We start from the raw sequence: 144,179 nt of genomic DNA, 5'->3' as shown, positions 1-144,179 counted from the left end.
CATTCATTTCAATGGAGCATTTCCCCCCCCCTCAAATAATATCCTGCTGGGTTGCACCCTTCTACGAGTATCTGTGACAACTGAAGACGTGCAATATAGCTACTGCATGAACAAACGAACAAACTGCATTCAGGAAATCATTGTGCGTTGCAGCTTGCCCAGCGCAATATTGATACTCTATTCTTCTTACACTTAAATGTTTATACCTTAACAAATATATTCTCCGCTGAAAAGACTGCCAGATATAATAGCAAGAAATCTGTACTAAACCCAAGCATCAACAGATTACTGGGGTTGCCTGAATTACTGTATGCTATTACAGTATTTTAGGAACCTGTAATATCCGCCATTACTTTCCCATGTGAGAGCCCTCAGACTGACTTGCGGTTGCCATTTCTTCTTCTTTGGCAAATAAATATCGCAGTGTATCCAATACAATCAGCAGAGTGTAACCGGAGCATATGAGTTTTAGCACAGATAATTAAAGCCCAGCGTTCTCCTTTGTAACAATTACGAGTACTTGTGGAAACAATGACAAGGTCAACTTGTGAATGAAGGCATCAATCAGAGATTGTGGTGCCTTAATAAAACAATAACCGAACACTTTGGAGAGGAGCTGCCAACAGGCAACAAATTGTTTCCCGAGACATATGTTTCCTTAATGATGCAAATGTGGAGCAATGGCACCATTTAGTAGGTTTACCTAATTAAGACCAATTTTTCCCATTTGGCCCACTATGCAGGACTCTTTACGCTGAGTGATGAGGACCATGAGTTTCCCAAGCAGAAACTTGTTTTCCTATCTAAACTTCAAAAGCAAAGGTGTACCTAGGTCCCTTTGCACCCTTGGCAAGGAGATATGTTGGCACCTCCAAATCTAGGACTCTGCTCCTTCCCACCCACCCCTGTTGGTCTATCTGTCTGCCTGTCTTCCAGAGTGAAGAGGTTCGATTTTTGCACTCCACTGAGCCTGTGCCCTTGGCAGGGGCCAACCTAACCAGCTCCTAACCAGAGCCAGTGTGGTGCAGTGGTTAAAAGCTGTAGACTCGTAATCTGGGGAACCGGGTTCGCGTCTCCGCTCCTCCACATGCAGCTGCTGGGTGACCTTGGGCTAGTCACACTTCTCTGAAGTCTCTCAGCCCTACCAGTGCTGTCAAGTATCCCGTTTTCCCCGGGAACCTCCCTTATTTCAAGCAGTTTCCCGCCGCTATCCCTTATTTTTTATATCCCTTTAATTTCCCGTTTTTTCAAAGAAAGCAGCTCCTCTCCCTCCCCCTGCTGGCCAGGGACTGGGAAGACCTCGCCTCCTTGCAGCCTCAAAGCAAGTGGGAGCCATTTCCCGCGCTTACAGGTGTTGTAGCCCACGGGCAGCGTTTCCAAAATACAGTAAGCCTACTGCGCACGTTCACACCAGTGCCGCCCACTTTTGTTTCTGGCTCTGCCCACCACTGCCATGTGACTGTCCCCGGGATAGGTGAGGCTGCTGATCCCTTATTTTCAAATCCGAAACTTGACAGCTATGAGCCCCACTCACCTCACAGAGTGTTTGTTGTGGGGGAGGAAGGGAAAGGAGAATGTTAGCCGCTTTGAGACTCCTTCGGGTAGCGATAAAGCGGGATATCAAATCCAAACTCTTCTTCTCTTCTTCTTCCCAGGGATGCCCCTGTTCAGAAATCTTTCTAGGATCTTTGTGCTCAAGGGAGTGTAAAGGTACATTAGGTTGGCATCATAAAATAATCTGAAACAGCAGAAAACTAAATGCGAGTAGTTTAATGCCTCTAAGCAGAAGGGTTTTCCAAAAAAAAGCGCTAATAACTTACATACCATCTCATGCATGTCTACTCAGAAGTATGTCCCACCAAGTTGGCTTGCTCTGACATAGGGATTAAGCTTCCTTCCTTCCAAGCAGGGGCGTAGCAAGGGAGGGCGTAGGGGGCGGTCCGACCCATGTTCCATAATGGAGGGGGTGACAAATGATCAAGGAACAATTACTGCCCTACTAGGGTGGTTCATTTAAAAAAAAAACTTTAAAAAAAAAATGCTTGCTCCAAAAATCTTATCTTACTATACTAGGGATTATATAGCTATATATGAAATTTCATGCATATCAGTTAATATCTTGACCCTCCTCCACCAAAATAGCTGTTCACTTGGCTGTTTTCCTATGTCATGAAGGCTGAAATTCCAGTTCAGTGGAGCACTTACTGTTCCCAACCCTAACCCTGTGGAAAGCCATCTAATTAGACTTTAATTTGATTTTGAGATGTTTTTAGGAAGTAATTTAATTATTGTTTGATTTTATACCAACGTTATGTATCTGATGTTAGCCACCCTGAGCCTGACTTTGGCCGGGGAGGGCGGGATATAAATAAAAGTTGTTGTTATTATTATTATTATTATTATTATTATTATTATTATTATTATTATTATTATTATTATCATTTGTTATTATTCCTTTGTAAGAAAATATGAAATAACATAAAACCATTTTTGCGGGGGTGGAATCAATGGGGAGGGGGGTGACAAGAAATTTTCCGCACCGGGTACCACCTGACCTTCCTACGCCTCTGCTTCCAAGACATTGGGCAAACAATGGATTTTGTTCAGCAGCAGACGCTGTGCACCTTGCAACTTGTTTTGTAAAACCCGGAGTGGAGCTACTCTAGGCTCTGGAAGTGGAACACGTAAAAACACTGAGTAGATTCCCATCACATTGCAATGATCACTGTCTGTTGGTACTACAGCCACTTACTGCTTCTGAGTTTTTTCTTGGCATTCTGATTTTTTTAAAAAAATAGCCATGGTTCTGTCAGGGACTGGACTGAGGAGGAATTATGGAGGACCCCCCCCCCTTTCTCCTGCGCTTCCCAGAGAAGGGGAAGACAGCATAGATCTAGAACAGTGGTTTGCAGGGGGTCATAGTTCAGAGGCTGCAGGGGGGAGAAGCACTAGGGGGATATTGGGAGAGGAGCAGGAGGAGGAGGAGGAAGAAGCACTAAGGGAGAGACAGCTGACGGACTCGGTGTCTTTAGGAAGCATGCCAGACCACCACCCCCTCTCCCGGGTCCTGGCGGGCATTGAGAGTAGGAGAACAGAAAGCTCAGAGGCAGATAGCTCAGATCAGCCGATGTGAGGATGACGTATAATAGGAGAGACGGAGGGGGTAGGACTTATTAGGAGCAACAACATTATCCGAGAGGCAACACCCTACGTCTCTCTCTGTGAATATTGAATAAAATACCTTGGTAAGAACGTCTTGTTTTCCTATTTCTGGCAGTCTCTGGTCAGACACTGGAGGAGAGGATGATGTGCTTATTATTAATAATAATAATAATAATAATAATAATAATAATAATAATAATAATATTTTCTATTCCGCTTTATATTTTAAAGAAAAAAATCTCAAAGCTGTTTACAACATATTAAAATATCAAATGCAGGGCCATCTTACCCATAGGCGCTAGGGGTGCTGACCATTAGGTCCAGTCGCAGACGACTCTGGGGTTGCGGCACTCATCTCACTTTACTGGCCAAGGGAGTAGGCATACAGCTTCCGGGTCATGTGGCCAGCATGACTAAGCTGCTTCTGGTGAACCAGAGCAGCGCATGGAAACACTGTTTACCTTCCCGCCAGAGCGGTACCTATTTATCTACTTACACTTTGATGTGCTTTCAAACTGCTAGGTTGGCAGGAGCTGGGACAGAGCAATGGGAGCTCAACCCATCACGGGAATTCAAAGAGCCAACCTTCTCATCAGCAAGCCCTAGGCTCTGTGGTTTAGACCACAGTGCCACCCATATCAAATTCAACATTACCCATATCAAATTCAGCTAGTGAAAGATTGTTCAGCACTCTTAGAAGAGTGAAAACTTGCATGTGAATTTAACAAGAGCATTTAACAAGTTCGGCAATTTAAGCAATCAAAAGTTCTGCTTTGCAAGATGAAATTATGGGAAGTGCAAAGGAAATGTAGAACAAAATGCACATGAATTGTATTACTATGAATATCTTATTAAAAACTACGAATGTTAATTCATTCTGTTCATTTTTGGATTAAGAAAACTGCTTTTTTTTACCTCTCTATATTTTGTTGTTGTTGTTCAGTCGTGTCCGACTCTTCGTGACCCCGTGGACCAGAGCACACCAGGCACCCCTATCCTCCACTGCCTCCCGCAGTTTGGCCAAACTCATGCCAGTCACTTCGAGAACACTGTCCAACCATCTCGTCCTCAGTCGTCCCCTTCTCCTTGTGCCCTCCATCTTCCCCAACATCAGGGTCTTTTCCAGGGAGTCTTCTCTTCTCATGAGGTGGCCAAAGTATTGGAGCCTCAACTTCAGGATCTGCCCTTCCACCTCTCTATATATGGGTATATTATTAATTAGAAACAAAAAGTTCTGTTTAATAGCCCATGTTATTGACAAACTCATTCTTATGCCTTTAGCTCTGTTGTGTTTTCAGACATAATCACGTTATCTAGGCAGGTGAATAGGGTCTCCCCAAAGGACTGTACACAAAGTCCTGTAGACCACAAATCTCCCACTGTTCTAAATCCTGCCATCTGTAAGGGCAAGCATGGGTACTTTATACCCATTTGAAAACCTGCCCCTTGCTTAAGTTATCCATGCCTTTTCCTCCCTGCACACGCCCCAGGTGAATGAAGAAGTGGGACCCTCCCACCCAACATCATTGGGGAAATGTGGTTTCACCCTGACCTTGCCAGCTCTGCTTAATGCAGACTCAACCTGCAATAAACATTATTGTTTTTGGAATGAAACCAGTTTCTCAATAAGCGCTTTTCAGGGGCAAAGAGTATGTGATAGAGCTAGACAGTGTGAGGACTGCATGGTGGGGGCAGAGGCATAGGAAGCCGCTCGGGCACCCAGAGCGGCAAACACGACATGCACCCAGGGGTGGGGCATCGCTACGTAGTGTGCATGCGCAGCCTCGCTACGTACGATGCATGCGTCACTACGTAGCGATGCTGTGCATGTGTGCTACGTAGCAGGTTGCTGGTGGTGACCAAGCCGCAGAGCGAGGCTTTTTACTGGGTGGTGGAGCAATGGTGCCCCACCACCCACCCCCAAGCCTACAGCGAGCCTGAGGAAAGGGGGAGAGCTTTGCCGCTTTGCTGGCGGCCCAGACGGGCCGTCATGGCCGTCGCTCGCTGTAGGCTTGGGAGTTGTGGGGGGCGCGTCGAGTGTCACCTGCCCCCAGGGTGGCACCCTGGGTGGATCGCCCCCATTGCACCCCCTTGCTCCGCCCCTGGGTGGGCAGGAACCCAAGTACTCATTCTCCATTGATTCTAGAATAAAGTATTGTATGTGTTCAACCAGGGTCTCGGGACAGGTTACAATTGCAGAATATGCAAATATAAAAACAAATAAAACCATTACGGTGATAGAACAAATAAGATTGTTCCAAAATAGAAAGAACAACCATAAATTCAGCAAGGAGCATGTGTCATAAAAAAAACTATATTATCTGTTGAAAGGCGTGGATAAAGAGGTGAGTCTTAGATATATATTTTAGGTTCTTACTGGGGGAAGGGCATCCCCTTAGGATAACTGAAAATGCATCTGCTGCCCAACTTCTCCCAAACTTCACTTTCCAATTCAGAGACTGGGGGAAAGACAAACACAAAGCATAAAGCCAAGAACCAAAGGTGTTTTTCATTTTCTTTTTCTATTATTACATATATCACATATCCATAACATTCATATTACAATCCCTCTTCCCTCCCCTCCTTGGCCTCCCCCAACTTCCACTTCTGGTTTATTTTCCCTTGTTACCCACTGCTATATCTAAAATTACATTGTTTTACTTCCTTATCTACTACATATTATTACTAATAATGTTGTGAGCGTTTATTTAAGATAAGAGAACCAGTTTAAACCAGCTGTACTCAGCTTCCCAGAAGGAATAACCCAAACATCAGAAACCTTCTGCCTGCTTCTTCCACGTGGAAAGAAACCTTCCGGAACCCTCTTGAATTAAGTAGAATAGGAAAGATCTCTACACATCAGCTCAATACTTTCTGTACTTAGAAATGCAAACTGACAGTATCTGCATTCCCACCTGCTCCCTCTCTCACACATGTCCTGGGCCTAATGAACCTGCCAGAATCTGGCTCCGGTTTCTTGGAATCTGCTTCATGTGATGATGACTTCCCTCTGTTTTGGAGAAGGGGGGCTGCCCAGGCCTGCAACTAGTTGGGCAGAACCCAGCATGCTTGGATGTGACTGTGGCGGATTTTGGTTTTGTAATTGTTCATTTGGAGATATATTGAATTTGATGGAGCTGTGGTCACTGTTCCCTATCGGTTCAGCTACAATTACACCGGGTCCTAGGCACCACCCTTCTGGTCACTTCTATAACCAACTGTTCTAGGACACAGTCATTTGTGGTGCATAGCACTGGAGATAAGAGAGTGTTCTGTGCACCCCATAAAGTTGGGGCTGAAAGACACCCTCCCAATGCTACTTTCTGGATTCCGTCCCAGAGGTACGATTGGAACTTGGTTGTTGTTGTTCAGTCGTTCAGTCGTGTCCGACTCTTCGTGACCCCATGGACCAGAGCACGCCAGGCACGCCTATCCTTCACTGCCCCTCGCAGTTTGGCCAAACTCATGTTAGTAGCTTCGAGAACACTGTCCAACCATCTCATCCTCTGTCGTCCCCTTCTCCTTGTGCCCTCCATCTTTCCCAACATCAGGGTCTTTTCCAGGGAGTCTTCTCTTCTCATGAGGTGGCCAAAGTACTGGAGCCTCAACTTCAGGATCTGTCCTTCTAGTGAGCACTCAGGGCTGATTTCTTTGAGAATGGATAAGTTTGATCTTCTTGCAGTCCATGGGACTCCATTGGAACTACTGTAACACAATGCGCCCAATTCCCATTCCTCAAAGCTGGTCCAAGAGGATGCTATGGTCAATAAGAAGTTGAATGAATGATATTTGAAAACTGCACCAGATAACCAAGTTTCCTTGCTGGATTCCTCCATCCAGGTATTGCCAGTTTTGACAACATCAGTCACGTGTTCTGTGGTGATTGAACCCAGTCCATATTTCTCAACAGATGGCTAGTCTTGTCAAAGCTGACAGTGTCAATCATCTGTTTGAGAGTGCACGGGAGAGCATGCATGCTCTTACGTGTATAGTAGTGCCCTCTTTGCACTTGAGACTCTGTGGATCCTGATCTTCGTTCTTCTGGATGCCAGAGGAGACGACCCAAAGCACACACACAACCCAAAGAAGAAAAACTGTTTGAAATAGGGCTGTTCTGAAACCCAACTTTTATTGCCCCTGCAAAGAGGCTTCAATGTTTCTGTCTCATTCTCAGAGCACTTTAGAACTTCTTCATTAAAAGGTTTCACTTTTTTAAAATAATAATAATAATAATAATAATAATAATAATAATAAACAGCTGTCAGGCACGCATGAGGCTTGCAGGAGAGCACAGCTTAGGACGTCATGGTGTTTTCAGAAAGAACTTGCACCCATGTGGACTGCAGGGTGCAGGGTGCTGGAAAGAGGATTTGCAGGACGAAAGAAAGGACACTCACAAAGTAAGCTAAGTGCAATTTTAAAAAACCCTACACCCTACCCAAGAGAATCTCACCATGATAATTTCATACGCAATTTATTTTGGCATTAATTGCTGGAGAAAATAAAATGAAAGGCTTTTTTTGGCGCAGCGCTAATTTAAAATGAAAAGTTAGATAATCACTGCAATGTGAAAAGGTTGAACCTGCCGCTGTTTTTCTAATATGGCACCTTTAAATAAATGAAGCCAATAAAAAAGTGGACATTTCCCCTTTTCCCTTGTTTCATTTCTGTTAACAGCAAAATGCCTGCTCTCTGCGCCTTGTTTCATTATTCCCTTCCCTTTTATTTCATCAAATGAAAATATTATTTATGTGAGAGTTGAACAACACGTTTAATTGTAGCCTGCTATTTTCCTCGTGGTTTTATTGGAAAAGATAGCATGATTTTATGTGTTAAACGGTGGCGGTGACTAATTTCCCTAAACTGAAAAAATGAGGGGTTCAAAGTTTAAGTCTTTACACACAGTAGGTTTTGTTTGCTTATATTAGGTGGGAATGTGTGGTCCATGGACCATGACAATAAGCAGCTTGTATAAGATTCAAGTTGTCCAGTGCATAATAAAAATGAACTTCTGCCAATTGCCCAAATGTTCTTCCAAAATAAGAGCGGTGGACCTTTGGCCCTTCAGATGTTACTTAACTGGATCAGCCCAAACAAGTGTGGCCAATAGCAAAGGATGATGGGAGTTGTAGTTCAGCAACAACTGGAGTGCCAAAGGGCCACCCATTATAAAGCCTAAAAGAATAAAGAGCAGATTCACACACAGAACAACATGAGCTCTCATGTTGGTGAGGACAAAGGTTTCCAATATTTCACAAACTCCCCTTGCTAGCCATTCATGGTACATATAACAATGGAAATTAAGAAAATGTGTATCCAAGCTTTAGATAAAAAAACAAAGTAAGAAAACCATGAAAACCTATAAAAAAACAAATCAAATGTATTAGATAGCATATATTTTGACTGTTTCCTAAATATATATCTATTTATCTATGGAATTTTTTAAAGTAGCAAAACTCAGTCAGTTCACCTGACTGAAATTTTTGATATATTTTTAATGGCAGAATATATATGATAAGTAACCTCCTTCTGGATAGGAGTGTCCTCTCTGCTTTCAGAATCTATGTAAAACAATAGCAACGGTTAGCAAATCTAGAACAGGGATACTCAGGAAGAAGACTTAAATTACACTGAAACAGTTTAACGTGAGATTTTCCAAAACTGCAGATAAAATTTTTTTTGGGGGGGGTTGCATCTATAGAAACGTCATGGGTATATAAGCAAAACACAAATAATTTGGTTGGCATATTTATAAGATGATTAAAAAAAAAACCCACCTACCAACCTTGAAGGAAACCAATTAATATTTAGTCCAATCTTTACTAAAACTGTATGTATTTTAATAAATTCACTGTATAAAGGTCGGAACTGCAATATCCAAGACAAGAATATAGAAAATTTATTAGAATCTGGTGAAGAGTGGATAAACATCCGGCGAGTCCCGTTCAGAGGCTGTCACGTGGTGGTGTCTTTCAGGGTGAACGCGCGCGCACAGACACGTGTCCAAAAAAGGACCCCTCTGGGAATGAACACTTCTAATCTGTTTGTTCTTTAATGGGCTTGTGAAATGTCCATCTTCTTTGCAGTGCAAGAATATTAGGCACCTTTAATGTTCAGAACGGGAAAGGGCCCCCAGGAGGCTATTGGGGAGCCTGTGGGTGTCCCGACCGTCCAAAATGCTGCTTCTGCCCCAGTCTCGCCCCTCCTCGTTTTAGTGGGACACCTACCAAGGCATGGGGGGTTGTTTTGCTTTTAAAAAAATAAAATAAAAAATGTTTTCTTTTTTTTTTAAGCAGAATGTTCTCCCGTTGCACAGGAGGGTCCCGAGCACTTTTTATCCAAAAGCAGCCGGAGCTGCTGTGTCCCCGGCGGGCGCAGGGCGCCTCTGGGCCGGGCAGCCGCGCGCTCCGGGTCTGCGCCAGCCCATCTCTCCCGCTCTGTCTAGCTGAAGTCGGTTGTCTATTTGTTCCTTCACGGCTCCTCGTCCTTAGATTAGATTTCTCCTTTCTCATTACCAACCTTAATAGACCTTTCAGACCTAATTCCAGCCCCAGATATTATCTGACCCGTATAATTAATTAATTATAGCCCAAATATTATAGATTATTAAAAATAGCATAACTAATAGTGTAATATCTCAAGCTGTCGACTTTAATAGTCAACATTGTCTTGGTCTCTCTTATCAGGCTGGGACACCCGGTGAGAATATTGATTCCTGGTAATTTTAACCATCATCTGCCATCCTGGATGGGTAATTGTCAGATTTTCACCCGAGTCAACGCTCATTTGAAATCGTTAAACCGTCGGCAGAGCTCCCGGTTGATCTTAATGTTTCCTTTTTCTCCCCCTTCAATATGTTGCAGCAACCGAGAGGAAAATAAATAGAGGAGGAGAAAAGAGATAGTTGTGGCAGGGGAAAACCATCTGATTCTCCCCTCGCGCTCGCTCTCTGACAAAAGGCGAGCGTTACGAATGGTCCCGGCGGCTAATTTTGGCCTCTTTTGTTTTATTTCGAGATTGGCCCGGTTTTATTTAAAGCAAGAAGAGGGGGAAGGGGAACCTCCCTCTGCCTCTCGCTCCCCGATGGGAGGCGGCAGCCAGGCAGCGGCTCTCGCCGTTCCCTGCGCGGCTGCTGGGCAAGCGCGCACGCCAGTCTGCTCGGGGCTCCAGGCTGCGCGGCGCCTCCCCTTGGGCTCAGCCGACCACTTCCCCGGACTGGCGGGGCTTCTGTTTGCGGGCTCCCTTTGAGTTTAGGATCTGGGCCTTGGAGCATAGCTGTCAAGTTTTAGCTTTTCTCACAAGGAAGCCTATTCGGCATAATGGAATTTCCCTTAAAATAAGGGAGAACTTGACAGCTATGCCTTGGAGAGGAAGAAACTCCAGCAGCCAAGTGGGGCTCGGGTGGGGGTGGCGCACCTCTAACTGCACAACTCCTGTTTTCGTTTCATTTGGAAAGACAAAACGTGCAGTTCCGCTACCAAGGCCCTTAGGGGGCTTTGGGTTTGTTCAGTTTCGGGGGGGGGCGCGTTATGCAGGGTCAGAGCTGAGCCACCGAGGACTCAACCGAGCGGAGGCGGGCCGCTGCTCCTCGGGGGGAGGCGCTGGCGCAGAGGCGTCTTCCAAGGATCCCTGCTGCGCCCCAACAGGGACTGATTTCAGAAAGGCAGCCTGGCCTCTCTGAGGGATCTATCCGGGTCGAGATGAGTTACGAGGGGAGGGGATCCTACAGAAGTCAGAGGGCAGGAGACGTAATCATTTCCGACGGCATCAATGCATGGCAACAACATTTATATTAGTCTGTTTCAACTCCGAGGACTGGAGAGATCAGGTGTGAGGTCCGATCAACAGAGAAGGGGTGACGTTAAGCAGGAGTCTGGTTGACTCTGGTACAGGGGGGTGATCAACCACGTAAGAGGAGCTGAGCCGAGACGTCATGGGAGAAGCAGGCAAATAGCAGGGTCCGGGAGGGTGGGCTGGCGGGGAAGAGATTCTTCTGCGCGCGCGCGCGAGGTTCCCAGGCCCACATCCCCGAGCGCAGCACCCCTGGATCCAGCTGCTAGTGAGCGCCTCTTTCCCCGGGAAACCAGCGAAAAGGGGGGGGTGCCCCCGTTTTAATAGGTCCTCCGAGGATTTCCCGGAGCATTATTTAAACTTCTAATTATGATTCATGCGTGTGATAATATTAATTTAATAATCAAGGAGATGTGCAGGAAGCATTAACCTCAATTAAGCTCATTACTACCCTAACCTGGAAATCCCCTGAGCTTTTAAATCTTCCAGGATGAAGAGCTGACAATGTATTGATAGAGGGCAAGATCAGCTCCATAGCCTCCCTCCCACCTACCCCCCCCCCATTCCATTTGTTGGGGAGAATTAATGTCTCTTTGACCGTGGCTTGATTAGCAATTTAAATAATTTTTAACCTTTATCGTGAAAACAATCTCTGCTCGCGTCATTTCAGGAAGTGGGAGAAACCCAAACAACATGGAGCTCATCTCGTTGTGTGCCCCATATGTGTGTGTGTGTGTACACACACAAACCGCTTGGTTGTGTCGGGAGCAAAGGCCTATGCCCTAATTCGCGGGGCAAAAAAAAGTGGGGAGGAGGAGAATCAGCTGGTTTTGCCACTGCTGAGAGTTTTATAAGAACCTGGGAGCAAGTAAAAAAAAAAAAATACTCCAGTAGCCGGACCTCATTCTCTATCTTGAGCCAAAAAAGTGTCTGGGACTCAGCGAGGTGGGGGAATCCTCCCCTCTCCAGAATGGAAAATTACCCACGAAAAGTTTAACTCCTTGCAGGCGCAGAGGTTTGCCTGTGGTGTCCCGGGGACGGTGCTGCTTTTCAAAGGGACTTGGTCCTCCCCAAAAGCCCCAAACGGACAAGAGGAAGAAGTCCTTTCCAACCCAGCCCAGTTAGAGACTGCCTAGTGGGACGGGCTAGCTTGCGTATTTACGAAAGGGGGGGGAGTGTAGAACCACGAGGCACAGAGAAACCAAACGGACGCAACTAATTTATTATTATTATTATTATTATTATTATTATTATTATTATTATTATTATTATTTTATTTTGCTGCCGATTCCCGACGCGTTTCCAACATGGAATTCCTTCCTCGGGGGAAGTGAATCAGCAGCAAAGCAAACGGAAGAACAATATTCAGGTTTGCGATTAGGACAGGTGCTGGACAGCAACCCACCCCCCCAGCAGCCTGCTGTTCTTTCATTCGCTTTGTTCCAGATTCGTTTTCCCTGAGGAAAGACCTCTCAGGATTGAAACGTTGTTTAACCATAAGTGTTGGATCTGGCCCAAGCAATCATGGTTACATCACTGTGCCTGGAGATTTTCAAAGTGCCCAAAAAAAGGGTCCCTGCCCCCTAGGAGCTACCAGTCTATTATAACTCGGCACAATGACGCCTGAAAGGGAATGGGATAAAGAAAGCAAGACTATATCCTTCTCTCAGCTCCAGATACTTCAAGCTGTTCGACAGTGGAGCGGACTCCCTCGGGAGGTTGTAGTAGACTCTCTTTCCTTGGAGGTTTTTATGCAGAGGTTGAGTGGCCATCTGTCATTGGTGCTTTAGCTGAGATTCCTGCGCTGCAGGGGGTTGGGATAGATGACCCTCAAGGTCCCACCCAACTCTCCAATTCTGTTATTCTAAGACTTAATTGCAGCACGCGAGTTGTACCAAAGGGCTTCAGAACTGACAGGCTCAGCTCCGCGTTGCAACCGGGCGCTCCTCCGGTTGAAGCTACCCACCTCGAGTGAGTGGCGAGAATAAAAAGGGGGCAGCCCCTGCGTGCCATAGGGTGCTCTTTTTAACCAAAACCTATTTGTCGTGCTGCTGGTGTAAAAAGCTGCTTGTCTTTCTGTCGTCACTTCTGCTTTCACAAGTGAAAATGTCTCTGCGTTTTGCAAAGTGTGTGTGTTTTGGTGGGGAGGAGTTCAAGCAGAACTGAAAGCGTCTGGTGGCTCTTCTGGGGCAAAATCTGACCCTCCTGGCTGTGCTCTTCTTGGCAGTACACAGTCCTCATCATCATATTGGCCGTCGCTGCGCTCTCGGGAAATGATGGCGGCCTCAAGGAAGAAAGAGAACCGTATCTTTACGCGGCGCTCCAAATAAGTGCAGCCAAGACGGGACAAAGGGCCAACCCGCGACGGGTGCTCTCGCCTTTTCCCGTTGGAAATGTTACAGGCGTTGAAGGCACGGGTTTTAATTAATTAATTAATTAATTAATTAATTAATTAATTAATTAATTGGCCCGTTTGGGAAGAGACGCCTTCCCTCCTCGCCCGCGTCTCCCACCCTCTGAACACCTTGGGGTGCAGGGCGCGCAGGACAGCCCCCCCCCCATCCCGGCCAGAGCTTGGCTTCTCCGTACCCCCAGCCCGGGGCCTGGGCGCGTTTCTCCTTCCCCCGCGATGACCTTTCCGTGCTCTCGGCACACGTTTCTGATCAATGCTCGCGGCTCGGAGGCGCGGAGGAGGGGGGGATGAGCACCCCCCCCTCCTGCCCAGTTTCCCCCCACCCCGTGTAAATCCATCAAAGTGACCTTCCCAATATAACAAGGGCTGCTAAACTGTTTTACCACCACGATAAATGTCCTTAATTACCCTGAGATCTGCCTGCGCCGCTGCAGGGCGATGATGAATGGAGGAAAAGAAAAGGTTCATTTGTTGACTGGACTTGGGAAGATCTAATTAAAAAGGAAGTTTGGCGCTGAAACTCCGGAGCGGGACGCGGAACCGGCTGCGGGGAGGGGGTCGCGGAAGGGGCATGAAAAGACTTTCAGTCTCCCGTCGCTTGGGCAGCCCTCGGGGCAGAGAACTAAGAGGGCGTCGAGTGGCCGGTGGCCGGCTCGACGCTCGGCTGGGCCTCGCTTGAAAAGCCCCCGGGGCACCTGTGAGCTCGGCCAAGAGCCCCCAGCTTCTTTTCCCCGGAGGTGCCGAGCTCTCTCCTGCCCACCCACCTGCGTTACGACGCGGCACCCCCCGAGGGCATCGCTCCTAAGGCAGCTCAGGGACAAGGCAAGCTGCTGCCTCGTCCAAGAGGCCGTGGGGGGAGCAGTTGGGTTGGCCTTCCGGGGCCAGCAGGGCCCAGACGTGCCTGCGGGAAAGGGGACCTTCTGTTCCGGTCCCACCTGCGACCGGCCATACCCGGCAAGCGGGAGGAGAACAGCAGAGTCTTGTCCCTGCTTCGTCCTGCCTTGGCCCCCTTCCCCTCCTGCCTCCGAGAAACGGGAAAGGGAAAGGTTGTTGTGGCCGCCTCGCTCCTGCCCCGCTTGTGGTCGGGGATGAGGCTGAGGCCCGGCCCGAGCAAAAACGGCGATATTATTGCCTGCCACGGTTCGTCGAGGCCCCCAGAATCAGCGCCAACTTTCCCGAGAACAGATAACCGGAGATGGCAGATGGATGGAGATTGCGCAAATGAGCCTCTAATTGACAATCAATTGTGATTAGGAGCAATGGAAGGCCTTCCTTGCGCGCGCCCGGCTCCTTCCTCCTGCCAGGCTGGGGGGGGGGGGAGGTAGAGGCAGGAGGCCCAGGAGGAGGCTCCCCGCTTCGAGAAGGTCCCTCTGGGGGCCTGTCAGCAAAGACAGAAATCCGGCGTTTGTTTCTGCTGCTCCAGGGCCCCTGGTTCTTCCCCTGGGGGCTTTGCGTCGGATTAATGCGCAATTAATTGCTCGCCCAAAGTGGCCAAGATGAGTAAGAGGGGTGGGTGTAGATCATGCGGGACGAGTTTTCCCCACGCGTCCTAAATATTACTAAGTCCTAAAGGACCCTTTTTTGGGCGGGGGGCTCCAGGTAAAAGAAAGAAAGAAATGCGTCCCTCGGATACCCGGCGAGCGAGGGGTCCAGAAAGACCCGCGCCGCGCTGGCTCTCCTGTCTGCAGGGACTCCCCTGGGCCCGGCCCACTGATGGGCTAATCATGTCCGAGCCCGACCAAAATTACAGCTGATTGCTTTGCCCATTATTCCTTCCAAGTTTTAATTTCTGCTTTCCAAAGGATCATTGCTCGCGGTAATTGCAAAAGACCTGCCCTTGTATGTGTCACTAGACTCAAAGGCAAAAAAAGAAAAAGGAAAAAAAACCACCACCACCCCTAATTTTTCGTTTATTCCTTCTCTAGACTCCCGGCCTTTCTTTTGACAGGTAATTCAAGCCGCCGTGATAATGGACGTCCAAAACAAGAACAGAATTAACGCCCTCAAAGAAGCAAATTGCAGAAATTTCCAGGTAGCAAAGGAAATTGCATTTTCGCCAAAAAAAAAAACCCCGCAATGGGCTGAAAAGTCCTGTTCTTTATATTGTATGTTCCAGCTGAAGTGCAAATTATTGGATGGGGAGTTCTAAATCCCGTCGCCCTCCCCACACTGCTTTGCAGGAGGTCTTGGCATTCCAGGGCTATCTGGCTGGGGCTGTCTGCTCCTGGGCAATTTCTTCTCTCACTAATTCCAGAACAGGGTCAGGAGGGGGACCTGAATGTGGAATTCGAGGGGTTTCCTTGCGCCAAGAGGGCCGGATAATCCGTTTGGCGTCCCTCCACCCTCGTGTGAAAAGGTCCCGAGCTTCTCAGGTATCTGTGGTTCTTCTGTACGTCAGTGTGTCCTTGTTCGTGAGTAAGTGCTGCTACTTATGGGCGGATCTGGAGGGCGGCGATGGTAAAGACCCACCGTGGGTCTGGGGGCGAGTGACTTTTGCGCGCAATTTACGCCTCGGGGTGGAATGCAGCCTCTCCAGTCGCTGAGCCCGCCTGACGGGCCAGAGCCCAAGCGCTGCGTTTCGGTGGATCCCGCAATTATTTCAAAGCGAGCGCCTCCTTCTCCTCCCACCTCGCCAAATAAGGCTATTTAGATGCTTTCCAGATGAGTGGAGGGCGCTGAAACCGAGCTGACAGCGAAGTATATCTCCGCCAGCCCCGCCATCCTTCACCCTCCCGGCCGCCCCCTCTCCACCCTCCTACCCGCTCCTCTGGGACGAAGGTTGCTGGCCGTTCTGGGCAAGGGATTAATTTGCAGCCAATTACCACCGGGTGCTAAATATGAATGCATAAAGAAGCCTTTCCCCCCCCCCTCCTGAGGGAAAGGAGGGTGGGATAAATGTCTAGGCTGCCCCCCAGAGAGGAGGGGCGGGGGTCAGAAGCCGCAGCAGCGCAGGGACCTTTTGGAGCGGAGCGCACAGACACGCGCACACACTCCCCGCGCCTCGCTTTCTCTGCCAAGTTCCTCCACCTCCTCCTCCGGAGGGGGTGTTTCCAGGCGAAGTTTGCAGAAGGAAGTCATCCGGAGGGGGAGGGCGGTGGAGGCGGCGAGGGAGGGGGGGAAGGGCTGCTCTGCGAGGAGTCATGAACGTGAGGCGAGACAAGGCTCAGGTGGGTGACGTCTCTATTCCGGCTGCAGCGGCGGCGGCGGCGGCGGCGGCGAGCCCTACGGAGTGCCTCTTGGGGGAGCCCGGGTCGTGCAGCTGGCCGAGGGGGGACAGCATGGACGGGCCGGCGGAGCAGCGCCTGACGCCCAGCAGCGACCTGCCGCCGGTCTACTCGTGCCCCGTGAGCAGGGACAGGCAGGGCAGCGAGAACGCCAACAACACGGCCGGGCCCGAAGGGGCGGGCGGTGCCTTGCCCGTTGTGCACAGAACCACCTCATTCTCGGTGCTGGACATCCTGGACCCCAACAAGTTCAACAGCAAGAGCCGCAGGCACTGCGCCGTGCTCTACAAAGCCGCGGCCGGTGGAGAGTACACGCTGGTGAGCGAGGAGAAGCTGGACGAGGCGGGCGCGGATGTCAAGGCTCTGGCTGATGACTTCCAGGCAGCCAGGAGAAAGTCCGCGGCCGAACTGCGCAGTAAGTACCACGGGCCGCCCTCGCCGCCTTCCTGGCACCCCCGACCCCGCAGCAGCAGCCAGGGAGGACCCCGGTGGGTCCCGTCTAATCGCCAGCATTGGCCGGCTCGTCCGCCACTTCTGTCTCCGCGCAGGAGGCGTTCCTCTGTAGTTGCGGGCCAACCAAGGGGAGCCGAGGCACTCAGGAGAGAGGGCAAGCTGCCGAGGCCCTCTGCAGAGAGGGGAGAGGAGAAAGGGGGGGGGGGCTTGGCGGAACTCTTCCCGGTCAGTCGCGCCCAAAGTTTTGTGCCAGGCAATGCCACCAAGTGGGGAACTCGCCCTCCAGGTTCCCATGCTAGGCAGAGGGAGAGGGAGTCTGGGAAAGGAGGAAGAGGCATCCTTTCTCGGCCTGGAGAAATCTCTCTTGCCGGAGAGGAAAGGGCCCCGGCCGGCGCTCCAGCGCTGGAAGATGCCTGCTTTGTGCGCTCCTAAGCTTTAAGGCCAGGGCAGACTCTGCGCGCTGCTCTCTTGAACTCGGGCGGCTGAAGGGAACGGACAAGCCAGGCAGCATCCTGCAACTCCAGGTGGCCGGCTGGGGTTCCCAAGAGATGGCACCGTGCAGCTAAGTCCCCTTTTGGGGGGGGCAGCCCCGACAACCTCCTGGGCCACTGGAGAGCTGCTGGCGTTAGCGGGAAGCCTGCCAGAGCCCTCCAATTGCTCCAGAAACGCAACCGCCGCGGTTCCTGCGCGGGTTCTGGTCCCCCAGGTTAACCTTTTTCGGGGTAAAATGTGCCTTTAAGGTCCAGGGATGTTCTTTTTTTAAAAACACACACACACACACACAAGCACAGAGCTGGCTTTTTGCTCCCGGCGACAGATTCAATTTTCTCTCTCTCCCACCCTCTTTAGCTTTTTTTAAGGACAAATCAGACTAATTGTGACAAAATGCTGGTTATCTCTGGAAAAACAATTAAATTCCTTCGATTACATTTAAAGTAAAATGTGCTTAGCAGCGTAAAGAGGCTGCATAATGGGGGAAATCGCCCCAGAGTGGCGTGTAGGACTGAGCGGGTCGATATCCTATTATCGAATTGTGCATATCTCTTTCAAGCACCTTGCAAACTCTCGCCTAACATCTAAATTATAGGGTCAAAATTCGGATAATTACTCGATTAAAACCTATTACACTTATTAGGGCTGCCTATCGACCGGGAAGGGCGTTCGACCCGGGCGCCAGATTGCTTTTGCCTCCCCGGGTCCCTCCTAGGTTCCCGACCCCCCCCCCTTCCTCGCCCTTGCTCCCCTCCGGTTCCTTGAGCTGGGACACCCCTGCGCGGGACCGGGGGGCGCTGGAAGCTCTGCTCCGAGGCCGGGCTAGTCTCTGCCGCCAGCAGAGCCGGCCACATCCCCGGCGAGCGCGAGCCACCCGAGGCCTGCGCGAGAGTCGGCAGGCGCGCAACTCCACTGCCCCGCGGCTCGCACCCAACCGCCAAGGCCTGCGTCTACTCCTGGGCCCCGCGCTCCGGGACACTCCGGCTTCCAGCCACTTGGCCAGGGAGCCCAGAGGGGTCCTCGGGTCGCTCGGGGGCGGCGGGTGTCCCAAACAGTCCTGGCCAGGAGGCGCGGAGGCCCAGCTCATCTACTTCCAGTGCCAGGGCCCGTCTGGACCCCACTCCTGCGGCCAGATCCTAAGAGCGTGGTGGGGCAGGAGAGGGACTTCGAGGAGTTTGGGGACCCGAGAGGAAGAGGCCCATTCTTCTCCCTCGGTCGGCGAAACTGCTGTGGTCGCACTTTTCTTCTAGGGAAAACTTAGGTGCGCAGTCGAATGGGAAAGCTTCCTACCGAAGCGCCCCGAAAGGATACAGTTTTGTGGCAAGAAATGCCCCCGCGCAAGAAATGCCGCGCACATCCAGAGGCTTTGCAAAACCAAACCAGTTTGCCTAAACTTTCATTGAGCTTCAAATTTCCCGATCGCGCGCCGGAGTTTCTGCACCTTTCCCCGGGTAGGCGGCAAGGCAAGCTTTGGAAAGCTCGATTGTCCGACAACTCCCCACTTCAATAAATGAGGTTCCGGTTTCTTTTTGTCCGGCGAGGATCAAGCAACAGCCCGCGTTAAAACAATTTCTCTGTAAATTCGTTTACGCCGAGCCAAATTTGAGATCCGCTGTACAATTAGTTCTGGTCTAAAGGAGGTCAATATTGCAAAAGGAGGGAAATCTGTATATTTTACGCCCAAGCCTTGTATCCTAGATTTCATGTTTCCTCCAATAATTTAAGTGCGCGAACTTCCCTGAGAAGTTTGGGGGGTCTTGGCGATTTAAAGCTTTTAAAACCAAACAAACAAACCATCCCCAGGCCACGTTTTGCCACCCGGGAGCTCTTTGCTTTCCAAAAGTGAGCTTTTCTTCTTCGCTCATTTGCCTCGTCGGCGGAAGCAAAACACTGGGGAGGTCTGGGGGCACCGGCAAGATCCCGACTCTCGCCCGAGTCCCATTAATTGGCGATTAATATATAACCCCAAACAAATTAAGTGACCGCTAACTGCTTTGTACATTACACAGAATTGGTTTAATTAAGTTTGGATCTGCTCTTGCAATCGATACAAGTATTTGGTCCAATTAAATCCTTCTTCCAAGGGATAACCAAAAGAAAAACAAAAAAGAATAAGCAAATAACGGACAGACAAAGCTTTGATGAGAAGTGAGCGACGTGCTGCTTGCTTCTTCGGCTCCATTCGGATGAAGCACACTTTCTGACCTTTTAAAATACAAATAAAAAACCACCAGCTTTTTAAAGATCAGGCCATAAACTGCATGTGTTCTGCCTGCCTTCAACAAGTCCTTTGCAGTAGGGAATGAGGGAGCCATTATTTCCACGAAATAATGGGTGTTGCGGGACCAACTGCCTACCACTCGCCCAGCTCAGCTGGCTGGAGAGAAGCGTTTCTCCTGGCTTCCACCGCGGTCCGCTCCCGGCTTCGTTTTGCGCAGGTTGCAAGGCAGCAAGCGAAGGGCACCGATCCTTTGGCCAATGAGATCGTGCTTATTATTTTTTTAATCATTAAGCTTACACACACACACACACACACACGCAGTAATTTAGTTGGAGTTTTGTCCTCCAAGTTGAGTCCGCGCGTTCCTGGCAGTACAGTACTTTTTAGTAAGCCAAAACAAAAAAAACAATGTCTTCTTTCCGTCGACTGATAATCTCCTGGGCTGAGGGTAACAGGACCTGAAGTCTATAGTGCAGGAAGGATGCCAACAGCCTAGGAAGTCACCCCAGGGGTCCCAGAGGGTTGGACGGTCGTCTCCAGGCCATGCCAGGGAACACGCGCTTTGCGTACTCAAGGGGGACCCGGAGTTTTGTGGTTTGGCGGTTCAAAGCAGGGGATAAAAACCTCACCCTGGGCCTGGGCTCCCCTGCCCGGGGTCCTCTAAGCGCTTCCCAAAGCCACTCGCAGGTCCCCGCTCGCGGGCCACCTGGATGGCTCTGGACGCGCGCGATCAAACCCCCCAAAACAACAGAGGCGAGCATCGCCTGGCGGCCCTGCCGCGAAGGAGGAAGCTCCTGGTGTCGTTCCCTCTCCCGGCCAGCATTATCCTAAATTGCAGCGGCAGAGCATTCAACAAATAGGTCCCGGGGCTCAAAGGCGACCTTCAGGCCGCGTCCAAAGGCCTCTGCCGCGCTCAAGTTTCGCCTTTCCAAACCGAGCCTCCGGCCAGCGGGCCTCACCCGACCAGCCCCCCGCCTGCCAGGCCTCCCCGGTTGCCCTTCCGATGGCTTGGACGAGCTGATCTCAAACCCGGGCCCCGCTGCTGCTTCTTCATCCCGAACTTTTCAAGGCCGCAAGTTGCGGACAAGGAGTGGGAGTAAGGCGTGTAGAGGGTGGGACTAATAATAATAACAATAACAATAATAATAATTTAAATTTTGAAGTACGGTAGTTTTATCTTGCCCAAGGTAACCCAAAGTGACTTATAACAACCAACCAACCATTCCTTGCTTTGCGTAAAGGGGGAATTCATCGTAATTTTTCTGAGGGGGGCGAAGGAAGTAAAAACTAAAAATAAATAGACAAAGCTAACTTGCAGCAGAGAGCAGGTCTTCAGCGGTGACGCCTGGACAGACCTGGTCTCTGAGAAGCTGGTGCTCCAGGTCTGCTGCCCACCTACAGGTGGACTTGGCGTCCAAACCAATCTCTGTCCGTTCACCACTGACCACCTTAATTATTTCCCTGACTCCATTTACTTCCTCCCAGCCTTTATTAATTGCACTGCTCTGACAATCAACTTCACAGCCCACTGCATTTATCTTTAAAACAAAACAAAAGCACACGACCCCCCCAAAAAATACCAGGTTAACAACATTGAGCTATACTTTAGAGCTGTCCTAAAGTACTTCAGCAAAATGGGTATAACGACACTAGGTTACTTTGCAGCGCCGGCGAGACCCCTCAGTTTCGCAGGCACCCTCCTGTTCCCTGCAATATGGCAGAAACATGGAGGATTTTATTAACAGAATGAAGAAAATCAAATTTTTTTGTATGAAACAAGACACAAGCTAGAAACATTATGGCTGTTACGTTGGCTCACACGCTTTTATTATTAATCAATTTATCGGTAAACAATACTACCCCCATCAAAGCTAAACCAAAACTCCAGACCCCTGAATTGTTTTTCTGTGGGGCAGCAATCTATTTTTTTCTGTGGGGCAGCAAAAGGCTTTGTAAAACAGTAAGAGTCTCGCCTTCTGTTTGTTTCATTGACTAGCTCTGCTTTCCTAAATCTCGGTCACTGATACAATTTAATAGAGCAGCGGGGAGGAAAATTTCTCACCGAACAAATGAGAATGGCGTCTCAGGTTCTACAAATGCTAGTACAGTAGAAACTTTCTCTTTTAAATGAAAAGTGGGAATCTGGAGTATTATGGTGGCGGGAGGAGAGACGGCCCCCTCCCCGGTGCGGACACCAGTGAACACCATCAAGATCACAAATAATGAAAAAAGTGGCTAAGTAGACGCGCCTCGCCTTTGAACTAGACATTTCTGACCCCTACTAGGGCAGAACCGCAGATCCACGTATGTTTGCAGAGCTGTAGTCTGAGGAACTTATGGGGGGAGGGATAGGATGAGCAAACTAGAACCGAGAGACTTCGGTTGTGCGGATGGGGAAATGTGCCCAAGACGGAATGGCTGGCAAAGGAATGTCTCCTGTCTTCGACGGTCTGCGCCTGGCGCTGCTGTCCTGGGGGCGAGGACACGGCCCGGCTCTGCGCCGGCCACCCCGGGCCCAGCCGGGCTGTATGGGTGCTTTTCGCGTGGAGGGGGAGGTGGGGGCGAGGACGGCCGCAGGAGCCCCGCCCGGCTCACTCTCTTTTGCTTGTGTGTGCAGAGACCGGCGAGCTGTACCGGAGCGAGGAGGCAGAGCTGGATCCGAGCAAGCGGAGGAGCCCCTGCGCGGGCAGCGAAGCCCCCGACGAGGAGGAGGACGAGGAGGAAGAGGACGAGGAGGAAGAGGAGCTGTGCAGCGAGGAGAGCAGCAGCCACAGCGAGGGGGGCGCCCTCGAGGCGGGAGGCGGCGGAAGCCTCGCAGCGGACGACCTCGGGGCTCACCCGCCGCCCCCGCCGCCTCAGCAGCCCGGAGGCGCCTCCGGAGGGCAGCCGCCGCAGCCTCAGGCCAAGGCGCAGGGCCAGCAAGCAGCGTCGGCGGCGTCCGCGCCGTCGGGCAAAGCCAAGCGCAAGCGCCCGGGCTCGGATTCCAAGTCGGGCAAGCCCCGCAGGGCGCGGACAGCGTTCACTTACGAGCAGTTGGTGGCTCTGGAGAACAAGTTCAAGGCCACGCGTTACCTGTCGGTGTGCGAGCGCCTCAACTTGGCGCTGTCCCTCAGCCTCACCGAGACGCAGGTCAAGATCTGGTTCCAGAACCGGCGCACCAAGTGGAAGAAACAGAACCCCGGCGCAGACACCAGCGCCCCGACGGGCGGCGGCGGCGGCGTGGGGGGCGGAGGTGGAGGCCTGCCCGGCGCGCTCAGCCCGCTCAGCCATTCGCCCCCCATGGGGGGCCACGGCCTGGCCATGCACGGCCCGCCGGGCGCCTACGGCAGCCACCCTGCCAGCGGGCTTGTGTGCGCAGCCCAGCTGCCCTTCCTGCCCAGCCCTGCCGTCCTCTCGCCCTTCGTGCTGGGCTCGCAAACCTACGGTGCGCCTGCCTTCTACACGCCGCACCTCTGAGGGACCGACGGGGCCCCGCCGCCGCCGCTGCCGCCACCAGCCCTTGCGGAGCAGGAGCTTGGCGCGGGGCCGGCCTCCGGGCCGAGGCAGCCTCGCTCCCCGGCCTACGGTCCCCGCGTCCACCCGACGGAGCGGAGAGGATAGCTGCCCTGGCGCCTGGTCCACGGACGATTCTCGCCTGCGGGCAGCCGTCACATTGCTCTGCGCTGCGGGACAAACTGAGCAGAGGCCGAAGGAGGCCGCCTCGGTCTCTCCATGTAAATAATGCGCGCTGCCCCGTCTTTGCCCAGGTCCCCTTTCTCCTCCTCCACCGCCCCTTGTCCAAGATGCTTCTGCCCCACAGACTCTCAGGGTGAAACGGGGCGCGGCGTCCCTTCCAGGCGCCGTCGAAGAAATGAGGCTCTCTCCGCCCTCGGGACCCCGCGCTTTTACGCACTTCAGCGTCGCTGTTTTTAAAAAGGGACGAGGAACAGGGAGGAGGGAGTTTAAAAATTGAAAACCGAAGGGGCTGTCTTACCGGAAATGCGTTTAAAAAACAAACGAGGGAGAAAGAGACAAGCTTTTTTGTAACATCAGTCAACTATGTATATTTCTGGATGTTATACAAATTTTAACTTTATAATTTGTGTATAAAGTGCGAAGGAAACATTGATCCAAAAGGTATAGAGAAAGCACTTTGCTGGAAATCTAAATCAATAAAGAATTGATTTAGTCGACTTTGTTCTGCCTGAGCGACTGTTTTTAACCTTTTTTTTAAAAAAAAGAGAAAGAAAATGAGGAAAAAAAACACTGCAACCATCGCCAGAGTTAGTTGGCGTTGACAGAAGAAGCAAATAATCTAGGTCACTCACGATCCAGCCAAAGTTAAGCAGTTATTAGTCCCCCCCACCCCTTGTGATTTCCGGAAGATTTCAAGGCGCGCGCTCCGCTTTCCCATTGCAACTGCGCAAGCTTAACCGTACATGGATCCGGCTGCCTTTAATGTTTCTAGTTTTCAAATAAGCCCAAAGAGAAGGCTGCCGCGTCTTCCCAAACACCTCCAGCGTTTCTGGTTTGGAGAGAAACATATTCCGCATGTAAACTTTTTTTCTGTGTGGACGTTATTTCCCATCGTTTATTCCCCGGCCCCTCGCCAATAATTCGTGTGCGCGTGTAAAGGTTCTTCTCTTGGTAGTTTCCAAAGACAGCGAATATAATGTGTTGGGATTAAATAAGTGTAATAAACCGATCGTGGTTGTATTTTGGCTGGTTTTTTTTAAAATGTACGAATACTGCCATTATTTGTGTATATAAAATATGCAATCAGTTTCTTAGCCAATACTTGGTTTGCCCCTTCCTAAAACATGCTGCGTTTCGGGAGCTTTTTCATTTCCCATTCCGACCCCCACCACGCCAAAAAAACAAAAAAACAAAAACAAAAAAAAACCCACAACAACTCCGCTTTCCCTCTCAGTAGCCGGTGTAATTTAAAAGTTAAACGAGATGATGCATATTATCAATAATAATGATTTGCCATTTAAGCTATTTATTAAAAGCCAGAAATATTTGGCTTATCTTCCGCAGCTCTGTGGCGCGTCGGGAGGCGTGCAGGACAGAGCTCAACCCAGGTCAGTAAGTCCACCCTTCCCGATCCCCACAGTTCGGCAGTTAGCCTTTGGACTTGCGAGGTGCGGTTGTTTCTTGATTGCAATGGGGGGGGGACTTCTCTCGCGGGCTGCATTCATGCCCCCTCCAGCTGCCAGCGCATTTTCGACGGCGCGCAAGATTCCTGCTGGCGAGGCGCAAAGCCCCGCCGCGTTTGCAGGGGGCCGGCTGGGCAGCGTTAGTCCTGCTGAACCCGGGGCCGGAGGGGGCGAGCGAGGGGTCCCCGCTGGCTCCGGGCGCCCAGGTGACAGGGCCTTCCTTTGGGGACTGACGCTCCTTCCTTGGCGCGCGGTGACAGAATTAAACGACTTCTTTCTAATCCCATTAGCTCCTTCCTCTCGTTTGCTTCCTCCGCTGAGCATTTTTGACAGCCTCTTGCTGCCACCGCTGACACTTGAGGAGCGGGGAAGTTATAATTTCTGACAGAGAAATTACAGCTTCGCGCAGACGGCCTCGACGGCTGGGGATGGAAACGGAGCGAGAGGGAGAAGAGGGAGGGGCGCACAGCTGGCTGGGTCTGCGCTGGGCGCGCTCGGCCGCCAGAGGGTGCAGGAGGAGCGCGTGACGGGGCTAGGAGAAGAAGAGGGCTAAGGCAGAAGGAAGGCAAAGAATTCCGCTAATAAAACGCATATTTATTTTATATTATTTATTTTAATGCTCGTTCTCAATGCACACTTTCCCCCAAAACCTTCACTTTTCACTGCAGGGGAGATAAATGTTTGTGATTATCCTACATTTCCCTGCACCTTTTGCAGAAGTGTGTGTGTGTGTGTGTTCTCAATGGACCTTTACAATGCTGTGCAACTGTTATCTGCAGCCAGACACCCCTAATGGAAACATTGCCAGTGCCACAGAAGATGTAGCTAGTGGGTGTACATCAAAGTGAAACCGTAACGTACACTTTCAGCTGTACATCTTAACTTGGTGATCTTAGTGTGTTCAGGATGTTGGTGACTTGTGGGAGTCAGCTGGTAATTCACCACACCTCAACAGGTGTGATGCATCAACAAAGGAGGCAGAACCCCAGCAGAGACTTCAGAGATTTCCTGCTTCTGGCAGACAGCTTCTTCCAGAGTCCCCGGTTAAGGGAAAAACTGCTCTCCCACACAGTTCAAAGTAACGAAGTAACAAAGTGTTTATTGTCTCCAGGCACAAGGCAAAAACTAAACACCATATACCGTTCCTCAGGACTTTGAAGTAAAGATACATATGTACAGAGAGATCTGCTAACACTGTCACCCTGCTAGTTAATGCTGCTGTGTAAAACCCACAGCCTTGGCCCCTGACTGTCTCAGATTCAACAGGAATAAAAGAAATGCCCTGGAGACTATTATACCTGTCTCTCTACATTCCTGAGCCAATGGGAATGGGAATGACTCAGCGAGTCATGCCTCGCTCTGTTGCTATGGTAACCCAGTGCACCTGGTACCCTTTTCTCAGAACATCCAGACATGGGGGATGTGCTTCTCAACACACGAGACCAAGCACTGTGTAATTCAACCCATTGTTAACATTCCACCAACAAGGGGAACTTGCTCTTGGAGAAGCGTGCCTAAAGCTCTAGCCACTGTGTTTCTTTAGTCAGCTGAACTTGAAAATGTGCAGTAGTGATAAAAGGGTAAGTAACAACATTTAGGGGCGCTGGTGGCGCTGTGGTCTAAACCAATGAGCCTCTTGGGCTTGCCGATCAGACGGTCGGCGGTTCGAATCCCCGTGACGGGGTGAGCTCCTGTTGCTCTATCCCAGCTCCTGCCAACCTAGCAGTTCAAAAGCACACCAAAAAGTGCAAATAGATAAATAGGTACCGCTCTGGCGGGAAGGTAAACAGCGTTTCCGTGCACTGCTCTGGTTTCGGTGTTCCGTTGTGCCAGAAGCGGCTTAGTCATTCTGGCCACGTGACCTGGAAAAACTGTCTGTGTGGGAATGTTTAGGAGTGTGGATGATGATATATTATTTTATATATCTCATCCCAGCTTGAGTTAACAAGCTCCAAACTTAGCAGAGTTACATTCCCTTTTAAAACACACACATCAGACATGCTTGCACAGGCTTGCTAAAGCCTCTATAAGAAATATATATTCCTGGTATATTCCCCTTCTTCCCTCTTAAAAGCAAAGACACAACACAGTACTGTTTATAAGATATAAAAGAGTTTACTTACAGGCATCCTGATTTAGAATACAGTCTCAGAAAGGCAGGCAGGCTTAGATAAATGTATTTACATGTAGAAGCTAACTCCATAAGGGAGGAAAGCCTCTTTGTGCTCTCTTGGCTGGAAGCCAAGAAAGCATCTTGTCCTAAGATGTAGCTTGTTCAGAAGACGATGCAAAAGAGAAAGATGGGGTCTGCTTCCTGTGGTTTTGTGTAAACCTGCCCAGGTGAAACCACACCCATCTCCAGTTACATAGAGGAAGTTGTCTCAGTCCAGGTAAACAGGAAGTTAAGGCTGGAGGACTGAGACACCTTCATGTCCACTCTAGCAATGTTGTGTTTTGACTGCTCTGTGTTTACATCCCACAGTCTGCAGACAAACGCCATCTCCCTCGGCCTGTAAAGCGAGATGAGCTCCGCAACCCCAGAGTCAACTGCAACTGGACTTAACTGTCAGGGGTCCTTTACTTTACCTTTTAACAACATTTAGCAAAAGCGGTTACTAATCATGGTTCCTCCCCCCCCCCCGATTTCCAGGTAACCAAAGGGCAACAGACGCCTATCTTTTTGTTAGTTGTGCAAAGAGGGCATTTTAGCAGGTACAACTTTTCTTACTCCAGCGTGAAAATATGTACTTGCCCACAGCCTCTTCATTATCCACATTAGGCCTGTCTTTTTTCTCTCTTCTGGATACTATATTAGATTTAGATATATAGTCAATTGATCCCGTTTATGGAGAATTCTGTTTGCTTGCTCGGTATTGACTTCTGCTTACTGCCAAATCCCCTCCCATGAAGATGTCCACTATTGGATAGTTTGAGTGACAAGAGCATGGTGCTCCCCGCTATTGATTCACAGCCTATAATCTGAACTATTAAGAGAGTAGCAAAATTCATAATGTGCAGTGAGAGAAGGCTAATACATGGACTTTCCTGTGCATGATAAGTGAGGCTGCTGGTAAGTTCAAATGAAATAAAAAATAGCTATAACAACAGCCCACATCAGCTAGAACCCAAGGTTTCATGAACCTCAGGTTCTTAAATCCTCAGCATCTTATATTAGCAGTGGGTGCTAAAAACCCGGAGAGCTGCTGCCAGTCAGAATAGGCAAAAGCTCGACTCATGCCAGCTTCACATCTTTACAGAATCCCCCAGAAAATGACCACAGCGACTTTTGAAAAAATGAATTGATAATAGGCATTTGAAACCCTTGATTTTGCTACAGGGAACTATATTGTCACACACCACCCCAATCTCCAAGCGGTGCGAGATTGCAGGGGTTTCCAGGCACTTACCCAAGATTTTGTTTCCTTGGAATGTGGGACAGCAGAGACTGTGGTGTCTTTAGGATACATGGTTTATTTACACTGTATACATTACAACCTGAGCCTAGGGTGGAGCGGCTCACAGCATTAACTCCTGAAAAGGTCTTGCTTCTCCCATTGCCATGGCTTTGAATTCCAACATAACTTCCAGCTTCCGCCTGCTTTTGGCTCAGCTCACACATACTCCGCCTTTTGTCTTCAAAGTCTTCTTTCTTCTTTGGCGGTCACTCGTAGCTGAGTAAGATTGTTTTCCATTAACATGGTCTTAACAGTGAGTCCGTAGGTGACTGTGGAGGCCAATTCTGGATCCACACGTCCTTCCACAGTGGGGACATACCGGTAGGTTTCCAGGCAGGAGTTGATCACGGCGAGGGTTGGCTAAACGCACCTTCCTCTTAGCATATTTCTCCCTTTCGTCCTGAGTTCCAGCATCTTCAAAGCCCATGACACCTTTGGTGAAGGCTGTTCTCCAATTGGAGCCCTCGCAGGTCAACATTTCCCAGTTGTTAATTCTACATTTTTAAAGGTTTGCCCTGAGAGAGTCTTCAAACCTCTTTCGTTGACCACCGGCATAACGCTTTCCATTTTTAAGTTCGGAATAGAGTAGTTGCTTTGGAAGATCATAATCAGACATCAGACCAGTCCAATGAAGCAGATGTTGAAGAATTGTTGCTTCGGCACTGGTGATCTTTGCTTCTTCCAGTACACTGACCTTAGTTCACCTGTCTTCCCAACTGGACCTAATGGTCGGGGTAAAGGTAAAGGTAAAGGGACCTCTGACTATTAGGTCCAGTCGTGAATGACTCTGGGGTTGCGGTGCTCATCTCGTTGTATACGCCGAGGGAGCAGGCGTTTGTCCACAGACAGCTTCCGGGTCATGTGGCCAGCATGACTAAGCCACTTCTGGCAAACCAGAGCAGCGCATGGAAACGCCGTTTACCTTCCCGCCAGAGCAGTACCTATTTATCTACTTGCACTTCGTGCTTTCAAACTGCTAGGTTGGCAGGAGCTGGGACCGAATAACAGGAGCTCACCCTGTCTCGGGGATTCAAACTGCCGACCTTCTGATCGGCAAGCCCTAGGCTCAGTGGTTTAACCCAAAGCGCCACCCAATGCAATTGAGAAAGTTTTAGCCATTTCAAGAAAGATAATGGAAAAGAGGACTTGGGGGAAAAAAGCGACAGGCTTCTGGGAAATGATGCATAATGAATTTTAAAAGATTCCCCAGAGGCCTGAAGCTTTTCTTTTGGGGATTATAAGGGCAGAGGTCCTAAAAAAGATGGTTGAATTGTTTATGCATGCTACTACTGCAGCCAGAATCCTGTATACGCAGAAATGGAAAGAAGGAGAAGATCAAACTGAAGAATGGATTTTCAAGTTACTGAACTATGCAGAGATGGTGAAGCCGACAGCAAAAATGAGAGATCCAAAAGATGAACATTTTGTCGAAGAGTGATGATTCTTTTCGGACTGTTTAAGAAAAAATTACAGTCCAATGAAATTGCGACCAGGATTCGAACTATAGGCAAGGGAAGGAGAATAAATAAATGATTGTTATGTAAGTCACAATATAATAGAAAATAAATGGTAGCGATGGCAGCAGATAAGGATTACAATAGGAGCGTCATGGACATAAGGATGAAAGTCAAAATGTAAGAAATTATTATATTGAAGGTGAATTGAACAATGTTAAACTGTGTGTAAAAAAAACGCTAATAAAAATTATATATATATATATATGGAAAAGTCAGAGGGAAGGGATGTAGTTTGGGCAGGCTAATCAGACTGCTACCCCCTCTCTGCCAGAACCTGGCGTCTCCAATCTGAGGGCCAGGGCCGTCTTAGGGAGATCGGCCGCCGTGGTGCGGCAATCCCTCCGGCGCCCCCGGCGTGCCGCCTCTCCGCCGCCTTCCTCCCACGCTTGCCGCCCCTCGGGAGGGGGGGTGGGCGAGCGGGGGATGAGGGGCGTGGCGCTGGAGTGGCGCGGGGCTCTGCGCGCCCTTCCAGGGCTCCCAGGACGGGAGGCGAGGGCGGCCGGCTCGCAGCCCGCCCGGGACCAGCATGGGCAGCAGCGGCTGTGCCACCGGCGCGCGAGCGCCCGGCCGACAGCCCGCCCGTGGGGGCGGGTTGGGGAGGGGAGCCCTCGGTATGCCGGCGGGCTCGTGGGGCGCCCCTGGGGGGCCGGCGCCCTGGCACGCCGCGCCACTAGCCCCTATGGATGAGACGGCCCTGCTGAGGGCCTTGGTTGGTTGTGTCTGCCCTCCTCCTCTCCCTCTCAGACCATATTGCTTTCTAGTTGTGCCAGTTCAGCTGTTCTAATGTCACAGCCTGCAACATTAGGAAGGCTACACAGGTCCCTCAGCTGACTGGCAACTTTCACTCAATTAAACAGCTGTGGTATATTTGCACCAAGGGCTTGCAAGCAGCAGCACCTTCATGGCTGGTGGAGATAGGATGAGCGTTCTTAAAGCGTCTTGGTGAACAGGGACCAATTTCCCTAGTGGCTAGTGATTATAAGGTAGGATTCACCCTAAATGAGCTTTTTCCCAGCGACAGCAGGTGAAGAAGGGCTGATGACGGCTGATGAACTGATGAGCTCAAGGGGATTAGTAATGAGACCCGGAGACTTGCAGCTTAGTTTTCACTGGTGTGAACATCACTTGTTCCAGCAGCGACTTGAGGTCATTACCAGCTGATAGCTGTTTAGTGAAGTCTCAGAGAGACACTGGTAATACTTTAATCCCTTTATTAAATGAAGCCGTCAAAATGCAAGGGGAAGACCAAACAGTTAAATATTGAACTAATTATGGAAGCCAGGTGGACTGAAATATTAGCGCAGGACGGTATATTAAGTCCGTTGGGACGGCATGGTTCACACAGCCCAGCAAAGAAATGCCTGCGCAAGTGAGGAAAAAACCTCAACCTGATAAAAGTGAAGTTAGCAATTTAAACCCAGATGTCTGGGGCTTTAATTCAACTGCTGTGAACACTGTGGGGCCTTGTCCACACATATTTCCTCCACTCTTTCAAAGCACTTTAAAGCTCTGTTTCCAAGCGCCTCCATTTTTAAATTTATTATTCTGGAGCTTTCCCTGTAAAAAGGAGCAGCTTTCATGGGGAAAGCTCAGGGCAAACACAGGGACGTGGAGCTTTTAAGCAGAAAGATAAATAAAGAAAGACCATATACTCGTGATGCTGACACAAAGACTCTGCACATACACTATGCAAAAGAAGGAAAGATCATTATCCCTGGCTCCTCTCTCCCCACTTCTCTCTCCGAGGGCCTTCTGGTGCTTCCCTCACTGCGAGAAGCGAAGTTACAGGGAACCAGGCAGAGGGCCTTCTCGGTGGTGGCGCCCTCCCTGTGGAATGCCCTCCCATCAGAGGTCAAGGAGATAAACAACTACCCGACTTTTAGAAACAGGTAGGTAGCCGTGTTGGTCTGCCATAGTCGAAACAAAATAAAATAAAAAATTCCTTCCAGTAGCACCTTAGAGACCAACTAAGTTTGCTCTTGGTATGAGCTTTTGTGTGTATCTGAAGAAGTGTGCATGCACACGAAAGCTCATACCAAGAACAAACTCAGTTGGTCTCTAAGGTGCTACTGGAAGGAATTTTTTATTTTATTTTGTTCTGACTTTTAGAAGACATCTGAATAGGGAAGTTTTTAATGTTTGATGTTTTATCGTGTTTTCAATATTCTGTTGGGAGCTGCCCAGAGTGGCTGGGGTATAAATCATAAATAATGATAATGATAATAATTATCATCTCCCCTCCAACCTCACAATGCCTTCTACAAAAGTGTCTCACACTGAATGCAACTGACCTGTAGAAAGGACTCTTATGAATTGAAAACAGAGATGTGATATGCACCTTTGTTGTCCATTAAAATGTTTCAATAACAACATTTTAAAAGAAGTTAGGTGTGTATAAGCCCTTAGACTTCTGTTGTTGCTGCTAAGCATCAGATGAACAGGAAAAATCCTGCTCAGAAAGTCATTTATTGCCTGCCATCTTGGAACTTTCTCTCCATTAATTTAGATAGACAATAGTGTCGCCCCCCCATGTCTTCGGGTTTAAGTTCGAGTTAGGGGTGAGTGGCACCGCTAGGAGGTGGTTGCAGCCCTATTTGGCTAGACGTTTCCAGAGGGTGATATTTGGGGAATGTTCTTCAGCTCCGTGGAGCCTTCAACGTGGGGTTCCTCAGCATTCAATTTTAGCCCCCATGCTGTTAACATCTACATGAAACTGCTGAGTGGTGTTATCCAGAGGTTTGGAGTACGTGGTCAGCAATATGCTGATGACACTCAGCTCTGTTTCTCCTTTACATCTGCAGGTGAGGCAGTGGAAGTGCTGGACCAGTGTCTTGCCTCAGTGGACTGGATGAGAGCCAATGAACTGAAGCTCAATCCAGATAAGACTGTGAGCGGTATCCTAGACCAGATGGATGGGATGTTGCCTGCTCCTAATGCGGTTACAAACCCTCTGAAGGAGCGGCTTTGTAGCTTAGGGTACTTCTGGATCCTTTGCTCAGGTGGCCTCAGTGGTGCAGAGTGCCTTCCATCAGCTTTGACTGGTGGCCCAGCCATGCCCCTATCTGGACAGGATAGCCTAACTTCTGTCATTCATGCTGTGATAAACTCTTAAATTAGATTACTCCAACACATTATATATGAGGGTGCCTCTGAAGGCAGCAACTTCAGCTGGTGCAGAATTCAGTGGCCAGGCTGTTCACCATGGCCAGACAGTTTGAGCATAAAAGAATAGCATTTGTATCCCATCCATCTGATTGGGTTGCCCCAGCGACTCTGGGCATCTGACACACCAATGTGGTGTAGTGGTTAAGAGTGGTAGTCTCGTAATCTGGGGAACCGGGTTCGCGTCTCCGCTCCTCCACATGGCAGCTGCTGGGTGACCTTGGGCTAGTCACACTTCTCTGAAGTCTCTCAGCCCCACTCACCTCACAGAGTGTTTGTTGTAGGGGAGGAAGGGAAAGGAGAATGTGAGCCGCTTTGAGACTCCTTCGGGTAGTGATAAAGCGGGATATCAAATCCAAACGCTTCTTCTTATCCTGGCCCGACTGCACTGGTTGCCAACTGATTTCTGGGCCCAATTCAAAGTGCTGCTTTTGACCTATAAAGCCTTAAAACGGCTCAGGACCGCAATACCTCAAGTGCTGCTTCTCCCCATATGAACCAACACAGACCCTGGCCTGCCTCCATAATCTGAAGCCTTTATTCAAGTGTCTCCTCCATGAGAGGTCAGGCCTCTTAAATATATTTGTGGGAGGGGGGGGCTATTGGTTTTTATTATGTTATGTATTCCACATTTTCGTTTTATATTTTCGTCCTACAAACCACCCTTTGATCTTCAGATCAAGAGTGGCATATGAAATGAAGATACAAATAAGCACCTTTTAATCTTGCACTTCCTTCGAGCATCTCAGGGTAATAAACAAGATCCTCCCCCCACTTTAATCCTCTTAATAGTCCCTGTGAGCCATGTCTACAGGTGAAACTCGAAAAATTAGAATATCGTGGAAAGGTTCATTTCTTTCAGTAATTCAACTTAAAAGGTGAAACTAATATATGAGATAGACTCATGACATGCAAAGCGAGATATGTCAAACCTTTATTTGTTGTAATTGTGATGATTATGGCGTACAGCTGATGAGAACCCCAAATTAACAATCTCAACTTTGGGGTTTTCATCAGCTGGACGCCATAATCATCACAATTATAACAAGCAAAGGCTTGCCATATCTCGCTTTGCATGTCATGAGTCTATCTCATATATTAAACTCAAATAGCTAATGAAGACAATTGCTTACATAAATTAACTTTTCCACGATATTATAATTTTTCGAGTTTCACCTGTATATGCAACCGGCCCAAGGTCACTTACCTGATAAATACTGAAATTACTGAGAATTGCATGTACATGTTACAGTCTCCTCCAACCAGGGGAGCAATGCGCTCAAGGCAAAAAGCAGTTTTTGCCCATAGCTCTCTGCTGCCATTTATTCCAGGATTTGTAACTTACTGTGCTATGTTTATTTACTTCTGAAGCTTCCAGCAGATGAAAGCTCCTGGGGAAAAAAACTCCCCATAGCGTGACGCTGATGCTTTCTATGTAACATTTAACAGTTTGCAAGGATGTGAGCTCTACAGCAGCATTAGAAATAAAGCAAATAGATGGAGGTTGCAATAGCATCATCACATCTCCATGAAATTTGGGAATGGGACAGGAATGGTTATTAAAACAGCACACGAAGTGGGCACCTAGCATCGTTTGCTGTCTCGAGGCTTTGTTAACTCAAAATTTAAACAATCATAACAACCCTGGAGTGCTCCGGTTTTTCAAGCCCACACTAGGAGTGTATTAGTCCTGGGAACTGACTTTTAATAAAGCAGTTGTGAGAGAGATGCTTCCAGAGGAAAGAGGACCTGCAGTGTTGAAGAGCTGGTCCTGCATCAAGCTCCAGTCTCCGCAGGCAGAGTTGCTCATCTGAATGTCTTCTCCTCCTGCTTAAGTGGAGCAGAGGGATCCTGAATCAGGAAAGAGTTGCATGGAATCCTGCCAAACCGTGCAGGGCTTAACCCCCAGCTCATCAGCTAACAAGCAGGGGGTGAATCCTGCTCTTATGGCTGAATGCCTATTTGCTGCCGGAAACACAAGATTTAACCGCAGCCTCTTGTGCATCAGAATACAAGTGATGTCAGCTTATGGGAGAGTGGGTGTAGTTTGGGGGGAATGGGTTTTGTGGGGCAACTTGGGACTCCCTGTTGGGCCAAGACTAATTCGTGAGCCAGAGGTTCCACCCCACTCCAAGGAAATGCAGCTCTGAGAAAAAACTGTTCTATTCCAGATAGAGGTGCTTTGCATTTTAAAAAAGTCATTTACCAGGATAATCCAAATTTTCAGCTGTCTTCTTGGTGTCATCAGCCAGCACCTTGCTTCTGAAGATTGACATTCATGAACTGAACACTCAGTATAGAATTATGTGCCTCTTCTCAACTTATGCAGCAGACAGGCAGCCCTACTCCATGCTCAGGCTGGTTAACTAGCTGTGTATTAGCCATTCCACCTCCTGATCAGAGCCCTGAGTAAATCAGCTTTACCCAGAGAGTGGGGTGGGGAGGGGACCCACTTTGGAAAATAAAAAAGCAAAAACTGATACCAGAAAAGAGTAAGAAGAAAGTATCCACCCACACTAAGTAGAACAGAAGCATAACCACCTGACCCCACCCCACTCACCATTCCCCTCCCTCCCTCCCTTTTTAAAAAAACCAATTCATGAACAAAGAACCTGTACATTGACCACTAATAATGAAACTTTATGTTGTAGATATTTCCCCACATTTATTATGCTGTTTTTGTGATATACAAATGACATGAGAAAACTTGGTATACTTGTTTGTATAACCTTATTCTTGTTTATAAAACCCAATAATAATTTTAAAAAAAACTAAGAAAAAAGTATCCGAAGCAAAACACACTATTTATAAGTGCAATATCCATAAACATCTTCACAATCTTTTCTTTTGTTACCAGGCCCTCCCTCTCCTATAATAAAATACATTATTTTGATTTTAAATATTCCTTTTCATTTTACACATTACTTCCTATATATAAGCTCTTCAACTCTTTTGTCATTACAAGGCCTTTTATTAACAAGTCATTTAAGAGAGAATTTACACAGTACGGTCCTGCCCGCTGCGTCGACCCTACCACTCTCCTTCCTGCTAAGGCGCACTCGCCGTGGGTCAGGTGTGCTTGTGGTGAATGGGAGCAGACTTGGCCAATCCATTTTCCTAACTGGCAGTGTAAGTGAGGAGTGAATAGTGAGCTTTCTGCTCAACATAAGCCTTTCGCTCGGCTGCTTTTCATGCGTCCAGCTTGATGCTCAATTCTTGCACCCAGCACCTCAGTAGTCTTGAGCTTTCTTTCTATAGTCTTGTACTTGCGTTCTGCCCTCAGCAGCCGTTGTCCTTTCCATGTGCCCATAGATAATTTTTCTCCTTATTTGGAGGTGGAATGGGGGAGGGTTTGTAGTGGGCCAGTGTGGTGTAGTGGTTAAGAGCGGTAGACTCGTAATCTGGGGAACCGGGTTCGCGTCCCCGCTCCTCCACATGCAGCTGCAGCTGGGTGACCTTGGGCTAGTCACACTTCTCTGAAGTCTCTCAGCCCCACTCACCTCACAGAGTGTTTGTTGTGGGGGAGGAAGGGAAAGCAGAATGTTAGCCACTTTGAGACTCCTTCGGGTAGTGATAAAGCGGGATATCAAATTCAAACTCTTCTTCTTCTTCTTAAAAAAACCAAGATTTATTGCTTATTTCAGTGACCACTCATGCTCTCTCCACTGGGCCCATTTTGTTAGTCTGCAGGAATTAACTTTATTATTATTATTATTATTATTATTATTATTATTATTATTTAGAATTAATATACCACCCTATAACCGGAGGTCTCAAGGCAGTTCACAGAAAACAGATGTTCCTCTTTAGGAGTTATTAGCAAATTCACATGCAAATTCTTATAAAGTTGCCTACAAAAAAAAATGAAGAGATCTGACAACCATCATGAACAAGAGTCTCGGGCTTTTAAAATGGCACACAAGTAATAAATTTCTCCTTGCCTTGTTCATGTGATACTAGTCCGTAAGGCATGATTTTCCTGTGAAATGAAAATTGTGAGCAAGGCTGACCTCACCCACGAAACGTAGACAATGACTGTGTGATTGTGTGCACCCAAGGGCCAAGGCATGCTAAAAGGAAGCCGTTCCAGCAAAAACCTTAGGCCCACAGTTACAGCCACAGAGAATGTTTCTGGCAAAGCGCTGCAAAGCGCTTGTTAGTCACAAGTGTGCTGACTACAGAAGAACACCTTCTCACCTAAAGACAACTGATGAATCGCAGGAATGAACTCACACATCCTGATTGACACAAAAACTGCTCAAGGGGAGTTTATCCTTTGTTGCCAGATGATATTCTTTCAGGAAAAGTAAATGCAGGGGTTGGAAAAGGAATGTACCAAAAGAAAAAAAGGGGGGAGTGTGGGCCCTGAAGCATAGAGGATGGGGAACATGTGGGGTGCCAGATGTTGCTAGACTACAACTCCCATCATCTGTGACCATTGAGTCAAGGTATTAAAAGCTGAAAATCTGCAGTCCACCAAAAAGAAAAAGAAAAAAAATCTAGAGTGGTGTTAGAATATATACAAACCACAAGTCTTCTGTTTAAAGTGAGATCAGGACAGTTATCAATATAACCACACACAAAATTATGTGTACGATTCATGTTCATTGTAAAAACATGTTGATACTAAGCAAACTACTCCAATAAAATGCTTTCCTCTACAGAGTGGCAGTACTGGCAAATGTCCCTGCAGTTTTGCCATTTATGGCAACTCAATTTAGTGCATAGTTAAACTGGTTTGCAAACTTTTCGTGTTTTCTTTGATCCATGCGATTCATTGCTTTCACCACCCGCTTCATGGCTGTTCTGTAAGAAGAAAACAAGACAAGATGAAAAGGAGAGAACTAAACTGAGGTTACACACAAATGTGAGCAGCATTTATGAACATGTGAGCAAATATAATGAAGTGGGATGTGATTAATTGCTAATCAAGCCTCCACAGCACTGCCGTGATGACGAAGCAGAACAAATATGTAATCCTAATTAAATTAGCTACAGAAATAAGTTTTAATTTAGCAATGGGCTCATTAAGAGAAATAAACAAATAGAAGTCCTTCACTGTAATGACTGCGCACTCCATACCTTTTATGGCCACATTCATTTTACACAATTGCTTTAGTGAAATTTTAAACACTGAAGTGGGAATACACAGAACATTTACCTCTAGGGGGCAATGTTTATGATCTTCTGCATATCAGTAAACAGTCTGAGCTTGGTGAGCAGAAAGCATTTTGCACATTAAAAAGGAATTAACCAGAGCAATATAAACAAACAGCAACTATCAAATTAGTTTAACTAATTTGAAACTATCAAATTAGTTTAACGGGGCCCCTAAACCACAAAGTCTTAACAACAGGCGCTGTGCATGCATGCGTCCATTCAATTCATCCCACAAACCCACAAATACCTGTTTTTAACAGAACTCAAAGCCTCTGCATAAAATCATTGCTGGAAACAAATTTTGTTTCATCCTCGCACACACCCCCAAGCATAAACTGAGAAGGGTTGCTCAGATCAGAGGGAAGGGCTTTCTTTCTACAGATCATACAAAGGGAAGGATCTCAATCCATTTCAATAAACTGAAGCCAGTGAATCTTATTTCCATACTTACGGTATTCTATATGTGTTAAATTACACAAATTATAGACCGGGTGTGGTCTAGCAGTTAGAGAGACAAAAATCCCACTCAGTCCTAAAGCTCACTTAATGAACTTGGGCAAATCATACTCTCTCAGTGAAGTCGACTTCACAAAACTCCTGCCTCCTACATTTTATGCCCCCCCCCCAAGTATAGGCTCCAGGATAAAAATTATTGTATATATGTCAACCCTTCCCCAAACCAGCTTTAGAATTTCTGGAAATCTCTAGCTTTCGAGACAGGTGCCTAGTTTTCCTACTTGCCTGCAACAGGATGCTCCTAAAGTTTAGCTTCTCCAATCTGCAAATAAGGTAACTGAGACAAATTTTCTATGAAACCTGTATTGTAATATTCTAGCACAACCATTCCCTCCAGTTGCAAGATGAGTGGCAGCTGTATGGGAGCAGACACCATACACCTATGTGTGCTGTTCACATGCATCTTGGCTGAATTCTCACACCCAACTAACTGATGGTACCATTTATCCATCAGCCACTGATGGCAGTCAATCTGCAGGTGCCCCAAACCTTGCACACTTTGTTATTCATAGAATCACAGAACTGTGGAGTTGGAAGTGAGCCCGAGGGTGATCTAGTCCAACCCCCTGCAATGCAGGAATCTCAACTAAAGCATCCCTGACAGGTGGCCATCCAACCTCTGCTTACAAACCTCCCAAGGAAAGAGCGTTTGATACCACCTTCTACTGAGCTTGCCATCGTATTTCCTGGAAACTAGGACAACAATGGAGATAGCTTTGGGCACCTTTTTGCTTTAAACCTTTTAAAGTTGTCTAAGGGCAGAGGCTGCATGGAGCAAATACAACAGATTAAAAGAGGTGCCCCTTTAAGTGAAACTCCTCTGGCTTGAGAAGTTTACAGGAGGCACTGCTATAAAAGAACGACAACTATGTGGTCATGGTTTTGGAGCGGGAATGATATTTAATTGGCAGGAGAAAAGTGAGTCTTTAGCACGGCACAATGGCCTTGGCACTTTCATGTCATGTAGGTTTTACATTAGCAGCACTAGCTTGTGAGATACTGTAAATGAAATGAGATCCCACTCTGATGATCTGTGTGCAATTTCACTTAACTTTATTGGCAGACTAGAGCCTGGGTTTATCACCTGTACATTTCAAGTAATTTGGGACTGTTATATAAAGCCAAGGTTATCATCTTGTTTAGTGCTGCAAACTATGAAACCTATTAAAACATGACAGATTGAATTCCCACGCCTGGCACTAACACACATTCAAAATCATTAGCACGAAGCACAGTAAACTAAAAACAACTTTTAAAATTTATTTTCTAAAGCTGATGTGAAATTCTGCTTATTAGAACTTTATGGCTTATTGACTCCTCAAAATAAGACCAGATAAAACAAGATTGTCATGGACAATGTGTTGTTCTGCGAGGAGAAGAAAAGCAATGCGAGTTTTCATTACTCATAACAACCATTACATCAAGACAAGGAAAGCAACACCATTTTAAAATAATGAACGTCCCTCAAAACTGGCTCATTCGGGCTTTTGAGGTTATGTAATATTGTAAACACTAGTATTTTTGTTGCAAACAAAAAGTGTTTTGCTTCTCGATTTAATAGCATTTGTTTTGCTCTACTTGATCACACCGTGGCACAGCTGGAACATAAACTGGTTGCAACATGCAACCAAGGCAGATCTTTACGTCTGGGAATGAAGCTTTCATGTCACCAGCACACATTTGTGGTAGTGGCTGGCAGAGGTGCAGAATGAGCTGTGGCTACTCATGCACAGACCCACAGCCAAAAGGATGTCATTTCAAGCCACAGACACTGTGGATGTGTGTATTATTAGAAAACAGCCGCTGTTTACATATTGTTGCTACTTTAATGTTTGTTGCCCTGGACTCCTTTTAGGAAGAAGGGCGGGATAAATAATAATAGGAAGATGCTAAAACATTAGCGGTACATTTTGAATGTATGAATAAATTGTGTTAAAACATCAGGTCAGACAAATGATACATTGTGCATCAGCGCTGAGGACACTTCGTTGCAGAAGATAAAATGCCAGCTTCCTTGAGCTGGAGAAGAGGGAAATCCCATTTGAGAAAATGTCTGATGTGCACTGCTCATGCAACTAGATATTTCACACATACTGGAGCCAATTCAAAAGGTATGAAAAGTCTCAAAGTCCCCTAACTTTTTTACTCTGAAGAAAGATGGATAGAAGGCCTTTCCTTACTCCATCCCATGTGCATAGCACTCTAGAAGGTTCTTGGCTTTGGCCTGTATATGCCTGTTCCCAAAATATAGGGAAGAAGTAAGAATTGGAAAAAATGGAAAATGAGAGAGGCCCCAACTAAAGAAGAATGGCAACTCAAACTGATGGACCTATCATATAGTATAAGAGAAGAAGAATAACAGATGTTTAAAGAAGATTGGAAAATGTTTATTGAATATATGGAGGAAAATCATGCATATTTGAAAACGTGGGCAGCATTAAGATTAAATTCAACAGTGTAAATAAGTTTCGATGGATGTAATAATGGAATAGTGAATGGTTTAGTTTAAATAAAATATGCAGGGATTTATGTTATGCAAAATGAACCACGGAAAGAGAAGAAGGGAAGTCATTGATATTTTAAGGTTGTTTGAATGACTATTCCAAAATGTAAAACAGAAAATTTAATAAAAATTACAGAAAACAAAACAAAAGAAGAAAGAATTCTTATTTAGTGACAGACACGAAGCATATATTTTCTGCACAAACATGCTACAGTTTCAGACTTGTTGCTGCCTATTTCTTGGGACCAGATTTCTAAATGATCAGCACCCAAGCACTCAGGTAGTTGCTCTTGTGTGTAGTCAGATTTGTAGCGGGGTTCAACATACTGGCTTGCACAGGATTACAGTTTTGAATTGGGAGCGCTTAGCTATTTCGAAGGAAAGATTCCTGTGATCTAAAGATGCTCACACAAAGAAGCAATCTATACAACCAGCAAAGCTGTTAGCTGACCAGCTTGGGAAATAAGGAAGAGTGGGTAGGATCCAACTATAACACTTAATAGCTGTGTTGGGTATAAATGGAAATAGAAATATGAGCATGTGCCATATTATTCTTAATATCTCTTGTGCTCCATCCCATTTTCCTTAAAAAGGTAGCATGTTTTATGTAATCAATGCATGCTATTGTATTTGTTATGTATCCTATGCAACTGAATATCAGATGTATGCATAAGCTGCTACTTTCTTCTCTAACATTGGCAAGGAAACCCAGCACTTCCACAATCTTTATTAGTAGAAATAATGCTTGATAAAAATGTGCATTAAAAACAGATATCCATTACTTTAAGGCAAACAAAATGCACAGAGATATGAAATATATACAATGCACAATAAAGTCCAATCACCACTGTTCAAGTGATGACAACGATGTTACCAGTAACATACCTAATATGGACAGCACAAAAACTAGCTGTTCTTATGTAGCAATATTCTATGAATCAACATAAATAATTTAAAAATAAATCTTATTGTTAACAGTTTTAATACTGTGTATAACTTCATATTTTTGACTCAAGTGACATAATTTCAGATTTCCAGCAACAATGTTTCTGGTACCCAAACCTGTATTTTCCTTGATATTGTATATAAAAGGCACACTCTAAAGAAGCAAGGCAATGTTCCTGCATTGCCGGGGGGGGGGTTGGACTAGATGACCTTTGGTGTCCTTTCCAACTCTATGATTGTATGATAAAAACAACACTAAATTAGCAAGAGCAACAAACAAGGTAGGCATTATAAGCAAAGTAGCCTCTTACTTATCAAAAACTTTCTTTTCAAGGCGGGAGCGAGAAGTGTTTGCCTGCTGCTTCAGGTCTGTGAGGTTTGCATATTTCTTTTTCTTCCCTTTCTTTTTCCCTCCTTTTCCACTGTACCGAGAGGATCCAAGATCAACCCCAGTGGCTGCTTCAACTTCTCTCATGAACTCTGGATCTTGCCACTCTAGACAAAGGCAAAAGCACCAACAAGCGTTTTATTGCTGAATTTTCAGAATGTCAGAACCGAATTAAAAATGGAGGCCGAGTCAGAAAAAAATCAAGCCATTCCACACTGAAAAATATCATGTAGAGCAGCTTCCCCCAACTTGTTGCCCTCCAGGTGTTTTTGGTGAATGATTTCCATCAGCACAGCTGGTGTGAGCTGCATTCCAAACATCTGGAGGGCACCAGGTTGGGGAAGGCTGTTGCAGAGCGCTGATGAACCTTTGCATTAAGTGCAAATGGGGAAATGGAGCTCTAGAAAAATTTCAAGGCAAGAAGCCTAGAAGGGCAAAATTAAAGCACTCACTTGCAGTAGATGGATCACACAGTTTACTTTTTTTGAAGTAAAGGAATACAAAGCAGAACAATTCAGATACAGGAACTATTAATCCAAGATTAAGAAAAACTAAACAGTTTATCTCCCAGTAAATAAGAAGGCAGCACAGACAGACAGTTTAGGGACCCTGTGAATGGAGCGATTGTTTAAACACAACAAAAAAATGCCGGCGTTCAGTAGAGATGAAATGAGCATTTGAGTAAAATGAAGGAGCAATTTAAAAGCCTTTGAGAAAAATCGATAGCGTGCCAGGAAGAGCAGCCTTTTTGAGCACTGATGGGCCCCTAAAGCTCTTCATACATTGTTACTGGTTTAGCAGCAGGGAAAAGAAAATTACACAGTTTGCAAGGGGTAGGGCGGAATCAATACTGTAGTTAGTAAAGAGATACTATTTCACATCTGACTGGCCAGCGGCTGCCTTCACTACCTTGTCCTGATACCTGTTTGTTAACAAGTCACTAAGGGTTGGAAAACCAGATATTCTTCAGGGCTGACACAAAAAATAGGCACTTAATTTGCTCCTCTGTGTGAACTATTGTAAAAGGATGAACACTGCAGATTAGCAGGTCAGCCTAATCCCTCATGATTCGTCGTTTCAGGAGAGCCTGAAGCTCCGTGGACACTTGGGCTAGGATGTAATATTTTTAAACAGTCAAGAAACAGAAATCAAGGCTTCATCACTATTACACTGCAGCATGAGGATCGTTCGACCTTTCGCTTTCAGTTACCTGGATGTGAAGATATAAAGGGCACAAGAGGGGACTCATAACGCTTCGCCTTTTACTTTGCCTCACGTCCCAACTCTCTATTTCTAGTACTGCAAACATGGGTAGACGCCATCATTTTCAGGGGACCCAGATTCCGAAAAAAGGGGGACACACTTTCTGAAACCTTGAACCAGTGAGGCCAGTGTGCATTTGAGGTAGGGCCAGGTGTCTTAACAGGTGGAGCTAACGGTAGGCAGAGCCAGCTGATTCTATTTTGTTAGACGTTCTCCTCCCTTGCAAAGACACCAAGGACCTTTTAGAACAATTGCTGCCTTATTCTTGCCAGACCAAAGATCTCTTAAATTGGCCCGACTGCACCGGCTGCAACTAGTTTCAGGGCGCCAATTCAAAGCGTTGGTTTTGACCGATAAATCCTCAAAGGGCTCATGACCGCAATACTTCAAGGACTGCCTCTCAATCAATCGACGTATGAACTGACCTGGCCCCTGAGATCCATCCTCAGAGGCCCTTCTTTGTGTGCCCTCTCCACGAGAGGTCCGGAGGGTGGCAATACGATGATGGGCCTGTTTTTTGCAGTGGCTCCCCATTTGTGAAATGCTCTCCCCAGGGAGGCTTGCCTGGCACCTTCCTTATACACCTTCAGGAACCAGGCGAAAACATTCCTCTTCAACCGGGCCTTGGGTTGACGTAACATCCTATATCCTTCTAAATGTGTTTGCAGGAGGGGATGGGGAGGAGGTGGGGTTTATTGGTTTTGTTCTTGCTGAGAACCGCCCTGAGATATGATGAAAGGCGGTAGGGCAGGCATCCCTATCAAGAACTGCCTCACAGGCCAAATTTGACAGGTGCCGTCGCCACCCAGCACCTCTCAATCAATTGACATCACAAATGATGTCAGGGGATTTGGTAGTGGGCACCATGGCAGTGTTGAAGGGAAGTTTCTTTCCTTCCTTTCAAGGGGAAAAACCTTCCTGTTGGCTTTATTTCTGCAATGTGTGCAGCCAAACAGATCAGTCTGGGTGCACAAGCAAGCTCTCTTGTGTACCCAGACCAAGCAAGGTCACCTTCTCCTAGCATCAGTTGACACTGGGTAGCAGGGTGGATAAAAATCAATGATTTTTTAAAATAAAAAATGGATTTTTTAAAAATTAAAATCTGACTTTTTAAATTAAAATTGGATTTTTTAAAATAAAATGCTTTTGGAGGAAAAACCTTTCTAAAGACAATTTTCTATTTAGGATACATTATATTCCAAAGGCTATTCATCAGGAAATAAGGATTTGTTTTAAGTTTTTCATGTGTGCTAAAACTCAGTCTAAGTTTTAAAAAAAAGTAAAAAAGTTTAACCACATCAGTTAACAAACACGGATACATATTCTATAATGCTATTGCTTTAGTTAAATAAATTATTTAAATTGTTATTAAGGAAATGATTATTTTTTTCCTTCTAATAAAGTACAGCAGAAAAGTTGTCCAAATATAAACAGTTAACTTATTAAACCTCACAATAATTTCATAATTATCTGTCTATGTATTTCTGATAGTATAACCAAATCAGTAATTTTTGATATTACTGTAAAAACTGCTCTGAAAATTTATTATTCCAAAAATGAAACTATCATCTGGTTGTAAATATTAAGATTATAACAGCAAGAATTAATCTTTCTGTAAAAAATGATTTCAATCAAGTCTTACTGACTAGTGATTCAAATTGTGATTTAAATCAAATCCACCCTGCTGGGTAGTGAAGGTTTCCTGCTTCCTGCTAGGTTTGGGGGCGTGACCAAGCTCCCCAAAGAGAGCTCTCATGTGCACATGGACCAAACAGGATTGCTCTCCTGCTATATCACTCAGTGGGAAGAGGGGAGAGAACCTGCTTTGTGCTTGAAGCATTTTGCAAGTGCTTCTGGAAACAGCTTGTATTTCTCCTTTAAGTGGCTGGGTGGCCAGAGGCAGGGGGGTGCCTGAGGGGGAAACGTGAGCAGCTTCAAACAGTGCTTTTGCCAATGAGCAAGTGTTACCGTATTTTTCGGTCCATAAGACGCTCCGGACCATAAGACGCACCAATTTTTAAAGGGGAAAAACCAGGGAAAAATATTTTTTCCTGGTTTTCCTCCTCTAAAAGGCTGGGAGGGGGAGCGAAGGAGGCAGCAGCGGTGGAGGGACTGGGAGAGGAACATGCTATGGGCCTCCCCTGCCTTTCCCACCCTGCCGACACCAGCGAAAGTGGGGCAGAGAAAGGGGAAGCCCAGTAGCGATGCTGTAGGGCTTCCTGTCCTCCCACCCCACTTTCGCTGGTGTTGGGGAGGTTTAAAGATTTAAAGACAGCTGGGGAGAAGGGGTGAACGCTCAGCCCTTCTCCCCCGCTGCCTTTAAAAAAAGCGGGGATGAGCCTCTCTGAAGGGGCACCATGCACCCCTTCAAAAAGGTTCATCCCCGTTTTTTTTAAAGGGAGCAGGGGAGAAGGGGTGAGCATTCACCCCTCGTCCCCAGCTCCCTTCAAAGCAAGTGGGATGAGCACAGGGTGTGGGGTGGTGGAGAAAGCAGCTGCTTCCTCCACCACCCAGCACCCAGCGCTGCTCCAAAAAGCCTGCTTTCTGCATCCTGGGTGGTGGAGGAAGCAGCTGGGATCCCGGCTGCTTTCCCCACCGCCCAGCTCCCCGCGCCGATGCAGAAAGCCTGCTTTTTGGATCGGCGCGGGGTGCTGGGTGGTGGAGGAAGCAGCTGGGATCCCGGCTGCTTTCTCCACCACCCAGCGCCCCGCGCCGATCCAAAAATCCTGATTTCGGGCACTGGGTGGTGGAGGAAGCAGCTGGGATCCCGCCTGCTTTCCCCACCGCCCAGCTCCCCGCGCCGATGCAGCACCCAGTGCCCGAAATCAGGGTGGGGGGAGGCCGCAGGGAGCGAAGTCTTCGCTCCATAAGACGCAGCAACATTTTCCCTTCCTTTTTAGGAGGGAAAAAGTGCGTCTTATGGAGCGAAAAATACGGTAAATCCTGCTGGGAACAAGGTGTACAAGCCAATGCAGGATTAAACCCTCTCCTCCCGCCCACCAGCTAACGCAGGCATAGGCAAACTCGGCCCTCTAGATGTTTTGGGACTACACCTCCCATGATCCCTAGCTAACAGGACCAGTGGTCAGGGATGATGGGAACTGTAGTCCCAAAATATCTGGAGGGCCAAGTTTGCCTATGCCCCTGAGCTAACGTCACTAGCGATGAGAGGCTGGGTGTGGTTTGGGGAAAATGGCCTTGTGGGCCAAACTAGACCCTCTGACAGGCCAAGACTGGCCTGGGGGCCAGAGGTTTCCCACCCCTACTTTTATCCAGCTCTGACTGGCATTTGTGTTGCAAGGCCTCAGGCACAGGGAACTTTTCAGTTTTGCTACTGAGGATCTGATAATTTAGCTTCTTTCTTGTTCCAATAATGACTTTGATTATAGCTATACTTAGGCTATGAAGTGTAGGAATGTAACATTTCACGCTTATTTGTGACATTTCACCCTAAATTAATTTGATGAAGTTTGTGCACTGTTATCTAAAAGCAGCAAAATAGTCATTTCCTTTGGAATTTAGAAAATGGCTTATGATACACAAAATATAGAGCTTTAATTTATGAAAAGCATTTTGGGTACAACCAAAATGCTGTCAAAAAAGGTACTGTATTAGTAAATATGCCTTGCCCTCTCTAGCACCAGGAATAATCTATTTTCTCTCCAAATTTCCACCTAGGATGAATCCATGTTTTAATTTATAAATTAATATTGTCTGGCTTCTCCCCCTCACTCCCATGGTTATAGTCACATTCAAAGGTAACTTTGCACATATTTAAAACTCAGCAACCACAGATTTCAATAAACATACAAACCTGGTTGTTTTTCTTTTTTCTCAAACTGTTGCTTTGCTTCTCTCTCTCTGTCTTCTTGATCAATAGGAGTCCCAGAATCATCCCGGGGGATTATTTTCCCATGAAATGGGCACTTCAGAAAGAAACAATGATATTTGTGTTGTTACACACACATTCATTCATTCATTCATTCTCTCTCTCTCTCTCTATATATATATATATATATATTTATAACAAGTTAGGCCTCATTAGGAACATTTTTGTAACATATGGATAGAACAGAGAAGCTGCAAGTGGGTTTTTTGTTGAGATACATGGCTGTGTTGGCTGATTCATATCATTCTGGATATGTGAATATCCTAACAGCAGGTGGTCATGAATTCCAGGGAACTTTGCCCTGCTATCACTGGAACCACAGTTCATTTCAGTTCTGAAAACTCCTATTTGTAGTTCCCTGAAATGTTTATTTGAGCCAAGGGTTTGGTACAAATTCTCCGCACTCAACATACGTGTAATGCACTCCAAGCTTATTCATCTACCTGCAAATTCTCAATATACAAAAACCACTGAGAAAGTGATAGTGAAATGAAATTTTTTTTGGAGTACCTTTAGAAGATAGAGAGGGCCTTGAGAGATATGAATTTGTGGATTCACTTAATCACCTTCCTTCCTTCCTTCTTACTCATATGTGCATTTTCTTTGTATGGAATATGTTGCCTGCCTTAACACAAAGTACTTCCTGCTTGAAAATGTAAGAATGGTCTTAGTGGATCAGACCAAATATCCAACCTACAACCTATGAATGTGTCTGTTCCTTCTGAAAAACAATCTGGTCATCCCATCTTGAAGGGCAAGGCCAAAGCATTTGCTCTACAAAGAAAGGCCTTAAATTATTTGTATTCTTAGTTCTGGGGTGGGGGGAAAGGATGTTTAGAATGAGATTATACTGTAATGAACATCAATGTGGAAAATCTGAATACAAACTATTATCACAGTAAATTTGCAATCATGTGCACGCCTACTCAGAAGAAAGTTGAATCAAGTTCAATGGGATTTACTCCCAGGCAAACACATACAGGATTGCAGCTGTAGTCTTTAAGAAGTGATCGGACCCTTCATTGTTTTGCTGCTTCAGAGCATAGCTATCCTCAACAGAAAAAAAATATTTTTAAAAAATACCTTGCTTTTCCTTCTGCAATAATGCTAAAAGTACCTAAAAGTTTTTTAACCCCCCCCCCACAAAACCTACAATCATCAATAAAATGCAACCCCAAACTCCAAGATAAAAACTAGTGGAATTCCTTCACTCTTTCAGAGCAGTAGAATTTGAGGTCATCCTTAATTAATTGGGTTTAGGAAAACAGGGAAGCATTTCTTCAAACAGTTCTTTTATGGCTGGATTTAATTTTAATATACCAAATTGAGGACTTGAAATTCTTCATATTCAAAGTCCATTTTGGCATTCTCAGTGATCTCCCACCAAAAATCTCATGGTCAGAAATATCCTGTATTTCTATTTATAAATTATTTTTATATTTTATATTTTTATATTCATATTTATTTATTATTTATTATTTATCATTTAATCATGAATTACAAAGGCAGGATTTTAGAGAAAGGAGACCTAATTCCAAGTAATGCAACAGGTGTATTATGTGGGGCTCCAAGCAGAGCACACAGGAATTCATTTTGGATTACATTCAATTCTTCCCTACATTCAATTCTTCCCCCCCAAACTGCTGCCTGGTATCTCTGGCCAAGCACATTACAGTATTAATATTTTTAAGAAAGGGCAAAATAGGATCAAGTGGAATGCTCTAGAGGTGTTATTAAGCACCCACCTTAAATCTATCCTGCCTTTCACAAAGTCCTCCACTCGGCATTGGTGCCCGGCATTTATGTTTCACTGGCTCAAACTTGCCAGCAAATGTTATATATCTACTCTTCAACATCTCAGCAACTTCTTTGTTTTCCACCTCCTCTTCCATTTCGCTGGGTGCCCAGAAGCGATGCTGAGAAGAACATCTAGAAAACAGAAGAAGTTACACCAGTGCTTTGTCATGAATGTAAACATGAATTCTAAAGAGACATTTTAACACCTTCTCCTGATATATGACATACCCTTTAAAAATATCTAAACATTGCTTCGGCTAGGTGCCCAAATTCCTAAACAACTTTGATTTTTTTAAAAATATTGAATACATTTAATTCTGCTGCAAGCTAAAAAAATATATATGAAACTACTATCTCAAGAGGACTGCAAGTGATTCGCTTCTCCATAAGCAGCTTCATCACATATTTTGTAACGTCAATTTACCATTTTGCGTTTTTACATTGTAAATAGCCTTGTGATCTTTGGATGAAGCGTGGCATATAAATTAAATAAAATGAATTCTAGAAATGGATCAGGTTATGTCAGAAATGCTGTCTGTCATCAGATGGCTCATAAAATTTGCAAGTATGCAGGAAGTTTTTACATTTCAAGGTTTCAGTAAAAATGAGCAGATAAGGCTTGATACGTCACAATTTAAGAGAGGAAATAATTTTACACATTTTAAAAGAAAAGGTGCAATATAGTTACTTAATAATCTTCCCAGAATCTGGTTGCTCTTGGCCCCAGTAGAAAAGATCTAACCCAAACGGTACGACAGGGGCTTTGGCTTTTTCTTCTTCAGACTTATTGTTGGGTGCCCCTGGTTCAGAATTCCTAGATTTGTAGGATAAAATATAAATGATGAAGAGACAACAGTTACTATCCAGAATGACAGGAAACATTCAACAACTGGAATCCACTTCACGTTAGACCTACTTCAACTTTTAGCAGGTCAAAATGCTGTGAAAAGCAAATACTTTACTATGACAAGGAATTAAACATTCACCAGAAGATGTGCATAACTCTTAAATGATTTTCCAAGGTACTTGAACAAGAAAAGCTAAGAACAATACAACACAAACCAAGCAAGAACCACGATGCTGATTAAATACTGCCTCTGTCTTTAGAGGTCTAAAGCAATATTGTACCACTTTAAACAGTCATGAGTTCCCCCAAAGAATTATGGGAACTGTAGTTTGTTAACAGGGCTGAGAGTTGGTCAGAGACTCCTACTCCCCTCCTGGAACTACAATTCCCAGAGTTCCCTAGAAAGAGGAATTGACTGTTAAACCACTCTGCGAATTGTAGTGCTTTGAGGGGAATACAACCAGTGTTAGAAACTGAGATATGAAAGCTAGGAAATGAATGGCACCTTAAACCTGGGTTATGGGCGCAACAAGGTCTTGTCTAAAGGAAGAGAACAAAAAGGAACATAACCTTTGGCGAAAAGAAAAGTGGAAGCAGACAGTAAGGGATGCTAAAGAATAATTTGAGGAACAAATTGCTAAAAACATTGAAACCATCAACAGCAAGTTCTTTAAATATATTAGTAGCAGGAGAATAAGGGGCAGGGGGAGCAGTTGGACCTTAGGATGACAAGAGAGTCAAAGGTGTGCTGGATAAGGATAAGGAGATTACAGAGCTGAATGAATTATTTGTGTCTGCCTTTACTATTGGAGCCAGAGTATATCCTAGTGCTTGAACTTTTGTAGGAGAAGTGTCCGAGGAATTAAGTTCTAGGACTAACAGGCAGAATAAAAGCATTCACTTGGAGGTTCTCGAAGAACTCAAATGTACAACAGCTCATCTTCTAACAAAAACATGTTAACTTGTCCCTCAGATCAGCCCCCATACCCAAGGACTGGAAAGTAGCCAATGTAACACATAGTTAAACCACTGAACTTGCTCCCGTAAGAGGCAGTAATGCTTCTGAATATATTACTGGAAACCAGAGGAGGGGGCAAAGTGCTCTCGTGCTCAGTCTTTGCTCGAGGGTTTCCCACAAGCATATGGGTGGGCCCCTTTGAGAACAGCATGCTGGACTAGGCAGGCCACAGGCCTGATCCAGCAGGCTCTTATGTTTTTTCTAATACAGCTAAGGTTATGTGTGATGCCATACAAGGACTGCAAACTTAAACAGAAAGTTGCATGTGCTACTCAGGCGGTATGGCATGAGGCCTCGAAGGGGCTGGGAGATTTAGCAGCATACGAATTCCATGCTGGAAATTGTGGCAGAGCAGGGGAATTGGGGAGGAACCCAAAGACAAACATGTTGCAGCCCTACTGCTTTGCTGCCTCTATGAATCATACAATGCCTTGATTAATACCTGTGAACCTAGACCTGACCCAAGAATATGTTCAAGGCAGGTTGATTGAGGAGTACAGCCACAGGAGGGAAAACAGGGCAGGGAAGAAGACTGAGTGAGGAACTAGAGACAGTTCAGAGAACCTCCTTTACCCTCCTTCCCCTCAAAAAAGGGACTGCCTCCTCCTCCCTCCTCTCCAACAACAGCATCTTCTCCACAGATTTATCCAAAGTCCCCTCCTATGCCATGAGGATGAGCTTGGCTTGAGCAGCTCAAACTTGGTCTTGACCTTTCAGTGGTGGCAATCACTAGCTCCTGGAGGCATTGTAGTTGTTGGGCAAAATCCCAAACATTAAATAAAACCTCTTCTCTGCAGGAGAGAAGCAAGGTTAATGCTCTGTAAGTATTAAGGCCTGCCTTTGTTTTGGACGTGAAATGCAAAGGGTAAGATTGCCAACGGAATATTTGTCTCATTACAACCTGGCACCTGGAAGATGTAATCTAGGCAGTTTATCTTGGATCATTTTCCATGTTGCAGCTGCACAGGTTGGATCAAGTTCTTCTTCATTTCTTTTAGGCTGGGAGGCCGCTGCAGATGCTCTTCCTGTCGCAAAGGGTTTTGAAGGTGATACTGGTTCCAACCCTACAAAAAGAAAAGTCAAGCAAACGTTTGCAAATCTACGTCTCTGAAAAAGAACAGCTGGCCAGTTTGTACAGCACATTTCAGAAACGGAATACTGATGTGAGGCAAAATTCTGGTCTTCACCAAAATACTAACTCTAGCTGTATAGGACAAAAATTCATTTGTGCCCATATTTCTTTAGAAAGTCCAAGAAAAAGCACCACTGCCCAATTTAGACTCCACATTAACAAATGACTCTAATCAAATACTTTCCCCTCTCTATCAGCAGCAGAAAAAGTTTTGTACTCTTTCAGAAATACAGTGTCTGATCTAGCGTATCTGAGAACTTGTGACATTATAGAGGAATGGAAAGAGATTTGGAAGAAGCCAACCCAGGAGAAGGTCCTAACAGAACCCTCTTGTTGTAAAGTGATGGAACAACAATTATTGTTCCAAGACCTGTATTTGCCACTGTGATTGCAGCTCCAATAATAAGGAAGCCAAATGACAGCCCCAAGGAGTCCTGAACTTTGTCTTTTGCCAGTTATGGAGCTGGTATGGCCACCCTATTATGTTGGCTATTGTTAGTAGGTTAAGCATTTTGTGATTTTCTATCCCAGGCATAGGCAAATTCGGCCCTCCAGATGTTTTGGGACTACAACTCCCATCATCCCTGACCACTGGTCCTGTTAGCTAGGGATGATGGGAGTTGTAGTCCCAAAACATCTGGAGGCTTGAGTTTGCTTATGCCTGTTCTATCCATTCCTTGTTTCACTGCATACAGTGAGACTGCCCACAACAAGATCTCTTTTGTTGCTTTGGTAGCAGGTTAAAACTCTCTTCAAAACAATGGGCACTTCTTTGCTACCTACTATCATTTTTTCCCAACTTTCCAACTTCTACTAAGTTTGAAAGTGTTGTTTATGCCATGAGATAGGGTGGGAGAACTTGACATGCAACTCTTTTCTCTCCAAGGATTAATCTACAGGTAATATTGACCCCCCCCAAAAAAAACCCTACCTGCTACTGTTCAGGACACACTGCAGTCCCACATATGGGATCTACTCATGAGTAGGTCATCACTGGATCTTCTAGAGCTTGGAGCCTCCTTTCCCTTTGACTGATGGCTTTGTATTAAGGGCCTCAGTTGAAGGGCCAGGTCACCACCTCACCTCCCCCTAGACATCATTAAGGTCAATTTCAATGAGAGAAGCCTCTATGGGGAGGAAGGCAAATGGGCTGCAGAAAGACTTTCAAAGACCAGCAAGTTACATGTAAGTGCAACTTTGGAGGTCTCATATTTTTGGGGGGGTGGGGGACTAGATAAATTTTAGCTAATGGAGGGGTAGAGGCTCGGTCAGTTGAAGATCAACTGTTTCCAGTAAATTAAGCCAAATTCATTCTAATAATTAGACATCAAATTAATTTCGATTACATGGAGTAAAAACATAAATACTCAAAGAAAAATACTATTTTGGGGCAGAAAGCACGTCTGTACCAGAAACAGAACAAAGCTCGATAGCTAAAGCTAATCCCCCATCTAAACCCCTCCATTTTCAAATATCCTTTGTATTATCACTACTACAATACCTTGGTTCAAATTTATTGCAATACTTGGTTTTAGGAAGATATTTTTTTAAAAGTCCAATCTCCTGGTGGTGTTTGTTGTTGTTTAAATTGACCAAATGGCACCTATTTGCCTGAAGCAATAAAGTAGACAGCGTTAAAGAGATAAATCAATAGTAGGAAATAGAGAGGCTGGGATTTCAGCTGAAAGTTAGGCTGCTGAATGCTGACATTATTGATTTTAGCTAGTTCAGCTGGCCTTGTAATTAAAATGTAAATTTGAGAAAGAGATTGTGTCCTGACAGAAATGGTGGGATTAAGGGGAGATAAAAGCTCCTCAATGAAAATTCAGAGAAAGTAAAAGAACAGGTTTCATCAGCCATTTGGACTTAGGAGAATCAGAAGTAGGTAGCAGTATATATTTAATTGAAAAGGGGGGGGGGAAACACCCACCGAAGTAGAATATAAATAATATGAACAAAAAGATTTGAAGAACAGGTTTTGCTCCCTTTCCTTCATTCTGTTCTGCACATAGCCCTTGCTAATCCAAAATACATGTCTATCAACACAACATGGCATACAAATGACTATTTCAGGCATGCCAAAGGGCAAGTGTGTGCTGAAGATAATTTTTATTACCTTTTCCCTTTTAACATAAACATGTATGCACATACACGCACACGCACACACACACTCCTTACCAGGAACGGATTTTCATACTTCCCATGAAGCTAGTTACATTTTTCTTTGGCTCTTGCCCACTGTTGTCATTTTACCATTTATCCTAAACGATTTGGGTGCTGAGTTTTGATGACTGTGTAACCAAAACAGGGCTACTGAGGCGAGAAAGGGATATCACTATGCTCAGGGAAGTCCCAATGCATTACTACTACTACTACTACTACTACTACTAATAATAATAATGCTTGCAGAAATAGGGGGAAATAGGAAGAAGAAAACTGAAGGAGGAAACCAGCCACCAGCACACTCCCCCCCCCCCAAATCACTGTATCATAGTGACTGGGTATGCGGTGACCACAGGATGCTGAGTGTCTGGTGAGGGAAAGGAGGAATGGAACAGAGTGGACTTTCTTCTCCAAAAAGGCATGGCTGGCCGGCTGATGCTCTCAACATAAGCACTCCACGCTGTAACCGTTCCTTGCAGCTCCCGCAATAGTTTGGCTAAAAATGTTCTGTTGGGAAAATCTTGTTTGCATGTGCATGCATGAACACACTATGTGGTATTATATCCACTGAAATAATCATTCCTAGCGAGGGGCAGATGGGGCGCGACCACCTGGGAAGGTGGCCCATCATGGAGAAGGAAAAGTGTGTCCCTAAACCTCTGCTATGAGGAACGCGGGTGGTGCTGTGGTCTAAACCACTGAGCTTAGGGCTTGCCGATCAAAAGGTCGGCGGTTTGAATCCCCGCGATGGGGTGAGCTCCCGTTGCTCGGTCCCAGCTCCTGCCAACCTAGCAGTTTGAAAGCATATCAAAGTACAAGTAGATAAATAGGGACCGCTCCAGCGGGAAGGTAAACAGCGTTTCCGTGCGCTGCTCTGGTTCTCTAGAAGTAGCTTAGTCATGCTGGTCACATGACCCAGAAGCTGTCTGCGGACAAACGCCGGCTCCCTCAGCCTATAGAGTGAGATGAGCGCGCAGCCCCAGAGTTGTCAGCGACTGGACCTAGCCGTCAGGGGTACCTTTACCTTTTTTAACCTCTGCTGTCTTGCACGATATCTTCAGGAGAAGGCAAGGCTAAGGAGTAAACCCTACACAAATCTGGAGTGGAGTCCCTAAGAGGGTTGGATGGCACTTTGTATGCCTCCTTCCAGCAATTCCTGAAGCCAAGCTGGTGCCAAATGTCTTGTTCTGCTTTATTTTGGACCATATAAATGAGGCAGAGGGGGTGTCTTGTTGTCTTGACAGCTCAGGACCCCCATACACAATGCCCAGGCTTATTATGGCCTGGGGAGGCCACTTCACTGCTGCTAACACAGTGGTCTGCCTTCACCCCCAGAGGTGCACTCCATTGTCTCTCAAGACAGATGGATGCCCACAATCATAATCTATTAATGACTGGAAAGTGGCCAATGTAACACCAATTTTAAAAAGGGATCTGGTGACTGGCGAGGTCCTGGAAATTACAACCAGGACGCTTAAAGTTTCTTCTGGGATAATTCATGGTAAGCCTTCTTAAAGGTAGAATTACTAAGCATATAGAAGAACAAGTCTTATTGAAGCAGAACCAGTATGGCTCCAGTCTCACTAACCTATTTGAGGTATTTGTCAAGAAGCAGTTAGACAGAGGTGATCTGGCCGATAAAGTATACTTGGACTTTTAAAAAGCATTTGACAAAATATATCACCATATATTTCACCAGACTCCTGAATAAGCTTAGTAGTCATGGGATAAGACTTAGTAGTCATGTGAATCAGTGAAGAACCAGGAAACAGAGAGTAAGAATAAATGGACAAGTCTCCCATTGGTGGGATGCAGAAAGTTGAGTTCCTCAAGCAGGGCCAGATTTAGGTTTGACGAGGCCCTAAGCTACTGAAGGAAATGGGGCCCTTTATATGTCCAGCTGTCCTTTGTCAACAACAAATTGTCACTGTTTTTTGTGTTGAATATATGCTATATGGTAATTTATGGACCTAATAGGAGTCGTTCGCAACTGGACTTAACTGTCAGGGGTCCTTTACCTTTACCTTTTTAGGTATCTAAAGCCATTTGTACATAACAAAATAGGTATTTTATCAAAGTAATTTGTTTTTTATCTTATATTTTGGAAATGTACATCCAGGTTTTTTTCCTTTAAATTTTTTTGGGGCCCCCAAGAGAGTGGGGCCCTACACTATAGCTTGTTTAGGTTATACGTAAATCCAGCACTGCCCTCCAGGATTCATACTGGGACTTGTGCTTTTACATAAATGATCTAGTTAAAGGTGCCAAGGCACCCAAGTTTGCAGCTTTGTTCAGGGTGGTTAAAACAAAAAGGGTTTGTGAGGGGCTCCAAACAAGGTGAATGGGAAGTAACATGGCATATGCAATTCAATGCAAGCAAGTGTAAAATGACGTACACTGTGACATAAAATCCTATTGTCACATAATGTGTCTGAAATAGAAGTAACTGACCAGGAAACAGATGTGGTGGTTGTACTGAATAGCTTTGATGGAAATGCCAATCCAGTGTAAAAGAGGTGCAGCATTGACATTGAAGTGGAGACAATGGGGTCCTGCTCCATACAGTTTTTTGGCAACAATTCATGTTTAATGGATAGTGCACTCTGGATACACAATTGGTCCACCAAATTATTTATCAAGTAGCACCTGAATGAATTATCCCCCCCCCCTCCATATGTGGTTCTCTTGTCATTTCCAGCCTATTTGTTTCAATTACTTTGACAGAAGTTTTATTCTTTATACAATGTCCTTCATCATATGTTCTCCTTTGTATGTCTACAAAACCATGTATGTACATCACATTGTTTTGTAGCTATACAAAGAAGTATACTGTGTATGATTAAAGACACTGTATAAAGAATAAAAACTTTTGCCAGTCTAATTAAGACAAATAGGCTGGAAATTACAATTCCAAGAGAACCACATGTAAGGGAGTGGGATCTGCAAGAAAATGTTGCAATGCATCTTTCCCTCCCATAGGTTTATTATTCTGCAACCCTAGAAGTTCCTCCGAGCATTCTGACCTTTCCGTCTTGCTCATCAGTAGTCCCTTTTTGGTTCCATTTCTGCCTTCACCTGCCACCTGAGTTTGCTATTAAGAAGAAGTGATATTCTGCACCCTGGAAAATTATCAATCTATTATTGCATATTCAATATTGCATTACATGCAGAGGTACATATTTTGTTACACACAACAGTTTTTTTTTTGCCTGAGAACATATCCATCTATTGTTGCTACAACTGTTGCCTGCATGCTCTTTAAAACCACTCTTTCACAAGTCAAATCACTCTTAGTGTTCATTTACCCTATGTATGCATTCTAGACAGAGGAAGACTGGGGTGTCAGCTTATATGACTACAGGCATACAAAACAACAAGCAATCTGCAATACTGCAAAATGGTTGCCATCCTGAGAGATCAGGTGCAAGTGTAAATAAGGATTATACAAATGAGAGGTCATTAAAAACCCTGGTAATGTTAATTTGGCATGACACCCCTTAATGGGTTATGTCTTCACACTTCAGTTGTCTAATCACCTAAATTCTTTTACAAATTTACATTTTATCTTGCATATGGAAACTCAAATCGACTCTCTCTCCCCCCCTTATTATAATATCTATTCAAACTCTCAATTCTTGCCTTAATTTGCAGTTAGAATGTACTTTTTGACATATTAAAAACTATTTATGTAACTTTTTGCCTTAGTGGGGGGGACCCAGTACCAAGCAAAAATAACTAACCCAAAACATATACAGTGGTACCCCGCTAGACGAATGCTTCGCTAGACGAAAAACTCGCTAGACGAAAGCATTCGTCTAGCGGGAGGCTGCCCCGCTAGACGAAAAAGTCTATGGGGCTGCCTCGCAAGACGAAAAAATTTCGTCTTTTTTTTTCCGTTTTGCGGAGCGCGGCTCCCATTGCCGCTCCGCAAGACGAAAACCCCGCTAGACGAAAATTTTCGCGGGACGAATTATTTTCGTCTAGCGGGGCACCACTGTATTTTGTCCATTAAATTAAGACTCTGACTTCGCATATTTGAACACTGACTCATCAAGAAAGTATTGTAAAGGTCTCTGTGGGTTTGTGCATGTGTGAATCAGGATTAGTTAGTACAAGGATTGTGAACCGATGGCTTTAGACACTAACACAACCCCCACCCACTGATTGCACAAAGAGCCGAACCATTTTTAATTAATTTTTTTTAATGGTTTAAGTTGTAAATAAAACTCGCCTACTTGGTATCTCATCTTGAGTCTTTTCTAATACTTGGGCAACAAGCAGGGGTGGCTAACCTGTCTGTGCTCCATTTGCTCCTGGATTGCAACTCCCATTAGTCCTGAGCACTGAGCATGCTGGGTGGCGATGGCGGGAGCTTCAGTCCAGCAGATATGGAGGGCCATCCCTGATTTAACGTACTAAGCAAATAACTCTAAAAAAAGGTAAAGGACCCCTGACAGTTAAGTCCAGTCGCGGACGACTCTCGGGTTGCGGCGCTCATCTTGCTTTACTGGCCAAGGGAGCCGGCATACAGCTTCCGGGTCATGTGGCCAGCATGACTAAGCCGCTTCTCATGAAACCAGAGCAGCGCACAGAAACGTTGTTTACCTTCCTGCCGGAGAGGTACCTATTTATCTACTTGCACTGGCGTGCTTTCGAACTGCTAGGTGGGTAGGAGCTGGGACAGAGCAACGGGAGCTCTCCCCGTCGCGGGGATTCGAACCGCCGACCTTCCGATCGGCAAGCCCAAGAGGCTCAGTGGTTAACACCACAGCGCCACCCGCATCCCTGGCTCTATATTCCCTGGCTAATAGAACTTGTTTCCCCATGGCTCAGGAGCCCTGCCCAATTAAGTTAGTTTCCCTCTTATTTGTGTTCCCTTAAAGAAGTCCTAAGCACATTCTTTCTTAAAATATCCCATGTTCTAATCAAGGGTAAAATCCTGTTTCATTATAGACTGTGGTCATACAATGCTAGAGTCCTTGGAATCATAATACATGTACTTTAATATTCTATCTTTTATTGTAATTTGGGACATCACCTTCTTCTGATCAGTTTACTGGGGTATGCAGATGAGGGTTTGGTTATGCACTGTTTACCATACAAGGTCCTATATATTACTGAGCAAACAGCTGTGTATTGAGCTCAATTTCTTTGGATAAACTGCAGGGTCCCCATGCCTACTTTGTTGTTGTTGTTGTTGTTGTTGATTTGCATTATGTGTTCCAATCTGAATGGATCATAAGACCGTGATAAATACATTTCATTCATTTAGAAAATATTACATACTTTATTGTACATGTCACATGTCTTGTTTGTAACTCTCATGTACATACACAGTGTGCAATGCTGTGCATGACCACATTCGGTCCTAATTAATGCTTGATGGCAGCAACTTTATTAAAACAGTCAGTTTGCGCAATGCATTTCCAACACCCATACCAATGAAAACTCAATATCTCGATGGAGGGTGTAACTGAAAAGCTATATATATATATCAACATATCAACCATCTAGATAGGAAGCAGAACTCACTGACTGAAAAATCACAATGAAACAAAGACTAACACTGATTTAAATCAAGTTTCCTATTATTATTAACACGGTTGGGCAGGGGAAGGAGAGGGATACTGTTTCATCTGGCAAGCTCAGTGGTAGAGCCTGCTCTTGATGCGATTTTATTCCTCTTCATGGATTAGCAAACTTTTTCAGCAGGGGGCGAGTCCGCTGTCCCTCAGACCTTGTGGGGGGCCGGACTATTTTTTTTTTTGGGGGGGGAATGAATTCCTATGCCCCACAAATAACCCAGAGACGCATTTTAAATAAAAGCACACATTCTACTCATGTAAAAACACGCTGATTCCCGGACCGTCCGCGAGCCGGATTTAGAAGGTGATTGGGCCAGATCCGGCCCCCGGGCCTTAGTTTGCCTACCCATGCTCCACTTGATGGAGTTTAAAGTACTCTAGGAATAATCACGGTCACTTGAAGTCCAGGTTATCTCAATGGCTAGGAGTGCCTACATCTGGTTTGGTTGGTGAGTCACCTACGATCTTTTCTGAACAGGGATAGCCTAGCTACACATCCATTATTTATTTATTTCATAAAATTTATACACTGCTTGATTGTAAGAAACCTCTATGTGGTTTACAAAAGCAGTTTCTACTGAACAGCTTTCAACAGAAGTGCAAAAAACAAGACTACAATGATTTCATGTATGTGTGCATGTGCCACTTCAATGCATAAACCACTCGTTATAAATCAGCGCACAACGGCACACATAAGTGAATACAAGTCTTATTTTGGTTACCGCACCCTTGGAAAACAGCCCTATTTCTTCAAATGGGTTTCTAAGCTTAGATATAAAGCACAGGGGATGTCAGCCAGAATCTTGACTAAGCTCTAAGAACAGGAAAGGGCTGATGAGTGTGATGGAGGTAGAAAGCTCTAAATGTCATTGTTAAATTAGGGCTGCAGGCTTTAATTGATTAATTGGTGTCATCAATCAATGAAAGCCTTAAGCACACCTTAAAAATGTCCTCAGATTAATCAGTGAAGCTGAGAATAAAGATTATGGACTCTTCAAGGGCCTGCCATATTGCTGTCTTCCTCATACCAGTACCAAATTTGATTAAAGAAAATAAATTAATTAAAAGCAGCCTTTTTCTTCAAGTCTGTATCCAAAGTAATTGGGAATATTATCCGATTAAGTATTAAATATCACCTTTAATTCCAACAAGCTTTTGCTCAATACACTCCAAGTTTTCAGTGTTAAGAGAAATCTCAATTTTTTTCTAGAATCTTCAAAACAAACCTTAATTGAAAAAATATCAGTGTGTATACTTATTTAAATGTGATTCATTGATCAATCAGCTGGTTGGAAGCAAAGGCAAGAAAGCATTTAAAAGTTGTTTATGCAGCTGATATCCACATATTAAATATGAACACTTATCAGCACAAGAGTATTGGAGTTTACCTCCAATCCTATACACACTTACCTGGAAGTAAGCATCACTGAATACAGTGGGACTTACTTCTGAGTAAATATGCACAAAAATGTGCTCTGAAGATTCCACAGGAGAACAATAAGGAAGATTGAAATTTTACAAAGAAGAGTAGCAAACATTCCAGAGAGCAGAGAGAGCCTGCTAGGCTTTGGAACCAGTAGCAAATTTAAACTGAATTTATCATTTTTACTGTTCTAAAACCGCAGTCACAAAAATTGAATTGCATGTGATTAATAGAACTCAGGTCACTAAGAAGCTTTTTGAGACCATATAGTTGGAATAAAGACAAGAGGAGTTAAGGTTATTTTGGTAGTTAATTTTAGACAGATAAAGAATCAAGTATATAGAATTTTAAGGATCATTAATAAACATGCACGTCTTAATGGTAATTCCATTCTGACTGGAATCTGAAGACATGCATGAGAGCCAAAGAAGCTGTATTAACTCACATTTCACATTGGGGTGTGATAATTAACTCCTTGGGTTTTGGGGGGGGGGGCTACTACATCTAGAGATTTTCCTGAGCCAAATAATCTGGGCAAATGTGGTGCCAAACTCTGGCATATTAAAGATTTGACAAAACATGGCTTGCTTATGCATGACCAGCCTCAAGATTGCTCTGAATAAGATGCTTAGATGACAAACAGTCAAAGATTGCAACATTTCATAGTGACATTCTGAGCAGCAGCAGTTTGTCCTTTCTGCAGTTATGTTACCAACATCCCTGGAAAAAAAACTAGTTACTGGAAGAAGTTGTTTCAGTAAATCATAGCACTGTTCCAGCAAGTCCCATGGTATTCTAAAATATGAACCAAAACCGCTCTCAGCACCCAAAGCTCTAACTTTTCCCAGATTAACACATCTTCTTCCTCTGTGATATATCGAAAGCTGAGATGCTTTGAAAACCCACAGATCCATGAGAAAGCAGATTACGAATAACTGGGGAATAAACACAAACAGTGGCCTTACACATTGAGGGATATATGCTCTAAAATGCATGTGACTTTAAAAAAAATGAGGCTGAAGGTTTAAAATAAAAGCCAGAAGAATATTTTTCTTCTCAACCTTTGTATGAGATTTTGTATGGACACCCTGATTTATTGGTCCCCTGAAAAACTGGCTCTGTTAAGTGCCATGACCTGCAACAAGTAGCGTAATACAAATTCTACACTGCTCGATCAGATGGTCGTATCCTGTTCTGTGCACCTGAGTAAACAATTATCTTGTGCATGGACACACACACACAGGTGCACACACGTACGTACGCTGCAATTCCTGGTTCAAAGCTACAGTGAAATATGAGTGAATAGAATAAGCCTCCTGCCCCGACCAAAGTTGACTCCTAGAGGATTTCTGTTTTTGTAAAGTCGGTCTTGCTCCCCCTATCTATGTACTGATTTCCTCACAGCAGTCGGAAAGATTACCCACACCACTGATCGCTTTATTACCTTGTAATGGCTGTTTATTTGCTTTAGCGCAGTGGTAACATGCGGTGATGAAGCTTTTCACAGCTGAGCAAACTCACCGTATTCATTACGAAGGTGGTCTGGAATGTAGGGCTCGTAGCCCTCCTTCTCAGGCACGTCTACAAACTCGTCCTCCTCGTCACTGTCATCTGTTGCCTTCATCTATGAAGAAAAGTCAGAAGCACTGAAGAAACACGGAAAACACCCAGCGGACACCCCATGAGAATATCCCTCGCATAAATGCTTCAGCTACAACAGGCACCTCTGAAGATCTGCCATCCCATTTTATTTTCAGTGTTAAGAACACTGTATGTTGGGACATACAAAGCACTGTTAAAAACAACATTTCAAGTACAGTATTTACTGCCTTCTTCTGGAAGGAGATGAAATCTTCCCTCCTACTTACCCATGATCTTTACTCCCGCTTCATGTTTTGTCAGGAACTGGGTTTCCTCAATAAGCGATATAACATAAACAAAGCTTGAACCATCAACTAGATTGTGTGGGGCTTCGTGCACCTACCTTGCAAAAGCAGCCTTAGGAAATAATTTACAAGCAACATTTTACTCCAGTGTACTCCCATTACATCTTTAACTACAAAAAAATTACTTAATAACTGCACCAGGACGCATGCCTGCAAGGAGTCTCAGACTCTGAGCTTTCATTTTTAAAAAAGTCCACCTATTGACCTCCTAGAAATAAAGTGAGGAAGAAGGCAGGTAAATTGGCTTGGCTGCCCCTTAGCCAATGAGAGAAGTCAAAGTTGTGATTGACAAGTGAGCTGTTTCAATATCAGGCGATAGGAAACCCCGATTCCTGCAGAGCTGCTGTTTCCCCCCCCCCCTTTTGTGCAATTTCTATCTCTGTTTTCGGCACATGGAATCTCTGTAGTTTGCCCAGGCCCAGCACATCTGTCAGCCAGGTCAGAGAAAACTATGTACATTTGTAATTAATATAGTACGGCTTTATTTATCCTAAAGGTTTTGGGTATCACGCCACAGAAAAGCAATATAAAAGTGTATACAAAACTGTTAACAGAAAAGCAATATAATAAATGGGGAGAAAGTTTGAGGTGTGAGAATAGGAAGTGATTTCGAGTATTCTGGGCAAGCAAAGTTTAAGAGTTTGGCTAAGTATAATCTGGTCAGAGTTAGACTTTGCCTCTTAAGTTTGTATTGGGCTTCTAAGAAAAGTGATAAAAATGAGAAGTGTGTAGAATAGAGAGGGTTGATTTTAAAACATTTAAGGTTTTATTATTATGATATTCTAAAAATGTTTTATCTTTCTGCTAGTTGTATAGTATGCCAAAAATCTTGCTGCTTGTGGACAGTGGAGTTTGCTTGGCTTCTTGAGGCAATGAGATGTATTCACAGGTTCGTAAAAAAATGGACTCAAGAAACCAGAAACAACAACAACAACAATAAGAAGTTGGATTTGATATTCCGCTTTATCACTACCCAAAGGAGTCTCAAAGCGGCTCATATTCTCCTTTCCCTTCCTCCCCCACAACAAACACTCTGTGAGGTGAGTGGTGGGGCTGAGAGACTTCAGAGAAGTGTGACTAGCCCAAGGTCACCCAGCAGCTGCATGTGGAGGAGTGGGGACGCGAACCCGGTTCACGAGATTACGAGTCTACAGCTCTTAACCACTACACCACACTGGCTCTCATCTTATATGGGGTGGGGGGAGACTCCCTTTGAATATAAGAGCAACCTAATTGGATCAAGCCAAAGGTCCATCTGCTCTAGCATCTTGCTTTGTACAATGGCAGCCAGATGCACCAGGAAACCTTGTTATCTGTCCAGTGGCGGAGCTTCATGCTCTGGCACTGGGGGTGGGAAGCAGGGGGGGGGGCTGGTGCATGTTCTGGGGGCGTGACAGAGCAGCACACGGAAATGCTGTTTACCTTTCCGCTGGAGCGGTACCTATTTATCTACTTGCACTTCATGCTTTTGAACTGCTAGGTTGGCAGGAGCAGGTACCGAGCAACGGGAGCTCACCCCGTCGCGGGGATTCAAACCGCCGACCTTCTGATCGGCAAGCCCTAGGCTCTGTTGTTTAACCCACAGCGCGACCTGCGTAGCACCTTAGAGACCAACTAAATTTGTTCTGGGTATAAGCTTTTGTGTGCATGCACACTTCTTCAGATACTCACATATTACACAATAAGTGCAAATACAAAATGTGAAAGCTTTCCAAAGAGGCATAGGCATGCCTCCTGCTGTGCAGGAACTAAAGTCCAGGAACTCATTAAGAATTTACTGTATAGTTAACTTAAAGTTCAACTCTATACATTTTTACTCAAAAGTAAGTCCCTTTGTGTTTAATGGAGCTCACTCTCAGGTAAGTGGGTACAAGATTGCAGCCTTGACTTTCTTGTGATGAAGGAGAAGAACTTAAATACTGGCAGTGCACCACATTTAAAGTCATTTTATAACAGAGAGGTATAAAAACCAAAAGTTAACACACTAAATTAAATTATTATCATTAAAATAAATTATATTTTATAACATTTTAAAACCCTGTTAATATAATTAGGTGATTTTGCTGCTGGGGCAGAAACTGGAAAGTGGCAGTAAGCTTTATTTTTTTACTGAGCTATTAAGGAAAATACTAACTGTATGCCTTTCCTTACTACTTTACCTGTAAAAGTAAAAAAAAGTAAAACGCATATAAATAAAACTTAAGCAATTTTAAAAATGAAAGCAAGTCATTCTGCTTTCTACAGTCTCTCACCCCCAGTGGCAACAGGCCTAAAGTAACTCCTTAAGAATTCCCAACCACCATAGTACAGTCTTGCAGGAAGAATATATACAAGAGGCTTATTGTACATTGATTAAACTGAATTGGAAAAAAACGCAGCTGATAGGTAAATCTTATATCAACTAGTTATCACTTTGTGAACTCACTGTGTCTCACTGGGAAACATCCAGTGCAAAAATAGATAGAACTATACAGTAGTGCCTTTTAAGTCTCTAACCCAGAGAATTCTAAGCAATATGCAAGTTTAGGAATTATGCAGATTAAAAAATATATAAAACTAGGGGCAGCCTCCCGCCCTCTGCCAAGTCCCCACCTCTCCCTCTACACTTCACCTAATTCCACATCCTTCATAGCTCCTTTGTGTCCCTCCACCCATGACTTGCTCAAACTTTTGCTGTTGTTTGAAACCTGCCTTCTCTTTTGCTCCCCCCCCCCCACTAAAAGAGTATGCTGCTAAACTCTCAGGCTAACATTCATGCCAACTGTTAGTCCTTAAATTGCAAGAGGAAGACGCGATTTCCCACTGCTGAGACCACTGAGGCTCAACTACGATACCTAGTCTATGTTTGCACTTCCCTTGAAGAATATTCAGGAACAACAGTTGGTTCCGATTGTTGCTGCTGGGCTGTTGATAAGGGCCTGTTATTTCATAATTATTTGATATGCATTTGCTCCCAGTAGGTTTCCAAGTCTATACCAAAGCTCGAGTTACCACTTTTATCCTCTCCCTCCCCATTTTTTTTAAAAAAACAACCAAAATTCTGACAATATAAACAACAAACAGTGTTCAGTTATGTTTATTTGACTTACAGCATACAAGGAAAGCTAGAAATTGCACATGGAAGCTTAAGCCCTTGCTCTGAGGCACAAATATGCCTTTGTAGACTTGGCTTACAGTTGTAGAGGACTCTTTACTTCCATATCTAATAAATGGTAGTAATTGATTGTGACTAGTCTCTCTGCAAAGACTGTGGTGCAGTTACCGGTACATACTTTTCCAGACAGCTATCTGTCATATTCCAACTGTCCAGTATAGGAATGTGTCTAATTGTGCAAGCAGAAACAGACTTTCTTACACACTTACACACACACACACACACACACACACACAAACACACCCCTTTCATTTCCTACACTGGATCAAGCCCCTGAGCTGCTGTGTTACTCATGAACAAACGACCACCCACACTTTTACAAAACATACGGTTTTTTTAGTGAGAGAGATGAAGGTTTATGGGAAGAGGATGTCTGGAGACTTTTATATAACAGTAACTTAAGACAAAAAGTAAGGCGCGTTTTAACACTAGATTCAGAAGGCGTTCTTTCCTGCTCTCTTTTAAACATTTTAACTTTTACCTGGTGATGACAGAAAGGCAATTCACCTATAACAGTTATCAAAGTTTCTCCTAGTTTAACTAATTACAGGGTCAGTTACAGGTAGGTAGCCGTGTTGGTCTGCCATAGTCAAAACAACATAAAATAAAAAATCCCTTCCAGTAGCACCTTAGAGACCAACTAAGTTTGTTCTTGGTATGAGCTTTCGTGTGTATCTGAAGAATTGTGCATGCACACGAAAGCTCATACCAAGAACAAACTTAGTTGGTCTCTAAGGTGCTACTGGAAGGAATTTTTTTTTAATTTTGTTTTAATTATAGGGTCGACATTAAACTCCAGTGCTGAGTACATTACTTTTTCCAAACTAGCTGAGAAGAATATATATCGAGAGGTAACAGCTTCTGGCAAATAAATTAGAAAATAGAACTCTGAGGGACATAATTCTTTTATAGGATTTTAAAAACATATATATATTTCGTAGGAAAAGTTTTAACTCAGAAGTATAAAAAATCCTTTCAAACCAAAAGCAAAAACAGTCAAATTCTCCTTTATTAGGCACCACTGACAAGCAAAGCATCCATGTATGACAGAATGCAAATAATTTAAATTGTGCATGGTTATGGGGAATACGGCAAATGTCTTTTTTTAAGGTCGCCTGTTCTGTAATCAGTGGGCAATGTGAAAAAGCCAACACAACATTTCCAAAGACGTCACCAGATTTTATTTTACATGGACACACACAGAAGCCAGGCTGAGAAAGCATTTTACGGCTAAGGAGGCCTCAGTCAAATTCCTAGTGCAAGAACCTGATCGGAAACCAGAGAGGTCAACACTGCTGCACACTTGCAGGTTCCCAAACTTTGAGACCCTCGCAGAGCTCTGCTGAGAAGAGAAATAATAAGATGCAAAGTCACTTTGTTTAGGCACAATCCGTGAGCAGTGCATTTAGGCACTATAGGAAGCATTAATCATAGGAAACTGTAATTTTTGTTATCAGTCCAACACTAATCAAAAGGGAAACCTGTCACTAGCACTGACCTGTGAAACGTCCCAATTATACTCTTTGGAAATGACAGGAGCACTTAACTTCCTCACTGAGTAAATGACGACAATCAATCACGTTTGAATAACAATGAGCCACGGAGCTGAAAATTATTTTTTGTATAGAATCTACCCAGGAATTTATGAAAGGTGAAAAGCAACCCAAGGTTTTAGGGCCATTATAGCTTTCAGCTAGTGCAGTGCATATCAAACACTAAACAGAATTTATGTGTTTTAATTTTCTAAAAGGTAGATGTGGACTTGGTGCTACAATGCATAACATATAATGCCAGGTTTTAAATATGAGGGTCATTTTCATAAAATATTATGCTTATTGTCTGCACCCTTGAATTCACTGAGGAATTTATTAAATTCATATTTCCTCTTAAAAAATATTTAACTGCTTAGCTAACTATGAGAAATTAAGCCTCAGCTCCTAGATAGGAAAAGATTCGTTCTTGTATCATTTTTAAACAAGTCACATTTTTCTTCATTTGTAAGTAAGCAAAGTGCTTAAAAGAGGCATGTAAAAGGAGGTAGTAATGAACAAAGCTACGTTACTATTTCAGTCTGCAGTATCAAGTTCCCTTTCTTTCCATAAAAATCTGCTTATTGATGCAAAATCCTGTACCGTGTAGCCAGAAAAAAAACCCTATGCCTAGGATTCCACCCCTGAGCAGCAGGTTTGTGCCAACAAACACTCATAGGGCTTCAGTTTCCCTCTGCTAACTCACTGTACTTCAGCCAGCTCAGCACTCCAGTTCTGACTCTCTCCACCGAAAGCACACACTTGGCAGCCACCCTTGAGGGCCAGTAAATCCTTAGCAATAGTTCCTTAAAAAGACCCCCAAATCCATTAAGAAGCACGAAGTAATGAAGTAAGTAAAGCTCACACTCCATCCAGCTAAGATGAACAAGCAGGATTTAGCTGGTGCATCCCTTGCAGTACAAACATGGCTGAAGCTCATCCAATGCACATCAGAATCCACATCCGGGTGTCAATTCTGCCAATCCACACAGCATTCTTTTCAAGAGGAAGTGAACCCCCACCTTGGGGCAACTAGTTAACACACAAATGCCTTTTTAAGAGCAACTATTGTGGAGCACTGGGACAGTCACTTTAAAATGCCCTTTTTGCACATTTATTCGCAAATATAAACCAATCAAAATGATGGTTCAGGTAACACTCATTTAGTTTCAAACCAAAAAAAATCCTTCCAGTAGCACCTTAGAGACCAACTAAGTTTGTTCTTGGTATGAGCTTTCGTGTGCATGCACACTTCTTCAGATACTTAGTTTCAAACCATTGTGCTTGCTAGTATAAGGTTCAATTTGGCCACTTGCATTTTTCAACTTTTACAACAACTCTGTGCGCACATGCACACATACATACACACACACCCCTCCTGAGGGTGGAAAGCAAATCACAACTCATAGAGACTAAACTGGCTGTTCTCGTCACATTACTGTGTGAACAAAAGAAACGGGGTATCCAACAAAGTAGTTCAGTTACTGCATGGACTTCTGGCCGTGCAACGGAACTTTCCCTCCCTTTCCTCCAACTCGCCCCAGGTGTGTCCTGGGGTTTTCCCCAACCTCCCAAAACAGATTTGGAGAGGGTCTGGTGGCAGGTGGTAGAAGAGAGAGAAATTTCCATGGCACAGTCAGAACTCCTTGCACTAATGGAACTGCTTCATCGAATACCCTTTAGAATTTTTAGTGGAGAGCTATTTAAATATAAAATACATTTCCCCTATATATTTCCCCTACATTTCCCCTATATACCATAGCTTTATAGTTAAAGCTATGGTTTTCCCAATAGTAATGTACGGAAGTGAGAGCTGGACCATCAAGAAGGCTGGTCGCCGAAGAATTGATGCTTTTGAATTATGGTGCTGGAGGAGACTCTTGAGAGTCCCATGGACTGCAAGAAGATCAAACCTATCCATTCTCAAAGAAATCAGCCCTGAGTGCTCACTAGAAGGACAGATCCTGAAGTTGAGGCTCCAGTACTTTGGCCACCTCATGAGAAGAGAAGACTCCCTAGAAAAGACCCTGATGTTGGGAAAGATGGAGGGCACAAGGAGAAGGGGACGACAGAGGATGAGATGGTTGGACAGTGTTCTCGAAGCTACTAACACGAGTTTGGCCAAACTGCGAGAGGCAGTGAAGGATAGGCGTGCCTGGCGTGCTCTGGTCCATGGGGTCACGAAGAGTCGGACACGACTGAACGACTGAACAACAACAACAATATATTTAAGCAACGTTTCTTTTCAAATATCCACAACCTAGCTCAAACTTTACTGTTTTTTGTTAATCAAGCTTCGGGGTGTTTTTTTTTTAGCCCACCAACTTATTATTGTATCCTCCTTTGGAATCTTGTAATATTTCCCCCAAATGTTAAATATAATCTTATTATGTGTTCTTGCCACTGTGTAACCAGGCACTTCCTACAATCCTTTCCTGTGATCTTCCCCCAGGATCCATGGCATCTGGTGCTACTGTGGGGCATGGTTTTCTCCCCATCCTCCCTTTCAAAGATACTGTGGATGCACAATATTGCCGTTTTACAAACAGCAGTTAGCTGAACTACAATGTTTTACTTTGCTTCAGAAGGTGTCTCCGATGCCACAATTTTCCAATGTGGGTTCATGCCACAATAACTGCACACTGCTCAGAAGTAAGCCACACTGAATTCAATGGGGAGTGCTCCTAAGTATGTAAAAGATTGCAGCCTGAATTGGTTAGTCTTAATGGCGCTACACAAGATGGTTAACAAGGGGCCTAATAAATTTCCAGACTTATGGGGGCAATATTATGCCCCTTCCCTAGCTTATTAACTTTTTCCATAATGTGAAATAAAGTGGAGAGGGATTAAGTAGACTAGAACCTGGAACACCACGATTAAAATCAGCTATGCCCCCAAGCACAGCTGAAACCAACCACCCCCTGATGGCAAACAGTGTCTCTCTCCCTTCCTAGTTCTTCCTCCGAAAACAGCTCCCTCTTGAAGGGACTGGGGCGAGAGGGTGGAGCCTATGAGCAATCTTTTGATCAATGTGCAGTGGCCATATTGCCAGAGATACTGCATTTCTATACTGTATCCACTTTTCTTTCTACTGCAATTAACTGTGCTTCTGGAGCAGACTCTTGAAAAAAAATTGTATTATACAAGCAAAAGCAATGGCCAAGAATTCACAGATGTGGTGGGGTGCATGTGTATATAACAAGAAGCTACAGCTAATTGTTCACTGCATCTGGGATCATTAACATTTTGTTGCAAGATTTGTTGTTCTGCCTTTCTGAACACTTCTCATTCCTTTCCCCCAGCTCAAGAAATCTCTTTCTTTCAGGTATGGCTATATGGCAGGCTTGGTTTTCCTTCCTCTAACATGATGTAAGGCCTCCTCAGATAAGTGAACTCTAAACTTCATTTGTCTTTCAGCAGGCTTGATGACTATGCATTTAAAAACCCATTTTATCTTATAAACTAAAAATTAAATGTACTCAGCTGTGATGGTCATCATTGCATCTGCTATTTATATGCTAATACCCTCACTGGAAGATCTTGCAAATTATTCCACCTACCAATATTTCATGTGCATCTACTCACAGTCAACTAAATATTTTTTTTTTCCAAGAGGAGAGGGGAATTTTTTTTTTTTGCCAAGGAATTAATACTTACTGCAGTGGAACCAATTTATATGGGCAACTTTATGTGAATGCATTTTGAATTCAGCCATGATGTAAAATATAGTCAAGTCATCTTAAATGAAGGAAAACTACAATTTGTGTAACCAAATCACGTAGTGTTCATTAGCAGAGTATAAAATCCTTTCGAAATGACTGACAATATAGGGCAAAACAAGGTACCTTACTGGAAATGAGATTTTTACAACTTCTACACCTGTTAAATCATAAATGTAAATGTCACATTAACCAATCTGTAAACAATTTGGTTTTCTCTTTCTTAAAACTGCAGTAAAACACTGGGCTAGGAATTCACTGTGAATTCGGAATACTGCTTATTGTATTTGTATGCTGTTCTTCTTGTACAAAATCCAAAGACTGCTCTCTTAAAGAGCTGTTTATCTGCACAGGCAACCCCCAATTTGCACCTGGGTTGCATTCTGGGTCATCGCACACAATAGCGAAACACCCATAAGCCGGTTCCATCTCCTTTTCCGGCCACTTCCAAGTTGCTGCGATGAACACGTGAGCAGTCGTGCATCAACTGGAGTTGCATATATCTGTTGTTGCCTGTAGTATATATCAACAGTGTATGGAGAAGGGTGCTGTTGGTGGCAGAACTTCCAGGTCAGCTTTATGGTACTAGAGTTTGTTCCTCTTTTGATGGGCAATCAGTGTCTGACCATTATTTCCCTTTCTCCTTCCCTTTCCTTCCCTATTAAGCCCTACAAGTAGCTCCAAGTTTGTCCAACAAGATCCTGTTGGGAACAATTTTATTGCTTTCTGAGAAATAGGAGTATTGTATGCACTACCTTGCTTAAACACAAAGCACTAGAAAGTATTGTTACACCTACTCCTTTTTGCTATGAGTTAGTTCTATGGTGGGGTTCTAATTTTTATCAGATAAAAAAATTATCTTTCTTGATCATCCATGTAACCAGGAAAAATGAGGTTGTATCCAATTAAGTTCTACTCAAGAGTGGGCCAATGAAATAAATGAACCTAAATCAGCCATGCCCATTAATTTCACTAGGTCTATTTTGAGTAGGACTAGCATGGAAGACCGGGCACAATCCAGCAAAAAGTGACTCACCTATACACATGTTGAGATGAGCAAGATGTTTAAGCAATATCCTGAAATTTTGTTTCGCACAAATGTTGCTTCGCCTAATTATTTCCCTAGGCATGTTATGTTGCATAAGTGTTTTGATATGGCAAGCTTTAATTACAAGCAATATCGTTTAAGTCAGAAAGAGAAAACTGCCCAGAACTGGAATGCAAGCAACTTTGGTTAATGTGAAACAGGCAAGAGGCTGGTTTTCAGATCTGAGCTGGAAGGAGAACGGGGTTGTTGTGACCTCTATAATGTAGTTTTAAATTATTCCCAGTCAACCCCTGCCATTCACTCCTATGAGAAAAAGTATACCAGTTGAGGACACCACTATAATAGGCAAGATCTCTCCCCTCATCTCTAACAGGGAAAGAAGAGTGGTCTCTACTGAGAACATACCTGGACTCTTTCTTTAATCTATCCATCACAGAGACAAGCATCTTGCTAATTTTCTTTAAAAGTAGGCAGCAGTGGGAATCATCTGCTGTAAAAGACAGCTAGGGCTATGATCTGCACCCTGAATATTAGTTCCCTAAAATGGACCACGAAGTTGAGCAGTGTAATGGGGTACTATGCTGCTCACTAACTTCTCCCATCCACCCAACTTGATTCAGGTTGCCCAAGATGGCAACTCCTCCCTGGGCCAACACGCTCCTCACTGAAGAAAACCACCTGCAGTCAAAAGAAAAAGGAAGGGGGGGCAGTCAAAATGAACCTGTTTCCTTCACAGAGTGGAGGAGGAGCTTCTAGAGACTGTTAGGTAGAGAGAAACAGGTTTCAGCAGCAACCCAAGCAAGGGGGAAAGTCATCAGCCCCAGAAAGCTACGGACTGAGATGGCACCAAGATGCAAGTCTCCCTCCTTTCGGAAAGAGAGCGAGACCACAAGGCAAAAAGCCAGGGGGAGCAAGACTCTAACCTAGGAATGAAGTACAGTAACTTCCATTCCTCCCCCTCCCAAATAATAAAAAAATTGCTTTATTTTTCTTGCCTTTGCCTACCCTCTAGTGGACATTGCCACAGTAACTCCATGGTGTTTTTTTTTTTACAGCCAAGGCTTATTGTTTTGGATTAAACAGCCTTTGCCTGTCCCTTTTACCTGGAGAACGAGGGAAGACCACCCCTGGCTTGTTTTCCTCTTGCTGCATTATTAAATGCTGTGCACCACTGGCTTAAGAGTCAAACAAAGGCTAGCCCCTCTGGAGCCAGGAGCCCAGCAGAGCCCCACAGAGCTGTCTGCTCTGCTCTGGCCCTTCCTGCGACCTCTGACCCTTCAGAGGTAGCATGCCACAAGAAATTGCTGGAGAACGTAAGCAAAACCACATAACCAGTTCGTGGAAACAAAGCTTCAAGGCACACCTAGAACCATCCTCTACCACAAATGCTAATCCACCCACATGACCCAATTATTCACCAATGAAATACATGCTACAAGCAGACAAATAATTCTAGTTCACTGATACAACACAGCCAAATCACAGGCTTCAAAGGAAGGTACCCACACATACAGATAGCTTGCCAAGTGCTTAGACAAGCTTTGAAGACAGATGCTTCTTACGAACTACAAACCTGGGCAGAATGCCACCTTCATGCATCTATTTAGCTGTGCCACGCTTTCTTCCAAGGAAAAGCTTTTATGCTCAGAACATCTTATACCTCTTTCTAGTATGGATGTAGGCAAGTATTACTTACTAACCAAATACCCCTATGTGATTCAATGCAGCTACACTCTAGAGTCAGGGTGGCATAATGGTTAGAGTGTTGGACTAGGACCTGGGATTCCAGGGTTTGAATCCCCACTCAGCCATGAAACTCACCGGGTGAGCTTGGGCCATTCACTATCTCCTAGCCTAACCTACCTCACAGGATTGTTGTAGGGATAAAATGGGGAGGAGAACCACCTTGACAGACAAGGTGGTATATAAATGTAATTAATAACTAATAATAATAATAATAATAATTCCATAGCAATGATAAAAAGCCTGATCTGCAATTCAAAGAAAAAGGTGGCACCCCTTTTATCTACTAAACCAACAGCAACCAGTTTGGTCAAATGAACATTAATCGATACCTTGACCAGGGAAAAAGTTGCCATTTTCCCTAAATTTATACAGGTACTACATGTGTGAGTGGACACGGAGGAAAAATGTAAAACTATGCAGGTCTTTGCAGATCTTTCACATAACACAAAAACATAGTTTAATAAACTATACGTAATAAACCATGGGTGGAATTCAACACCCCGCTCTACTGAATGTTCCATCTGCATGCATATCAGCTTGCCAGACGAAACAAATCTTCTGCTTCTGCCAATTAGCAGATTAATATTCTACAGTCTTTTAAATGAGGCTGTGGGAATTTGGGGGGGGGGGGTCATTGCTCTGTTTAAATTATTTATTTTTTTGGTTGCATTTTATTCTGAGAACCACCCTGAGATCTTTCAATGAAGGGTGGTATACAAATTTAAATAACAACAACCATTATTATTCCAGGGGGCACAGTCAGCACACGGGGGGGGGGGGGGAGGAGCAGCTTCTGCATAAGGTTTTTTTTTTTTTTTGATGAACCCATCACATGTTTAACATTATGTGTACACCAGGTCAACTCCATGCGACAGCTTCTTATGTGTGCCTTCATTTGTAAACTATTCTTCAGCTCTTATTTACACAACTTATGGATTATCAGTGCTTTACAAGACAATTTTTGATTAAGAAGATTACTCTTAACAATATCCTTCACAAAACTAAAGCATAGGAAGAGAGATACTGCTATTTTTATTTTAAGCTACAAAAGCAGATTTCTTTTGTGTTTTTAAGCACTGGAAATGAATTAGATGGTAAGTAAGCGTAACTACCGAGAAATGTAGCACAGGTAAAAAAAACACTAGGCAGTTATGAGATATTTTGCATTTAACACTTTAGCCTTATGAAGATCTTTGGGAAAAGATTCATGCCATACATACAGATAAAAACATTAGTTAAGAACAGCTAATTTAAGGTACTGTCTACAAATGCATTTTCAATTTAAATAAGGTACTGTCTACAAGTGCATTTTCAATTTAAATATTGATGGAAGCTATAATATTCTATTCACCACAAACAAACACATTCAAATCATGTGGGCAGAAGAAGCTCCCAGCATGCTGGATGTGCTCCCTCTACTGGCCATCTGAAATAATGTTAGCTACATCTTGAACCTAAAAAATATTCAGATAGGAGTTGCATTGATTTCAACAGGATGTACTGCCAAATTAAGTGTGCTCTGAATCACAGCCTTAGAAAAAAGAAAGAGAAAAAATCCAGTTCCCAGAAAAATTAAAAGAGAGAAAAAAGAACAATGTAGCTTTGGGGTGGGGGAAGGATTCAAATATAATTTAAAACAACTTCAAAAATACAGCTCTCAACAAATGCTAATATTTATTTTCACTATAAGAGTATATGAATTCAAGTGCTATGCCAGTGTTCACATATGTCCAGATAGAAACTTGAAACCCAGTGCTGGCCTGACCTGATCATCCTTTGCAGAATCTTATTGTGTTTATAAGTCTAAGAGCATAGAGCCAACTGAATAATTTTTGGCAGGGCCAATTTAAAAAAGATAGGTAAGGTTCAATTCAGACATTTCAACAGATAATGGTTAAGAAAATTTAACCATGGCTTTTAGCATAGGGCCCAAATTGACAACCTATAATTATGAGCATCACCTCATCTGCCATGACATTTTACCGCCCAGAGTGCCTGGGGAGGCCCAGCCAGATGGACAGGGTATTATTATTATTATTATTATTATTATTATTATTATTATTATTATTATTATTATTATTATTTGTGAATCCTGAACTTAGTGTTCTGTTTACAACATATGGACTTGTCAACTGTGTTCTTAGAAAGATTTCTGTGACATCACTGTATGGGAAAGTGATGGCAAGAATGATCCACCATCACATGCATTCTGTTTTCACCACTGTCATAACTGCACCCCTTCATTCTGCAGTTTCTCTTTGCCAGTGAACAAATAGTAGTATTGCCGTGCATGTGAAGAGGGGTTCCTTAGTCGAATTCCCTTTTGCTGGAGACTCAAACGTCTGAACATTTTTTGGGGAGATCATAACTTCTTTCATAAGCCAGTGAGAAGCTTGCACTTTCTATGTTTTCTTAAGAGGCGTTCACACAGTACCTCTCTATGCGTATACCATACAGGTGTGGAGAGGGAAGTAGGACTGCAGCTGCTGGCCTGAAACCCACCCACCCACGTGTTCAAGATGTAAGCACATAGGCTCTCCTTTCCTACGTCCTGACTAATCTGTGTTACTCAGAAGTGACTTCAAATTTATTTTAGACATAGAGGACTAGGATCAAGCTCAATTGTATGTACAATGGCTGGCCGTAGCTCCCAAGTTAAAACAGTACAACGCATCATCAGAGATCTACAACCTCTCCTAGACAATGACAGTTCTCTTTCTCAAGCTCTGGGAGGAAGACCTTTCATCGCCTACAGACAGCCACCCAATCTTAAACAACTCCTCACCCACAGGACTTAACATGGACACTGGTACCAGAGCCTGCAATAAACCCAGATGCCAACTTTGCTGCCACATACACCCGGACAACACCATTACTGGCCCCAACAACATCAAACATACCATCTCAGGACTATTTAATTGCTCATCTTCTAACATTGTGTATGCCATCAAATGCCAACAGTGCCCTTCAGCTCTCTATACAGTGGTGCCCCGCTAGACGAATGCCTCGCTAGACGAAAAACTCGCTAGACGAAGGCATTCGTCTAGCGGAAGGCTGCCCCGCAAGACAAATTTGTCAATTGGGCTGCCTCGCAAGACGGATTTTTTTTTCGTCTAGCGAAAACCGCTATTTGCATTGGTGCTTCGCTAGACGAAAAAATCGCTAGACGAAAATACTCGCAGAATGAATTATTTTCGTCTAGCGAGGCACCACTGTATTGGACAAACAGGCCAAACCCTACACCAAAGGATAAATGGACATAAATCTGATATCAGGAATCACAAGACAAAGAAACCAGTAGGAGAACACTTCAGTCTCCTAGTACATTCTATAGAAGATCTCAAAGTAGCTGTCTTACTACAAAGGAATTTCAAAAATAGACTGGAAAGAGAAGTTGCTGAATTGCAACTAATTACCAAACTTAAAACCATGGAGAGACCTGGTCTGAACAAAGACGTTGAATTCTTACCTCATTATACATGACAAAGCTATCTTTAGCCATCTCACCCCTTGCCTTTTCCTGTAAGACCAATTGCAGTTGTTAACAGTCGTCAACAGGTTTTCCACACCTATCAGCCAATCACACATTCCCACCACCCTTCTGAATAATACCCCTCCTCACTCTCTCACTATATATAAGGGTCTGGTGACTTCTGTTTCTGAAGAAGTGTGCATGCACACAAAAGCTCATACCAAGAACAAACTTAGTTGGTCTCTAAGGTGCTATTGGAAGGATTTTTTATTTTTTATTTTGTTTTGACTATGGCACTTGGCAGACCAACACGGCTACCTACCTGTAACTGACCGTAGCCCTCTTTAGGCATTGTGGCCCCTCATATAATGACAGGTAGAGTGTGGGTACAAAAATGTGGAAGCAAAAGTAGAAGTTATTAAAACGTAGTTTTAATAATCATGGAACATTATTCTTTAAGAGTTCACACTACGGGAAAACCTCTACAAAAAAACTAACTATACTGTGTGTTGACTAGGACTAATGATGTGTGAAAGTACCCAATACAGGAGCTTTAGGGGACAAGTGAAATCAGTTACCCCAAGAAAAGCAATTTTGATAACAAGATGAGACCACTTTGATTTTTCTACAGCAATCTGTCACCCCATCTCAGTTACCACTGTGTTCAGTATATATTGCGTTAAAAGCTTAATTACTGCACTACTACTGTGCATGAATGCTTCATTCATACAATTTAGCAAAACCAATAAGGAAAAATCTTATGCTCTGCTATTTAAAGACATGGCAAACTATGAAGCTCAGAGAGAAATCTAGATAATGAATACAAAGCAGGTTCAAAGATATTAAGTTTTATGAAAAGTTTAAAGAGATTTAAAAAAACGATTTGCATGTTAAATTTATAATCCCACATTTTATTGCAGCGTGATTCTGGGATGAGTTACAAACAGTTCAAGACAGTGAAAGATCGTGGTCTCTGGAAAGGACCCCCCGCATAACCAAGGTATATATATACAAGACTACATATTGTGACATTAATTTCTAAATTCAGGTCACGTATTCCTCAAACTATACCAGAAATATTTAACTTAACTCACCATTGTCATCTTCCTGTCTTTAAAGCCAATATTCATTTCCTTACATTTCTCTGTGGCACGCTCCAATTTGTTTTTAAGATCAATGGCTTGTCTTAGATGTTCATCATTTATTCCAGCCCTTGTGAACAACTATAAAATAAAAACTGCAACATTAGCTGACTTGGCATTCACATACATGCCAAGATTTCATGCACATTTGGCATGCCACGGGAATTTGTAATACAGATAACTTGCAACTTATGCACATTTAATTTGTGTGCATTCAGCTTCACACACCGCTGGTTAATAAAAAGTAAAGGTAGCCGCCGCCGCCAAGCTCATATTAGGGAAATACATTTATTAGATGAGATGGTAAATAATGTGGGGGGTAGGATCTGGTTGCTTATAATGTCGTGAACTTAGATGAAGGTATTGATGGGATGCTCATCAAATGTGCAGATGACTCCTAACTAGGAGGGGTAGTTAATGCTGCAGAAGGCTGAACCGGGATTCAAGATGACCCTAAATGATTGGAGAACTGGGCCCAAACTAACAAAATGAATTTCAATAGGGACAAATGTAAGGTTCTACACTTAGGCAGGAAGAACCAGCTGCAGAAATATAGGATGGGGGACACCTAGTTTGCCAGTAGTAAACGTGAAAAGGATCTAGGGGTCTTAATAGATCACAAGCTGAACATAAGTCAACAGTGTGATGCAACAGTGGGAAACCTAATGTTATTCTAGGCTGCATCAACAGAAGTCTAGTGTCCAGGTCAAGGGAAGTAATAGTGCCACTCTATTCTGCTTTGGTCAAACCACACCTGGAGTCCTGTGTCCAGTTCTGGGCACCACAATTCAAGAAGGATATTGACAAGTTTGACATGTGCAGAAGAGAGTGATCAAGATGATAAAGGGTCTGGAAACTAAATCTTATGAGGAACGGCTGAGGAAGTTGCTGCAGAAGAGAAGATTGAGATGTAATATAACAGCCACCTTCAAGTATCTAACGTGCTGCAGATGAAAAAAGCTTGTTTTCTCCTGTTCCGGAGGGTACGACCCAAACCAATGTTTTCAAGTTACAAGAAATGAGATTCCAGTTAAACATCAGGAAGTACTTTATGACAGTAAGAGCTGTTCACCAATGGAACAGACTCCCACAAGAGGTTGTGGACTCTCCTTCATTGGAGGTTTTTTATGCAGAGGTTAGATGGCCTTAATGGGATGCGGGTAGCGCTGTGGTGTAAACTACAGAGCCTAGGGCTTGCCAATCAGAAGGCTGGCGGTTCAAATCCCCATGTCGGGGTTAGCTCCCATTGTTCGGTCCCAGCTCCTGCCCATCTAGCAGTTCAAAAGCACCCCAAAAAGTGCAAGTAGATGCATAGGTACCGCTCCGGTGGGAAGGTAAACGGTGTTTCTGTGTGCTGCTCTGGTTTGCCAGAACATGCTGGCCACATGACCCAGAAGCTGTCTGCAGACAAACACTCCCTCGGCCTATAGTGCAAGATGAGCGCACAACCCCAGAGTCGTCCGCGACTGGACCTAACAGTCAGGGGTACCTTTACCTTTACCTTTAGATGGCCATATGTCATCCGTGATCTAGTTGGGATTCCTATATTTCAGGGGGTTGGACTAAATGACCTTTGAGGTCTCTTCCAACTCTGCTGTTCTGATTCTATGAAATGCCAGTCCTCGAACAGCGATTTCCAAAGCAGAAGTATTCTGACATTAAGAATTTCCAGAAAGAAAAGGCTTACCTAAGATTAACTATATTACAAGCATCCTGGAAACCACCCAAACCCTATTCTCTTCAATCAAAACACAACAGAGTAGATGCCAAGTAAACTCTGTTTTACCACCAGTGCTTACTTTTCCTAATCCAAAAGAACAATGACTGGCTAGATTTTCCTGCTGCAACTGATTAAGATCCTAGTACCAAGGATTACAATAAATGTCAATTTTCTGCCTTTACTAGCATTACTGTACTTGTCAGTGAAGCTATAATGCTGACTGCACCATTAAGCAAGCACACACAGAGAATCTTCTCTCCACTAGGTTAACTTTTTGAATAGAAATTTATGAAAGCTTTTTAAAGCGTGAGATTATGAAAGTTTTGGTTGAAATCAGAGGAGATGGAGATAAAGGAATGTGTGACACCTCCCTCAAATACTGAACACAGCTCAGAAATAGAACATCAGTATAAGTTTGCAAGGCTCCAAGTTCACAAAATACAATGCTAAATGTGCTTTCAATTCAAGAATGCTGAAGTTAGTGCAGAGCCCAGGGGAACTAAAATACCACACGAGCATATTAGCATTTTGACACACAGAGAATAAACAAAAGACAGAATTTATTTTTTATTCTCAATGGAAAAGCTTTTCCTCACCTGAATCCAAGACTGTACAGAAGGCATGAATTTGTTTCTGATGAGCTTATAAGCGTCCATAGCGTTATTTATTATAGCTGTATTGTCTTCATTCTCCTGCAATTTCACATCTAGCAGGGGCGAAACAGACAAGGAGCAAATGCATATCAGATTCACAAAATGTTTTGGTACGGTATTAATTTATTTACTTATTTATTTATTACATTTATATCTCACCTAAAAGCAATGGGATATTTCTCCATACAATATCTCCTAACACCAATCTGGTTTTATAATTCAGTGGTTGCAATCACAAGAGTGTGGTGAGTAACTAGACACTTAAATAACTATTAGTAATACTAATACATCACCTTCAACACATTTCTCAAGGCAACGTACAAAGAACAGTAAACAACAACAAAAAACAAAGAAAATAGCAGCAGATATTTTTTTAAAAACAATACGATGTAGACACCCATGACAGAGCCCTATTCTGCTATGACTAGACACTTGAAATAAGGAAGATACTGAAAAACAGTAGAAAAAAGGCCGGATGATCTCTTGATAGTCTTAATTTTAAATCTGTGACTTCCAACCTTTTTTTCAAGCCCTGCTCGCAAAAATCAACAGTCAAAGGAAAGCAGGCCAGGAGAAATATCTTTTCCAGCCAGGAACTGCAACATACTTATAACACATTCTAAATACTTGGTTATTAGCTGACCAATGAAGATGACCATTTAACCTGTAATTAAAAGCAGTGTATTGTAATTAATGATTACGTTCAACAGAATCCCAATACCTGTGGCTATTTCAAGATTGAGGCTGTATTTATGAGATCCAAGACCATGGCTCCGAACAAAGGTGGCATAATCATCTTCTCCACTGGCAGCAGCAGAAGTCAATGCAGAACTTAAAGAGTCTTCCATGCCTCCATTCTCCTCCATTTCGCTATTCAAGTCTTTCTTGTTACCAGCTTTTGGAACCAGAGAGATGGAAGGAAGGTCCTTGCTGCAGCAAGGCTGCTCATTATCGTCAAGTAATTGTGCCTGGTGAGCTGCCCTCTCCACAGAAGAGCAGGGAACAGTTTTGTCCAGTTCAGCCGTCCTCCAATTGACTGTTTCAGTGTCATTTGCCATGAAGTCAAAGGGATCCGGCATCAGAAGCTGAAAACAATTCTCCATCTCAGTCAGCACAGCTTTGATTTCTTGTGACATATCTGTCAAGTGGTGGTAGTTTTAAAATACTGCCATAAAAATACAGAAATATCACATACACTAAAATAAGTTTAAGATTCGGGTAGGTAGCCGTGTTGGTCTGACGCAGTCGAAATATATAAAAAAATATAAAAAATTGTCCAGTAGCACCTTAGAGACCAACTAAGTTTGTTCTTGGTATAAGCTTTCGTGTGCATGCACACTTCTTCAGATTGCACACGAAAGCTTATACCAAGAACAAACTTAGTTGGTCTCTAAGGTGCTACTGGACAATTTTTTTAAATTTTCATATATATATATATTAAAGTAAGTTTGTTCCTACAGAAAAAGTTCCCCATCACTGCAGAGATGGCCAATTAATTTCTGTATACTGCTAAAATTAGCACAAATCTACCGTCTGCTTTCTTTCACACGTACAAATGACAGCCCTGTTTGTGCGTATTCAATATGTGAGCAACTGTGTATACACACATCACGCCAAACCCAGAAGTGACCCGGAAACGTTATAAATACGTCACTAAAAGGGTGGAATGGGGTGGAGTGAAGCAGGGGGCAGGGTGTTTGAAGGCTTTTTCAATGGGTTTCAATTATTCGCAATTTCACCGATGCTCGCAATGCCTTGGAACCCCTGTATTCCAAAACCTGCAGAAAGCCAATTTTTTTCTTGCCTTTTCTTTGTTAAAAAAAAAAAGCAAATGGTATCAGGACTTACTGATGTCCTAGAAAGGCGAAGAAGTTACTACAGCCACATTACCTCCTTGCAGTGAGACAGGTGATGTGGAAGAGAGAAGCTGTCTGGCTATCACTTCCTGCTAGGAGAACATATCAATAGTTCCCTGGCTTCGGTGGAATGAAGAACCATTCACACTTTGTGGTGCTTTTTCTGACAGAGGAGGATGGAATGGGCTCGGCTTTTGGAATCATAGCAAGAAATATTCCCGAACTTTGCTTCTGAAATTTCCAAAAGTTATTTTGGGACAGAGTTTAGTCTACTTTTTGCCTATAAATTCTCTTTCATAACGATAGCACTATATAAATGTTTTCATATGTATTGTTTTTTTATCTTGTATTTTTATTATGTGAACTGCCCTGAGATCTACGGATGAAGGGTGATATACCAATTTAATACATAATAACAATATAAATAAATAACTACTTTCATTATTAAAATTAGAAGTACAGTCGAACCTCGGAAGTCGAACGCTTTGCAAGATGAACGTTTTGGCTCCCAAACACCGCAAACCCGGAAGTGATTGTTCCAGTTTGTGCTTCCTGCAGCCAATCGGAAGCCGCACCTTGGTTCCCGAACATTTTGGAAGTCAAACAGACTTCCAGAACAGATTGCGTTCGACTTCCGAGGTACGACTGTATTAACATCTTCAAATGAAATTACGATTAATGCACCACCCCACTCACCTGCCATTTCCCTCTCAGCTTTTTTGGCTTTTTCCTTGTAAATATTATCCAACCTTTTTTGTTTCTCTTCATCTCTCTTCCTTTCTGCTAGAGTTCTAGCATTTGTATCTTGAAAATCTACCTACAGAATCATAGAATGTATTTTATTATTTTTGCTGTTGCTGAAAACGTATCGTACATGTCAGACAAATTTTCTTTGGTGGTCAACATCTGAAAGTAACAGATTGCACAAAATATTATTTCAGATATTTCTAAAGCATCTGTTTTTGAACTAACAATAAAATCTTCTTCTCAGAAGCTTAGGGCAAATCTCACAGCAAGTCCTTACTAGAAGTAGCACAAGGTGATACTACCGGTAATACAGATTGCGGTCTATGTGCCTGGGAAGGCACACAGATTTTCTGAAGCCATTCTGGTTTAAGAATACTTACCTTTTTTGTTTCAAATACTTAAACGATGCAAACTTTCAGTAGAAACACACAACTGATGCAGGAAATTAATTTTTCAGTGTGACTGAATGGACGCTAGAACCTTAGCTCTGACTTGTACATATCTATATAATAAAGCAATGTAAATATACAGATCAGGAGTCGAGGGTCGTTACTCGTGGGAAGCACCACTACGTCCTGACAATCAGTCTATGTGCAACAGCACTTTAAAGTAATATAATATGGGTCTTTTGTCTACTTATTTATAAAGAACCATAATTTTTTGTTCACATTTAATATATTCACGTCTGCTAGCAATGAAATAAACATTTCCAACATTTTACTCATATAAAGCCACTAAGCATTCAATCACGAAAGTGAATATTTAAGTACCTTCTTATTCTGTTTTAGGAAATGGAATCCTAGTGAAAGTTTCTTGTAGGCCTCTCCATATTTCTCATGCCACTCTTGTACAGATTTAATGGCAGCTCTTTTTAGCTTTTGTGCCACTTCAACCGGTGGGGGGAGTGGCTGATCATAGTCTGTTTCCACTGTGAGCTCCAAGAACTCTTGGAAGTTCGAAATGATTAAAGTCCTAAACTGATGAGAACGGGTGAAGAGTTCATCCACAACTTGAAATGCTGACAGCCGTATCTCTGCGTGCTCTTGATTCAGCTGTGTCATCAGCAAGTGATAAACATGAGTAATATGCTCATCCGAGGACCTTTGGAAAAGTAACCAGCATGATTAGCAAGAAAGCAAATACAGTACCGTCAACTGCGAAGTTTGTTTTTTAAAAAGTAACACCCAGCACAAGAAGAAAACTAATTCTCCCCAATTGTTACTCCGCACTTAAATTACTTCTGAGCAAGCATGCACAGGATCGCACCCTGCCTCCCCCCCAAAAAAAATTATTAATATAAAGAACAGCGGACAGCCACCATGGAAACATTTGTTTTTAAAAGAAAGATTCCCAGATTTGCTTTTTAACAGATTCGTTTTTTAAAAAAGGTCCCCAAATTTGCTTTTTATAGCAGCTGGGATTCTTCATGCACAAAAACGGAAAGATGAATAAGTTCCCACCAAAGAAGGGCGGATAAGTAAAGAGAAGGACTATGTGGAATTGGCAAATTTAACAGCCAAAATAAGAGAACTCTGATGATGAAAACTCTTTATGAAAGAATGGAAGCCCTTTTTGGACCATTTAAATAAATATTACAATACGATGAATTGGATGGCAGGGTTTGAATTATAAGCAACAGAACTGGATGACAGATTGTTGCATTATTGTGATGACAATAAAAGACAAGGTGCAGTAAAGGGGAGGAATAAAACACACCATGGGAAAATGGGATGAGAAGTGGACAACAAGAAAATAAATGTATTGGAATGATGTGGATTTTTTGAAAATTTAATAAAAATATATCCAAAAAGGGAAAAAAAGAAGAGGAAGGAAAGGTTCTCAGATGAAGATGATGGACTTTGCAGAACTGGCGAAGCTGACAGGAAAAATCCAAAACCAGCATGATCAAGTATTCCAAAAGGACTGGAGTAAACTGTAATTAACAACTGTAAGAAATTAACATCACTAGCAGGGGTTGTCTGAAGATTTGTAATGAGGAGTTTTCTACCATTCCATATTTATTTAAATTTTGAGTTATTCTACAATGAGAGTGCAATTAGAATTGGACAAACGTACAAAACACAAGAATTATAAAGGTTAATTTTGAAAGCCATGAGTCGGGAGGGAAGGAAGAGCCAGGGGAGTAAAGTGGATAAAAATGATGTGAATGTATATTATCAAATGGAAAATAAATAAAAATTATATATATACATACATATATATATATAATAAAATACAATAAAAATAAAATAAAGGGTTCCCCCCCCCAACATTAAGAGGTCCCTACTTGCACATCTTCTTCAGCTCCTTAAGCTTCGCGGGGTCCAGGCGCGGCTCCCCCGAAGTCGTGAGCTCCTCCACCAGCTGAGGCAGCTTGCCGTCCATTTCTGAAGGGGAAACCCGGCTGTCCGAAGGGACGAGGAAGAAGAGGAGGAGAAGGGCGCCTTGCTAAGGAAACGAAGCCGCGGCTCTCCGCTGCCCGGGCGGGCGGGCGTCGCCGTCGCCTCGTCCGGAGGCCATTCCTCCCAAAGCCGCTTTCTGCTTCCCGAAGGGCGGCGGTGGGAGCGACGGGAGAACCCGGCTGGAAGAGCGCTCGGAAACGCAGGCCTCGGAAGGGGCCGGAAGGCCTCGGCCTCTCCCACCCGCCGAACCCGCCCCCTTCGCTCGCCTGCCCGGTTTGTCAGGCTGCTGGGGCGGATTCCGTGAGAGGAAGGCGGGGAGGAGTCCGGGCCGCTGCTGCGCCGGGAGGGGAAGGGAAGAAGGGAAGGGCTCCCCCCGCCTCCTGTCGATCTGCGGCGGCCTCAAAGCAGCCGGGCTTCTGGTAGCTCCTGGAGGGCGAGCGCCGTCAAGACTGGCTTCTTCCTCTGCCTTCTGGGCAGGCAGGCAGGCTGGCTTCACTTCAGCTTCGCACGGTTCGCCAGCTGCGGCTGTTGCCGGGCGGAGATAGTCGGGCAACTCGTGTCCCTTTATCGGTAACCTTGAGACTGGAGTACAGCCGCACGTTCTGTTTGGGCTGCCCTCGGTGCAGAAATTCCAATTCCAGGAAGTTGGAAGCTAAGGTTGATGCCCCCTAATCAATAATTCTGTTGCTAAGGCGGATGCCCCACAATCAATAATTCTGTTGCTAAGGCTGATGCCCCACAATCAATAATTCTGTTGCTAAGGCTGATGCCCCCCCCCAGTCAATAATTCTGCTGTTAAGGCTGATGCCCCACAGTCAATAATTCTGTTGCTAAGGCTGATGCCCCACAATCAATAATTCTGTTGCTAAGGCTGATGCCCCCCCCCCCAGTCAATAATTCTGCTGTTAAGGCTGATGCCCCACAGCCAATAATTCTGTTGCTAAGGCTGATGCCCCACAATCAATAATTCTGTTGCTAAGGCCGATGCCCCACAATCAATAATTCTGTTGCTAAGGCTGATGCCCCACAATCAATAATTCTGTTGCTAAGGCTGATGCCCCCTAGTCAATAATTCTGTTGTTAAGGCTGATGCCCCACAGTCAATAATTCTGCTGCTAAGGCTGATGCCCCCTAGTCAATAATTATGCAGTTAAGGCTGATGCCCCCTAGTCAATAATTATGCAGTTAAGGCTGATGCCCCACAATCAATAATTCTGTTGCTAAGGCTGATGCCCCACAATCAATAATTCTGTTGCTAAGGCTGATGCCCCCTAGTCAATAATTCTGCTGATGCCCCACAGTCAATAATTCTGTTGCTAAGGCTGATGCCCCACAATCAATAATTATGTTGCTAAGACTGATGCCCCACAATCAGCGGGATCGGATTTCTTTCCGCAGGGCCTGTAAGACAGAGTTGCTCCGCCTGGCCTTTGGCTTGGAATCAATTTGATCCCCTCCCCCCCCTTTCCTTTTTCAGTCTGTGATGGAACTCCTATTTGGGGACATCCCTGGCTTTTTTCTGGCCCTTGTAGGACCAGTCTGGATAGGTGAAGATTTGACGCTTTTTTGATTTTTGATTTGAGTTTCTACTGAAATGAGGCTGCACTTTAATGTTGTATTTTAATCTTGTTTTTAAGTTGTATTTTAATCAATTGTTTTTATACCTGGTGTTAGCTGCCCTGAGCCCGGTCTTGGCTGGGGAGGGCGGGGTATGAATAAAATTTTATTATTATTATTATTATTATTATTATTATTATTATTATTATTATTATTATTATTATTATTCAATAATTTTGCTGCTAAGGCTGATGCCCCACAATCAATAATTCTGTTGCTAAGGCTGATCCTTCACAATCAATAATGATGCAGGCCTTCCAAGTGTCCCTATTTTCCAGGGGCAGTCGCAGATTTGCAGAATCCATCCCGGTTTCTGATTTGATCCCGGAGTGTCCCGCTTTTCCTTAGGACGTCCCTATTTTCATCAGAGGAAGTTTGGAGGGTATGGTAGGGTGTCCCTATTTTCATTGGAGAAATGTTGGAGGGAACATGTATATTCATCAAGGAAATGTTGGAGGGTGTAAACTGTTGCGCAATGCCATAAATTGTGCTTGCTCTCAGCTTACTCTCCATGCTGCTCCCCTACTTTCCCTCAGTCCTTCAGGCCCAAATCCCAATGGGGATAATGGGGTGCCTGGACCAGCAATGATGCCTCACATTCTACTGGCCCTATATTGCTTTATCACATCATCACATCGCTAGAGAAATCCTCTTGTGTTGACTCATGCTTGTTTTTAGGATAGTTAAACCAGACTTCCTTGTCCTTGATGTTCTCCATTGTGTTAAGACTGTGGCTCCCATGCCAGCTGGGAATGGGATGGGGAGTGCTAATGACTTGGGATGTGGGGGTTGTAGACACGATTCCTAGCCCATTGTGATTGATGATGGTTCCAGAATTGAAAAACGTCAAAGCATGTTTTGAAAATAATAATCCTGTTGCACAATTTTGAAAAGCACCCTGTGCTCCTTTAGGAGGAAGGGTGGAATATAGATTTAAATAAATTTAAAGGGTACGTCTTGGCAGTTTAGGGTGGGGAGCATCCTGATTTTGAGCAGGAATTGGCTGCGGAATTATTTATATTTCAGTGCATATCAAAGGCCAGTGCTGCTTCCCCTTTAAACGATGCTCACCTGGATTTCAGTGGAATATAAAGCTGAGTTCACAAACCTTCATCCACATTTTTCCACTGCAAATTGGCACTGAGTGGACACAGCAAGGAAGAGCAACCTTGAACTGTCCATTCATCACTTTTTTTCAACTACAACACATGCCACCCAGCCTGTTTTATCCCCAACAAGCATCTCAGGTTCCAAAGTAACCACAGATGTCTTGCAGCATACCTGCTGGGGGAAATTTCAACATGTTAGTGAATGAGTATTGTCTCCTTAATCATGCCGCAATTCCAAACTCACAAGAAGAAACCTGAACTTTTAAGTCATTCAGTCTTACTCTGGTGCCACACAAAAACCTCCCCTGTGCTGCACCGGTATTAAAGATGGTGTATGGCTCCTGTCTCCCAGTTTAACCTACCCCAAATGCATGCAGTGGAAGTGAATAGCACAAACTATTCTGAGAAATAGCTGCTATAATACATGTTTAATACTTACATGGCACTGAGGTTAACAGCAGACCTTTAACTTGCAGTTTCTCCTTATGTTCTTGGTGCATGATTAATCTAAAATTCCTGACCCTTTAAGGCCAAGGAACACAATGTGCCTTCACTAAAATGCTTTAATACTTTAAAAAATAGCAAAAACTTCTAAAGGCAGAGTTAGGGAGCCCATAGATAGCTTTCCAGATATTTTTAGATACGTAACTCCCATGAACCCTGTGTCAGTCATCAGGGATAATGAGAGTTCTAACCCAGGAACAACTGGAGGGCAACAGGTTCCCTCACCTGAAAGTACTTTGTACATGGTCTTGCAAGCTTATGACAGAAGTAATGGTGATTAAAAATGGCCTATAATCTTCACAGATTCGTTCAAAAGCCCTGTTAGTCATTCAGTAGTCCTTCACTCGGGGGGGTGTCTGTAAAGCTGGGTGTTTTAAGAACAAGAATGCAGCCAACTGTTATCTCTCGATTTGCAGTTTGTTATAACAGATAAATCTAAAGAGATGCAGAGCAATTGAGCTAAGCCAGGCTGCAATGTAAGTGAAATTGTGGAATCTCGCCCCCTCTCACAGGCAGATGTACCGGTTATATGGAGCAGTCCCCCTTCTCATTCTGTAAAATATTACATTGCTACAGTCCGTTCCCACCAGCAGCAAATGTTGTTTCCGCCTGTGGGGAAACAATGTTTATCAGAGATGCTTCACTGTAAAAAAAAAAACCAGTTGAAAGCCAGTGTGGTGTAGTGGTTAAGAGCAGTAGTCTCGTAATCTGGGGAACCGGGTTCGTGTCTCCGCTCCTCCACATGCAGCTGCTGGGTGACCTTGGGCTAGTCACACTTCTCTGAAGTCTCTCAGCCCCACTCACCTCACAGAGTGTTTGTTGTGGGGGAGGAAGGGAAAGGAGAATGTTAGCCGCTTTGAGACTTCTTCGGGTAGTGATAAAGCGGGATATCAAATCCAAACTCTTCTTGTTCTTCTACTTGTCTTTAACAGATCTAAAATGGGGACTTTAAAATCTTGAAACTTTGAAAGTATTGAAATAATGATTTTTCACCAAAACAGCCGAATCCATAGCATTGCAATACCCATAACATCAACCATCTAAATTGCCAAGAAGATAGATTTCAGCTAAGTTTTGACCAGCATTTGTAAACACATGACTTGGGCCTCTTCTAATGCATAAATTTCAAGACTGTTTAACTCAGCCATTCTTCATGAGAGTTTTCTGGCTTAGGGTCACATTCAGGTCTGGGCTTGTGGCTTATCTGCCTTGAGACAAATCACAAGCTGCAGCCAAATATTAAAGCTAAAAATCAAAGCTGCATCAAGCGTGTTCTTTTTTTAAAAAAATCTGCTTGTCTATGATAATTAGAAAAATCAAGTCTCCCTACATTAAAGTATTTCACTTAGAAACAGAGATTCTGTATTTAATTTTGTGACCATGTGTATCCCAATTCCACATCTAAATGTATCTCCTAGCCAATTCCTCACCCTTCCCAGAATTATGAAGGTGTACTGGATCAAGTGTTTAGAAGAGATGAGCACATCTGTCCCTTTACTTACTGATGGCTGTTCAGTTTTCAAAATTACAGTATCTGTATCATCCAATAATCAGACAAGTATCCAGAAAATACGGAGTTGTCACCAGTATTAGGTAAAATATCTGTGTCCATTTTAGTAGTGAAGGTTAACTCCCCACACCAATTCCTAGTTTCAAGAACAAATTAACATTCTACTGTCAACTAGGGAAAAGAAACAATGATTATGAAAGGGTTTATGTTTACAGTCTTTATTAGCTAATCAACATCAACATGCAAAAATAAATGCTAAATACAAACTTCTACCATATGGTTTTTTCCAACTACAATGGTTTTATTTGGAGAGTGATAAGGATGTGATTTGCAGCTGTTAAAATTGAACTAATCTCTTGTGTAATGAATACCCTAAAATTACATAATTAATCCTGCAAGGCATCTTCAAAATTTGCCCAACACTTAAGGTTACCAGCTGATCCTTATGTGAGTACATTCTCAAAGTAAGAAATAAGGCAGTAGCACTAATGGTTTGATATTGAATCCTATGCACATAGTTAACTAATAAATGAAGAATTTTAACACTATGGTCAACTGGAAGAAGGACAGACATACAAGCAGTGCATTGTGCCTGTAATGTTTTCAGTTACTTCATATTTATGCAGTCTTCCCAAGATGGTCAATGTGGGGAGGGTTTTTGGAAGAGAATAAACCCCTGCAGTTCTTTTCAAAGAACTCCTAACTGATCCAGTTAAATCAGCCTTGTGTTAGTGTTGTCATCAAGCATCTACTATGGCCCATGGGATTGCTAACACAGAAAAAGGAAGCACACAGACCTACATCACACTCTTGACATTGCAAATGCATTTCCAGTTTATGTGTCTCATGCTGACAACCACATTTGAAGGGGAGATGCACGTGTGTGCATGCACACACTTGAGGCCACAAGGTCGACACACATTCGGAGGCCGTGACTGGCCCCAGTTCCCTGGTGCATGTTATCACAGTTTTGCATATTTGACCCCTTCAAATAATATGTTCTTCCATACATGGGCACATATTGGTGATGTTGAAAACAGGTCTGGAAGTGTGAAATGGCCCTTTGAGGTTCACTGTAACTTTTTTTTTCCTCATGTGAAACTGTCCATTTTTTGAGCTGAGTTTTTGCTGGATGATTATTTGAGAAAAGTCCAATTACTGTAACAAAATCCAAACATTCAATATTTGTTCCCTCCAAGTACAACTTTTTAGTCACACTTCCTCAGTTTCTAAGAGTGTATATTGTTGTTCATTGATCTTTGGTCGCAATAAAAAAATGCCACCAACCAATCTGATTCCCACCCCAGCTCTCTTAGCCACACTCAAGATCTTTCTCTACAGGTCATGCCAAAATATATTATGTCAAATTCCAGCGGCACTTCATTGTATGTACGAGGGAATTACATAATGTAGACCTTCTCAGCTTGTGAGAAGTTGAAGACTTCTTTGGTTCTTGGGCAAACTACTTTATCATCTTGACGAACAGAAAGCAAAGACTGAAACAAAAAGAAGAGAGATTAATTAAGATAGTCCCAAAGTGAATTAAAGTGTTTATCCATTCTTCAGTTTCTGTTATCTTAACTGCAAAGTTTTAAGAGCTGGTAACAGCTACACACAATCCGAGACTCCACACTGCTATATACACACACTAGGCAATGTCTGTTCAGCCTTTTTGTAATCCTATTTTGACTGATTTTTTATTATTATTTACAATATTTATATATTGCCTAATAAAGATTATTTGGGTGGTTTAAAGGTTTAAACAAAGTAAGAGACATGATAAAACAGAATAAAACTAGGAAATGCATAAAACCCATGTAAAAATTTGCAAAAAGTTAACATTAGCATAAGAATCTAAAAAGCAATAAAATATAAATATTAGAAAGCCTGGGAATATTTTTAAAAGGCTTCACAATGTAGGCACCAGGCAAGTTTCTCCATGGAGGGCATCCCACAACTGTAAAGGTCCTCTCCATGATAGTCAGGTGCTGAGTTTCCTTTGATGGCAATCCAGGGAAGGGCATTGAAAGATGATTTTAAGTTTGGGAATAGGTGCATGTAGGAAAAGGTGATCTTTCTGGTAAACTGTCAACCAAAGCCAATCAGAGCTTTAAATGGTTCATAACAACCCTTTGAACTGGACCTGAAAATGGACTATAAAGCTAGTGAAGTTGGTGAAGCACTGGCATTATCAATCCGTATCAGTTGGTTGTTGCTCTATTTTGGAGCAACTGAAGATGCAAGACAAACTGAAGTTTCTGGACCATCTTCAAAAGAATCCCCTTGTACAATGCATTCCAGAAATCCAAACAGGAGGTTAACAGGTATCAAAAGTTGTAGCAAAGCTATCTTTGTCCACAGCCGATACATCAGCTTAAGCTAATAAAAGGTATTCTGAGCCAAGGAGGCTACTTATGCCTCTAGTGACAATGAAAAGAGTAGACCAAAACTGCATGTGAGGCATGGCCAAATTTGGCCCGCCAGCTGTTTTGGGACTACAACTCCCATCATCCCTAGCTAACAGGCCCAGTGGTCAGGGATGATGGGAATTGTAGTCCCAAAACAGCTGGAGGACCAGGTTTGGCCATGCCTGCCTTAAGGGGAATGTAACCACCTCTAGTCCATATGAGCACCACTCAGCTAGGCAGACAAACCACCCTATAACAGCATTCAGTGTTGGCTAGATTGAGTCTGAATGGGTCTATGGGTCCATTACTGTGCTCAAAACCAAAAAGACAACTAGATGCAGGAGAAAACCCAGAGAGAATAAATTCTCAAATTGCCAAAATGTTTTATTATGCTCAACATATTCAAGAATTAAGAAGTTATTTCATCCGGAGCGTCTTACACTTCTTACCATTAACCCGCAAAGATAATTTTCTGAAGCTTTGTCCTCTGCTGAATTCAACTAAAGGCCTTTTGCAGAATTCAGCAAAGCAGAAAGCTGCACAAGTTAAAGTTGGAAGATTCAGTAAATTCATTTCCAAACCAATTTAACACCATTATCTGTTTTAGGAAGCCACATATATCACAATAGTTTGAAACATCTATGGAAAAACACTTACATTGTATCCATACACATATCCATTTGGAAGCATCATGGGAGGATTATTTTCATTCATCACATCTCCTGAAATCTTGCAGACTAGTCGGGAGTTGGCACAATGTGCCATTGGCAGAGGCTGAGCCAGCTTATTTAGGGATTTGCTACAAACAGGGCAGTCAGGATTTTTGGAACTGCCATCCTCTTTATAACATTGTCTGTTTAAAAGTGAGTTAAAGGATAATACATAAATTACATATTTGAATAATAAACACCGAACAGAGAACTCCATTGTTACAGAAGACGGCTTTTAGGCTTATATGAAGAAAGTGGATCTGCAGGTGCAGATGTTTATTTCAAGGACAACCAGTTTTATTTTTGTATACTTCCGAGCCTCCTAAACCTGTTAAATTTTCGGTTCACTAAAACAGTGGCCAAGATGCTTCAGGCTTGCTCAATTTTTTTACCAAGCGCGTAAAGATGAAAGAGTGTTTTCTGAATTCTGTTATTACAGAAAATTAAATAAAATCCCAAATTCATATCAAGATTAAGAGCCTGTGTGTCATGCAATCTGCATTTTGGAGAATACAAACTATGAAAGATGGCTGCTCTATTTTTAAGAAAAAAAGTATTCAAGGCATAAACATATGTCTTAAATTTGGACATAAATTTGCCAAATGCAGCTCAAGAAACAGCGAGTCTACAAAAGTTTTAAGGACTAAGTTTCAGCATCCTATTGTGATGCACTGAAGGATACGGTGTTTTTATAGCTGAAAGCCCGGCCTGGAGTGTTATAGTAAAGACAGAGTTGTTCCCCAGCTGATGCAGCCTGTAGTTATCATATCTAAACTGCTGGATTAGCATCCTCCACCGGGCAGGGTCCAGAAGATCCTGTGGGGAACACAGACACAAAAAGCAAAAGGTAGATTGTGCTATTTCAATAGTTTCAAAGTATTGGGAATGTAATTATGTATTGCAACCAGTCGAACCTGGAATTTTTTTGTACATCTCAATTTTAATACTTTCAAATAGACCAACCATTGCCAGCTGTCAACATCGAGAAACAGATTAACAGAACATTTTGCCAATAGCAACAAGCAAGTTAAATGCATGTTTGAAATCCTCAATATTTAATAGTAAAGGTAAAGGGACCACTGACCATTAGGTCCAGTCGTGTCCGACTCTCGGGTTGCGGCACTCATCTCGCTTTACTGGCCGAGGGAGCCGGCGTACAGCTTCCGGGTCATGTGGCCAGCATGACTAAGCCACTTCTGGAGAACCAGAACTGCGCATGGAAACACCGTTTACCTTCCCGCTGGATCGGTACCTATTTATCTACTTGCACTTTGACGTGCTTTTGAACTGCTAGGTGGGCATCAATTTATAATAATGGGCATCAATTTAGAGTCCGTAATCATTAGCGCATCAGGACACTGCAAAAAAAAAAAAAGAAAAAACCCTCTGCCCATCTTTTTAGCTTAATTTAATTGACACATACCTTGTAAGGAGAGATATGAGTATCTGAAGGGAAGGCCAACATTCCCATCACCTGTCGTACCTCGTCCAGTTGATTTCCTTCAGCCTGGCTGAAATGCTTCCTTGCATGTCTGAAATTCAGAACGCAAAATTACTCTGCTTGCATCCTCAGCATCTCAACGTTTGCTTTATGTTCATTTTAAGAAGTAACCAACCCTTACCTAGAAAGAGAAACGTTTTTCGAAGCAAATCTTACAACCCCAGGAAGTTTTCTCACTGATCTATGAAAGTACTACATTTCTGAGCCACAAAGTTTGTTCCAGAAGAGAATTCAATGAACTATGATCATTCATCAAAACACCATTTTTGTTCCAAGTCCTGGGGAGTGTCTGATTCAAATATAGTGCTAACTAGGGTTGGGAGACTGTGGGGTGTGTACACCCCCCTCACCTACAATGTCACCACCATAGCAAGAATGGTGTGGGAACACTTTTGATTTTTATGTAGCAGTGTTAGGGCTGATGAGGACCAACATGCTGTCGTCCGCTGTTGCAGAACAGCGAGAATTGCTGCTGTGGCAACAACCAGGTGCCAGAAGAAGAATTCTGGCATTCTGAACATCAGCTGGTCCATTCAATGCAATCATCTCACAACCTCTGATTTTGATTCTGTGTGACCAACACAAGCTAGAATGTCACCAGTCTCCTTCCTTGCTGCACCCATTGTCCTGGAATAAGACTGTGTTGAGTAAGAAAAACAAAAATTTGCTGAATGCAGGTAACTCCCAACATAGGCGCATTTAACTTGCACACATACGACTTTATTGGCATTTTTAAAAAAAATGTAAAGAGGGCAGAAAGAGGGTGGGTATCTGGGAAGAAAGACTTTGGCAATCCCAACTGCAATTGAACAAAACAGGTTTTGATTTTTACACACTACCCCTGGAACATAACCCCCATGTAAGTTGAGAGTTGCCTGTATTTTAAGGCATTAGTTTGGAGACACAACATGTCAGTTTGACAAAGCAGTAACCAACAGCTCTAAAATGGTCTAAAGAAAACAAACAAAATCTAAGAACACAGAGTTACAGTAATACACCGTGAGTCGTTTATCTAACTCCAAAAAGCAGGACTCCCTCAATACAAGGCCTGATAGGTGTTTAGCTATAGTTATCTGAGCAAATTTATTCTACTTGGTGGCTTGCAGCTAGAAAAGTCACATATTCTAATGGCTCCTCCTCATAGTCTACTGTATTGTGCCTATTTGATGACTCATCATGCAAACTGAGCTCTTCACAATCATATCAAAGTTCCAAGGGTTATATTGGACGACACCAACAAATGGCAAACTGGGAAGAGTGATGATAGAGACTGGATCAATTCTCAATGGTTCTCACAGTTTACTTTTATTGTATTTAAATCAATCTGCAACCTGAGATACAATTGAGAAGGGGGAAATATTGATCCTCATCACAGTTTGAGTAACTTGGGATAGCTAATCACTAGCCCAATGGTGTTCAACTGTAGTATCTGACACCTTCTTTGACATCATGTTCTATGATGGAGCTTATTTCTACCTCATCCCCTTTACATTATCCTACCATCTACAATGCTAATAACACCAACACTGTCCCTACCAGAAAAAATATGATGGCAGGTCTTAACGTATCATGAAGCAAAGGCCTTTCTAGCTGTCTAATATTTCCAGTTTAGGTTTAGAAAAGTTTAGCTTCTTGGACCATTGTCTCTGCTTCCTTAAGGAAGGATTTCTGGAAAGAGATGGGTTGCACCTCAAAGTGGTTGGCAAGAATATGTTTGCTAAGAGTCTCACAAACCTGATCAGGAGAGCTTTAAACTAAATCCTATGGGGAAAGAGGACAATAGCTGGTTGACGGGAACACTTGGTAATGGAGATAATAGCTTCACTGACACACATGAGACTGAGGTACTGCTCCAGAAACCTGCTAAAGGGCAGGAAACTACAAGGAGGAAGCAGCTGGAACGAATGATTTGTATCTATATTAATGCACAGGGTATAGGAACCAAGCAAAACAAATTTGAGCAAATATGGTCTAATAGGCATCACTGAAACCTAGTGGGATGAGTGAGACTCATGACTGGAATGTAGAAATTGAGGATTATAACCAGTACAAAATTCTGCACATCCTATTTCCATACCTGACAGCATCCAGTCTCTTGTTCTGTCGAATAAGTTCAATGAACTCCTGAATCCTTAGGCTGAACTCCAGACAGCTCTAAGATTAAAGAAAAGACAGGGCCTTAGATGTGATCACATTTAACCCGTGATCTTAGACATACTTATTTTACATTATGTTACACTGAAATCAATAGGAGTTTTGAGTTAATATATTTAGGATTAAGGTGTACACACTTCTATTTGTTGGTGTTTATGTCAATAATGATGTGCTACTAGATTATAATTAATAAAATATAATAAATATAATATAATACAATACAATATAATATAATATAAGGTTTGAGTTGCATAAAAACAAATCTATTTGCACCTCAGAATTGAATGGTATTAAAAATCCTGATGCTATAACTAAAGTCTGGTTCCTAGCCAGTGTTACCTATCTGCATTTTAAATTTGAATTCTGTGCTGTAACTGAAAATACTTTCTGAGAAGCAACAATCAGAAATAAGAGGATCTGCATCTTTCAATGAGACCTCTTTGAACAGGAATAAGTTATTATTCCACACTACTTAATAAAATTTAAAGAACATCAAAAGGCATTTGTTTATTGGGGGGGAATTAGATGGACTGAGGTCATCTGCAGGTTAAATGTTTACAGTACTTGGTGATAACAGATCAAATTACTTCGTACTGAATTTCCCTTAACATTTGTTCGTTGTAATGCGAAGAGCTTGTATTAAAACTAACCTTCACTTAAAACTGATCCTACAGGTGAAACTTGAAAAATTAGAATACCGTGGAAAGGTTCGTTTCTTTCAGTAATTCAACTTAAAAGGTGAAACTAATATATGAGACAGACTCATGACATGCAAAGCGAGATATGTCAAGCCTTTATTTGTTATAATTGTGATGATTATGGCATACAGCTGATGAGAATCCCAAATTAATAATCTCAACTTTGGGGTTTTCATCAGCTGAACGCCACAATCATCACAATTATAACAAATAAAGGCTTGACATATCTCGCTTTGCATGTCATGAGTCTATCTCATATATTAAACTCCAGTAGCTAATGAAAACAATTGCTTACATAAATGGACTTTTCCACGATATTCTAATTTTTTTGAGTTTCATCTGTAATGTTCTCTTTTTATATACAGTTATACCTTGGTTTGCACTCACTGCGGGTTGCGCATTTTCAGGATACGAATGCATTGAACCCACTGGAACAGGTTACTTCTGGGTTTCGGTAATCGCGCTTTGCACATGCGCAGAAGTGCTGAATTGTGTCACACGTGTGAGCAGACGCAGCAGTGCGGGTTGCAAACGCTGCGGGTTGCAAACACGCCTCCCGCACAGATTGCCTTCACAACCTGAGCATCCACTGTGCAATCATTAATCAACTGCACTGCAATGTTATCCATGTGCCTAAAGTTTTTAAAAATATCATTAAGTGGGGGGGGGTGCTGTTTTTGAAATTTCTTTCAGTTTAAAACTGCAGTCTGCTTACATCAAGGGAGAGTTAAAATACCCTTCCCCAACCTAACGCCCTCCAGATGTTCTGGACCTGCACCAGCCCCATCTGCTGACTATGCTGTATGGAGCTGATAGGAGCTGCAGTCCAAAACATCTGAAGGGGCACCAAGTTGCAGAAAGAAGAGTTAAGGAACACATTGCAACGTGTGTATTTATGCATAAATGCTACAACTTGCACTGGACCAAACATTATCACGTGTCTGTACTGCTATGGCAGCTCTCCTCCTTCACACCACTGTGGCAAGTTACAGCTTCAGGATCACATATCCTGCAATTTTATACTTGGGGGATGGGCTGCACTATAGTTAACTGCATACTGTACAATATGTTTCAGCACTATAAAGAGCCCCCCCCCCCGAATTTTAAGGACACGACATTCATATTCTGCTCTCTTCTGCTTATCTTGCAGTAAAACTTTTTCATAAAGCATTATGCAACGATTGTATGCCACTGAAATCCTATGCTGCCGAAGTCGACAGGACCTTGGACAGTAAGGTTTCTGCATGCAACTAGACTGTACCGAGAATTTGCAAAACAAAGAGCTGGTGTGGCAAAGCAAATGTTGGTACTTACCATGGTTAAGTTCCTTCTCTGGAGGGAGAAAGGGGATCCTGTGTGGGTTGTCACTGCCCACTTCTCCACTGGCAGGAAGTCACACTTTTGAGAGGGCACGCCTGGTGGGCAGGGAAACCCCCTCACCAGTTCAATTCGTGCTTAAACAAGTAACTGCATAGCCAAAAATTAAACAACTTAACAAACAGGAAGGAAAAGGAACACAACTTGTAAGGAGAAAAGAACTCAGCCGTCCCACAGTGGGACATACCACTCTGTTCCTGAGGCCCAGTCCCAAGAGGTTCTAATGACCCCTGTAAGGTAGCCCAGGTGAAGAAGAGAAGAATGGTATGGGCTAAAGAATAAGTGAAGGGAAAACCAGGGTGGAGGAAGAGGGAGAACACTGGTGGTGGTGGTGGGCCCCAAACCCCTGGTTGACCCTCAGCTCTTTGTGCCCAATGGCCTCCCCCCCCACAGTGGTCACTTGGGAAGACTGGATCCCCTTCCTCCCTACAGAGAAGGAACTTAACACGGTAAGTACCATTATTTATTTTTCTTTTAGTAGAAGAAGGGGATCCTGTGTGGGATGTATCTCAGCAATTACCAGACTGCGTAACTGTGGGTAACCATGTTCACCACCTACTGAAGCACTCATTTCCCAAAGGAGGCCTTGACCGAGTTGTAAATGTTTCATGAGTAATGCCTCATGAAGGTGGGACATGAGAACCAGGTGGGTGTCCTGCATATGTCACCCAGAGGGGCTTGGGTCCGAAATACCGCTGAGGCGGCAGCGCTCCTGGTGGAAATGGGCTGTGATACCCAAAGGAGCCCGCCCCCCTCCAGGAACCCCTCACAGCACCTTTATCCATCATGCTAATAACACTGTGTCCCTTGGATCTGGACTGGAAGGAAACAAACGTGAACTCTGATAGGTGGAATTCCACTGTGCACCTGAAGTAGATCTTGATGGGCCTGCACACATCCAGTGACTATCATTCCTTCTCCCTATCTGACTTGGGCTTTGAGCAGAAGGAAGGGAGGACCACCTCTTGAGCTCTGTGGAGGTTGGCATTAACCTTTGGGATGAAGGTCTAATCACAGCTTGACAGACTCCTTCGGAATAATACATTAACTCCTTGTGGACAGAAAGGGCTGCAATCTCTGATACCCGCCGGGCTGAGGTGACAGCCGCTAGGAAAAGAGCCTTCCAGCTCAGGAACTTCAGTTACCATCTGCAGGTGCTCAAAGGGGTTGGGGAGACCAGTGAGCATCTTCAGAACCATATGGAGGTCTCAGGTGGGGAACCTGTGCACTTTAGTAGTAGTAGTAGTATACCACCCTTCATCCAAAGATCCCAGGGCAGATTTAGCAGCACTGCCAATAAGCATTTGACCAAGGAGAAGGAACTCAGAGGGGTTCCTGCTGAGCCCAAGGCAGCTACTTGTCTGCCAAGGGTGTTGGGGCAGAGCCCTTGGTCCAGGCTAGGATGTCCATTGTCTGCCCTGCCCGGGTTCCCAATGACTCTTTTGATGAGTCCACAGAGAGCTCCATCCTCCTAAGCAGCTCTCCTCCTGGGCAAAACCACCTTCCATCGCTTTTCACCCATTTATGAAACCTTCCCCCCACTACAGAAGGTCCAGAAGCCTCCAAGGGCAGTAGGCCTGAAAGGCCAAAGAAAATGGATACTTGAAGGAAGAAAAGGAGAGATCTATGGTGCCAGGAGTGAGCGAAAAAGTGGCAGGCAGAGGAGGAGCCGGATGATCCAGGAACAAAGCAAACAAAAGATCAAAGGAAAATGCCTTTCAAAATGGTGTTCCCACCTTCTCACTTTTGCCGTGCCTGGAGCTCCCGGAAAGAGCACCCTTCAGTGGAGCTAGCAGGAAGTTGAATTGACTGGGAGGGGAGTGCCCTGCCCACCAGGTGTACCCCCTCAAAAATTTGACTTTCTGCCAGTGGAGAGGTGGGCGGTGACAACCCACACAGGATCCTTTTCCTTCTCTACAGAGAAAGAACTTATCATGGCAAGTACCAATGTTTGCTTTACACCACACCAGCATGTGGTGGGGGAGAGCCGCCCTGCTAACTTAGCATTGCTACTTTTTACCTAGATGGTGCTGGGACGAAGTGGAGGCTGTGTGTGAACACCAGCAGCCTCACTAGTAAAACTGCCTTGCCACATTCCCATCCAGGTAAACAACAGGGATGCCGGTACTGGGATCTTGGCTCTGCAGCACCACACACACCACTTCTGGCTAAGACACAGCCATGGATCAAGAGGTACCTGGTTTCAATCATCGTCTCTGCCAAGAACTCCTTAGGTGGCCTTAGGGAGCTGAAGTAGACAGTGGCTTGCCTATCTGCAATGTGTAGATAATGTTGACTTACCTTAGAGGAATGCTGTAAAAACAAGGATTACCTATGTTAAGTGCACTCAACACTTTTTAAAGCACTATAATTATTTTAAAGCAAGGAAATGTAACTGCATGTGGTTATGCTGCCCAGAAACAAACTTCTACCAAGGGCACCTTTCCCCAATATGAAATTACATCTGTTCGCACCCAATTCAATTTTCCTACTATAAAAAACTTGAGCTTTGCTTACAGAAAGCTTCTCAGTAGAATACAAAATTGTAGCTATGTAAGCCCTGTACTTCTCCATATACTTGCCCAAGTTATTTTTACACACAAGATTTATAAAACTTGTTTTGTTAGGTAAAGTTAATTTAGTAAGTATACTTTTAATCAACTGGAAACAAATTTTGCCCATGATACAGCTTCATCACATGGGACAACTTATAAGAATCAAGATAGATTACATTAAGTGCATTTTTAACCAGTAACAATACAGTTCCTGGTGGTAGTGGTTATTGTTTATCCATTCACCTCTGCTCATTCAGGCATAATTTTTTTTTGCAACCTATAAAGGTTACATTAAATTAAAGCATCATCCAGTTTGCATACCTTCATCTTCCTGAGCCTAGATTTGTTATCATGACACCAAGCTAAGCAAGTCATTGTTTCTTGTCTTTCCAAGGATTCTTCTACTTCTTTGGCAGTCAGGAACATCTCAATATTTACCAGATCCTAAATAGAGATAGGAGTGTGGGAGAGAGAAAGAAAAAGTGAGAGACTCACCAGAGCCAGAGGAATGACACCATACACAGCTTTCGTTAAGATAACTAATAAGCTTTAGAAGATGACCCAAACATTGAGGTTTTTCCTTTTTGTGGGGACAAGGGAGGGATTTGCAGAGCACCGACGTAAGGACAGTCAAACTCCTTTTCCTTAATGAAGAAAGATTTTTATCCAAATCCCAATCAATGTCTATGAATTAAAAAAATAAAACATTTATACTGGCCAAAATCTGAAGAGCTGTTTTAAGTACACTCAAGGGCTTGGACATGTCTAGGGAATCTTAGCTTTTTCCCTCTGAGGGATAGGCCCCAATAATCTGTCACAAACTGCTTTTCAAAACTTCTTCAGTGTCAAAGAATGTTTGCCATGTACGGGGGAGGGGGGCTGCTGTTCAAGAAACATAGCTAAAGTTCCCTGAACATGTGGAACTAGTTGTGCAGTGCTTTCGTTCCAAGCTTTTAAGTATTTCCTTTTAAAATAACCTTATTAAAAATACTGGAATTCAATACAAACATACGGAAGTCTATATCCAAACAAAATGAACCCCTGCCTCTCTATCAAACACGATGAGTTAGTCTGATTTCCTATACAAAAGAGGCAAAGATGTGTGACTTGAAGTCAAGCATTGTAAATTACACAATACAATGTGCATTTCTTAATGCCAAAAGCATATTTTCATTGCATGAAAAAATAACCCTGCTTCTGGCTAGTTTTGGGCACTTTACCTTCAAGTCCTGACCTGTGTCTAGAGGACCATACAAAATCTCAATTCCACAAAATAAGAGATATTTTGTAAACTAGAAGCATGTGAACCGTAAGATTCAAGACTTTGGATTATTCTCCAGAGTGTCTTCAGTAGTAGAAGGTTCAAAATAATTAAGCTATAAGATACTACAGATGCAACAAACAAGTTATTAAAGAAAAATGAGAGAAAAACAGCAATGAGGTTTAGAGATCTCTTATTTGAGAACACTTTTCAACTGTTCCCCTTCTTTGCCCTTGGGGCTGTTGACACTGTATAGGCCAATGAGAATTTTTACATATACTGTATATATTTTGGAAACTTGTTTGTTTTCTATGCATTTGGACTCCTCTTATGATATATATTTTTTCTTTCCCCCCCCCCATGTTGTTTCAAGACGGGTCGGGGGGGGGGGTGGCCGACATTGCCGCGGACCCCGGGCACCCTCTGTGGCGCCTCTCCGCCTGGCGGCACAATGCAATCAGGGAGGACAGTCCGCCCCATTGGACAGCCGCGCCTGGGGAGGGACGGCGGACTGGCGGGGGGAGGGTGCAGTGGCGGTCGTCTACCTCGGCCTCGGGATGCAGCAAGAGCTGCTGCGCAGGGGCTGTAACATCCACCGCCGGACGAGGGCAGCGGGCCACACGCAGAACGAATTATTTTCGTCTAGCGAGGCACCACTGTAAATACTTAAAACACAGTGTTCATGGAGTTGTTTCCATACAAACGGATCCCAATTCTTCATCACCTATGACAAACAGCCACATCTGTACAAGAAATACACTATTTGGGAAGGTAATCAATGGCTTGGATGAGCTGGAGAAATTGCCAGTGAGCGAGAATACATTCCACCCCCTTAATGACATAATGTTAAAGATGTTACAATTCATGCTAATTCTTCTGCTCAATAGCTAAAAATGCCAATGCATATTTCTGAAGGACTGGCTTGAAAAACAGCTGGTGAGTCTTTGAAGACAGATGGAGCTTGTGCATTCTCTCTTGGGATTATGGACTTCCCAAGCTTTTCAAATTTCAACATTTCACAGGACAAAAGGCCACTTTTTGATGTGTGAAATTGTACACATTTAAGAAAGCTGGGTTCACTTTTTAAAAAATAAAAAATGAGCCTTTCAAAACTGCAGATTCTTTTTGGTTTCTTAGAATTCCCAATGCCATGTAAGAAGCTGCTACTATTTTATATCTGATACATAGTCAGATACAGCATCAGTACTTAAAATGGTATAAGAAAATACTTCCCGAACTGCACAGTTTAAAACTGCAAGCCAGGAGAATGTACCATTTCTCTCCAGTATAAAACCTTCCTGTACTTGGAAACTGAAGGACAGAAAGGAAGATGCAAGCTTAGTACTCTCTTTGATATGCTGTAGTCTTCCATTTGTTGGTTATGTTTGGTTTTTGATAGCTGATTCAGTCAGGCATAGGGTCAAATACGGAGTGAAGAATGGGGGAAAAGAAGAGGCATGATTGCAGAATTGCAGAGTTGGAAGGGACCCGGTGGGTCATCTAATCCAACCCCCAGAAATACAGGAATAACATAAGGCAGTGAACATAGAGAGTTTGCTTCCCTGTCTTGTGGCTTACCATGCCTGACCCCAACAGGAAGCTGCCTCCATAACATCACCCCCTCCCCCAAAATCAGGATCTAGTCTCCCAGTTAAAGACTCAGCAGGCACCCCACCACTGAACGATTGCCTTTGAGGTCTCCACGACAACCTTTCATTTCTCAAGGAAAGTGATGTCTTCCAGATAAGCAGTAGTAATAACAATCTAATAACTGGAAGTAGCGGGGGGGGGGGGCGGGAAGCAGATAGCTATCTAGATTCCAGACAGTACCAAATAAAGCAGCCTTTTGTACTTCATCACAGCAAATACCAACCTCAATACCACTTTGCCTGGCCAGTTTTACAGCTGTATTGTAATAGCCACATCGCAAGAGATGCTCCACCATCATACGATCCATGCGTTTTTTCTTCCACATATTAGCAGCAGCTGGTTGATCACTGCTGTGCTCCTTGAGATGCTCAATCCTGCGCTTGCATAGTTTTGCACTCTCGTCTTCAGCCTGGATTGATTCCACTGCCTACATCAAGAAACCCCTTATTCAGTCAGAAATTACATTGAACAGGTCTGTACTCCACATTTCACATTTTCTACCATATCAATGTAGAAAAATATATACAACCTACTAAGAAATACAACATCAAATACAACACCCTCACCCCACCCTGGCAACAGTCAAGTCGCAGTATTAATACATAGCTGAAACATATACTATTCTACCCAGGACTATGGGACACACACAAACAGCCATTATTACCATCTACCACTTATTTGTTAACATCCTTGCAGTTAATGGAGATACTGGAGGAATCGACTGTCATCCCATGAACATGCAACTGTTTAACAAAGGAAGTTGAGGCTTCTGACAAAGGGCAGAACATGACTTTTCAGTAACACATGGTGCTTATTTTGCAGTTATCATAAACGTATAGTTAAAATATTGGTGGGACCAGAACCTTGTGAAATGTTCCTATCAAAAATTTATAACCTGAATCTAATACAAAGGTAGACAAATCTCACTTAAATCAGTGGGCTTAAGTACAGTCACAATTGTGCTGAATTTTGGTCCAGAACCTGTCCAACACTATGTACAGTCGACTCACAATCTGCACACATTTAACTTGCATGACTGCAATGTCAGTGCTTGGTGACCAACCAGCTGATATCACACAAATTAAGCACATGGAAGGCAGAGAGCTTAAAAGCTCTCAGGCTTGCATACTGGGTTCTGGGAAGGTATCACATGGGCTCTGGAAGGCTCCTGCAAGACCTCGCAGGAGCCCCCCAGAGCCTGGTAAGCAGGCAGAAGAGCTTAAAATCTTAAAAGCTCTCCACCTTGCTGCGGTGGGGGTAAGCAAATCCAATGCATGATTTTGGTTTTATGTTGCAAAAAGGATTTGCAATTTTACTCCTCATTTTTTTCTGCATAATGTTACTTCTACTTTTGAGTTCCTTGTTAGGTCATTTGGGGGCTGAAGAATATTAACCTTTTTAAACAAACATTCAGAAGTTTAAGTTTTCATCAAAAACAGGTCTGTAGCTTCCTAGACTTTTTTTTAAAAATGACACCTCCTTGTGTTTATGATGTAATCTCTTTCTTGGCATAGCCCCTAAAGAATGTAAGAGTAGCCTGCTGGATCAGGCCAATGGCCCATCTAATCCAGCATCCTGTTCTCACAGTGGCCAACCAGATGTCTATGGGAATCCAGCAAGCAGAACCTTATCCTCCCATGGTTTCCAGCAACTGGTATCCAGCAGCTTTGCTGCCTCTGACAGTATAACCATTGTAGCTTGACAGCCCTCTCCTTCTCCATGGATTTGTTTAATCTGCTTTTAAAGCCATCCAGCTTACCTTTCTTTTCAGAACACTGAGTTTTTCGACTACTCCATCAAGGAGACTAACCACAGAATCCACAGCTGGGCAGCTGCTCAGCGTCTTCTCCAGCTCTGCTACAACCATAGTTACGTGGCTAGTCTCTCGGTCAATGTTTTTCTGAGCAGCTCGGAAACGTTTGTTCAGCGTTTCGTATGGTACCTTTAAGAAGAAGAAAAATTAAAACAGTGTGAATAGTGTTTACATCCAAACTCTTGTGTTTATATTTTTATTTAGGAAGACAGGAAGCAGCCTCATACTGAATCACACCATTGGAGAAGCCTGGTCTCCAATGATGCACAGCAAGTTTCCATAGATTTGAAGGTGTGTTTTCCAGTCCTACTTGGAGATGTTTACTGTATCTTATGCGGAAAACTCTCAACAAAAAATAATTTCAAAGAATATATTTAAAAATATCCCAGTTGGCTCTCCCTCCACAAAGGTGTTCTAATCACTCTATCTCTAGCTGCAGGTCTCACTCAATATGTCAAAGTACTTAAAGCACTCAGGCATTTGATATGTTCTGTGTAGTATCTTTTGCTGGATTAGTCTCGATCAGGTATTTAATGAAGCAGATATGAATGTCTGTAAAGCTGCCTTCCAATCCATAAGCTGCAATGTGAGTTTAAATTCTGTGTTCCACTTACCGTATATACTTGAGTATAAGCCTAGTTTTTCAGCACACTTTTTGTGCTTTAAAAGCTGCCCTCGACTTATACTCAAGTCAACCATTCCTTAAGAAGTGTACAAGAACGGTGGTTCTTTACTCTCCCCAGGCAGCTTGTTCCATTCCTGAACTGCTCACATAAATGCAAACTTTAGACCCCAGAAGGCAGAAAGCCTATCAGTTAAGGAAGTATTAAAACCCCACAGGTGCTCATTTTCCCTGGCTCCTGCTTAAACAGGACAGGATCCCAGCCTTCTCTGTATAACACAAGGGAACATTGCGCTGTGGGTTAAACCACAGAGCCCTAGGGCTTGCTGATCAGAAGAATGGCGGTTCAAAACCCTGCGACTGGGTGAGCTCCACAGCAGCAAAGGAGGAAGAGGAAGGAGCAGCCCAAAGGGCTGCTTTGGGCTGCTCGTTCCTCCTCTACCACAGTGGCAAAGGTGAACCGGCTTATACTTGAGTCAATAAGCTTTCCCACATTTTTGTAGGGAAATTAGGTGCCTCGGCTTATATTTGGGTCGACTTATACTCGAGTATATACGGGTACTTCTGATACTGTAGAGTCTAAATTAGGAGTTTATATTCCTCAGCATATGAATTGCTAACATTTATGAAGACTTCTTGTGAAAACCACAGCGCAGGCCTCCTGCAGCACGTCAAGTGGGTCTACCACAGTGAGCACACATCTGGACCAGATTTTGCCTCAAGCTATATGCACTGCTATGCTGCATCGGGGGCAGGAATTGAATTCCTCCCAAAAGGCTACAATGCTACAAATGCTTTAAATTTATTGTCTTCACTCAGACTTTATGGGAGATTTACAATAACTTTATCTAAACATCCACAGGAATGGTTTGATTGCTAGTTATACATGAAATGCCCCAAATGATGAGACGGGCATGAGCGTAAGAGTCAAAATGAAGTTGGACCACAATCAACATCTAGGCTTGTACAGCAGCTTTTTTATGAGTATATTGTGCAGGGCACTTTAAATGCTTAGAGCCTAGAGCTACTTAGCAGGGATACTAAAAATAGAGACCAGGTAGATAAAACATTGGTATTGCCCTTCTGACCCAACTAACATGATGTATTAGAACAAAAGATGTGATAATTTTATCAGAAGCTTATTTAATCTTATTTAATAGGGTCTGAAAATAAATTCAATGCTCTTTATTCAAAGTTTCGATTCAATTTATAGGTAACTGCAACTATAAAACCACAATTAAACAGTATTTTTTTACATTTAATATCTTTTAAATGTATGCATTGTTGAACATTGAAAGAAAACTAATAAACTTCCCCTCCATTCATATTTGAAAATCAATGCAGACCATTCTTTATTTGCTTCCTGAAATCCAATACACGCTTAAAAATTCTTTGTATTTATTTGTCTTGACCTTGTCACTCAATAATCCCAGCCTTCAGAAATTTGTCTAGCTAAAGAGCGGTATGAACTACGCAAACAATTATGCTAGTACAGAAGTGCCAGCAAATACCCTTTCCCCCAACTGTTATAAAACACAGAGAAGCCTGTAGGCATAACACAGCAAACATAAGAAACCTAACCCCTCCCTCCTTATGCTTGTCTACGACCGCAATGTAGTGTTGTTGTAACCAAGTATTTGCCTATATAATCAACTTTTAGCCAGATTTTTGAATAGTGCTTCAGATTGTTGTTGTTCAGTCGTTCAGTCATGTCCGACTTTTCGTGACCCCATGGACGAGAGCATGCCAGGCACGCCTATCTTTCACTGTCTCCCGCAGTTTGGCCAAACTCATGCTAGTCGCTTCGAGAACACTGTCCAACCATCTCATCCTCTGTCGTCCCCTTCTCCTTGTGCCCTCCATCTTTCCCAACATCAGGGTCGTTTCTAGGGATTCTTCTCTTCTCATGATGTGGCCAAAGTACTGGAGCCTCAACTTCAGGATCTGTCCTTCCAGTGAGCACTCAGGGCTGATTTCTTTAAGGATGGATAAGTATGATCTTTTTGCAGTCCATAGGACTCTCAAGAGTCTCAGATAAGCACCATTATATACTGAGGAGGAGATGGGATGGGACGGGATGGGATGGCACAGAGAAGCCATGCCCATCCAGGGCATCTGCTGGCCACCTACTTATGGTGGCTTTGCATTCGGCCTCTGCGTGAAAGGAAGCCTACACATGTACAATGTTGTCACAGAGCTCCCCCCCCCCCTTCATAGACAGAAGGCCATAGGAGAGGGGAATGGCTAATGGGAACGTGAAGCATGGCTTGTGAGCACAATCCCACTATTCCTCGTATGTTCACCCCCTGCACAAGGTCACCCATCTAAATATCCATATTATTCCTTTCAGAACGGATTAAAATACCGTAATACCACTACTGAGAAAAAAATGGGAGAGGGTTTTAAGTTCCTCAACACAAACCTACAAGCTGTTCCAACTGTCTTTACAATCCACCTTAGTGCAAATCCCAGATGATTCAAAAATACTCCACACGCCAAGACAACCAACAGCAAGTAGCACCGTCTCTCTTTTCCCAATACAATGATTTCTGCATCACAATGGAATTGTTTCATATCAATGGGTATAGCTGAGCCTCTCTCTATCTGCTGTTAAGACAAGACCTCACACAGGCTGGGCAGAACCTGTGCACCCTTAAAATGCTTCTGTCAACTTGAGTAGAGGTTAAACTACACACTGAGCAGCGTATGCAATCTGAAGGCAGCAGGATTTGGAGAACACAGAGAATGGACTATGCTGCCATGGGAAATGAGGTAATAGGATCACACAATGAATAGGATCAGCCCTGAAAGCTGTTTTAGTTATTGATTTAATGTATTTTTTTCTCAACCACCCTTTAACATTCTTTTGGAAGCCGCCCAGATGGGCGGGGTATAAATAATTTTATTATTATTATTATTATTATTATTATTATTATTATTATTATTATTATTATTATCCACCAGAGGATTACAGTATACTGCAGTGCACACAGTGTTCGAAACTCCCATTGTTCTAGGCGTGTTTTGCAACAAGGAATTTCATAAACGCGAGGAGTTTCTGAGCTCTGGGTGCAGTACTGCGCCTAAGATTTCAGATTAAAATTGCCACTGTGACTCAGAAGTAAATCCCAACCAAGTTCAATGGGGCTTCCTCCCAAGTAAAACGTGCATGGATTGGGAACCTGAACACTTTCTTTTCTTTTAAACCCAACATGCTTTGTTTAGGTTTTAGTTGCCTTGTTTAATGTACTTTTAATGTATGATGTGCTTTTAATTTGAAATATACTAGCCTGTTATGATGGTCTAAGTAGTGCAAGTTAAAGTGATATTTACCTCCGACTCACATAGGGATGCTTAAAATCAAAACAAATTTTGGAGTGGGACAATTGAAAGGCCCTTAAGTCTTAGGTTTGAGAACTGGACACTCAAGGTGGGTGTTTCTGCCATTAGTTGCATAGGCTTTAATATGTGTTAATTGTGATTCCAAAAAGATATAATTATGCTTTTTTTCCTGGGGGGATGCCGGGGGGGGGGGGTTACATACCCCTAAACATTTTGTGAAGTTTGGCCTCACTTAGGGGCAGTATTTCAATATGAGTTGGAAAATGAGAGTACCCCTAAAAAATTTTTAAAGAAAAAAGCACTGTTTATATGAAGGAAACGGGGTGTAGGGTGTCTGCAGAGTGGAAGGAAAGGAGGGCCTTTTTCTGCCTCCCCACTTCCAGCCACTCTCTGAAGACTGGAGAAGGGACCCTCTTAAGAATATTGGGGGGGGGCCAGGGGAAGCATACCGGTAACTTTGTTTTTTGAAGTCTTCAGATGAGGACTAGACCATGTGAAAAACGAACATAGTATTTTAGCTGCAGTTCATTCATTTTCAGCTTTGTATTCTTGTTATAAAAAAGTGTGCCTAGATATTCCGTTGTTGCACCCGTAACCTAGGTTTAAGGTGCCATTTAGCTCCTAGCTTTCCTATCTCAGTTTCTAACACTGAGTGCACAGTATGAATAAAAATATCATTTGAATACAATTAGTAAAAGGCAGAGGATTCCCCTGCCATAAGGATGGGCATTAACAGTTCAAATAGTTTTAAGCTATTGACATTATAGGAATAAAGATTAAAAAAATTATATGATATACACACCCTGAATAAATTTGCTAGCTGTTACTGCAAAATTTCATTTTTAAAAAGCATAACAAATGTTATTACCTTTTTTTCAGCCATTCTCCAAGAAATTCAGAACATACATAGTTGTCTGAGTGATTTTATACTAACAGTATGGTGAGAATGAGAACATGACTGCCCTAACATTACCTAATGAGTTTATTGTCAAAAAGGGATTCGAATTTGGGTCTCCTTGGTCCTAGACTTGGTTCATTCAACTATACCAGGGAATGAACATCTGTGGCTCCCAGGATGCTACTCAACAACATCTGGAGGGCCACAGATTATTCACCCATGAACACATATTTGCCACTGATAATGTAAAGGGGGTGGAGAGGAGATGAACAAGGCAATTGATTACTCATCTTCTAACAGCTGGGTGAGATGGGAATCAGATAAGACAACCTAACATCTGGATGGGGTGGTGCCACTCCAGAGCAGTACTACACAGTTGATGGGATATAGGCAGCGCTAATTTAATTGTATTTCATTATTTTATATGTAAGCTGGCTTCCAGAGCTTACATATAAAGGCATTCTTGATCAAATAAATGTAGATCCAGCATTCTACCCATAAACTTGCACCAAAAGACTCCCTCATGAAGCAAAATATCTGGTAATAAAACTGAATTTCCTTTGATTAATCTTTTTTTACATTAAAAAAAATTCCAAAAAATGGCATCACAAATATTGCCATTATCAAAGATAAAGTAAAACCTATACATAAAATAAGCAAGAAAGGGAAATCTACAAAGACAATAAAATCAGAGGTATATATGTAAGTAAATAAAATTATAGACCAAGAATGACTAATGCTCCAAGCATTCATGCCACTTCTATCAAGAAGAAAGATTGCTGGGTACCAGCTTGGGGGAGTGCAATAACCTACAATGTTTTGCTTCCCTCCACACAACTGGTTTGTCAGAAGGGAATGGTACTGTATTCCTTTCATTGCTTTCTTCAAACTACTAGGCCTGATAGTCCACCACCATTTTCTTAATTTCTGCTCCAGATAGACAGATCAAACTAAGTTTCTAGACATATGTAACTTTTTAAAATTTCAATATATCATTACCACTAAACCTTTTACACTGTTGGGCACTTCACTTGTTTCACACAATCCTCTTGAGATTCTGGAACATACTGCAGCATGTCATCAACTGAGATCACTATAGGAACCTAAGGAGCATTGACGAACGTACTAGAACTGTATTAGTCAAGTAACTGACAAACCAGGAAAGATGTAAAATGAACTGAGTTCCTTTATGTGTGGACTGTTCAAAGAAAATGCCCAAAGCGGAGGTATTTCAACTGCTACTTGCTGGATGGACCACAAAAGGATTTAGCTTTGCTTTCTGCCTACTTACTCCTCCTTGCTCTTTTCTACCTAACTGTAAAGTATAATTAACAAAAATTTCATATTGTTTGATTATTTTATCATATTTATTGTCTTATTTTAATGCTGGAAGCCATTTTGTGATTTCATTTTATTTGCAAAACTAAAAAAACAACGCATCAGTGGAAATGTGTGTGTATATGTGTGTGTGTGTGTGTGTGCACACATATATACTCAGCAATCCCAATGTGTTTTGTTTTTACTTCTAAATAGTTTTGTATAATATAGCACAGTACTGTAAATAAATAAATGGTGGTATTTATCAATAGAAAATCTGAACCATATACAGTCATACCTCTGGTTGCGAACGTGATCCGTGCAGGAGGCACGTTCGCAACCCGCAGCGTTCACAGCCTGAAGCGCTGCGTCTGCGCACACGCACGACACGATTCGGCACTTCTGCACATGTGCGTGGCATCATTTTGTGATTATGCGCATGCGCAAGCGCCAAAACTTCCAGGTTTGGTGCGGTCCGCAACCCGAAAACGCGCAACCCGCAGCGTTCGTAACCTGAGGTATGACTGTAAACAGCAATTCTAACAGTAACCAATGATAACCACCAAGTAAGCAAGTTTGAATAGTTCAAATGTAAACAGCGGCTTAAACCAGGGCAGTCCAACAAACTGTCCAAGGGCTACATGCAGCCCTTGAGGCATTTTTGGCAGCTTTCAGCAACATTTGGCACATGCCCCACAGCCCTCGTGCTGCCTTCCCAAAGCTGGGTAAGGAAGGCGCTGGGCTTTGGGAAGGAAGTGAGAGGACTCTAGGACACTGTAAGAGCCCTCTCACCTCTTCCCCAGAGGGCTCTCACCTCCTTCCCAAAGCCTAATTAGCAGTTTCCCAGCTTTGGGAATAAGTTGGAAGAGTTCTAGGACTGTGCCAGAGCCTTCCCAAGGTCCCACACCTTGCTTAGCTGGCTTTGGGAAGGCAGCATGAGGGCTTGCAGCGAGGTTATCAAATTTCGGGCTCAGATGCCTCCCCCCCCCCAGGGTGGATTTGATTTAAATCATGATTTAAATCACTAGTCAGTAAGGCTCAGGGCCGATTAAAAAAAAAAATCCAATTTAAATCAAAAAATCAGATTTAAATCAGATTAATCAGATTTAAATCAAAAAAATCAGATTTAAATAAAAAAAATCAGATTTAAATCAGATTAATCAGATTTAAATCAAAAAAATCAGATTTAAATTAAAAAAAATCAGATTTAAATCAGATTTTTTTTATTTAAATCGGCCCGGAGCCTTACTGACTAGTGATTTAAATCGTGATTTAAATCAGTTGGATTTGAATCAAATCCACCCTGCCACCCCCATTGCATATGACAAGGCCCATGGGTTCTAAGTACTCTTGCAGCCAACTTGGCTTGAAAAGTTGGATCACCATTAAACCATTCTCATTGATCCAACACTGCAAGAACTGAAAAGAGTGTATTAATTCTGATGTTTAATTCATTAGCTGGAATATACAACTAAAAACCCTTAAAAAGCGGGGTATTTTAGAAAAGTCTTATACAAACAAATAAAGATATCTGGTTTTAAATGGACTTCACTCCACATTCATAACCCCACTAGGAAATAAAAACACATGTCCTCTGGAGCTATAACACAATGACCAAGATCTTTAAAATAGGCTGTAGTTCTTCAATTTCCCTTCTGTTCCTAACGTACATGGATTTTTAAGTTTGTAAAGCTCAAGCAGGAGATCACGTTGATTCAGTTATATGCTTTAAAATAAGAGGAAAGGTGCAGAAGAAAGGGAAAGCATACAGAAGATGTTATCAATACATGAGAAGTTCAAAGAGAAAAATGAGGCTTGTTTTTTCCAGTCAATTGTGCAATTTTTACTACACATACCTAAGAGACGAGAGGCCTTTCCATTTTTCCTTTTCTATCACTAATCATGATGGAATTATTTCCAACCCAACTATAAGGCTCCTATATACAATATACAATTTGATTTACTCACCTTATGACTATACTATGACTCAAGCCAACATAATTTTGACATCACTATTGTGTACAAGGAAGAGCTACACCTTTTATTAATAGCTCTCTTCCATTAAAATGATTGTACCTTGTTATCAAGATCCTCCGTTTAGGCTTTAAGACAAATGCCATGCCAATGAATCATTTGCCTCTTTTCTGCATCAGTTTGGTTCTAAGGAGCTTTTCCCAGATAGCCTTTGGCCTCCATTTCCATATACCAACACAAGAAACATGCTCTTGGAAGCAAGCTCTTTATTTCCCCCCTCCAACTTATATTTATCCTTATTCTAGTCAGTCACTGCCTCTATGGAACCCTCAAGATTATTCCAAGCATTAGCTGGTCAAAAATAAAGCCTTTGTAAACAAGGTGCTCATTCAGCAGGTGGTTACACTGGATTTTGGAATTTTCCATAATCTGATTTCCAGCTGCATTTTGTTACTGAAACAGTATTCATCATCCTGGTGTAGGCAAATAAAGTCCTATTAATGCTTCTGGACCTCCTGGTAGTTTTTGGCAACTATCAGGCATGGTATCCTGCTCAATGTCTAAAGTGAGGAGTAGGGGTACTCCATCTACATCAGCAATGGAGACCCTGTAACCCTCCATATGTTGTAGGATTTAACTCCTAGCAAGCGTGTCCTATGGTAAGGAACATCAGGAACCATGGTCCAACATCTGGATGGCCGTAAGTTCCTCCTAATCATAATGAAAGCACTGAAAGTCATCTAGGGATTTGGGGGCCAGACTTATCAGTGCTCTAATGACACCATATCCACTCCCAGGGCTGTCTTAGAGGGATCGGCTGCCGTGGCGCGGCGATCCCTCGGCGCCCCCCGGCGTGCCACCTCTCCGCCCGCCTCCCCCTCGCACTGGCCGCCCCTTGGGGGGGCGAGTGGGAGGTGAGGGGCATGGCGCTGGAGTGGCGCGGGGCTTTGTGCACCCTTCCAGCACTCCAGCTGGGGCTCCGGGAGGCGAGGGCGCCCGGCTTGCAACCCGCTTGCCCGCCGGCGCACAAGCACCCACGCGCCCGCCCGTGGGGGCGGGTTGGGGAGGGGGCGCCCGGTATGCCGGCGGGCGGGGGCGCCCCTAGCCCCTATGGACGAGACGGCCCTGTCCACTCCTTTGTTTCATCAAATTCAGATGATGCTGTGAAAATTTGAAATGGATACAGTCAAACCTCGGTTGTCGAACATAAGCCTTTTCGGCTTCCGAAATGTTCAACAACCAAGGCACAGCTTCCAATTGCAATCGGCTTCTGAAAAACGTTTGAAAACAGGAGCATTCACTTCCGGGTTTTCGCCGTTCGGCAGCTGAACGTTCCAAAACGGAGGGATCCGAGGTTTGACTGGGATTAGTAACAGACTCGATGAGAATCCAACTGAAGCTCAACACTGATATGACAGATATGCTATTAAGCTGTTCATCCAAGAGGTGGTATGTGGCCTATTCCCCTTAAAAGGCTGCATTTCCAGTTTGGGAATAGAATGAGAGCTATCTCCATCGCTGGGAGTTCAAGTGGCTCAAAGCACCTTCCACTGGCTTTGGCTGTTCCTCCAACAGCAGTCTCTAGGAAAGGGCACAACTTAGCACACTACTCTAAGCCAGTGGAATAATAGTCTGGTCACAGATATTTGTGCTGTGGTGGTGCCCAGTTTGGACTACTGCAGTGTACTCTAGGTGAGGCTAACCTTAAAGACAGTCTGAAAACTACAGTTAGCACAAAATGGCAACTAGGTATCTAAACCAGGCATATGGAACACATCTTGCAAGCCCTGAAACCATTGGCTCCTAGTTTGCTTTAGGGGCCTAATTCAAGGTGCCAATTTTTTAACTTAAAGGTAAAGGTGAAGGGACCCCTGACCATCAGGTCCAGTCGTGTCCGACTCTGGGGTTGCGGCGCTCATCTCGCTCTATAGGCCGAGGGAGCCGGCGTTTGTCCGCAGACAGCTTCCGGGTCATGTGGCCAGCATGACAAAGCCGCTTCTGGCGAACCAGAGCAGCGCACGGAAACACCGTTTACCTTCCCGCTGGTGCGGTACCTATTTATCTACTTGCACTTTGGCGTGCTTTCGAACTGCTAGGTGGGCAGGAGCTGGGACCGAGCAACGGGAGCTCACCCCGTGGCAGGGATTCGAACCGCCGACCTTCTGATCAGCAAGCCCTAGGCTCTGTGGTTTAGCTTTGGACTTCAAAGCCTCAAATGGTGCCTCTTTCCACAAGAATCTGGTCAGTTTCTCATATTAGAGAAACTTCCACAGGTAAATCTGAGGTGAGAAGGAGGGTGACCCAGGACAGGACATTTTCTTTTATAGTGTTTACTTTCCTAGGGAAACTCATCGCCTTGTTTTCAGAGCCAGATATGGAGGATTGGTCTGACTGACAAGTTTCAGCTACATACCTTTAAAAAAAAACTGTTTTATTCATTTGTCTTTAATTACCATCCTGCTCTTTTAAGAACTGCTTTTGAGGGACTTATAACTGAAAAACACTATACAAATAACATAGATAACATCCGCAGGCATGGAGCAAAAACAATTCCCTCACTAAATGTATTTATACGGCAGGTGTATTTTTGTGTGTTTTAAAAAATAAATGTTATGATGGATATGTTGACGTATTGTATGATTCTGCCCCTTCATCTTTCTTCCTTCTCCCCACCCCCCAAGCCATGGTGTTGTGTGTGCAGGGTAACCTTCAAATGACAAACGACTAATTGGTTTAATGAATTAAATAATAGCAAACCTGATCTCACCACCACAAAAAAGTCCCGGTTTTAAAACAAAGGTACATGTTTTTATATATTCATTTTGTGTGTGCGCATGTTTTTTTTTTTAAAAAGAGAACCTACCAAGATAAATATCAGGAATAGCAAAGACAAGGCTGCATGGGTGAAGCCTCTTGCCACATCACATACACACACAAAATGAAGATTAAGTCTTTCACCATATATATATATATATATATATATATACACACATACATATATATATACACACATATATACATATACATACATATATATATACACACACACACACACACATATATATATGGGTGGGCGTGTTTATGTGTGTGTATCGTGGGGGTGGGCTGTATATACGTACGTGTGTGTGTGTTTACATATATATATATATATATATATACACACATACACATATAAACACAGGGTGAGTCTTTTAAAAGAGGCCCCGTGGAACATGTGCACTCTGTATCCACAGGGCCTCTTTTAAAGGACTCACCCTGTATATATGTATTTAAATATACATACGCATGTGTGTGTGTGTATGTAAATACACACACACACACACACATATATATACATACAGGGTGAGTCTTTTAAAGCAGGCCCCGTGGAATATGTGCACTCTGTATCCACGGGGCCTCTTTTAAAGGACTCACCCTGTATATATGTATTTAAATATACATACGCATGTGTGTGTGTGTATGTAAATACACACACACACACACACACACATATATATACATACAGGGTGAGTCTTTTAAAGCAGGCCCCGTGGAATATGTGCACTCTGTATCCACGGGGCCTCTTTTAAAGGACTCACCCTGTATATATGTATTTACATATACATATACATATGCATGTGCGTGTGTGTGTGTACGTAAACACACACACACACACACGATAACAAGAGAGGCATGTCTCCTTCTCTGGCCCCCTTTACCACGCTCCTGTCGGGAGCGCCTCGGAGGCCCCCGGCTGCGTTCGTGCGAAATGAAGGCAGAAGGCTCCCACCCGCCAGGTAAAGGAGGCCTCGGAGGAAGAGGGGCCGCCGCGCCGTGCCGGGGAGAGCGGCCCACCCACCTTGAGCGTGGGGTACTCCTGCACCTTCAGAGTCATCGAGAGCTGAGCGGCCGACTCCTGCACCGCCATCTTGGACCGAGCACCAAACGCCGCCGCCACGGCGCCGCCTCCGCCCGCCCGCCTGAGCTGCTCCTTCTCCTCACAGAATCCCGAGGAAGCCTTCGGTACCCCCTCGCGAACTGCACCCTGGGAGATAAAGCGCTTCCGCCTCCCCCCCCCCCCACCGGCCTTCGGATGACAGACGAGTCCAGCCCAAAGGCCCTCGCTCGCTTCCTTCCTTCCTTCCTTCCTTCCGCTCCCCCCCCTTTTTTTCTTCTTCAAAGCGGGATGGTTCGTGCCATTAGCCTGACGGGCTGACGCAGGGAAGCAAGGCAGCCAATCAGAGCGCTCCTCTGACCCCCCCGTTCTTCTCTTGTCTTGTCTGCCTCTCTGTTTGTTGCGATGTTTTTCGCTTTCCAAGCAGGAATCTGTAAAAGCAGGTTGGGTTGGGAAGGAAGTGACGGGGAGGGAGGGGCTTCGGGTTCGCCCTGATTGACACCTTCCGGCCGCCGCGCGCCGTCGCCGGTCCCTTCGGCCAATCCAAGCCGACGGTGGGCGGGACTCGCTGGACGCTGAGTCTGAGGCGGCGCTTTCGAGTTCAGTTTGGCGGCGGCCGCTCCTTCGTCGAGCAGCGAGGACAGCGGGCCTGGTTTGTTTCGCAATTGTTTCTGCCGGTTGGAGCGACGGGAATGTTTCTGAGCGTGTACAAAATAGTTTTCTTTCTAGGCCTGGGGGGAGGGGAGAGTTTCTGTGTGTGTTTAATGACCTCATAGTAAAGTTGGATTTATTAAACTTACATACTGCTTTCTCATAGTGATTTGTGTGCGAGTGTTAAAAAATGAAGTCAAATGTTTTATAGTTGCCGTTTATTGACAGTTTTTTTAAAAAAAAAAAATATTAAAACCTTGTCATGGTAGAATAAGATGAAGGAAACAAAACTAAATAAAATAAAAACAGAGAGAAAGAGAAAACAATGAAGGGGGGGAAAGGAGGACAAATAAAAAGGACTTTTGATTTTCTGCCTGTTGGTTACATAAATGAAATTGTTCAAAATACTCACTCTAGAATGGTATCCAACAGATCTACTTTATGTTAGGCAATATTTGCCCAGTCTTCCAACCCAAGTGACTCAGATTAATTCATTTTTCTTTTTACACAAAAAAAAATCCAAAAGGGGGTTCTCTAATTATTGTTATTAATAAATTTCATCAGTAGTTTTTCTGTAATCAAACTTAATTAATTAATTAATTAATTAATATACCGCCCTATAACTGTAGGTCTCAGGGTACTTACAACATAAAATCACAATACTGTATAAAAACACAAAATGCATAATATCAAGAGTCCACTGTGAGTGTATATTAAAGCAAGATTCCACAATTCTCCTCTTCTTATTTATTCATTAATTTGAACCCAGTGCCATATCTTCAATTCCCATTTCCTGTTGCATTTGCCATATTACAGTATTCCATCCTGTTTTTTAAAAATACCTTCCATTTATGTTTCTTCCATTTCCCTCCCCCTAAAAAGTGCCAGAGGTTTGATAGCTTTTCCCTCTGAATTCACTCCAAGTCGTGCACAGAGTCCTTTCTCTCTCAACTCTTATTTCTGCCATTTCAGTATATCTCGTCCACTCTCTATCCATGGCTTCTTTCCACTCCTGCAACATCACAACTTTCATTTCTCTAAGCACCTGTGTGAAGGACTTTTCCATTTCACCCAACGATACCATTTCATGTTCCTGTTCTGGCAATCCTTTATCCATATTGAGCTCTGAACTCTTGGTGTCCTCTTCTCGGCTTCACCCAGGCCTGGGAAATGGATCACAGCTTGTTTGCCTATTTGGCCAATGGTAGGTCCCCGCCCCTGGCTTCACTCTGGTCCTTATCCACCCCATGGGTTTTTAATCCCGGGGCCTTTTCCACCTACTTGTCCAGTTTTGAAACACCTTTCGTATATGTTTCATCTATTGTATAATGACGTTTACTTACCGGTATGTAACATAGAGTTAAAGTCGTAGTGATTATTTTCCAAGTAAACACACAAAAGGCAAGTTATAACTGATCAGTGGTCAGGTTTGCTGACAGGGCTTAGCAAGCAAGTGTTGGCAAGTGAGCATGTTGCACATTGTCAGGAAGTCCAGCATGCATCAGCAGGAATATGTTGCGTGTAATGACTTGTTTACAATATAATGCTATAAATAGGCAACACATGAAATCTAATTTAGATTGTTTCTGAATTGTGTGACAAGCAGTTAACAGTAGTGCAAGTGCAGTAAGTTTTTTAAAAACCATATTTGATACCTTCTATCTTTACGGATTACAGATCACATGCAAATTGTAGCAACTTTTAAAGTTCTGGTCTGTGACCGTAATAATAAATTCATTCATTCATGCAAATTGTATTATTGTTGTTTCAATAAAATAGCAATTTACGCTTTGAGTATTTTTATACATTTTCTTACACATCTACCATATCTTTCCCCCAAGACACATCCTAACTATGGAACGCTCTCAAAACAAAATAAAAAAATCCTTCCAGTAGCACCTTAGAGACCAACTAAGTTTGTTCTTGGTATGAGCTTTTGTGTGCATGCACACTTCTGCAAAACAAAATCTATTGCATGACGGGAGCCAGCTCGTCATGGGACACCTCCGGGGCCTTGAAAGGCACGTACGCCGGTAGAGGAGGTGAAGGCAGGGCTGGACATATAGATGGTGGAGCAGATGGTAAAGAAGCGACCATCGGGGGGGCATCAGCCAAAAGAGCATTCGCCAGGCTGAGGGTAGTCATAGCCTTGTAAACTTTGCACCATGCGTGCAGGACGCGAATGTCTATCTGGGAATGATTGTGGAAGAAGTGTCCAATTTTCTCCCAGTCTTTTAAGTCCCAGGAGCCGTCTTGAGAATACCATGGGCAATGGGTAGCCAAGGCTTTAATAAGTAGTTTTAAATGTTTGTCCAGGACCACAAGGTTGTCTCTGGCCAGGAGAAATTTAAGTTCATCAAAAAACTTCTTTTGTGGTGCAGTGAGAGATTGCCCCATTTTTTTGTTTCGAAGAAAGAGGGAGGGAGCACTCACCGGGGATCCACGAAGGATGAGGAGGCGCCGTAAAACCCTAGCCGGGTCGAGGTGAGCGCTGGAGCCTAGTCGAAGGCGTCGTGAAGTCCGAAGTCAGTCAAACGGGGCACCATCTGACGGGAGCCAGCTCGTCAATGGGCGAAATGATCAGTCTCACAACATTGTGGGTTGAAAGGGTCTGATGATTCTAAGGGCTTCAGGAGCCTTTATTTATACAAAAGCATACAGGAACATTTCATCATATTTGGACTACATTGCATCAGCCATAGGATATGGAATTGCCATATATGGGTAGGGTGGACTTATTTCTTGCTTACATAGGTAACATGCCATGTCTAACTGCGCCCATTAGGTGTGGTGCACGTTGGTGCATGGTCTTTCCTGATAAGGGCAGTTAGTGGTCTGTGTCATATACGCCCAAACGGCCAGTTTCCCTATAATTGCAGTGTGGTCCCATGTCATGTGAGGGTTCTGTCCCATAAGCAGGACGTATTTGCAAAATCACACATAGCCAATAACTGCTGGCTCTCAGTGGAGGGAACCACAACACCTAGGCTCTCCCTGTGTCTCCACTTTCCTCACTCCTCCATGCACAGTAGCAGCAATGAGAGGACCATAGCAGATTGGTTTTCCTCTTTTCTGAGTTGCCACAGCAAGGAGAAGAGAGCAGGGAGTGGCAACCAGCCTCCCTCAGCTGCAAGATGAGCAAGGAAGCGGCACAAGGCAAACAGGGAAAGCGGGCAGAAGCTACAGCTCCACTGCAGATCCATGATGTCATGCTCAATGCCAAGGAAAGCAAAGCAAGTTATGGGGCTTCAAACATCCAGATAGCTAATCGGGTCAGCAAAACCAAGTGTCCACACTGTGCACACTGACAAGGCTATCCAAATAACGGACAGTAGGGACACCGCCTGGCTAAGAAGAAGAAGAAGAAGAGTTTGGATTTGATATCCCGCTTTATCACTACCTGAAGGAGTCTCAAAGCGGCTAACATTCTCCTTTCCCTTCCTCCCCCACAACAAACACTCTGTGAGGTGAGTGGGGCTGAGAGACTTCAAAGAAGTGTGACTAGCCCAAGGTCACCCAGCAGCTGCATGTGGAGGAGCGGAGACGCGAACCCGGTTCCCCAGATTACGAGTCTACCACTCTTAACCACTACACCACACTGGCTCCCATTCCACCTCCCTCACCACCCATTCAAGGAAAATACTAAAGCGCTTGAAGGCTGAACAGGAGGCAGAGCAGCTCATGAACATAGCTCTGTCAACAGTACTGACCCTGAAATGCGACGTCCGACAGGTCCCTGGCTTGTTGGTGCACAGGCGGCAGCTGAGAGGCTGGCTGGATGTCACCTTTTGCCAGCAGCACACCCCTGCTGAGGTGCACAACCCCTACTGCCTCCTCAAAGGGGTACTTATTACAAAATACACTGAAATAAATATAATTAAGAACTCCGGCCAGAGGTTTCAACCAAAAAGATGTGTTTACTCGTAAGTAAATACAAATATAGTATCAATCCTGTTAAGAATTACAGTCTTAAATGAAAAAATAGTTTCACATTGAAAAATCCCTTGAAAGTCTTTTAGAAATTGATGTTAAGGGCTTCTACGATGCGTGTCAGATGTATAATGAGACAACTGGAGACCAGGGAGACCAGGACAGGGCCCCGTTTCGGCGTAGATGCCTTCCTCAGCTTGTTTTTTATGAGAGAAGTGTATAAAATATATATGGTTTCTATTTCTTTGATTCTTGAGAAGATTTAGCGTCTTAGTGAAAGTTTTCCTGTGTTTTCTATGCGTTTCCTTTTGCCAGCAGCACACCCCTGCTGAGGCACACAACCCCTACTGCCTCCTCAAAGGGGAATGCATTTCACAAAGACCATTTCCTCTGCAACCCCATCTCCTTTAGGGAAGGAAAGAATATGGATGAGGTGTATTCCCCAGGCAGGAGGGAGGAAAAAGGTGCAGAGATCCTCTCCTATTCAGGTAAGGACCCTGGCTTCTGTCCCTTATGCATGGGGCACTAGGAGGGCAGCAAAAACAGCCCTACTTTAATAGTGGGAACAACATTCCCTAAGCAGTCTTGATACATCCGCATGACCATGCACTGTCTATCACATTTGAATAATTTAGTAATATTTATTTCTGCTTTCAGTAAGCAAAAGCAGCTGCATATTAACTATCCTCATCTGTACGAATACAGAGACTGAAAAGCATCAATGACAAATGCAAATATTCAAGTATTTCCAAACTGGAGTTCCGGGCATGCAAGTTGCAATGGCATTGTTATGTGTGAAAACAATATAATAGTGAAATCATTTTCATGGTAGCATATTTGTTCTAATAATGTGGTAAGACATTGAATAGATAGCACTCTAATAGGAAGAGTAGGAGTTTTTAATTAGGCTGTGCGTTCTCATGTTGCTCAAGATAGGATAGTTACTTCATATTTAGTTAAAATGTACTAATAGCCTATTTCTGGAGAAAATATTGTCTTGTTTAGCATATCTAGGACATTATTTTGATTTCCCAACATAAACATAGTGATTGTTTAAAAAAAAGAACAGCGGGATAGCATCTTTTTTTCTTGTTGCATGGCTGTTTGTACTGGCCGAATCTGACAATATAATTGACGTTTCACATTTATAGCTTGGTATTTTGGGCTCTTCAAAATGTTGCCAGTAAGATTGGAAAAACGAGAAACAGAACCTGAAATTGATAGGTTTCTCTATCTCTCCCTGCGCCATCCAGGTTCTTGACTGGGCACGATTCAAAGTTTTTTGCCCTCTTGGCAATGTGCTAGAGATTCCTTGGCTAAGGAGCAGAACCGCTTGCTGTGCTAAGGTGAAACCAACCTCTAAGCTTTGATTAGTTAGATCACCTGCCTTTCTGTGCCTTCCATTAACTGTGTATTGCCTGCTGTGCCTTAGACTAGCAATTTCCATATGCAGCCCACCAATCTCAACCATAAAGGCTTTGGAAAGAATCCTCCTTTGAGTTCTTGTTCATTTGCAACTGGCAGCCAGGACTTTCTCAGAACTTGAGATCCTGCCCATGCATGAACCTTCCCCCACTTTCTCCACCAAGTCTGGGGTTTTTTATCCTGATTTTGGGGAGCGGGGTTGCTTGACCAAATAACAACTACGAGCTGGTTCTTCCTCTAATGTCCAGCAGATGGTGCTGGCATAACATAACTCAGGTGACTTAGTTTTTTTAAAAGGGCAAGCTCAGCCTTTTAAAACCCACAAACCCCACAAGCTCTGTTTTCCTAGATTATAAGGGTATTGTCAGGGTATTGTCTCCGGGCCAACTCAGCGCAGGGTGGTGAGGGGGCTCTCAGGATGGTACAGAGAGCCTCTAGCAACACCTGACCAGTAGCACCTACCCATCCAGCCGGAGCAACAGCGATGCCTCTAGTGGGGAGGGGGAGGCTGCTCAGAGAACCGAGTGTCAGTGCTCTGGGGGTGTCAGAGAGACCCTGCACCCCCCTCGCACAGAGGGAGACACGCCATTTCCATCCGTCCCCCCAATTGTGCAGAGCGGTCAAACGTAGAGAAGGGAGGTGGGGATTTCGTATCTCGAAACTCTTACGTTGGGGTAGAAACCAGAAGGGGGCATTCCCGGATTCTGCGGACGGATGAGATGGACATGAACCTTTTAGCTCTGCCCTGTAAATAGCTTGCACAATAAAACTGTTAAAAGTAGGAAGTAATGGGGATATTATGAAGGCTGACTACGGTACTCCGACACCAGAGGGGAAACGGTTTATGAGAATGGAAGAAATATTTAGGTATTTGTTAAGATGTGCTGTTTTTTATATATCTGAAATTGGAATCAGAAAAAATATAGGTTACAGTATAACAAAGTTAAGTGAAGAGAGGATAAAAGAAGATGTGGAACCTGATGTTTTATTAGATAAGAATAAGATTTAAAATTTAAGATATTTTGATTATGATTGTTAAATTAAGATTAGATGTAAGAAAGTAGATTTGACAATGTTACAAAGTTACTAAAGAAGATTAGAAATGAACGCAAAAGAGAGGATGCGAGGAAGTCCCAAGCTTAGGATTATAAAGAAGATGAGGATAAGTAAATAATTGTTTTGTTTGTGTCTATTTTGTGTAGTTTATGTAGTGTTTGTATTTGTTTTTTGTGTATTTTTATTATTAAAACCCAATAAATTCTTATTTTAAAAAAAACTGTTAAAAGAAACAGCGGACTTCGGCTGGTTACTCATGAGCAACTAATCAAGAACCTTACAGGTATCCTGTCTGCAGGTACCCTTCTATTCTGCCTTGGTCAGACCACACCTGGAGTCCTGTGTCCAGTTCTGGGCGCCACAATTTAAAAAGGATATGGACAAGCTGGAACATGTGCAGATGAGGATGACCGAGATGGTCAAGAGTCTGGAAACCAAGCTTTATGAGGAACGGTTGAAGGAGCTGGGCAAGTTTAGCCTGGAAAAGAGGAGACGGAGGGATGATATGATAGCCATCTTCAAATATCTCAAGAGCTGCCACATGGAAGATGGAGCAAGCTTGTTTTCTCCTGCTCTAGAGGGTAGGATCTAAACCAATGGCTTTAAATTAAAAGAAAGGAGATTGCAACTAAACACCAGGAAGAATTTTCTGATGATAAGAGTTGTTTGACAGTAGAACGGACTCCATTGGAAGGTATTAGACTCCTTCCTTGGAGGTTTTTAAGCAGAGCTTGGATATCATCTGTCATGGATGCTTTAGTTGAGATTCCTGCCTTGCAGAGGAACGGACCAAATGACCCTTGGGGTCACTTCCAACTCTACAATTCTAATACTATTCTTACGTAAAACTGAGCTTTTTCTTTTTTTTGTTCATTTGCAAATAAAAGTTTAGTCTGCACTTCAGTGATACTCTACTAGTTTAGAGCTGTTTTCAGTGTTGTAAATGCACAGATGGTGATATTTGATTTCCTGTCAGTTTTAATGAACACAGACCGGAGAAATAAGAACATCTGTTTGTTCAGCAAAGTTCATTTTGTGGCTTTTAATTCATTAAAGTGCTTACCGTTGTGTTGCTGTTTTATTTGTACAATGTGGGTTATATGTTTAACCAAATACAGATGTTAATAATGAGGAATTTTGCAAATTTCAGTTTGCTAGGTTTCTGTAGTGGGTTACTCAATCATTTTTAATGATATTGTATATTTTGTATTGTGTATTTCATTGTTGTACACCACCTAGAAATGTGAACATGACAGGTGGTAAAGAAATATATGCAATGTCCACAACAAAACATCATTGAACAATATTTTCCTTTTTTTAAAGCCCCACAACTGCACATTAAGGCCTTTGGCTCCACTCGCCTGGCAGTGACTCAGCAGGCAAAGTCAGTGGTTTTTGACCCCTTAGCCCTTGCCCAGTTGAAAATAAAGGCCCTGTTAAAATTAGATGATGAGCAGGTCCTTAGGAGCGTTTTTCCTAATGTTTAACTGTAAATTAAGAGGACACGGGTGGCGCTGTGGTCTAAACCACTGAGCCTAGGGCTTGCTCATCAGAAGGTCGGTGATTCGAATCCCCGCGACGGGTTGAGCTCCCGTTGTTCGGTCCCTGCTCCTGTCAACCTAGCAGTTCGAAAGCGCATCAAAGTGCAAGTAGATAAATAGGTGCCGCTCCGGCGGGAAAGTAAACAGCGTTTCCGTGCGCTGTTCTGGCACTTGACCCGGAAGCTGTCTGTGGACAAACGCTGGCTCCATGGTGCAACATTATTTTTAATGTACTTCTTTGTTTTATAAAGAAACGTGTTTCACGGTGGTGATTTTGAGAAACTACATATCAACGCTATGCAGGTATCTTCCCCAATTCTCAGACCAGGAATTTTTGTATCAATTAAAAACATAGTTTAAGAGCATCAGACGTGCCTGCTGGGTCAGACCAGTAGCCCATCTAAGTCCAATTCAAGGTGGCGACCCATTGAGGTACCCACTGAGGCTGTGAGTGGCTGCTTGGCTCAAGGTTACCCATGTGGTTTTCATGGCTGAGTGGACCCTGGCTTAGTCCAAGACTGTATCCACTGCACAACACTGACTCTGCTTTGGATGTGGAAGATCTAAGGTTCAATCAGCAGTATCTCCAGGTATGGCTGAGAATGTTCAAAGTCTAAAACTCTGATGGGCTGCTGCTAGTCAGTATAGATGCTGAGCTAGATATGGACCAGTGATCTGATATTCCTGTGACCTGTAGTTAGGGAAGGGGTGGGGGAGAAATTCAGTTCAGTTCAAATCTTTATGGGAGACAACCCGATTCACGCTTCTAAGAAATTGTTTAAAATCTGCTCAAGAACGAAGCAGGACATACCTTAAGATGTCCGCAGCCAGAACCAGAGACAGACTGGGATAGATTTGTCCATTCCTAGCGACGCTTGGAACTTCCTCTTTTGTTTTTTCTTGTGGAATGAACACTATATCTTCTTCGGAAGCCCAAAAGTGTAGGGTTGTTTGTTTGTGTGTGTGTAGTGTAGTGGAGCAGAGTATTTATCAAAGCACAATCCGTAGGACATTGAGTTTATCTAATCATAACTCCAATGTAGGCTAACACCAACCATTTGCTTTTGACTTGCCTAGTGAACAAAACATCAAATAGATATAGAGTAAGAAAACAACAAAAATAATAATGACGTAGATTTAATTTTTAATTTAGCAGAAAAAGATGTGCATCTAAACACAGAAGTCACTGAACAAAGAAGTATTAATTGGTCTCCTTTAACAGCTTTCCGGCATTTTTCTGCACTTATAGAGGAAGACAGCAAGTGCATTTGATGTGGTTAATGGCAACCTATTGTATAACAAAGTTACATGTTGTTGTCGTTGTTTAGTCATTCAGTCATGTCTGACTCTTCGCGACCCCATGGACCAGAGCACGCCAGGCACGCCTATCTTTCACTGCCTCCTGCAGTTTGGCCAAACTCGTGCTAGTTGCTTCGAGAACAGTGTCCAACCATCTCATCCTCTGTCGTCCCCTTCTCCTTGTGCCCTCCATCTTTCCCAACATCAGGGTCTTTTCCAGGGAGTCTTCTCTTCTCATGAGGTGGCCAAAGTACTGGAGCCTCAGCTTCAGGATCTTTCCTTCCAGTGAGCACTCAGGGCTGATTTCTTTAAGGATGGATAAGTTTGATCTTTTTGCAGTCCATGGGACTCTCAAGAGTCTCCTCCAGCACTGTAATTCAAAAGCATCAATTCTTCAGCAATCAGTCTTCTTTATGGTCCAGCTCTCACTTCCATACATTACTACTGGGAAAACCATAGCTTTAACTATACGGACCTTTGTCGGCAAGGTGATGTCTCTGCTTTTGAAGATGCTGTCTAGGTTTGTCATTGCTTTCCTCCCAAGAAGCAGGCGTCTTTTAATTTCGTGACTGCTGTCACCATCTGTAGTGATCATGGAGCCCAAGAAAGTAAAATCTCTCACTGCCTCCATTTCTTCCCCTTCTATTTGCCAGGAGGTGATGGGACCAGTGGAGCTTCAGACCATATTTTGCGCTCTCCTCTTTCACCCTCATATTTCTTGCTGTATAAATGCTGTTTCCTATTAAGCCTAGATAGAGTGTAACTCAGTAGGTAAAAGTCCTTTTGAGATTTATCCAGTTATTAATTTTGTCTTACTAATTATTCTTGTTGAGACTAATGCACATACCAAGGTTGGATGATTTCTCTTTTGTCTTTCACACAGTAACTTAGAAAGGTGTTTAGACTGGGCTTGGTTCCTTTGTGTTATGCCCGTAACATGTTGTCATGATAGGAAAAGGAGGAACATTTTGTACAGCTTTCCACTGGCCCAGCCAGGAATGCAAAGATGACGACCCAGTTAGTCTGGCATCTATTCCAACGGTTAGAATATCACGCTATTGCTTTCTGAGGCTAAGATTATATGTCACTCAGTCTTGTCAAAAATTCTATGAATATTCAATGAGGATTTTAATGTATTGTAATCAAGGAAGCAATTTCAGTAGAGAAATATTAAATAAGTTGTCATCTCCTCACTTTAAATGCATTGTTTTGCCCATGAAGTGACCTTAGGCAATTTTTAAGCAGTGTTTCTGTTCGCTGTTTGGCTTATACCAAATAAATTATATTTACCTAATGGGAATAAATTCTGATTTAATACATTCATAAAGGACGAGGTAGTTTTCTAATAAAAGCAGGTTTTAATATCTCAGTTTGTTTTTGCAATTTACACCGAAACAAAAATGTAAGTCAGTATATTTAGTCTGACACTTGGGTAGCTGAAGCTTGCAGTGTTGTGCTTCCTTCGTGCATCCCAGGATTGCCTCAATGAAATTTGCATATTTAAAGTCTACATGATTTTTAAATATATATATATATATGTGTGTGTGTGTGTGTGTGTTAAATTGTACCTCTTCCAATGAAGTATAGCTTAGCTTTCCTTTAAATTTTGCTTGCTGGTTTTCATATAAAAGGGTGGGATTTTGGTCAACAATATTCATTCTGTTAATTTTCAACATATAATGATAAAAAAGGAAGATTTGTGTATTGAATATTTTGTATCTTGTATCTTAGAATATTTGTATCTTGTATGTAAGATATTGTGTATCTTAGAATATTTGGATTTCCCACTAAATGTATTTTAATATATGCTTTATGGCTATGTAAGCCAAAACGGCAGGCAACAAACAAACAAACAAACAAACAAACAAACAAACAAACAAATAAATGTGTATGGTTATTTTGCAGTATTTGGCCATTCCCCCCCCCCTATGTAATTACACCCAACCGCACCAGCTTGGATGCTGAGTTAGTTGAGAGGTGGCGAGACAGGGGTGGTGCTGCAGTCTAAACCACTGAGCCTCTTGCGCTTGCAGCTCAGAAGGTTGGCAGTTCAAATCCCCGTGACAGAGTGAGCTCCCATTGCTCTGTCCCAGCTCCTGCCAACCTAGCAGTTTGAAAGCATGTCAGTGCGAGTAGATGCATAGGTACCGCTCCGGCGGGAAGGTAAATGGCGTTTCTGTGCACTCTGGTTTCCGTCACGGTGTTCCGTTGCACCAGAAGCGGTTTAGTCACACTGGCCACATGACCTAGAAAGCTGTCTGTGGACAAACGCCGGCTCCCTCGGCCTGAAAGGGAGATGAGCGCCGCAACCCCAGAGTCGTCCGCGGCTGGACCTAGCGGTCAGGGGTCACTTCACCTTTACCTTTAGATACATGCATACATACCCAGCCCATCTGGCTGGGTTTCCCCAGTCACTCTGGGCAGCTTCCAACAAAAGATTAAAAATACATTAATACATCAGTCATTAAAAACTTCCCTAAACAGGGCTGCCTTCAGATGTCTTCTAAATGGCATATAGTTGTTTATTTCTTTGACATCTGATGGGAGGGTGTTCCACAGGGCAGGTGCCACTACCGAGAAGGCCCTTGGTGTATGCGTGCTGCTTGTGGACTGTGTACAATGTACAATGGTACCTCTGGTTACGAACGGGATCCGTTCCGGAGCCCTGTTTGTAACTTGAAAGGTCCGCATCCTGAAGCGCCACTTCTGCGCATGCTCGCCGCATGATTCAGCGCTTCTGTGCATGCGTGCGACATGCACGTCTGTGCATGCGCAAACTGCCGAACCCAGAAGTAACCTTGTTCCGGTACTTCCGGGTTCGGTGGGTTCGTAACCCGTGACAAACGCAACACGCAGCGTTCCTAACACGAAATACGACTGTACTTAAAAGATGTATACATACACACACTCACAAAAGACAAAGTACTACTCACAAACACACACACACACACACACACACACACATGGAAGATACAACATAGCTATAAATAAAATGCAAACGTAACCTGAAAAACAAGGGCCATTTTGGGGGGTGGGGGTGGGGGAATCAGAGAATTAGAGTTAGGGTTAAGACACAGCCAAGAAATTTATTTTTATTTAAAGGTGGGATTGGGACTGATTGGGACAGCACGGGAAACAAACATAAGAATAGGGTGTGCAGTGTGTTAAATGGTAATACAAGCTGAATACAACTACCTCCAAAATATTTTTAATGTTCAACGAACCAACGAAAGAATGGAGCCAATGGGAGAGACCTGTGATTTTTAAAGACTTCACCAACCTTGTCCCGCTGATTGAAGAGTCCTGAATGAGATTCTAGTCCTTAATTTGGACACTAGATCTGTCAGTGCTCAAAGTCTGGCTCTCCTCCTCCAGGCATTCTTCTCTGCAGTATTGCAATTAATAACTGAAGAAAGGCTGTCTTGCTTTCTTTACAGATTGCTTTGAGCTCTGGGTGACTTTCAAGAACTGTGGGTGGATCCAAATTGCTCTGGAGCAATCCAAGGCAGCCTCAATCCACTCTGGAACAGCCCCAGTTCGGTCCAAATCATCCAATTTAATTCAGGATTCAGGCAGATCAGCTGCACAACCCTGTATAGTTTTTGTTTGGGCATTTGATTTTGTTTGATGAAAACAATAAAAAAAGCAACTTGAAATGGTTCCATTTGTTTCCTCAGTCAAATGAGGAAATTATGAAAAGTTAATGTGGAAAATGCTCAAAGCAAATGTTCTTCTTTAGAGGATTTTAAAAGTAGTCAGAGAAATCTTGATCCATGAGTGATTTGATAGTAATTCACTTTGACAGATTTTTCTCATTTGCCAAAAGGCAAATGGAAGCTACTCAAATAAAACCTTTTATGTAAGAAACCAGAGAGATCTTGAGCAAAATTAACTGGAGAAGACTGATAGTTCTAGCCCATCCTTAAGTTATACCAATTGGAAAAGGATGAGATCATTCCCAAATCCTCTTGCACTGATGGAATACAAAACTACATGGCACAAGATAGTGATAGTTCTACACTTAATGCCAGGTTCTGCACTTAGGGAGGAATAACCGGCAGCACAAATATCCGATGAGGGGCACCTGACATGTGAAAAGGATCTAGGGGTCTTAGTAGACCGTGTGTGCAGAGGAGGGCGACTAAGATGAAAAAGGGTCTGGAAACCAAGCCGTATGAGGAATGGCTGAAGGAGTTGGGTATAGATAGCCTGGTAAAGATGGAGGGCACAAGGAGAAGGGGACGACAGAGGATGAGATGGTTGGACAGTGTTCTCGAAGCGACTGGCATGAGTTTGGCCAAACTGCGGGAGGCAGTGGAGGATAGGGGTGCCTGGCGTGCTCTGGTCCATGGGGTCACGAAGAGTCGGACACAACTGAACGACTGAACAACAACAACAACAACAACAACAACAACAACAACAACAACAGCCTGGTAAAGAGTAGACTGAGAGGAGATAGGATAGCCATCTTCAAATATATCAAGAGCTGCCACATGGAAAATGGAGCAAGCTTGTTTTCTCCCGCTTCAGAGGGTACGACTGAACATCAGATGAACTCTCTGACAGTGAGAGCTGTGTGACAGTGGAAGGCGATGGAGTTTGACCTTCAGAAGGCAGTGGAGGTTTTTAAGCAGAGGTTGGATGTCCATCTTCCGTGGTGTTTTTGTTGAGATGCTTGCATTGCAGGGGGTTGGACTAGATGACCCACAGGGTCCTTTCCAACTCTACCATTCTATGATTCAATGAGGCAGGCTGTTGGATGGTTGGTTGTGGCTGCCATCTGCCCTCCATACCGAGGACTGGAGTATTGTATGGGGCACACGAGAACAGACGGTGTGGGGGATGAGGAATCTGGTTCCAACAACAGTTTCTTCTCCACCCTCCACTGTCTCGTCCCGGTTACTGGTGACATCATTGTGCATTTAGGCTGCAATGTAAGGGGGGGGGGCAAATGGGAGAGATTGGTGGAAAGTGGTGATTGGAAAATGCAGTGTGGCTTTACTGCTTTGCCATTTTAGACACACACTTCACATTTCCAAAAAAATGTTCATTGAACCATGCAGGGCATACCAGCAGCGGTGGTTCCTATAGATATTGGGACAGGGCCGGTGCTAGGGTTTTTTGCACCCTAGGCGAGATCACCTTCTGCCCCCCCCCCCCGGCCAATTGAAGGAAGGAAGGAAGGGTGAGAGAGAGAGAGAGAAAGAAGGAAGGAAGGAAGGAAGGAAGGAAGGAAGGGTGAGAGAGAGAGGGAAGGAAGGAAGGAAGGAAGGAAGGAAGGAAGGAAGGAAGGGTGAGAGAGAGAGGGAGGGAAGGAAGGAAGGAAGGAAGGGTGAGAGAGGGGGGGAAGGAATGAAGGGAGAGAGAGAGAGAGAAAGAAGGAAGGAAGGAAGGAAGGAAGGAAGGAAGGAAGGAAGGGTGAGAGAGAGGGGGGAAGGAATGAAGGGAGAGAGAGAGAGAGAGAGAGAGAGAGAGAGAGAAGGAAGGGGTGAAAGAGGGAGGGAGGGAGGGAGGGAAGAGAGAAGGAAGGGGTGAGAGGGAAAGAAAGAGAGAGGGGGAAGGGGGAGGGAGGGGTGAGAGAGAGAAAGAAAGAGAGACAAGGAAGGAAGGGGTGAAAGAGAGGGAGGAGTGAGGGAAGGAGGGAGGGAGGGGGGAAAGAAGCCTGCTCTTGCGAGAGGCAGTGGCAGGATGAGCGCCCCAAAAGGAGCGCTTTCAGGGCGCTGATCGCGTCGCCACCTCTCGTAGGGGCAGCCGCATCTCCCTTCTCCCAGGCTCTCTGTGGGGTGGGCAGAGGAAAAGCGGCTCAGGGCCGGCGTGCCCATTTAGGCGAACTAGGCAATGGCCTAGGGCGCCAAAATGGAGGGGGCGCTGGCAAGCCTGCCCCGCCACCCCCTGCCGCCGCTCCGCAAGCGGCAGAGTGGCGGGGGAGGGGAGAGCAGCCCGAAATCGGGCTTCTCCACCCCCCCTCCGCCGCCAGCTGCAGAGCAGCGGGGCTGGGCAGCAGCTGCTTAGCTTCTGCCCAGCACCGCTGCTTTGGGGCGAACTGCGAGGGAGGGCTCTGTTTCCCTCTCTCGCGGCTTGCTTTGGAGCAGCGGGGCTGCACAGGAGACGCTTAGCTCCTGCCTAGCCTCGCTGCTTTGGGGCAAGCGGCGAGGGAGGGCTCCTTCCATTAGTGCATTTATAGGACTACAAGTAACATTAAAGAGGCAGGGAAAGTATCTAATAAGGACGCACATTATGGGTATAAGAAGACTGCAGCTTTAATTCTGACCTGTCTTTGACACAAGCAGTGCTGTTTCAGTTTCTAGCCCAGGGAATCTTGCCAATACTGTAATTTGCATCTGGTTCCTGCTGGGTCAAAACTTGCAAACTGCAAACAGAGTCCTCTTTTTTTTTTTTAAGGTGCTTTTGCTCACCTGGAGATTCAAGCCCTCCTCCTGGGGGTGGCCAGGCAGACATGGAGACTCAAACACCACAAAATCCCTGGCGTACTACTTGTTTGAGTCTTCATATTAACTGTTCAATTGTCCCTGTTGTTACGTTGTGTAACGCGCTCTGTATTGAGACTCATAGGACCTTTTGTCGAATGTTTTAAAAAAACTGTTCCTTAACTTATAATGCAAGTGTTAGTCCCCGTTATGGTATTAAAGTAGTTACAGCACTTAAGTCCAGGCAGAAATTATGGTTAGGTATTTAAGGCTGATCGCTGAAGAATTGATCGCCGAAGAATTGATGCTTTTGAATTATGGTGCTGGAGGAGACTCTTGAGAGTCCCATGGACTGCAAGAAGATCAAACCTATCCATTCTCAAGGAAATTGGCCCTGAGTGCTCACTAGAAGGACAGATCCTGAAGTTGAGGCTCCAGTAGTTGAGGCTCCAGTACTTTGGCCACCTCATGAAAAGAGAAGACTCCCTGGAAAAGACCCTGATGTTGGGAAAGATGGAGGGCACAAGGAGAAGGGGACGACAGAGGATGAGATGGTTGGACAGTGTTCTCGAAGCGACTAACATGAGTTTGGCCAAACTGCGAGAGGCAGTGAAGGATAGGCGTGCCTGGCGTGCTCTGGTCCATGGGGTCACGAAGAGTCGGACACGACTGAACGACTGAACAACAACAACAAATTTAAGGCTGAAGCCTACTTAATGGGGAGCCCAAAATGATAATGTTCTTCCCTTAAACTCAGTTAAAAAGATGAGCCATGCATGAAATTCAACAGTGATAGCAATCAGTTCTATGCAGGGGATGGAAAAAAAATCTGAAAAAAATACTTTGCTTTGTACATGAGCAAAGTAGGTAATGTTTACAGATGTTTTATTGCATCCTTACATAAAACCCATATTGCCATTACTCTTTTATGTTGATTAAACAATTTCCTCATTAGTGCTAGAGTGTTTTCTAATTAAGTATTAATTAAGCTATTTGTTTTTAATCTCGTTGTTCAGGGGTAATGGCTTAAATTACTGAATTGCTGGAAAAGTACAGGAGATTTTGGTAACACATGCAGTGAACATAGCTGGTCTGTGAAACAGCTCTAACTATACGTTTATTTCACCATTCCAATTCAAAGATGAATAGAAAGAAGTCAACAATGCCTCATTGTTGTCCAAGATTAAAACTGGAATGACTTCACACTGCTATTGGGTTGGGTTCCATGTAAGTCCTACTCAGAGTAAACCCATTCACATTCATAGGCATGACTTGGAGCCATCAATTTCAATGGGTCTGGTCCAGGCACAGGCAAACTCGGCCCTCCAGATGTTTTGAGACTACAATTCCCATCATCCCTGACCACTGGTCCTGTTAGCTAGGGATGATGGGAGTTGTAGTCCCAAAACATCTGGAGGGCAGAGTTTGCCTATGCCTGGTCTAGTCTGAGTAAAGGTTGAAGGCAGCGGATGTGGTATTTTTTCTCCATTCTATGAAGAGAAGCTAGGCATCCTCTGGAGTGCCCAGTTTAGAACATCTGAACTGGAGAAAGGCCAAATTTGAGAGATTCAACCATACCTAATTGCTAAAGCTGCAAACAGTATATTTTACCAGCACCTTATGTGCTGGGGGACGGGGTTTAATTTAGGGTGCTGGATGTCAGATCGTAGTTTTAAATGTAGTATTACATACATACATATCCTTTATTCGACTGATAGTCAAAAAGAAAAACATTTCTCAATACAAAATTATAAAACTAAAAACATCAGAGGAGTACACAAATAAAATAGGACAGCACTAGTGAACCTCATACAGATAACCCTAAATGTAGTATTATATATACCGTATATGTATATGTGTGTGTGTGTGTGTGTGTGTGAAATTTAATTTTTAAAATGTTTTACTGTTGTACATTCTACAGTTTAAACTACTTTGAGAGACAGTCTTGCCTGAAAAGCTGTAGAGTTGTATAGCAATCTTTTTTTAAAAAATAAATAAATAAATTATATACATGCATATCCACTGGCTCTTCTTTGCTCTTTGCTAGTTTCTGAATTATACGATACTATACTACACTAGCTAACACGAAGCATAATCTACTACATATTCTCTTTAAGAATCCTTTTGCTACAAATCTGCTAAATATGCAACTGTTCAGTGAATTTATGCAGATAATTTTTTTTTGCAAAGCACTTTCTTGTGACTGGGTCTCCTGCTTAATTCACACATACTGTACAGCAGTATGACAGCCCCTTTCAACACTGTATATAAACTCTTGTCAGAGCATTGAGCCATTCAGAAATCAAGGAATTCCAAAGGGGCTTCGGAAAGAATCCATTACCAATCATACAAAAGTATTTTCAAAGCTACTGCAGCGTTCTGACACATACGGAATCACCTCACCATGTCAGATTATTGTCCTTCATTGAAGATTTCACCAACACAATTAGACAGAATGCTCAAAATCGAGGTGTTGGATATTATTTGTCAGGTACTGATGTCAAGCAATACAACTGTTTATTCTCATCTGCCATTTTTAGAGCCTTTTGTTGTTATTCATTTCGCTTAACAGGCCGAGGGAGCCGACGTTTGTCCACAGACAGTTTTTCCGGGTCATGTAGCCAGCATGACTAAGCCGCTTCTGGCGAAACCAGAGCAGCGCACGGAAACGCCGTTTACCTTCCCGCCAGAGCGGTACCTATTTATCTACTTGCACTTTGATGTGCTTTCGAACTGCTAGGTGGGCAGGAGCAGGGACCGAGCAACAGGAACTCACTCTGTCACGGGGCCTCGAACCACCGACCTTCCGATCTGTAAGCCCAAGGCTCAGTGGTTTACACCACAGCACCGCCCGCGTTAGTTAGGCAGATAGCAAAGGGAAAGTTCCTGAAGGGATTCCTGTCCCATATCTATGAACCTCCTTTGTGTTACAGTAATTGTGTTAAAATACATGTTTCTTTTTGGTTCTGGATCTCTCCTAGCTCCTTGCAAGGGGGGCGGGGAATCTGTTGCAACAGAAAAATAAAGATCTGCCTTGCTTTCACTGCATCCTGCCTCCATCCATCCATCTCTGACCGATCATGGACTTAGGGCAGCGGCCGGCAACCTAAGGCCCACGGGTCATAAGCAGCCTATGGGGGTTGTTTGACCGCCCCATGGACTCCTGCCACTCGCTTGGTCGGATCTCGTGCGCTGCGCTAAACTGGTGCGGAGCAGAGCGGGGACCGTCTTCCATGATGCTGGCCGGCTGCCCAATGGCTGCAGGAAGCTCCTGCAGCCAATGGGGAGCCGGCCAGCGTCTCCTCCGAGCCAGAAGGAGAGCCAGAAATAGCGTTTGTACATGCATGTGCGTGTGCGCATACTCTAGCCCACTGCGGCGTCTGCGGGACCGTGAACCGGCCCAAGCCACAAAAACTTTGTTGACCCCTGACTTAGGGGATTCAATCCCTTGGGGAGTTAGGCAGCAAAGTCAACCACCCCTATTTTCTATATCACTAGGCATGGAAGAAATGGAAGTGTGGGTGAGCCCATAAGAATCCAAATGACTTTCCTCCTGCAGTCTCTACTCAAGAGTGCATGGTTTTGTGTGTGTGCGTGTACCTCCTGCAGGAAAAGTGGGTTCACTGCACTGCCTTTCATGGGCTACATTCAAGGTTCTGCTTTTGATATAAAGGCACAAGCATCTTCAGATTAGGATACTTGAAAGATCGTCTCACTTCTTATATACTCAATCACTGCAGTGTGCAGGTGAGGGCTTCTTCTTGTTGTTGTTGTTCAGTCGTTCAGTCGTGTCCGACTCTTCGTGACCCCATGGACCAGAGCACGCCAGGCACGCCTATCCTTCACTGCCTCCCGCAGTTTGGTCAGACTCATGCCAGTCGCTTCGAGAACACTGTCCAACCATCTCATCCTCTGTCGTCCCCTTCTCCTTGTGCCCTCCATCTTTCCCAACATCAGGGTCTTTTCCAGGGAGTCTTCTCTTCTCATGAGGTGGCCAAAGTACTGGAGCCTCAACTTCAGGATCTGTCCTTCTAGTGAGCACTCAGGGCCGATTTCCTTGAGAATGGATAGGTTTGATCTTCTTGCAGTCCATGGGACTCTCAAGAGTCTACTCCAGCACCATAATTCAAAAGCATCAATTCTTCGGCGATCAGCCTTCTTGATGGTCCAGCTCTCACTTCCGTACAATACTACTGGGAAAACCATAGCTTTAACTATACGGACCTTTGTCTTGTAGATGCCATCTTATCAGGAGGCTGTTCCGCACAATAGAAAAGTCGAGCCTTAAGGGTTATAACACCTACCCTTTGGAGCGGCAGACATGCACCACCTCTGTTGCCTTTTTGGCTGCCCACTGATATCCTTCCTCTTCCAACAAGCTTTTAAGTGGAGTTTCTCCCTGGTCTGTATCTGGAACTGATTTTTAGATATTTTAGCCAGTGTGGTGTAGTGGTTAAGAGCGGTAGACTCGTAATCTGGTGAAGTGGGTTCGCTTCCCCGCTCCTCCACATGCAGCTGCTGGGTGCAGCTTCATGTTAGTGTTGGCTATGTTTTATTCTAAAGTTCCTCTATGTTTTAATTTTGTATGGATAAATGTATTTTTTCTGACTGCCGGTCAAATAAAGAATGATGATGATGAGAAATTATTTATTGTAACTGTTGAGTGGATTTCTGTTTAACTTTTATATGTTGATATTATTATTATTATTATTATTATTATTATTATTATTATTATTTACTATCCTAATGATTGTTGAATGTTACTTTTTTATGTAGGTTGCTTATTTTAAAGTTGTTCTTTTTAAATATTTTTATTAAAGATTTTCTTGATTTATAAAGGTAGTGCAATGTCTCTCTCGTATTTTTCCAACTTAGTTGGTCTCTAAGGTGCTACTGGAAGGATTTTTTTTATATTTTGTTTCAACAAATTAAAAATGATGATGATGAGGAGGACTAAGGACATGGTATAAATTTTAATAACAGCAATGGTAACGATGATATCTAATGCTGTATTGGTTTAACATTCGTTTGGGAGCCACCCAGAGTGGCTGGGGAAGCTCAGCCAGATGGGCAGGGTACAAATAAATTATTATTATTATTATTATTATTATTATTATTATTACTACTATTATGGTGACAATAGCCGCAACTGCCAGGGTGTTTAAGGAGCTGGATCTTGAAGGTAGTTAATTCCACTCTGGGCATGGCATGGGGTACTCCCCACTCCTCAGAGTCAGTGGAGAGAACATTGCTTGGATCCATTGATTTGTGATAACTACAACCAAACCTACCATTCTCTCAACTTAAGTTGGTCTTGGAGAACAGTGATATTTGGATCCCTTCCCATCTACCGTAGTTTGTGGCCACAGCACTTTTAATACACTCAACAAATTATTCAGGTTAATGATTTTTGGATTTTCTTCCTTCAGATTCCTTTGTACATTAACTGATTTTAGAAACCCACACAAAACTCAATTCAGCAGGAAGGTTTGCACAAGAGACCCTTTCAGCAAATTGTGGCCAATTAGGAGTTTTGCAACTGACTGGAATGCAAACAGTATTATGCTAAATTGAATAGCATAATGCCCATTCGTAATTTATTGTGGTTGTGTGTGTGTGCATTATAGCTGTCAACTTTTCCCTTTTCTTGCGAGGAATCCTATTTGGAATAAGGGAATTTCCCTTAAAAAAAGGGAAAAGTTGACAGCTATGGTGTGCGTGCATGCACATATTAGATAATACCATTTCCCCTCTCAGATACAGTGGTACCTCAGGTTACATACGCTTCAGGTTACATACGCTTCAGGTTACAGACTCCGCTAACCCAGAAATAACGCTTCAGGTTAAGAACTTTGCTTCAGGATAAGAACAGAAATCGTGCTCTGACGGTACAGCGGCAGAAGGAGGTCCCATTAGCTAAAGTGGTGCTTCAGGTTAAGAACAGTTTCAGGTTAAGAACGGACCTCTAGAACGAATTAAGTACGTAACCAGAGGTACCACTGTATTCAAAATGTCTGTAACTTTATGTTGACTGACCACTGAGATAAATGACACATTAGAAGGCTCCAAAATGGCTCTAATGAAGGATCAAGAGAAATACATCTGTTGTCAGGCAAAGAAAAGGTTTGGGGATATATGGAGCATTGACTTTATGGCACTGCATCTAGGTTATAGCTAGCTTTCTGGTTATCAAAACATGAGTGGCAGAATGAAAGTAGACATTCAGGGAGCGAACCCGCCACAGTTTAAGCCATGGGTAGGCAAACTAAGGCCCAGGGGCCGGATCCGCCCCACTCGCCATCCAGACCGCGGATGGTCTGGGAATCAGCGTGTTTTTGCATAAGTAGAATGCGTGCTTTTATTTAAAATGCATCTCTGGGTTATATGTGGGGCATAGGAATTTGTTCACCCCCCCCCCCAAAATAGTCTGCCCCCCCAAGGTCTGAGGGACAGTGGACTGGCCCCCTGCTGAAAAAGTTTGCTGGCCCGTTTTAAGCCCTTGTAACTCTAATTTACATCAGTGTAATCATACACATTTTTCTGGGAACAAATGCCCTGAACTCAATGGAACTTACTCCTGAGTAGACATGTATAAACTTGGTCTGCAAGTTGTGCTGTATAGGATTGCGCCTTAATAATGTTTACCTCAATGTGGATCATTAATTTGCAACAGTGTAACTTAATGCAGAATTGTTTCTTTCCTATTTGTTGTTGTTCAGTCATTGAGTTGTGTCCGTCATTGAGTTGTGTCCGACTCTTCGTGACCCCATGGACCAGAGCACGCTAGGCACGCCTATCCTTCACTGCCTCTCGCAGTTTGGCCAAACTCATGTTAGTAGCTTCGAGAACACTGTCCAACCATCTCATCCTCTGTCGTCCCCTTCTCCTTGTGCCCTCCATCTTTCCCATCATCAGGGTCTTTTCTAGGGAGTCTTCTCTTCTCATGAGGTGGCCAAAGTACTGGAGCCTCAACTTCAGGATCTGTCCTTCTAGTGAGCACTCAGGGCTGATTTCTTTCCTATAGTCAAAACAAAATCGAAGGTGCTACTAGAAAGAATTTTCGATTTTGTTTTGACTATGGCAGACCAACACGGCTACCCACCTGTACCTTCTTTCCTATAGTAGTGATTAAACTTTAAACTAAAGGCTGTCTCCATAATAGGAAGTATAATCTATTCCTATTTGCAATGGCCTGACTAGTGGTAGATCAAAGGAGACCTGAATCCCTTAGTCAATTAAAAAAATACAAATATAAAAAAATAATTAGATTATCCCCTATTCATTATTATTCCCAAAATTCATAATACTATATATTCTGGAGTGTCTTGTGAAATCTGGTGATTGATATTGCTGGAACTCTTTCTGCCCTAACCCAAATTTATTGACATAATTTAAAAAAACAACAACAACCTGCCTCTTCCTGGGTATCTAACAAAAACTGCTTTCTCAAGCCTTTGTTTTGCATAATACAAACAGCAAATAAGAGGCACTTGGGTGGGTGTGAGTGTACAGAGTCAGGTTTTATTGATGAATAGCAAAAAAAATACATGTTTTGATCTCCTTTATTGCTATCTCCTTATTGAAACTGAAAGCAATACAAAGGTATTTTTAAACTGTTGAATTGACTGATCCTGCTAGGATACTCATGATGCAACAAATGTGAGAAGCTTGCTGAAAACAGTTGGAAGGCATCAGATTAGAAATCAATGGCTACATCTCCCGTCAGGTAAATTATTAGGCCTTGAAGTGCGCAGCCATTCTGAGAGTTAATTGTATTCTTCTATAGTATAGTGTGTACTGCATTATGCAAGTCAGCTGACCCAGCCAGGCAGCGGAGCTGAACTGAATATTTTGTTTGACGTCCGGCTCCTCAGCTTTTCTCATAAAGCCCATACAATCTAATTGGAGGCAGTTTATATATATATATATATATATATATATATATATATATATATATATATATATATATATATATATGTACTTTTTACATACATAACTGATGCTCTAGGGGAACACAAAAGGTCTTATGATTAGAGTTGTCTTGCAGTCCTCTTACTAGTTGTCCTAGTACAAAAGCAATCTCTTACTTAGAACATTGTAGTTAGCTTAATAATAAATGAAAATAAATGACTGCACTTTTAGCAGAAAATATAATGAAAAACTA

General features: G+C 43.6%; 3 protein-coding genes across 5 annotated transcripts; 1 reads left to right on the top strand and 2 right to left on the bottom strand.

The window, feature by feature from the left end:
* The first annotated feature begins 22,170 nt into the window (after positions 1-22,170).
* On the top strand, positions 22,171-23,223 carry NKX1-1 (NK1 homeobox 1). Its single transcript, XM_033148037.1, has 2 exons — positions 22,171-22,288; positions 22,374-23,223. Exons 1-2 carry the CDS (start codon positions 22,171-22,173, stop codon positions 23,210-23,212), a joined length of 957 nt encoding a protein of 318 aa, XP_033003928.1. The 3' UTR covers positions 23,213-23,223.
* Positions 23,224-37,328: 14,105 nt separating this feature from the next.
* UVSSA (UV stimulated scaffold protein A) lies at positions 37,329-86,832 on the bottom strand. 2 transcript variants are annotated; one of them, XM_033148401.1, is made up of 13 exons: positions 86,677-86,832; positions 85,160-85,490; positions 84,339-84,459; positions 82,508-82,924; positions 81,730-81,839; positions 79,366-79,494; positions 63,179-63,281; positions 52,256-52,418; positions 50,178-50,303; positions 49,438-49,621; positions 47,618-47,729; positions 42,464-42,647; positions 37,329-37,834 (listed from the first exon to the last, which is right to left on the bottom strand). In XM_033148401.1, exons 1-13 carry the CDS (start codon positions 86,772-86,774, stop codon positions 37,741-37,743), a joined length of 2,172 nt encoding a protein of 723 aa, XP_033004292.1. In that variant the 5' UTR covers positions 86,775-86,832; the 3' UTR covers positions 37,329-37,740. The 2 variants fall into 2 exon arrangements, with proteins under 2 accessions (XP_033004292.1, XP_033004293.1); XM_033148402.1 differs by lacking the exon at positions 82,508-82,924.
* A 4,905-nt stretch (positions 86,833-91,737) lies between these two features.
* On the bottom strand, positions 91,738-119,776 carry MAEA (macrophage erythroblast attacher, E3 ubiquitin ligase). 2 transcript variants are annotated; one of them, XM_033148399.1, is made up of 10 exons: positions 119,650-119,776; positions 107,605-107,787; positions 106,069-106,272; positions 103,256-103,378; positions 102,681-102,692; positions 98,228-98,304; positions 96,073-96,181; positions 95,332-95,465; positions 94,597-94,792; positions 91,738-93,027 (listed from the first exon to the last, which is right to left on the bottom strand). In XM_033148399.1, exons 1-10 carry the CDS (start codon positions 119,716-119,718, stop codon positions 92,932-92,934), a joined length of 1,203 nt encoding a protein of 400 aa, XP_033004290.1. In that variant the 5' UTR covers positions 119,719-119,776; the 3' UTR covers positions 91,738-92,931. The 2 variants fall into 2 exon arrangements, with proteins under 2 accessions (XP_033004290.1, XP_033004291.1); XM_033148400.1 differs by lacking the exon at positions 102,681-102,692.
* Between the last annotated feature and the right edge of the window lie 24,403 nt (positions 119,777-144,179).

Source organism: Lacerta agilis, chromosome 5 (genome assembly GCF_009819535.1).
Source record: "Lacerta agilis isolate rLacAgi1 chromosome 5, rLacAgi1.pri, whole genome shotgun sequence".
Taxonomy (NCBI): Eukaryota; Metazoa; Chordata; class Lepidosauria; order Squamata; family Lacertidae; genus Lacerta; species Lacerta agilis.
Note: the sequence above shows the minus strand (reverse complement) of the source record. Positions and strands in the feature narration are given on the sequence as shown.

Excerpts from the sequence above, each read along its gene's own strand:
- NKX1-1 (XM_033148037.1), top strand. The coding sequence starts at position 22,171 with ATGGCTGGCAAAGGAATGTCTCCTGTCTTCGACGGTCTGCGCCTGGCG. Across the intron at positions 22,289-22,373 it reads GGCCCAGCCGGGCTGTATGG|AGACCGGCGAGCTGTACCGG; the intron begins GTGCTTTTCGCG and ends TTGTGTGTGCAG.
- UVSSA (XM_033148401.1), bottom strand. The coding sequence starts at position 86,774 with ATGGACGGCAAGCTGCCTCAGCTGGTGGAGGAGCTCACGACTTCGGGG. Across the intron at positions 85,491-86,676 it reads GAGCTGAAGAAGATGTGCAA|GTCCTCGGATGAGCATATTA; the intron begins GTAGGGACCTCT and ends ACTTTTCCAAAG. Across the intron at positions 84,460-85,159 it reads TCCTAAAACAGAATAAGAAG|GTAGATTTTCAAGATACAAA; the intron begins GTACTTAAATAT and ends ATGATTCTGTAG.
- MAEA (XM_033148399.1), bottom strand. The coding sequence starts at position 119,718 with ATGGCGGTGCAGGAGTCGGCCGCTCAGCTCTCGATGACTCTGAAGGTG. Across the intron at positions 103,379-106,068 it reads CCAGGCAAAGTGGTATTGAG|GATCTGGTAAATATTGAGAT; the intron begins GTTGGTATTTGC and ends ATCTCTATTTAG. Across the intron at positions 93,028-94,596 it reads GATATGTGTATGGATACAAT|TCTTTGCTTTCTGTTCGTCA; the intron begins GTAAGTGTTTTT and ends TTTTTGTTTCAG.